This window comes from Macaca thibetana, chromosome 7, assembly GCF_024542745.1.
Source record: "Macaca thibetana thibetana isolate TM-01 chromosome 7, ASM2454274v1, whole genome shotgun sequence".
In the NCBI taxonomy this organism is placed as follows: Eukaryota; Metazoa; Chordata; class Mammalia; order Primates; family Cercopithecidae; genus Macaca; species Macaca thibetana.
This window is the reverse complement of record NC_065584.1, coordinates 142,448,941-142,593,119: the sequence shown is the minus strand read 5'-3', so window position 1 is coordinate 142,593,119 and position 144,179 is coordinate 142,448,941. Positions and strand designations below refer to the sequence as shown.

Below are 144,179 nucleotides of genomic sequence, written 5' to 3'. Positions count from 1 at the left end.
TTTTGATTTTCCATTCCTGAGTTGCTTGACTTAGAATAGTGGCCTCCAATTCCATCCAAGTTGCTGTGAACACCATTTGGAGGTGAAAGACCTCTACAAGGAAAACTACAAAACACTGCTGAAAGAAATCGTAGATAACACAAACAAATGGAAACATATCCCATGCTCATGGATAGGTAGAATCAATATTGTGAAAATAAGCACACTGCCAAAAGCAGTCTACAAATTCAATGCAATTTCCATCAAAATACCACCATCATTCTTCACAGAACTAGAAAAAACAATCCTAAAATTCATATGGAACCAAAAAAGAGCTTACATAGCCAAAGCAAGAGTACAGAAAAAGAACAAATCTGGAGGTATCACATTACCTTACTTCAAACTATACTGCAAGGCTATAGTCACCCAAACAGCATGGTACTGGCATAAAAATAGGCACATAGACCAATGGAACAGGATAGAGAATCCAGAAATAAAGCCAAATACTTATAGCCAACTGATCTGCAGCAAAGCAAACAAAAACATAAGGTGAGGGAAGGGCACGCTATTCAACAAACAGCGCGGAAATCATTGGCAAACCACATGTAGAAAAACAAAACTGGATCCTTGTCTCTCACCTTGGACAAAAATCAGCCCAAAGTGGGTCAGAATCTGTACTTTTAACAGCTCTTCTAAGCCACAATTCTGTATACTACAGTTTGAGAACCTATTTGTTAAACATATGATGCTTCCCAGCTCACACAGTGTTTTAACCTGTGTTGACTGCATTTAAACATCACCATGACTCTGAGAGGCAAACACAGCATTCTCTCTTTCCTTTTATATACAGGAAACTGCTGCTGAAGGGCAAAACACCTTCTCCACAGTCATCAAAGGCTCCCAAACTCCAGCACCCACCATCCCTTTCCATTTTCTCTTCTGTTACTGAATCTTCTTACAGAAAAGAATGCTAATATGCAGCCTGTCACAGAATTCAGCTTGACTTCCTTTCATTTCTTCTTTCTATTTAGTGGGTGAGTTTTCTTTCTTCTGGTTGGCAGATAGCCATCGTCTCTCTTTATAAATGTTTTTATCTGCTGCCGCTTTTATCTTATCAGACCCACAGTACATCTTCGTCTTTCTGCTCCTAAAGATAATTCCTGCTTTGCTATACGTCATCAGTGTCATCTCAGTCAAAGCTCAAAATAACAAATAGATTTGTTTCCAGTGTAGAAAGAATCCGGGTGAGCCCTGCTTAGAGAGAGCAAGGTTTCTGTGCGTTCACCCTTCTGCACCCTGCCATGCCCTTTAAGGAACTTGGTCACACCTTTGAGAGATTCAGAGAACCCATGTCCCTGATATCTTAGAAGGAATGATGTTTGTGCCTCAGTGACCTGCACACGTGAGAGCAAATTGGGAGAAAGTAGGGTACGGCTGTCTGGACAGTTGGGAGTGATCTCTCATGAACACCTATAGTTGACTGGCAAGAAACATGCTGAGTTTAGGGTGAGTTATAGTCACCCTATCTGCAAACCGAACGGTCCCAAAAGAAAGTGAACTGGCTCTTCTGAGAAGAAACATGTACTGTTTGTATTATTTATTTATTTATTTATTTTGAGACGGTGTCTTGCTCTGTCGCCCAGGCTGGAGTTCAGTGGCGCTATCTCAGCTTACTACAACTTCTGCCTCCCCGGTTCAAGCGATTCTCCTGCCTCAGTCTCCTGAGTGGCTGGGACTACAGGCACCCGCCACCACACCCAGATAATTTTTGTATTTTTTAGTAGAGATGGGGTTTTACCATGTTGGCCAGGCTGGTGTTGATTGAACTCCTGACCTCAAATGATCTGCCCGCGTTGGCCTCCCAAAGTGCTAGGATTATAGGTGTGAGCCACTGCACTCAGCCTGTATTTTTTATTTTCTGTATATTATGATGTTTTGACATCTTAAAAAGCCTTTCTAGCTAGGGAGACACGACCCCTCTCAGGGCTAGCCAATTCTTAGAGACTGTGAAGGGACCAGTGCAGACTACACCTTTGATATGCAGAGTCACCAGTCCAGAAGCTCACCAGCCGAGTCTGGCCCAGACACCCAGAGGCAACATTCCTCTGATTTAATCACCCCGGGGCTAGACACTGGGCAACCAGGGACCATTCTTAGAGAGTAGAGCCTGCCGAAATTATTCAAACTAGCCAGTCCAAGGGTTCACCGTCCCCTGCCTTGCCTTTCCCTCAGAAGCCCCAATAAAAGCGTGATTGGCAGACCCTCTCCCCCGCTCTGGTGTCTTTCCCCTGTGGCCCTAGGTGCAATGCCTCCTGTCTCTAGGACCTGTGAGCATAACAATATTGTTTTTCCCTGAGTCTTTCCTGTGTCTCCTCTTGTGGCCACAGCTGGCTGACCATCACATTAAAAGATTACAAAACAAGATGCGTGGTCCCCCACTCGGCCCCCGCCTTGGGGCACTTGGTAGTTTGCAAGAGACGTCAGGTTTGCCTGCTGGAAACCATGTGAGTGGAGCCTTAGTGGCGGGGGCTAAGGATGCAAAGGTACTTCTTAACATGCCCTGTGACATTGCAGAACAATTGCCGTGGGACAGTGAGAGATGGCAGGAGGCATTGCAGCGGGGGTGTCGGGGTGAGAAGCCAAGAGGCTTCTCTACCTATTATTAGCTGATTACACAATGGATTGCTGTTTATCTTTTCTTTTAATAAAACTTGCTATGGTACACAGTGGCCGGCACATACTTGCATGCCGGGGCCTGGTTCCCAGGCCTGGCTGCCCTCCAGGGTGTGAGAACTCCATCGTGTGCTGCTTTGTGGAGAGAGTTAAGTCAGGGCTCCGTATCATAGCAACTCAAATGTAAGTTTTCCCAACGGCAGTGGGCTCCTCTAAGGATTTCATCATAGATGAGGGTTTCTCAACCTTGGCACTATTGACATTTTGGGCTGAGTAGTTCTTTGTTGTAGGGGGTGTCCTGTGTGCTGTAGGATGTTTAGTAGCTTCCCTGGCCTCTGTCCATTGGATGCCAGTAGCACTTGCACCTTCTCCACCCTGACTTTCAGGAGTGGTGACCAAATATCTCCAAATGTTGTCAAAGTTGCCCTGGTTGAGAACCACTGACATAGATGAGCAAGAATAATATGTTAATTTCCAGATGCTCTGGGGCTCAGACTCCTTATGAAAATACACAACCTTGTCTTGAGGGTCCATGGCCAGAGCTACCCCGAGATGCCCAAGTTAGCAGAACCTCTTCCTCATTCGTTGAGGTCTCAGTCCCCCTGGGATGGCCAGACAGGGCTTCACCAGAATTATCCCTGTCACCTACAGCCTGACCTCATTCTGTCCCTCAGGCTGCAACCCCCCCTCTAAGGCCTCCTTCACCAGCTCTTCCTTCTGGAATCATTCCAGGTGCTACCCACTGTGTAGCCTAATGCCCTGCCTCTGCTGGGCTATCTTCTAGAACAGGTCCTTACATGAATTACTCCTGGGGTCTCTCAGCTGCCGTTCCTTCATGGTGCCCTCCTTGGCCTAGAAATCACCCCTTTGAGCTCCTCCAGAGCCCGAAGACCTGCCCAGCCTGCAAGCTTCCTTGTCACACTCCTCCAGGGTGTGTCTCATTGCTGGTGAGCAGCCGGCCCATGTGCGGCACTCTGTGCCCACCACGTGTGGAGCATCCTTGGCCTGATATGTGTGACCACCCTATGGATCCAAACTTACCCTAACAATTAGATCATTGAGCTGCTCATTAGAAATCCAGATTCTGGGTCGTACCCCAGGATGGCATGGGGACTGGGAATCTGCTTTTCCACAAGCATCGCAGGTGACAGGGGACCACTGAGGTCAAAAGAGACCTAGAGGCTGAACATGCTCCCAGTAGCTGGGCCTCCATTTCTTCACCAAGGCCTTCCTTTTTGACTCTGCACTTGTTGATGTAAGTTCTAGTCCTGTGTTTCATTATCCTTGTCCTTACATTTATTTTTGAGTTGACAAATCCTGGAGAAATCTGAAATCAAGTAGTAGACGTCAAAGTAGGTTGGACCATGGGGTCGGGGGTGGCAGGGGAGGGCCCAGGGTTTTAAGTCAGAGCTGCGCCTCTAGTTCTGCTTCCACATCTGGAGATCGCTTCCTGTCTAGCACCTTCCCCCTGTAATTGGTTCAATGGGGTTAGACAGAAAGCAGGCTGCAAGAGCTTTTTAAAGTAATGGAATTCTATCCCCTTCAAATGGAAGCTTATTTGAAACTTGTACATAAAAAGCAGTGAAAGCTCTGCTTAAAGCGGAGAAAGCCCTCAAAATCCTACATCCTTAGCCTTCTCTGTGTCCCCTCCTGAGCCTGAGGCTCCACTAGAGGAACCTGGGGGTCTGCAAATGCAAGGTGAGGCCGGCAGGCCTAGTCTCCCTGCCATGATGTTTGTGACTGGCATGCCCAATGCCTGGCCTCTGCACACGAGCAACCACAGCTTCCTTTCCCACTTTAGAGTCTTTTCAGTGGGAGTGCTCTTCCCACCCCTGGGTACAGAACTCCAGCAGGCCCCCACTTGGCCAGTTCACACTCCGCGTGGTCACTTTATCACAAAACACAGCCTCAGTTCAACGTGTCCATTCTAAGAGATTAACCAAAATCTGGAACTTAACTTTATAGCAAATCTTTGCCACCTTTTTTACTGCCACCTCTCGTTCCAGGGTCAGAGAGGAGGGAGAAAGCTGTGCTCAACAAGATGCTGGCAGTGTCAGGAGTTGGCCTCATGCCCTCTGGGTTAAGAGATATCGAATGCTGTTTTGTCAAGAGCTGCTTTCTTGGGCCCCTCCAAGGTTCTCCTTGTTGGGCTCTCCTGCAGATCCCTTGTCCTGGTAGGTGTACCTCCATCCCAAGTGACTGCTGGTCACTGCTTCCCCCTACTAAGGTCAAAAGAAACCTAGAGGCTGAACATACTTCCAAGCACCTGGGCCTCCGTGTCTTCACCAAGGCCTTCCTTTTTGACCCTGCACTTGCTGATGTAAGTTCTAGTCCTGCGTTTCATTCTTCTTGTCCTTATGTTTATTTTTGAGTTGATGAATCCTGGGGAAATCTGGAATGAGGTAGCAGCAGGCCTGAGCTCACCTCTGGCTTTTTGCTCCTGAGTGGCTCTGTCCCTTTCAGTTGTCCTTGCTGACCTTCCCAGGCAGCCCTTGCTCACCGTCCCCAAACTCTGGGAGTGAGTGGAACGCAGTGCAGCCACCTTGATTTTCTGCTGCTGCTTTCTGAGGCATAAGTTAGATGGCAGCTCCTGATATCTCAGCCGCAGAGAGCACGTAGCAAAGCTCCCTGGGAGATCCCATGGTGGCCCATCATGAGATGGGAAGTAAAGGAGGAGATGGGGGCACATAGCTCAGTGTATCTCCCTCCATGGACATCTCTTGACAAGTCTCTCTTTGTTTCACACTCTGACCTCTTGATCTGGCGAAGCATCAGTCAGGGTCCAGCCAGGAAGTAAGAGCCTCTATGAGCTTCGTAGTAAAAGGAACATATTCTATGAATTAGACTGTCCATGATGGTGGGAGGTGTTGGGAAAATAAGGGTTTAAAAAGAGGAGTTAGAGGGTCATAGAAATGTCATGAACAAGCACTGAAGCAGGAGAAGGAATCTGCGCTTTCAGGGAAGATGGGGAGCCAGGCTCCTCTAGCTAGTGGAGCAGGACTGCAAAGGAGGCAGGCAGGGAAGTCCATGGAAGCCTGCTGGGTCAGAATTCACAGCAAGGCATCAGTGCTGGGCTTGCCATCGCTGCCGGTCAGCAGGCTCAGGATCCGGGAAGGAGAGCTGCATGTGCAGTGGAGAAAAGTGACCAGCTGGAACTCATGGGCATCTCCACGTGGATCTCACCTCTCCAAACCAACAGTAACCACCAACAGTAACAGTAACAGAGGGAAAAGCTTCACTTCCCCTCCCAAATCCTACACAAATTCACATTGGATCAGCTGAAATCCGGAATGCCCTGGGAAATGTAGTGCCCAGTGGAAACAAGTTGGCTCTAGAACAATCCAGCACAAGGAGTTACAGACTGATGCTCCTTTCATTTTTTAAATTTACACTTTTTGTTTCATGTCAGTTATATCTTAGTGACTAGGAGACACCTGGATTCTATGATTCTTCTTTGCCATTTGGCACATTTCAATGCATCCTTTGAAGAAGCCAGGAGCACATGCCGATGATGCACCATTTGCAATTTGTTCTTGAGGGAACCAGCACGGCTGTTCTCTGGCCTTCGGCTACTTTTGAAAATGCAGTCAGTGGCCAGGGAAAGTTGTGTGGGAGAGAAGCAGATTTGTGACAGGCTCAAACTGGTGATTGGATGGACTTTAGTGAAAAGAGAAATCACAGTAATAACTCACATTCACGGTGGTCGTTGTTTGTATTTTCCAAGTTAAAAAATTTAAGACCAAGTTTCCAGTTATTGGAGGGCACCAGAAGCCCCACGTGGAGATGGGCAGCAGCTGTCAGGGATGCTGCAGTCAAATCATTGCTATGTTTTCTCCTAGCTTGGTGGGAAGCTGCAGAGGGGAAAGTGCTGGAAATTGTTTCCTTGGGAGCTGGAAACACCACCACCAAGCCATCCATGTGGCTGTTCATTCTAAGGACCATTCAGGGGACAAACAGATGATCTAACAGCCTTTGACTCAGTGGAAACAAAGCTATGGAAGGTGGGGTGAGAGGCCTCTCTGGAGAGCTGTCAAAAGAGAAGAGACAGGAGGAAGTGGGGAGGAGAACAAGAGGCTGAGCAATCTACAGGGTATAGAATGTGCAACCTGGTGTGGGCAGATGTAGAGAAAACAGCTTATTCCCTGCTTGGTAACAGAGAAGTAGTTCTTCTGGCACTTGATTGTCAAAAATGTTCATACACTCAAATATATTCTCTTTGCTTGTAAAGTCTGTGTCCTCCACATTCCCTTCATTCAGCAAAGGGAGACAATATTGTGTAATAAAAAATAACAATGCTATCAGTAACAATAGCCAACACATACTGAGCACTTGTTATGTTCTGGGGATTATTCTCAATGCATGACATGCATGAGCTCATTAAGCTCTCACGAGAACCCTGTAAGTTGGGTGCATCATTACCATGATGCAGAAATGGAGGCACAGAGAGATCAAATGACACATCCAGGTGACAGTGACAGGTGAGTTGGCTCATGCAAGGATTCAAAGCATTGGCTTTGAATTCAGGCCATGAATTGCTAGATGTTTGACCTGGGGCAAGTCAATTAATGTAAATTATTTTTAGTTTTTCATCCATAAAGGGGAAATAATAGTAGTTTCTATATCTCAAAGTTGTGGTGAGGGTTAAACATTAGCATGACGTTTATATGCCTGGTACTTAATAAGAGCTCAATAAATGGTCTCCTATCATTATCACTTCCTAGGACGTTTTAAATCTTTTCCATCCCAGCAGCCCCCTCAACCCCAACCCTTTCCCTCTCACATAGCCATAGCATTGCCATCTAAAACGTGTGTGTGTGTGTGTGTGTGTGTGTGTGCGCGCGCACTCCTGGTCATCTGGGGAAGAAGGGAGATGGAGAAATGAAAGAGCCGCTTAGAACTCAGTCTAGCCCTGGCGACTGTGCAATTGGTTGCAGCATCCCTGGAGTGGCATCTGCCTGCCACTTTTTGTTTGTTGATTTATTTTGATTTGACACACCAGGACAGATGGCTGGGGGAAGGAGGTTGATAAGAGTCAATATTTGGTGACACGTGAATAATGCACTTGTGGAATTAATCAGCCTTGTCATTTTGGGCTAGTTGCCATGGCTATGGAGAGTCCTGGGTCTTGTGTAAATCAGAGTGAAGGGATCACAGCATGTCACTGCTCCTTGTTTTTCTCAATCCAAGGCTCCTCAAAGAGTCCCTGTCTTCCCCGTCAAGGCCATGGTCTCAGACACATTGGGTATTGCAAATAGTAAGAGTGGCTCATCTATGCCCCTGAATGATGGGATGGCCTTTCTGTCCCTCTCAGGGACCATGTGCATCTACGGCAGTGACTCAAAGACCAGCAAACAGGTTTCAACAGGAATCAACAGAATCACCAATATTTTGTGTTGCCGTATAAGTGCAGTAAAAAGAAAAAAAAAACTTCCATTTTATAAAGGAGCATTTTAATACCAAAAAGAAGGAAGGACATAATTTCAGAATAGAAAAATAGTTATTTAAATAGAAAAAAATTAGTTTAATGAAAAAACTTTCCTATCATCCTTTTTTTTTTTTTTCTTATTTCATTGATGACTAGTGGAAACTTTTAACAGATTGGCCATGTAGGTGTATTTCATAAGTGTGGAGGCAAGAAGACAGAATACTCAAAACAGTGCTTCAGATGGAATTCTAAGGAGTGTGATTGTTGGAGACGTGGGGCAGAACAGTGAGCTCCTCGGTGCCTCAGTGTGCCCTGTCATAAAATGGATATATTATAATAATAATTATAAAATAAAATATGGGTATATCTATTCTCACCTTGTTTACTTCATGGGGTGGTTCTGAGGATTGACTAGACAATCTTGGTGAAAACAAACGGTAACTTCTTACCAAATTTGGGAGCTCCTCAGAGGTGGCAACTATGTCCTGTGGTGTCCCTAGCGTCTGTTATGTAGAAAGTACTCAATTCAAGTGCGCTGAATAAATAAGACAGCAAGTCAAAGGAGTGACTGTAATCGCAGCAAGTCAAACCAGACAGAAGGGGAGGGGAGGGCACTGGAGGACAACGGGCTCAGCTACACCTCCCTCTTCTTTCTAGGTCAGCAGCTACTTAATCAGAAAGATCAACTCAACATTTTCCCTTGACCCAATTAGATTATCGAATCTCCAATAAACTTCATCTGTTATCTCTGGAATCCAGGTAATTTTCTTTTTCTTGGGGAAGACCTTTGCAGCAGTGATTGTTATTAGGACTTGAGACACACTGGTTGGGGGTGTTGGCCTTGGCACTGGACTACCTGGGTTTGGATACTGCCTCCTCCACTTACTAGCTTCATGCTCTTTGGCAAGTTACTGACCCTCTCGGTGCCTCAGTTTCCTCATTTGTAAATGGGGATAATAACAGATCACACTTCCTGGGGTTGTATGGGGATAAAATGAGTTAATATTTGCCAAATACTTAGCATAGTACTTGGCACATTGTGGGCATTTTGACCTTCTGTAGGCAGTGAAAGTTAGTCTGCTACACTGAATACTCAGAGACTGCAATGAGACAGCCTCAAACAATGGGAAGATAAGATCATCTTATGAGAGTCCAACCAGATCCCAGTAGATAGAAGCAAAATCTAAGACAGACAGCTTGGCCCCCAAGCCTCTGGCTGGGATTTTACTAACTCCATTGAATATTTTTATACATTTAATGACAGTTGCTGTCAATCACAGACACACGGTCATCATGAAAACTAGGAAAAGGAGAGACCCTGAGACAAAAATAGGCAATGTCCACCAGAATGTCTACCTGAACTTTGTCTTGGCTGTTGGTGGAGTGGAAGAATGTTAACCACCATCTCTTAAGGGTTCCCAACCTACTACCATCAGGCCCGGCTGTGGAGATGGCTGACACAGCAATCTCTCTTTTTTTTTTTTTTTTTGAGACAGTCTCACTCCGTTATGCAGCCTAGAGTGCCGTGGTGTGATCTCGGCTCACTGTAACCTCCACCTCCTGGGTTCAAATGATTCTCATGCCTTAGCCTCCTGCGTAGCTGCAACTACAGGCACCTGCCATCACGCCTGGCTAATTTTTTGTATTTTTGGTAGAGATGGGGTTTCACCATATTGGTCAGGCTGGTCTCAAACTCTTGACCTCAGGTGTTCTACCTGCCCACCTCATCCTTCCAAAGTGCTGGGATTACCGGCGTGAGCCACCATGCCCGGCCGACCCAGGCAATCTTAATAATTGCCACATTTCACCTACATAATCACTCTCTGTTCTGATCCAGGACCACAAAATAACATTCCACAGCCAGTGGGCTTTCCTCCCAGATCCATCTTCAGGAGGAGAATGACTTTATGCCTCAGTCACCTGACTTTGGTTGGTTGCTCTCTTTGTGTCTACCCTGAGACCAAAGGTCAGACCATGAATCACAGTCAAGTCGTTAAATGAAGAGTAGTCACCCTGGGAAGCCTCTCGGAAGACAGCTGTTGGGCCTTCTCCAACGCTCCCGGGCAAGCCCTTTTCTTTCTTTAAACTTCTGTAGGCAGAAGTCTTTTTCTGACAGATGGCACATAGTCAAAGGCAGCAGCTCCCAAGTCCAGGAAGGCGCTCATGTCCACTGTGCTGTGTGCATGGCGGGGCAACGAGTGCCCTAAGCAGAACTGGAGACTCACCTGGCACTAATGTCCCAGTTGGCTCTTCTTTCTGCCCAGCAATTGGTTCAGCTGCTGAGCCTGGCAGATGTTAGGAGCCTCAGAGTGCTTTGTAAGAGTTGATTTAGGAGGCCAAACAAGCCACATTGAGCCTCCGTTTGTGTTGGAATAACAATAACTAGAACCATGGCTTTGACCCCAGCAGTGTCACCAAACAAAAGGCAAGCTCAGTGACAGGAAAAGGAGCAGGATTACCTTTGAGTAGCTTTTAAAATGCCGTGGATCCTGCAGCCAGAGTCAGGTCTTAGCAGTTGAGAAGGAGCCAGGAAGGAGCCATGGAACTCTCTTCCCTTCCCCAAACATGCCGGGCCTCTCACGTTCCAAGCTGCCACTCGTGCTGCTATTTCCCTGTCTGTGGCAAACACCCATCTTCCAAAACTCAACCAAAACAATAGAGCTGGAAAGAGCTCAGAGGTACCTGGTTTGGTGGTTCTCTACCCTGTCACCATGAAAAACCCTTTCATGAGTGTACTCCATGGTCCCCTTATTTTGCAAGATTTTTGTCTTTCAAATAAGCAGCATTTACCAAGTATATAATGGATTAATTGACCAAAGACTTATACATTGTCCAAACTGAACTTCCAGTCAGCAAATATTCACATTGTGTTAATCTGATTCCAGCCCAAAGCAAAGAAACTTGATTTTTTCACCAGTTTGGGGCAGGCTGATTTCTAATAACTGTGCAACTTTAGTTGGGATTCCTGGCGAAAGATAGCCAGAAAAATCCTACGATTATTTTCTAGGCTCTCTGAGGGTCCTTGATGGGGAACTCAATCTAAACTCTACTATTCAAATGTGTTCATTCATTTGTTATGTTGGGACAAATGGACAGAGAGCTGACATTGACCACATTTCTGCCATGTACAGGACATTGCGCTGGGTCCTCTCACAGATATGATCTCACTGAGAAACCCCGTCACTTATGTAAGATGGGTAGTACCATCATCTCATCCCCATTTTACAGGTGAGGACACTGAGGTAAGAGTCAGTAACTTTCTCAGGGGCATATAACTATCCAGTGACAGAGGTAGGACACTGATTTAGGGTTTAACAGTTTTATTAAGATATATTTCACATATCATATAACTCGCCCATCTAATGTGTATTACTCAGTGGTTTTTAATATATTCAGAGTTGTGCAACCATCATCACAATGAAGTTTAGAAAATTTCCATTAAAGAAATCCCATACCTATTTGCAGTCACTCCCCATTTCCCCCAATCCCTCCCGCTCAGCCCTAGGTAAACACCAATCTACTTTTCATCTCTGTGGATGGACTTGCCTATTCCAGACATTTTATATAAGTTGTCCCAGTTTTTTAGACTCTGAAATCCACATACATACAGGCCCTTGCTCAGGAATCAGGGCAGATTACAAATCCTTCCCATAATGTTATAGGTTGTTTCTTATGTTACTTTGAAAGTACACAAATACATAAATGCTACATGCTTCATGTTTGAAGCACATAAAAATTCAAATATTATGGCACATCCGGGTAAAAACTGGCATGCCATTACGTAGCTGTCACACACTTGAATTTGAATGGGGACACGTTCTCTCCTATCATGTCCCAGGCACACGGAGCACTCTGAGAGGAGAGACCCCTCTTGCCCTCTCTTAAGCCTTCTCATCATTTTGTTTTGAATCAGGTCATCATACAGCCTTCAGGGTACCTGGTGTGTGTCCCTCTCCAGATTGCAAGGGTCCTGGCCCAGGTGGTGTGAGGTCCCCTTCCTACCTGAGAGGCTCCTCTGTGTTTTCTGGCTCTCCTGTTCTATTCTCCTTAACCTTCCCTTGCCTGCAAATTGCTGCTGGCAACATGATTTATTCTCCTGCCACAGACAGTGGGGATGTTTAACACCCATGTCTAATAGTTTTCCAGATAGAATTCCCCTCTTGTCAGTTGCTTTGTCTCCTAAGTTCAGGTTCCTTTTTCCCAAGTGATCAATTATTCCTGCTAGGTTTGTCCTTTTGTATCTTCAGGGCATGTCCTGAAAGTCTGTCCTGAGTGTACGTGTTTGGCTTGTACCATGAGTGTCAGCAAAATGGCTCACCTGCTGCAGGTCAAGTAGGACTCGCAGAAACTGGTATTTCACTAGGAGTCACCAGCTGTTCATTTGTTCATTCATTCATTCATTCATTCATTTTCTCATCTGACATGTGCTGAGCCTCCTTGTCTCCCCAGGTGCCATGAGCACACAGGGCACAGCCTCACTCCTTGCACAGTGCTCTTTCCAGCAGCCCTGCTTCTTGTTTGGGGGACAAGTTGCTGAGACCAGCTCAGTCGAGATCAGCGGTGCTAGAGGAATTGAAGACACACACACAGAAAAATAGCATGTAGAGTGGGAAACAGGGGACCCACAGCCTTCAGAGCTGAGAGCCCCAAACAGAGATTTACCCACATATTTATTGATAGCAAGCCAATGGTAAACATTGTTTCTATAGATTATAGATTAACTAAAAGTATTTCTTACGGGAAACAAAGGGATGGCCTGAAACAAAAGGATGGGTCTGGCTAGTTATCTGCAGCAGGAACACGTGCTTAAGGCACAGATCGCTCATGCTATTGTTTGTGGCTTAGGAACACCTTTAAGCGGTTTTCTGCCCTGGGTGGGCCGGGTGTTCCTTGCCCTCATTTTGGTAAACCCACATCATGGGTCATAGCCCATGGGCGTCACAGTCATCCCGTGGGCATCGTGGCCATCATGAACATGTCACAGTACTGCAGAGATTTTGGTTATGGCCAGTTTTGGGGCCAGTTTATGGCCAGATTTGGGAGCCTATCCCCAGCACAAGTACACTTGGGGTACCAGTTGTGCGTCTGAGTTGGGGTTCCCTAAGCTTTTAGATAGTCATGGAGCCTCACTGTGGAGCATAGATTTACTCAATGTTTTGGGAGGGAACTTTTGTATTAAAATAAGGACTGATCTATTACAGGGAAGAATTGAAAGCCTGAGTTTTAAAGACACAATCTGAGACTTCAAAGATATTTTTGAGCTTGTGGAGAACTTCTTCCACTCCCCCACCCCCTACCCACTTACTCATTCACACACACACACACACACACACACACACACACACACACACCAGAAACATCACATACCAAGACCAGCTTCCGGTAGACATTCACAACCTCTTTGATGGGCACACAGGCCTCTAGGGCCAGGGAGATGAAGGAGCCTCTGAATTCTGCTTACTACTCAACTTGAAAAATCTGTAGGCAAGTTTATAATAGAGGTCTTTTGAACAGGGTGTCTTCCTTGGGTTTCTCTGACAGGCAGCCCACCGGGAGCCCCGGTAGCCCATCAAACTTCTAGACCTCCACTGAAGTTGAAGAGGTTAGTCCTCTTCAGTGGGCCCAGAATATAAAATCTGTTTTGTTCCACAGTGTGGGGCTCTCTTTCCTGGATGGGAGAGGGGCAAAGATGCTAATTCTGGGTTGAACAGATATGCTGGGACATAACTGGCAGGTTCCATCAAGTCTAATCTACTTAGTGACATGACTCTGGGCTCTCATATATCTAATAAGATTTTTCTCCCTAATTCTAGAAGGCATATTAAACCTGCCATTTATAATTTACCTGTTAGTAATTATAAATGCATACCATCATTTCTGTTTTGGTCCTAAGATCCACTTGGCAAGTGGATTAGTTCACACAATTTGGTGTTCTGTACCTTGGAAGAAAGGAAAAATGCTTTTGCCTGTAACAGCACAATATCCTTTTTCCTAATTAGGGATGGCTGGGCATCTTTGGGCTCTTATTTTATTCTTTTGTCATTTGGGCCCTTCGTAATGGAAGCCTCTGCCTTTGTCTATCTCCAGTTACCTTTTATCTCCCCTAAGAGTTTAGGAAATTTAAAACCAAACTCCCATCTTTGTGTTACAAGGTCACTGGAGCCATTATTGTAATCTGGATTTGAATATCCCTCTCTTAAAAAGGTTCATAAAAGAAGCTTGATCAGGACTGACTAATTCAATGACTTTGGAACCCTCTGCTCTCCATTTAGGCTTTCTATTAGCTTGATTCAGCTCTGCACCATTGATTCTTTAAGTTTCAGATGGAGAGTGTCACATTTCTTTTTTATTTATTTATTTATTTTTATGGAGACCAAGTCTCACTCTGTTGCCCAGGCTGGAGTGCAGTGGTGCAATCTTGGCTCACTGCAACCTCCAGCTCCCAGATTCAAGCGATTGTCCTGCTTCAGCCTCCTGAGTAGCTGGGATTACAGGCATGTGCCACCAGGCCCAGTTAATTTTTGTATTTTTGGTAGATATATTTGGGGTTTCACCATGTTTGCCAGGCTTGTCTCGAATTCCTGACCTCAGGTGATCCACCCGCCTTGTCCTCCCAAAGTGCTGGCATTACAAGCATGAGCCGGCATGCCCAGCCTACATTTCTTTTTAAAGTGAACAGAACCCAATATGAATCTTCAGTAAATTATTTTCCTTCATCATAGAATAGATGGCATCACTTCCTTTAGGATTATTCCTATAGATCTTTGCCAACTCAGCCTTAAGATCCAAATATAAATCAAAGAGGTGGAAGATGGAGATGGAAGATTTAGAATCATCGAGATTTAATCTCTTACTTCACAGACAAGGAAACTATGAGAAGCAAAGTGATTTGGCCGAAGTCACAGAGCTAAATTAGTAGTTACAACAGATTATATTTCCTGTAATTGTTTAAAGCCACATTTCTGAGCCATTTGTCTTAGAAGTTGGGGAAAAAGGCAGGGTGGAAGAAAAAGGTTGAGCTATCAAGGTTCAAGACAAAAGGCGAATTGGGACCTTGTATGGAAGGCGGATGTCAGAATGGGAAATGAAAGGATATCAGCTGCTCAAAGCCAAAGACGGAGCACAAACCAAAGACATGAGTGAGTCAAGGGAGGGGAGTTCATGAAGAGTTGGTCCGTGCCAAGAAGGTGAACTGCAAGGGAAACTTGGGGGGTCCATGAGGCCATGCTCTTTATTGCATTAACTTCTCTTGCAGGTTTGTTCTTTTTAAAACAGAGGAGTTTTATGTTTTTAAAAATTGAGGTAATTATTTACATAATTAAGAAATCAAACACTGTTGAAAAGCTTATAATACAAAGCAGTACTTCCCTGAACAAACCCACACCGGCTGCTAGTTCTTGGCTAAGGGACATGCTTTGAATTTTTAGCCTCTTTCTCTGAGTTACCTATGCATTTAAATACATGGGTACATTGCAATATTTAAACTTACAAATGTTATCAGAGATGAAGATTTCATATCTCCACCTCTCTTCATCCTCTCGCCCAAATTTTACCACACTTTAAATTATATCAATAATAGGTCTTTAAACCATTATGGCAGTGTAAGTATTGTTCACTCCAGAACCCAAAAGAACACTGGGATTCCATATTTTTTCTTGAATAGGCCTTTTGTCATTCTTTGAGTAAATAATTGCCTGATTGCATCTTCTTTCCAGAAGCTTCATCATATCACCAATTGCATCACCCTTTCTATTGTGGGTCTACTTTTTCCTGGACACTCCTTCATGAAACATTATCTCTTCCTGCACCAGTGAGGATTAGTGGCTCTCCAGTTCTGCCACACTTGGGATTAACTTGGGATCTTCTCTCAACAGCTTTTCTAGGTTGGATTTAGGTTTCTGGGATGTCATGCTTTCCTTTTCTTGGATTACTTCCTTGTAACCAAGATGCATATCCTCCAGGCACTTTTAACAAAGGAAGGTCAACTATCTGAGTCTAAACATGTCTGCAAATGTCCATTCTGTTTTCATACTTGATTCAATTTGCCTGGTTGTAAAATTCTAGCCTGAAAAATTATCTTCTTTAACATTTGGAAGGCATTGCTTCATTGTTTCCTGGCTTTTACGTTGTTGTTCAGAACACAAACACTATTCTGATTCTAATTCTATTGATTTGTTCCCCTGGAAGCTTTTAGAGTCATCTTTTTATTCCTGATGTTCCAAATTTTTACCTCTTGGGAGGTCTTTTTAAATTTGTTTGTTGATCGTTCAACAATAGGTCAGTGGGCTTTTGATAGTTAAATGTACTGACACCAGAATTGGATGGCCCAGATTCAAAACCTGACTCCACCATATACCAGCTATGGCACTGATTAACTTACTAACCCTCTCTGGGTTAGGTTTTTTGTCTGGAAAATCCCGAGGAACCTCATGACATTGCTATGAGGATTAAAACAAATAATATACATGCAGCATTTAGAATAGTGCCTGGCACATAGTGGCAAATGCTGTATTGAGATAGTCATTGTCAGCACGCAGTTCTGCAGACTCAGCATAGCAGAGTGCCATACCCAATCATGTGTCCCCCTGATTGGACTGGCTGCCATTTACTGATGGCCCCCTAGGAAAACCACTTGGCGCCAACCACACTCTTAAAGGCTGCAGAGGGGACTTTTGACCTTTGTTGAGTTCTGACTCTGTCATCACCAGTGTGGAGCACTGCTTTCTTGGCTGGCCAGGCCCACCATGGCAGCTGCTCCAATCCTTCATGCCACCCACATGAAGGCATGATTCAATAGGACCCTCCTCAAACTTCATGCAACTGTCATTCTCTTTCTTCCCTAGGACTTCCCTGTTCCCACTAAGGCATGAGACTCTGTCGGTGCACTCAGCACCTGCACATGCCTGATGGCTTTTTGAGCCAGGCCTGAGACACAGTAGGCAGTTGTGCAAGCTTGTGGGTGTGCCACTGGCCCATGCACACTTGCTGGCTGCCATTGCTGCTGCTGCTGCTGCTGCTGCTGCTGCTGCTGCTGCTGCAGTGGGATCTGGCTTCCTTGATGGCCTCTGGAAGAGCCGGATGGAACAGCCAAGAACCACAGGGGAGGGAAGATACAATCTCATGGAGCAAGTCTGACCATGGGAAATGGGAACCAGCAGATAATTATTCCTATTTGCTCTGAGTTGGATCGTTAAGAGACTGAAAAGCAAACATCTTTACTCATTACAAATCCATAGCCAGCTTGGAAGCACCCTCTCTTACATTTGTTTCCCCCCTTCCCTGCCTTATTCCCTGTTTTCCATCATTCTCGCTTCATTGCATTCTCCAATGAAGAGTTAGCAAGAAAAATTTACTCTTTGGGTTTGGTTTGTAGGAAATCAAGACTAAGACATAGTGAGTCCCAGAGCTTGAGCTCCTGAGCTGGACTCTGGGTTTGAATCCTGGTTCTGGCCCTGCTGGCTGGAAGGCACTGGACAAGTTACTCAACCTCTCTGTACTTCAGTGTCCTTATCTGTAAATTGCACAAATAGTAGGAGCTACCTCACAGGATTATCAGGAAGATTAAGTTAGTTAATACTTCTAAAACACAGTGAACACTCAATAAATGTTAGCTCTTATTATTCAGTTCTGTTAATTTTTCAATATCGTTTTTTGATAGTTTCATTCCCTCTGTTTTCTCAACTCCATTTTCTGAAATATCTATTATGTGAAAATTGGTCTTCCTGAGTTCTCTGTGTCCTTTATATTTTCTGTTGTATTTTCCATATCTTTGTCTTTTTGTTCTGTTTTACAAGAGATACTATCTTCTTTATATTCTAAGCCTTCTATTGAATTTTTATTTTGGTATCATGCTTCAAGCCGCCAAGATTACTTTGTTCTCCAATTGTTTCATCTTAATCATATTCTGTTCTTTTTTGGGGAGAATGAGTATCTAATATAGTCTCACATATTTGAGGTTATTAAGTAGAAGTTTTAAACTCCACCTTCTGTATCTGACATTTTCATCTATTCATTTACTTTTTTTCTTCTTCTTCTTCTTTTGGTCCTTTGTCTGGGGGGCTTCTGGAGGAGCATGGGAAATTCCCTCCAATGGCTGATGATCCTTGGCTGTGTGTTTATATTTAAGACTGCGGCAGAAATAAACTGATTGGAAGTTCTACAAGTTATTTTTGTGTACTGGGGGTGAGGGCGGTATGTGGGAACCCCTTCTCTGTGGTCATTTTCTCTCTCTGGGGAGAAACCTTCCTCTCCCCTGCCTGGGGCTGAGCTGGAAGCCTTCACTGTGTGTTCAGGGCAGAGGAAGGTACCTGTGTTCGATCCCATCAGTCCTACTGTTTTCAGCCCACCTGACTTGCTTCTGTGCTCTGCTCTACCTGGAGTTCCCAAGACTGAAGCCTCTCTACCTTCCAGTGTCTGCAGAGAACAACTCTCTGGTCTCCTTACCAAGGGACTCCCAGCTGGCCACTGGTGAAAGGTGTGGGGACTGCTGGTCTCTACTCTTCAGCACAAGGACCTCGAGATAAACACCAGTCTCCCTTCATCTGGGTGCCTGGCCCCTCTGAACTCAAGTCCTTGCCAGCTCAGTGGGCTCTCCATGGAGCGTGGTGATCTCCTTTCCACCTATCTGCTCTCCCGCTTCCAGAATTCCATCAGGGGCTGCTTTCTACATCCCCTCCTGTTCTCTTCATCCTTCTGGGTTTATAACTCCACCTCTCTACCCACTCCCAGCCCACCAGCCAACCCGCTTTGACTTCATTTGAGTGGGTTTTTAATCAGAAGAATTTTGCCAAGAACGCCCAGTTAAGTTTGAAGGCCAGCCTTCTACTCTTTAAAAAAGAATGTTATATGCCCCAACAAGGCCAATAAAATAATTTTCAATACCTGACCATTCACTCAAACAGGAACAAGGTGAGCTGAAAAACTTTGAAGCTATTTGGAGGGGGTTCTTGGGAGCTTTTGCTGTTGAGGCCAGCATTTCTTCTCCATGGCCCTATGCCCTCTCACTGTTTGAGCTTGTCCTCTATTCTTGGGTATTTCTGATGTTGCTCCAAGTGCCCGTTCCTTTGCCTTATGGCAATGCTTCCCTTCTCCTCTCATTGCCTGTTCCTTTTTGATCCCAGGTGTAGGGTTACAGATTTGGCAAACAGGATGCCCAGTTAAATTTGAATTTCCGATAAACAACATATAACATGTTTAGTATAAGTAGGTCCTGTGCAATATTTGGGACCCACTTACATTAAAAATATATTTTGTTTGTTGTTTACCTGACATTTAAACTTAACTGGGTGTCCTCTAGCTTATCTGGCAGCTCTATCCAAGTGGGCTTCCTTTTATTCCCTGAAATCAAGATAGGTCTGAGTCAGGAGAGCCAGTCTGTATCACAAAAGGGCCTTGTCCTCACTGGATTTCTGTTCTTAAAGGGACCCACAGCTATTTACATAACACATGGCAGCCTAACACCCATGCCATTGTAAATTACAGTCTGCTTATTCATTGTCGAGTTAGGAACTCCACCATATTTCTCAGCTGTCTTCAGTTCTCCTGCTTCAGATTCAGTAAATAAATGTGTTGTTCTAACAGTGTTTGTGCCATTGTGTCGCCTTGTTCCTTGTCTGTTCCCATTCCAGGCTTCAGCACTCGGAACTCCCGCCTCCCGGCCCCCCCATCCCCTCCCTCCCCCCGCCCTGGTAGGCACCGCGTGAGATCACCCTGCCATCCCAGTGGGACATTGCTCCCATGGTCAGCATCTCTGTTTCATTCTTTGGAGGATTGGAGGTAATTCTAACCAGATCTCTGTTGTGGCTTTCCTCATCAATAGGTGCCGGCAGGTACCAGGTGTACTATACCTGCAGGATTTGTTAGGACTCTGCCTGAGAACTTGAACTTGACAAAGAACTCTTGCCCTGAAGAAAAGCTAAATTATGGTTGTACCGATTACATGAAAGAATACAGGATATGTATCTAATGGATATCAACTGCTCAGGAAAGCAATGCACAAAATAACATTAACATTTTCATCTAGTCCCCGTGGAGTCATTCTTTTTAAGGTCATTCCTTGAAGATAGTTTTCTTTTCAAGTTATAAGCCCGTACATGTTATTTCACTGTGTAGAACTCTGCCTGCTTCATTCCTGAGGCAATCCAAGAGGTCAGCTATTAACGGAGCTGGGCTAAATATATCCCTTCCAGGATCCTCCAGCCTCTGTTCCAGGGTCACATCCTGTGTCAGCTGGAGCGGACTCTCTCCTGCTTCCCTGCCACCAGGCAGCCTTATCAGAGGCCTCAAGGTGTCCAAAGAGGTTGGCATGATAAACTGAGGGACTTCCTCGGGGCCCTGTCTGTTTACCTGAAACAGCTGGTCCACTTGCTCCCCGCTGCTACTTCACCAGCCTCTATCTATACATTTATGTTTCTACTATGCATCATGCCTGCCTCCACGCAAAATACAAAGCACAATCTTAACCTCACAGCAAAGACTCACACTGAAGGAGGGCTTTTATACATGAGATTTGAGGGGTTCATTAGATAGGGGGGCATTTGGCTTTTTTCTCATGGAAAGAGATGAAGGTCTTGGACCAGCAAGCCTGAAATGAAAGCCTATATTTTTCTTTTGGTTTGCTTGGGACTAGGGGTGTCCCTGGGTGTGGGACTTTCAGTGCTAACACTGGGGCAGTGTTGGGGAAACTGGGACAGTCGGTCACCCTCCATAGCCTTCACCACCACTATCCTTCCAATTCCCTTCACCACTATTTCTCATACTGGCTGAGAGAAGGAGAGACTAAGAGGTCAGAACCTGAAATGGAGCTTTGGAAGTTTTCATCAAACCCATTCCAGATATCTCGGGGGTTTCACACTAAAACAACATTAGGAGGGATCAATATTCACCTTATTTGAAGGTGTTTGTGAGAAAAAGAACCTTAAGAGATTGAAGGGAAAGATGTAACTATAGTTTTAATTTGCAAAATCCTTCTAAAGAGCTGTTTTAAATGTTTGTATATCGCTTGCTTGAATTTTATTTTCCAGTAAATGTTTCTAATACATAAAAAATGGAAACATTTCTGATGACAAGTCTGTAGGGTTTGAACCCAGAGCTACAGTCTGTAATTTTAACAAATCCTCCACCTATTGTTTTGGACTTACAGTCCATGGCACTCTGCCTCCACCTGGTGGCAGTGTACCTAAATTAAGTCGTGTTCCTCCCTCCCCTCTCCATATTTTTGTGTATGGTAAGAGCCTCACTTTTGGGAATTGTATCTTACAAGCCAAATTACAAAGATATTAATTTGTCTCATACTATCATCCTTATTTAGAATTCAGCATCAATTTGGAGCAAAAACCATGGCTTTATATTAGCTTTATACTTTATCTTGTGAAGTATTACAAGCCTAATAAAATAATTGAATACTGCAGTCCCTTAGAGAACACACAACTATTGTAAGCAGATACCATGAAGAACATGATTTGTGAAAATATCATGTGTATAGATTTTATTAGGGTATAATAAATAAAACTTGTAAGAAATTTATTAATCAGACACAATTCATCATGTCCATTATCATACCGAGTTCCACAATTTTTAGGCCCAAGGATGAGGAGTTCACATTACGGGATGTAAGTGCAGTTGATTTAACATAGGTAAATCTTTTTTTCTTATATATTGTCTATTTTCTTTTTATTTTGTTAATTCCGCAGCATGAGAATTCTGAAATATTTGCTAAAGTTCATGAGTTATTTTATCATCAACATACTCTGGGATCAGAAGACTCAAAGCCCACTTATTGCTGCTTCTTTGGGGAAAGTCATTTCACTTCCCTAGGGCTAGCTTTCCTGGTCTGTAAAATTGAGATCATAATTATATGTTACCACGTGGGTGTAAGAGTCAAACAAGATGCTGTGTGTACAAGTCCTCTGTTATCCAGATGTTAGTCGCAGGGGCATTGTTATTGTGTGCAAATTGAAGGCAAAGATTCCAGATTGTACTTCCCAGCCCCTGGCTGCATTCCATTCTCCATTTATATCCTAGGCCTGAGTTTTCTTGGAATATATCAAGGAATTCTAATTCCCTCTTAACCCACTGGTCTTCTCACTTGCCAGGACCCCTCCCAAGCCCCCAACCCGCACTCTCCACACGCCCAACTTTTCCCTTCCCCAACAGTGGCTGAAGCAGCCTGCAACAGAGTAGAACAGGCACCAGGCCTAGACTGGGTGTGGGGTTCTGTGGGGTGGGGATGGGATCCAGAGCCTGTCACCCAGGACAGAGGGAACCGGTAGAGTTAAGGGAAATGGGAAAAGCAAGGGCGTGGGGGGAGAAGAAGGGTGGCCCTCCCTTCTTCCCACCCTCCAAGTAGGTCCTCTGATAGAAGCAAAATAATTTTAGCTTCAGGTCTAGACTTAGCAACAATCTGGTTCCGGGGCAAGGAGAATCTTCTCTTCCTTTATCCCTCCCCTCTCCCCCTACCTCTGCCCTATGTTCACACACACACAAAGGCGAGGGGTTGAACATGTACCTTTTTATGAGCTATTCCATCTGCCTTGCTGATGGAGGGACCTTGGGGAGGGGTGGCTGAGTGTGGGGAAGGGGGAGCTGCAGCAGGCAGAGCATCCCCAGGGGTGTCTCAGAGCTGAGTCCTGAGGAAGTACAGTGCTCAGTCAGTGGAGAATGGAGCAGCAAAACGTGGGCCTTTCCAAGAGAGGCCGACACTGTGTGGTCCTCAGGCCGTGGTAATTCCTTCTTCCGCTGGGTCAGGTCCTTCTCCAGTCTTCTGCACAGAGGCAGACAGTTGGCTGCTTTTCTTGCAGAGCTACTCTGGCTCCTCCGGCTCATGTGGCATGCATTTCTGGAGAACCCACTTTGATGCCACCTTTCATCTGACCGACCTAATATTATTTTTGTCTTCATCTTCATTTCTTACTAAAATCGGGGGGAACCTGTCTCCAATCTTCTTTTGAAGTGAAGCGGAGATTTTCAGCCCTTTGGCGGTGTTTTTGTAAGCATTCAGCTTCAGTGCTGTTTTTAGGTTCTGATTGCCTCCCCAACTCTCTTCTGTATAAAAGAACAGCTTAGAATCTACCTCTTTGCTTCTAATGCCATTCTCGCCCTCAGCAATGCAGTTTCTGACAAGGCTCCATGCTGCTGGAAGGCTGCCTCCCAGGTAATGGAAGCTCCACGACTGTACTGGAGTTTGAGCAGCTTCTGAATTTCTTCCAGAAAAAGAAAAATAAATAAATTTAAAAAGCATTTCCATTTGCAGGTTCTCCTCCTGTTGCCAAGGCCCAGGCTACTGTCTGGGCAAGAGCACATGTAGGGTTTGAAACCTTCCAGAACAAAATGCCAGTCTACCTCCTCCTGTCTGGAATCTAAGGCCTAACCCATCACTGCACCTGACGACAAGGACCTGCAGAGATGCAGGGATGTGTTAGATTTGTTCAGACGTTCATGGAGACTTAGCCGGTGCCAAAACTTTGCTTTGACACATCTGATGTTGGAGGGAGAGGCCCATTGGCAGCATCTGCTAGAAGCACATCCAGATTCTTCAGGTCGTATCTGGGGTAGAAACTATAGCACAGGAGCCAAAGCACCTGGGCCCCGTTTCCAGCGTGCCTGACAGAAACATTTCTGAGACACAGTTTGCCTCCAGAAAATATTTCACATGAGGTTCATCCTTTCTGTGTTAGTGAAACCATAACTGGTAGTACTGTGTACTATCTCAGGTAACACCTTTCATATAAAACCAAAATGGAATTTCTTTTTTGAATGAGATTATTGCCAGAAAACGTTTGTCTCTGTAGATAAAATTTTGGTGTGAAACATAAAATTCTAGACTGGGTGCGATGGCTTACGCCTGTAATCCCAGCACTTTGGGAGGCTGAGGCAGGCAGATCACAAGGTCAGGAGTTTGAGACCATCCTGGCCAACATAGTGAAAGCCCATCTCTACTAAAAATACAAAAACTTAGTTGGGTGTGGTGGCGTGCACCTATAATCCCAGCTACTTGGGGGACTGAGGCAGGAGAATCACTTGAACCCGGGAGGCGGAATTTGCAGTGAGCCAAGATAGTGCCACTGCACTACAGCCTGGGTGACAGTGCGAGACTCTGTCTCAAAAAAAAAAAAAAAAAAAAAAAATTGTATAGTACTTCATACTTCTCTCTAAGTCTTGGGTGCCAGATAACTTAAGGTTAAATTCATTGTCCAAATGTGCTCATTTACTCAAGTGCTTGAGATGTATTTCCCTTTAGCTGTTTTTTTGGGGGGTTTTGTTTTTGCTTTTTTTCTATTGTATTATTTATCTACCTGTGTAACTATCCAAGCCTCCATCCATCCATCCATCTAGCATTTTTTTTTTTTTTGGACTGAGTTTTAACCTGTATAAGGGCCCAAGTCCTTGGCAGAAGCAGGCATAAAGTAAACTTGAAATTTTAATTCCTCCAGTTGTGAAAGAAATGGCTATTTCAAAATTGCAGTAATTTCTCCACATTGTTACATTCATACATTTTTTTAAACATTAAGTGGTGAAGCCAGGAGACTCGGGCATACAGAATGAGACCCATTTCTGTTTTCTTTGGCAGGGGAGTTGTACTCGGTGAGTGGACAGCCCAGCAGCAGGGGATGTGTCTGGGGGTGGTCAGGGACAGGCTTCCAACTGGGCAGCATGTGAGCACTGTGGGGTGACAGCTGTGTCCTGACTGGCTGCTCCTGTGTCAAGACCTTGGCTGTGTTTCCTGCTTGGGTTCCACCCCACAATCGTGCACTGGCTTTTCTGCTTCCTGGCCAATTCTGTGAGCCCCCTGGGGCCTTGGCCACAGATGCTCTTTCTGCTTAAGTTAGTTGTATTCAGTTTCCATTGTTTGCAACCAAGAACACTGATGCATTTATTCAGCAAATTAATTAGCTCAGTGATTCACTTACTCAAACAACATTGCCTAAGCAAGACACTGCATGAGGTAGGTCTTATTCTTCATTTTGTGAATGCAGGAGTGGAAGCTTAGAGAATTAGAATTTTGAAAATTAATATTACAATCCAGTGTTCGGTATTACAGTGGTATTTTCTGTTTCTTCATCATTTTCTTGTAGTCAGCAGAGTTAACATTTTATCTCAAACCCTGGAAGATTTCGAAGCCTCTGCACTGGGAAAATGCCCATGTTACAGACCCCAGCAGTTACCTACCCAGGTGGAGTTATTTATGACTTTTGTCCAGGACAAACCTGGGCAGGGTTCCCAAGACCCTTCCTCTGTAAAAACTGCATAGGCAGACCTGAATATGAGGGGGCTTTTGGTGAAGTCTTTTTTGGACAGCACCCCTGTAAGACTAAGTACGTATGTGTATTGGAGGGAGGGGGACAATGTTAGAAGGTTGGCTGTTATAAATTCCATGGATTGCATCCTTTTGAGCATGTGATTCTGCCTAGAACCAGAAAGGAGGAATGGTTTTACACATCAGCTCCACTGAAGCAAACATAGGTTTCCTCTGGTACTTAATACTAGGATAAATCTTTCTCCTCTTTGTAGAAAAAGAAAGAGAAAGGAGGATCAATCTTTTGCAAAAGACAAAACCTCCACTTCCCGAAGTCTTAGGGTAGGCCACTGGAGATTCAGTGATTGTTTGATAATGCTGACTAATGTAGACAGCAAACTTAAGGCCATTCTTCCAGCCCAAATGCCATTGTTCTGTGTGACATGGATACTAAAAACCCTACCAGCTTTTTGAAGCCTTCTTGGTAAGTGTTTAGCAATGAAGTCTCCCTCAAACCCATGTTCCACATTGGACTTACAGGAATTTGTAGGGTGGGAGGTTAGATAAGGGCCACAAGTAAGTTTTCCTCTGGAGGAGAGACATGGCCTTTTTTGGAATCACAGGGGTTGCTGGTGGACAAAGGGCAAGGGTGTTCCAGGGAGAGGCTACGTTTTTTAACAATTCACAAATGAACTGTGCAACATTGTCACTCTCCCTTTGCCTTTTTATCGATACAGCTTTTGACTTGTTTTTGTAATCAGTGTTATTTTCTAATACTATATTCCTTTTCCACTACAATTATTGCCACTTATCATCATCTCCATCTTGTGGGGAGGTAATTTAGCCTGTATCTCTGACAGTGATGTCATTTTTCAGCTCACACTGTGGGAAAGGTGAAGGTGGAACTGGCTCAGAGACTATGCTATGTAGGACTCAAACACCATCAGATTCCTCTCTTGATCATTATGTGTGGGCTTTATTTTTTCCTTGACAGATGAACTTTCTCTACTCAACAGGGATGTGGCCAGCAGCAGCTTCCAGGCTCTTATCCTCAGAGCTTTGCTGCCAGAGAAGAAAAGATCTTTTCCCCTTAGTTCTAATCTTTAGTAACTGGAAGAGACTCTGATAGGCTTGAATGGGGTTTTATGTTCAACCCTGGGCCAATCACTGATGCTAAAATCATCACATGTGAAAAGAGAACTACTCTGTTTTGGAGACCTTGTTTTAGTATTGAGATGCTGGGAAAAGAAATTGTTTCCCAAAAGAAGCCACTATTCTCAGGAGAAAGGAAAAGAGGCACTTGGCTAACAATAAATATTTGTTGAGCACCTGCTCTGTGCCAGAGAGTACATTTGGAAACAGGGGACAGAGCAATAATTGTTTTAAGAATATAAGCTTTTGGGGAAATTTTCAGAAATCTTGCAGAAAGCTTTGAATTTCCACAGTGTGGACTAGGACTTCATACCAATTTTATCCAGACTCAAACGTTGAAGAGATTTTAGTGGATATTCTAGTTTGTTTTATTTAAAACACATGTGTTGTGTTTTAAATAAAACATTTTAAATACAACTAGAATACTATCTTTGATGCCAAGTAACTTTAAAGATAGAGACTTTTTTGCCCCAGAAGGAAATTTGACTAGTGACCTCAGTGTTCTTAACAGTTAAGGAAATTGATAAGGATCTGAAAGGCAATATGATGCAGTACAACTAGTAGATTTATTGTCAGAAGATTTGGTGTCTAGTTTTTATTCTGCTGATAATAAAATGGATGACTCTCAGGGTCTCAGGTTGGGCCCCAGGAGGCAGACCCTGAATTGGAGATCAAGGTTGAGGAGGATTAATAGGATTAATACCTTGAAGGAAGAAAGCAGGACTGGACAGAGGAGAAGTTGGGCTATGATGCTGTCACCACAGGGCTCAGCTAACCCCATAGGGTCACTGTGGAGCTGTGGTGGCCCTGCACAGCTGTCCTGAGTTGAGACAAGGTGCCTGGACTGGACCCACGGTAGCCTGTCTTTTGATGCCAGCTGGGAGGGGTGGGATCTTTGTTGAGGCACTTCTTCCTGACATAGGGCAATACCACAGCAGGAAGTGCCAGCAGCATCTCTAGCAGCTGCGATTAGCCTTTTAGTCCTGAAGCAATCTGGGCAACACAATCCAGCATCCACTGCATGGGCCAAGTCAGTTCCCCCTTCTGAGCCTCCAATTCTACAATTATAAAGTAGAAATATTGGCCCATTTGATTCTTAACTCTATTTCCAACTTTAAAATCTTTTATTATAATGTCAGGCACTTCCTGTCTTCCTGAAGTCTTATTTTGTATTATTTTGTAATAAATATGCATTTAAAAATACCTGGTGAAACATGAAAAAGAATGAGGAAAATCTCTATGAGTGGATTTGGAGTAATTTTTAGGTTATATTGTTAAATAAAAGAAGCAAGGTACAAAAAGTATATAGTAGAATATCCTCTGTCCAAAAAGAAGGAAAAATTGTGAGTGTGTGTGTGAGTGTGTGTGTGTGTGTGTGTGTTTGCAGAAAGAAAGAAATACAAAAAGGATTATAAAACCTATAAGGGGGAGGATTGGAACTGGGTTGGAGGGAACAGCAGTGTCAGTGTGTGAATGTCTTAAATACTTGGAAAATTAAATATTAAAATTAAAAAGGGTAGGAAGAAGCAAAATCTAAAATTGGAATACAGTTTTAAAAAGTGAAACTCTATATTGTTTTGATGAAATGACCACTCAACAAAATAGCAAACTGAATTCAACAGCATATCAAAAAGTTAATTCGGCTGGGCACGGTGGCTCATGCCTGTAATCCCAACACCCTGGGAGGCCAAGGCAGGCAGATTACCTGAGGTCAGGAGTTCGAGACCAACCTGGCCAACATGGTGAAACCCCATCTCTACTAAAATTACACACACACACGCACAAAATTAGTTGGGTGTTGTGGTGAGCACCTGTAATCCCAGCTACTCGGGAGCCTGGGGCAGGAGAATCACTTGAACCAGGGAGGCGGAGGTTGCAGTGAGCCTAGACATTGCACTTCAGCCTGGGCAACAAGAGCAAAACTCCATCTCAAAAAAAAAAAAGTTAATTCACCTTGATCAAATAGGCTTCAATCCTTGGATGCAAGATTGACTCAACATATGCAAATCAATAAATGTAATTTACCACATAAATAGAAATAAAAACAAAAATCTCATGATCATTTCAATAGACACAGAAAAAGCTTTTAATAAAATCCAACATCCCTTCATGATAAAAACCTTCAAGAAACTAGATAATGAAGGAACATACCTCAAAATAATAACAGCCATCTATGAGAAACACACAGCCACATCACACTAAGCCAAAAACTGGAAGCATTCCCTTTAAGAACTGGAACAAGGCCGGGCGCGGTGGCTCAAGCCTGTAATCCCAGCACTTTGGGAGGCCGAGACGGGCGGATCACGAGGTCAGGAGATGGAGACCATCCTGGCTAACACAGTGAAACCCCGTCTCTACTAAAAAATACAAAAAAAACTAGCCGGGCGCGGTGGCGGGCGCCTGTAGTCCCAGCTACTCAGGAGGCTGAGGCAGGAGAATGGCATGAACCCGGGAGGCGGAGCTTGCAGTGAGCTGAGATCCGGCCACTGCACTCCAGCCTGGGCGGCAGAGCGAGACTCCGTCTCAAAAAAAAAAAAAAAAAAAAAAAGAACTGGAACAAGATAAGGATGCCCACTCTTACCACCCTATCCAACATAGTACTGAAAGTGCTAGCCAAAGCAATCAGGCAAGAGAAAGAAAGAAAACACATCCAAATAGGAAAAGAAGTCAAACTATCTCTTTTTGTAGATGACAGGATTCTATACCTAGAAAACCCTAAAGACTCTGCCAAAAGGCTGCTGGAACTGATAAATGGCTTCAGTAAAGTTTCAGGATATGAAATCAATGTACAAAAATTAGTAGCATTTCTATACATCAATAACATGCAAGTTGAGAGCCAAATCAAGAATGCAATCTCATTTCTAATAGCCACAGAAAAATAAAATACCTATGAATACATCTAACCAAGGAGGTGAAAGATCTCTATAAGGAGAACTATAAAACAAACCATAGATGACACAAACACATAGAAGAATGTTCCATGCTCATGTATCAGAAGAATCAATATCATTAAAATGGCCACACTGCTGAAAGCTATCTACAGATTAAATGCTATTCTCAACAAGCTATCAATGTCATTTTTCACAGAATTAGGAAAACTATTCTAAAATTCATACGGAACAAAAAAAGCCTGAATAGACAAAGCAATCCTAAGCAAAAGGAACAGAGCTGGAGGCATCACATTACCCAACTTCAAACTATACTACAGGGCTACAATAACCAAAACAGCATGGTACTGGTACGAAAACAGACAATAGACCAATGGAACCGAATAAAGAACCTAACAATAAAGCTGCACACCTACAGCCCTCTGATCTTCAACCAAGTTGACAAAAATAAGCAGTGGGGAGAGGACTCCCTATTCAATAAATGGTGCTGGGATACCTGGCTAGCCATATGCAGAAGAATGAAACTGGATCTCATTTTTTTTTTTTTTTTACACCATATACAAAAATTAACTGAAGATGGATTAAAGATTTAAAGGTAAGACCTCAAACTATAAGAACCCTAGAAGAAAACCTAGGAAACACCATTCTGGACATGGGCCTTGTGAAATAATTTATGACTAAGTCCTCAAAAGCAATTGAAGCAAAAACAAAAATTGACACGTGGGATACAATCAAAGAAAGAAACGATTGACAGAGTAAACAACCTACAGAATGGGAGAAAAATTTGCAAACTATGCATCTGACAAAAGTCTAATATCTGAAATCTATAAGGAACTTACACAATTAAACAAGAAAAATCACATTAAAAAATAGGCAAAAGACATACAGACACTTCTCAAAAGTAAACATATAAGTGGCCAAGAAACATATGAAAAAATACCCCATATTACAAATCATCAGAGAAATGCAAATCAAAATCACAGTGAGATATTGTCTCATACCATTCACAGTGGCTATTACTAAAAGTCAAAAACAACAAATGTTGGGAAGGCTATGGGGAAAGGGGAACTTATACACTGTTGATGGGAATGTAAATTAATTCAGCCACCATGGAAAGTAGTTTCGAGATTTCTCAAAGAACTTAGAACTATCATTTAACCCAACAATCCCATTACTGATTATATATCCAAAAGAAAACAAATCATTTTACCAAAAAGACATATGTGCTCATGTGGTCCTCATAGCACTATTCACAGTATCCAAGAAATAGAATCAACCTAGGTGCCCAGTGGTGGATTGGAGAAAGAAAATGTGGTACATAGATGCCATGAAATAGTATGCAGCCATAAAAAAGAATGAAATCAAGCCTTTTGCAATATCATGGATGAAGCTGGAGGGCATTATCCTAAGCAAATTAACACAGGAGCAGAAAGCCAGATACTGCATATTTCCCATTTATAAGTGGGAACTAAACACTGGATACTTGTGCACATAAAGATGGCAACAATATAAACTGGGGAATACTAGAGGAGGCAGGGAAGGGGGAAGGGTTGAAAAATGAACTGTTGGATATTATGCTCAGTACTTGGGTGACAGGATCATTCATACCCCAAACCTTAGGATCACACAACATACCCAGGTAACAAACCGGCATGTGTATCCCCTGAATCTAAAATAAAAGCTGAAAATATAATAATAATGATAATAAATAAAAATAAAATAACGACATAGAAAAAATAATTGATTCAAGTAAATTTTGGTATTAGGACTCTGGCTGACTATCCCTCAGTGGGATATATTCTAAGAAGAAGACTTTCAAAGGCAGCTAAAGCTTTATGTGGTATATTTATTGGTTTTTAAGAATAGTAGTATTCTAATTTTCAACTGTTATATGACTATTATTAGGATAAAGCAAATAAGTAGATATAGTAACATTATTGGGAATCAAGACTTTGCTGTAATGGAAAATAAAAGTTGAAAATACAATAAGTTGGCCAGGTGTGATGGCTCACGCTTGTAATCCCAGTACTTTGGGAGGCTGAGGCAGGTGGATCATGTGGTCAGGAGTTTGAGACCAGCCTGGCCAATACGCTGAAAATCCATCTGTACTAAAAAATGCAAAAATTAGCTGGTCGTGGTGGCATGCACCTATAGTCCCAGCTACTTGGGAGGCTGAGGCAGGATAATTGCTGGAACCCAGGCTGAGGAAGCTGCAGTGAGCTGAGATCGTAACACTGCACTCCAGCCTGGGTGACAGAGCGAGACTCTGTCTCAAAAAAAAAGAAAGAAAAAAGAAAAAAAAAATACAATAAGTTTAAAAAACCCTTTTACATTAAATTTGAATATATGAGTCTTGAGCACATATATTTCCTTGCTTTGCCCACTTGAATGGTCTAACAGGTGGTGACACCTAGCTGCAATGAACATGCTTACTGTCTAGTTCTTGTTGTAAATACTGCTCTCCATTACAAAGAAACAGGACTCCTTGGAGAACGGTGATATGGTTTAGATCTGTGTCCCCACCCAAATCTCATGTCAAATTGTAATCGCCTGCATTGGAGGTGGGGCATGGTGAGAGGTGACTGGATCATGGGGGTGGATTTCTCATGAATGTTTTAGCACCATCCCCTTGGTACTGTTCTTGTGATGATGAGTAAATTCTGGTGAGATCTGGTTTTTTGAAAGTGTGTGGCACCTCCTCCCTCTCTCTTGCTCCTGCTTCAGCCGTGTGAAGTGCCTGCTCCCCCTTCTCCTTCTGCCATGATTATAAGTTTCCTGAGGCTGAGCAGATGCCAGTACTATGCTTCCTGTAAAACCTGTGGAACCATGAGCCAGTTAAACCTCTTTTCTTTATAAATTGCCAAGTCTCAGGTAGTTCTTTACAGAAATTCAAGAACAGACTAATACAAATGGCTTAATCCAGATCTGAGAAAAAAATCTAAAATGAATCAGAAACATTTAATGGTGCCGGAAATCAAGGAGAAACTCAAAAACTAGTATGTTCTTATAAAAAGGATACAGGACTCATTTTGAAGGGGCTCCCTTTAAACAAATTTGGGACAGTTCGAACATTAAAAAAATAAAGTAAGCAATTGATTTTAACACATTAAATGAAAAAGAAATGTATGAGACCATGGAAATATGATGTAGAGAGAGAGGAAAGAGAGAGAGACAGATAGACAGAGACAGACAGACACACACACACACACAGAGAGAGACATAGACAGTGAAAATAGGGAAGAAACAGAATAAAAGGAAAGCTCATCTTTACAGAATATTAACTAATAAATAAAGGAAGAAGGATAGGGCCCTAATACAATGATGGACTCAGGTAAGGATCTTTAATGAATACTAAAACAGTTGGGTGACATTTTGGAGAAAAGTCAATTCATACAGTGCCAAAGTACTACCTCACAGATTACTGATGACAAAGGAGGGGAAAATGAAAATGTACCTTTACTCTGTGGAGACCTCTGGCCATCGCCACCTTAACCAAGGGATCAAACTTAGCATCACTTATACCGGGACACTCTTATGACATTAAGTGGTACCCTAGTGTGATTCAACATTAAGTAACAAAATGGACAATGCAGTGTTCTTGCCAGAGATGTTTAACTTGAATCTAATCAACTTGCCAGACCTAATTTTCAGGGCACAGAAAATATAGGGATAGAGGAACAGGTTATACAACAAACACCAAGAGGAAACAATCAGCTTTATCTAGAATGTGTGGAACCTTCTATGAAATAACTGGACTCCTTTAAAAAGTCAACATAAATAAATTATTAAAAAAGAAAAAGTTTCTTTTTTATATTTTAAAACAAAGCTTTAAAAGGCTAAAAACACAATCAAGTGCAAGAATTTGGCATAATTTTAGAAATATAAATACAAACTGAGTATTAGATCATATGGAATTATTGTCATTTTCTTAGATGTGATTATGATATTGTAGTTACATAGAAGAACCTCCTTATTCTTAGGCAATGCATGATGAAGTAGTGACTGAATGCCATGAATGTCTGCAACTTACTCTAAGTAATTTAACAAATAATAATATATATATATATATATATTATTCCTCCTGTATTTCCTCTGTAGGTAGACAGATAGGTAGATCGATAGCTGGATAGATTGATAGACTGATAGATAGCAACAGAGACAGAAGGAGGAAGCAAATAAGGTAAATGTTAACACTTGGTGAATCTAGAAGGGCATATTGTTAGTTCAATCCATTTATCTTTTCTATAGACTTGAAATTTTTCAAAATAAAAAGTTGAGGGAAAATGCCTAACTATATAACATAAGACACGGAAGAGTCCTTGGATTTTTATCTTATAAAGTTTTCATTTTATAAATTGTAAAATTAAAATTCAAAGAGATTATAGAGCTTACTCAAGGCCACAGAGTTAGCACATAACAGAGCTCAGCCTCTGGTGTTATATTCACTACTCTTTGCTCTCGTGAAAATTAACCTCAGTTTTTATTTCCTTCTCATGCCACACTGGCTTTTCCCTATCTGCAGGACTGGGAGAGGCAGGAGCCTGACAGTGATTGATCCCTGATACTCTCCTCAGGATCATGGTTGCTCCTGCTCATTAGGCCGGAGCTTGGGGACTGCAGGAAGCCCTGTGCTCACACTCCTTCTCACTCTGTCTCCCACCTCAACTTCCTGGACTTCACTGTCTCCCCGTTTCTTTAACACAGCACCACCCTCACTGACCTGGCCATGTCACTCCATCAGTCATGTTCCTTAATATTCTTGGGCTGATTGGTTTTAAAGTATTGAAACCAATCATAACAACAGTAACTCAACACAATCATATCTTGGCCATGCTCATTGGAAACCTCAGTTTCAAATGAAAGGTTATACTCCGGGCAGTAACTTCTCCAATCTCCAAAGGGGTAGTGCCTTCCACAAAAGGGTAGCTTTAAACACACCAACCTGTAAATTAAACCACCATGCTGAGTTTGCGCAAGAACATTTTGCAAAGTAGTTTAACAAGGAAAATAAGAGTGTTTCCTATTGGATCCTTTTCCCCTCAAAGAAAGGGAACTAGTGGTGGAAATGCTCAATGGAAATCAAGCATGAATTAAGGGGCTTAAGCCTTTCTAGGTAGAGAAGTAAAAATAACTGAGAAATCTTCAAGGTTGGATTTAACTTTTCTGCTTTTTTTTTTTTTGGCCAAATCCCTCCCTCCCCCACCCCCTTTTTGTGTTTTCATTTAACATTGCATTTTCTTTTTCCTTTTCTGATATACGTATGGTTTATTTTCCTTCTTTGACTGGAACAAAAGGATTTTCATCCTTAATGTGTATTGGAAAGCTTGGTATAGAAAATTCTAGACAGTCAGTCTTGTCCCCATCTAGCTGTTGCTTATAATGGACCTCTTTTCAGTGAGTAAGTAATGAAGGTAGCTGTTAAATAAAAATGAATGTTATATATAAAATTGTAAAATGTTATTTTCTACCTTGTAGAGAAAAAGCATATCAATGTGGAATGTATAATTTACAGTCAAGCTGGAAGACTACAGCAATTTAAATGGTACTAGGCATGGAATGGGCAGGAAATCAAAAGTCATCAAGGAAAGTTGGAGGATATTCCAGAGATTGCAACATAAGCCCCAGAGGTTCAATGTATTTGCTGAGTAAGGGCCTTAGAAAAACAAGTCTGTCGGTTGATATTATTGGCACATTCTTTCCAAATGACAGACATCATCTCTTCTCCTGAATTTATGGGGTGAGTTTCTCTTTTGTAGTATGGTGTGTGTCTCTGCATATGGAACTCTAAAATTAGCTTTTTAAAAGCAGGCAGAACAAGCTGTTGGCCGGGTTTTATTTTATCTGTACAATATTTTTTAAAATAAGAAATTTGCACATAAAATCCCTGATTTCCAACTTATCTGGGAAAATCTGGCAACCCTGGGCTTGAATTTTCTCCTGTTAAAAGTTGCTTATCTCCCATGGCTGTGAGCTCTGCAGTTTACTGCAATCCCTAGAAGTCCCTGTTGTATATCCAGACGGCTTTATTTAAATGGCTAGCTCCCAGCAGCCTCTGAGTTTGAGACCTGTGTCATACGGTTTCAATTCATTTCGATGAAACGATTTCTTTTTTGACAAGGATAGATATTTACATCTGTTACGGCACCTCATGCATTCAGGATGCCTTACAAGGAGTTTTACGTTACATCATTTTATTTATTCCTTCCAACTTTTAAGATAAATAAAATTATTATAATTACTTTAAAAATATGTTCCTGAATCTTGGAGAGGCTATGGAACTTGCCCAAGGCCACGAAGTTAGCAGCAGAGCTGGATTCAAACCCAAAGCCCATGCCATCAGAGAACTGAGGCAAAAGAGAATGGTGAGGTTGTAGTTACCCACGGCTGATTTCCCTGAAAAGAAAGCAACCAACATGATAGTATTAAACGACCAAGACCTGGGCCTGAGAACACGGGCTTGTCTTTCTGAGGGTCTTACCACTTATTGGTTGGTAACCTTGAGAAATCCCCTTTCCTCTCTTAGTCTCAGTTTCACAATGTACAAAATGAGGGGAGAGAGGTGGATGGATAAGGAGACCTCTAGAAGCCCTCAGCCTACTGTCTTCCTTTGTGTTCGGTACATAGCTGGGAAAAGATTTGTTCCTTTTCTTCTGCTCCCTCTGCTGGGCATGGAGCAAGAGGACACATTTTGCTGCCCAAGCTCTTTTGAATTTAAATGAATCATTTATCAATAACTTGCACTATACAAGGTCATGATGATCACCTGGTGAGAAGACCTAGACTAGCAATGATTATGAGTCACTTTCTAATCACTGTGCAGAGCAGAAGTGAAGGTCTAAAGTATCTCAGGATTCTATTGTAAACATAGAAGTCATAGAATCAGAAACGTCATAATAATCAGAGAAACGACGAGAGCTCATATTTATAAAGCACTAACAATAGGCCAGGCATTGTCTTAAGCGTTTTATCTATTTTCATTTCCATTTGACTCTTAAAACTATGAAAGTTGCCATTTATTATCTTCATGTTGCACTGGTGGGGGGAGATTAGAATAGAATCCCCTTCTTTTTCAGATGAAGAAATTGAGGCCCGGGGACACTAAATGACTTACCTGAAGTCAGGCAGCCGCTCACTGCTAGCAGAGCTAAGACTGGAAGCTATTCTAGAAATGTGTTTTATTTCTTCGTTCAGTTTCTCCAATTTAAAACCTGGCTACCAAGATAGGACTATTATACCAAGAAATAATTAACAGAAGGAGGCATATAATTAGAAGCTTAAATTTCAAGAGTGGAAATGGGCCTTAGAGGCTATCTATTATGACTTCCTATACAAACAGAAACATCTCTCCATGCCCCTGACAATTAAGTGCTTAGCATTTGACTTGAAACCCACCTCTAGTCCTAATTTTGTTAGTTGGAGCTATACAGGATATATCTACGTTGTCTTCTGTGCATAGTCCTCCAAGAATTTCAAAATAGCTCTTGTGAACCTATAACACATCATGTCCATGCTAAAAACCCTAAACTTCTTTAAGTCTTTCACATTATGCATGATTTTGAACAGTATTCATTATAAACCCGGTTGTCTCCCTTTGATGGATTACAAAGATGGCTTCCAATGAATGATGCCTCCTGTCCTTGTGTAGTTCCCTCCTATCCTGAATTTTAGCTGTCTTGTCCATGTGTAGTCCCCTCCCATCCTGAATTTTAGTTGTCCTTAGACCTACATAGAATGTGACAAAGGTGACTCTGTGCTAGTTCTGATCTTCAGCCTTAAGAAGGCCTGATAACTTTGATCTTTGTGCCCTTAGAAGGTAGTGCCACATAAGAAGTTCAGCTAGCCTAGGCTGGCCATGGTGGCTCACGCCTGTAATCCCAGCACTTTGGGAGGCCGAGGTGGGCAGATCACGAGGTTAGGAGTTCGAGACCAGCCTGACCAACATGGTGAAACCCCATGTCTACTAAAAATAGAAAAATTAGCCGGGCATGGTGGTGCATGCCTGTAATCCCAGCTACTCAGGAGGCGGAGGCAGGAGAATTGCTTGAACCTGGGAGGCAGAGGTTGCAGTGAGCTGAGATCGTGCCATTGCACTCCAGCCTGGGTGACAGAGTGAGACTCCATCTCAAATATATATATATATATTTGTGTGTGTGTGTGTATATATATATATTATACATATATATGTATAAAAGAAAAGAATTTCAGCTAGCCTGCTGGAGAGATGAGATCCCAGGGCATGCAATACCACGTGGAGAAGCCATGTTGGATGTTCCAGCCTGTGAGTCTCCAGAGTGCTCCAGCACCAGCTGCCAACTGGTGTCAGGGTTCTCTAAAGGGACAGAACTAGTAGTAGACATATATACACACACACACACGTATATGTGTACATACATGTATATATATACATGTATATATGTACATACATGTATATATACCTGTATATATGTACATACATGTACATATGTACATACATGTATGTATGTCTACTAGTTTAATTAGGCTGAGGCAGGAGAATGGCGTGAACCCAGGAGGCAGAGCTAGTGCCACTGCACTCCAGCCTGGGCGACAGAGCGAGACTCTGTCTCAAAAAAAAAAAAAGAAAAAGGCGAGAGGAAATGCCTGGCTATATAACATAAGACATATATACACATACATGTATATATACACATATATATGTATATATGTGTATACATACATATATACCCATATATAGTCAGGGTTACATATACTTATGTCTAATATATATTCATATATATATATATATTCAGGATTCTGTAGAGGGACAGTACTAGTAGGAGACTATGTCTTCAGAGAACCCTAATACAACATTGCTGTATAACAAATCACCCAAATGTAGTTGCTTAAAAAATAATTTACTGCATTATTATCTCTCATGATAGCATGTGTTGACTGGATTCAGCTGGGTGATTCTTCCATTTGTCTCCCTTTGAATCTCGCTTGCATTTGCAGTCATTTGGCAGCTGGTGTCGGAGTACTCTGGTGTAAGTTAATACTTAACAAACTCATATATATATACACACACACATATATATGTTTAAATTCCTTTATCTTTTCTATAGACTTGACATTTTTCACAATAAAAAGTTGAGAGGAGGCCGGGCGCGGTGGCTCACACCTGTAATCCTAGCACTTTGAGAGGCTGAGGCTGGTGGATCACAAGGTCAGGAGATGGAGACTATCCTGGTTAACACGGTGAAACCCCTTCTCTACTAAAAAATACAAAAAATTAGCCGCGTGTGGTGTCAGGCGCCTGTAGTCAGGTGGCTGAGGCAGGAGAACAGCGTGAACCCGGGAGGCGGAGCTTGCTGTGAGCTGAGATCGCGCCACTGCACTCCAGCCTGGGCGACAGAGCGAGACTCTGTCTCAAAAAAAAAAAAAACAAAAAGGTGAGAGGAAATGCCTGGCTATATAACATAAGACATGAAAAAAAAATCCTTGGATTTATTTATATATATATATATATAATTATATATATATATTATATATGTAGAATCATGTATATATTATATATGTAGAATCATATATATATATATGGGTTTATTGTGTGACAGGGTCTCCCAGTAGGCAGTCTGCAAGCTGAGGAGCAACGAGAGCCTGTCCAATTCCCAAAACTGAAGAACTTGGAATCTGATGTTTGAGGGCGGGAAGCATCCAGCACCGGAGAAAGATGTAGGCTGCGAGGCTAGACCAGCCTCTCTTTTCACATTTTTCTTCCTGCTTATATTCTAGCTGTGCTGGCAGATGATTAGATTATGCCCACCCACATTAAGGGTCATCTGCTTTCCCCGGCCCACTGACTCAAATGTTAATCTCCTTTGGCAGCACTCTCATAGACATACCCAGGATCAAGACTTTGCATCCTTCAATCAAGTTGACACTCAGTATTAATTATCACAAGTCTACCTCTTGTCAATTTGAACCCATACACATCTCCTGAGGTCATACATAATCTTCAAATAAAGACAATAATACGGTCATAATTATGCCTAACATAGTACAGCTATTCTTCATACAACCAGAAACACACCAATCCCCAACCCAAATACTATTACATAAAGTTAACAATACTTAAATGCGGATGTGATGTCAATAAATCTTATGTCACATGATAAAGGAGAAAGGAAATAAAATGAAGATATTTTCTTAGTACAAGTGTATACACGCACAAGCATGTTTTCAACAAAAGAAGGAGGAAATACGCATGACAGTTACAGTCCTTGTTGCTGCAGCTGGTCACGTGGTCGTAGCTGGTATTGTGGGCTACCTTCTTCTACTACCCATTCTGTATTCCCCTTGCCTTCAGCAAGCACCTCAGCAGGTCGTGGTTATTTTTCCTGTTGGAGTGACCCAAACCTTCATTCCTGAAGGGTCTGAGTCATTTGTAGTCCTGCCTGGATTGGGCTGTTGTAGTTTCCCATTGACCTTAATCACAGGGCACGGTAATATTAAGAGACGCTGTAATGAATCTCCTGTATTCCATGCATACTTTTCTTTACCTCTGTTGTGTAGTAGTAGACTGATTTCATCTTGATAGTCCAGGTCAATCACCCCAGCCAGCACAGTAACTTCCTTCTTAGCCTGTTGCCTTAAAGGTAGGAGGAGCCCAAAGTGTCCAGATGGCAATCTTAACTTCAGTTTAATGAAATCATTGTTGCGCTTCCTTGTGGCAGGGTTCCTCCCTCTGGAACTAAGACCTCTAGGCCAGCAGAATGTAATGTCCTGGGAACAGGAAGCAAAAATTTTGCTACTTGATCACTAGGGGTGATGGTGAGCGGTGCCACTTCCACTTCTACCCCTTAATTCCTGGACCCGTGAATCCTGGCTATGGGAGAAACAGTACCATATATTGGATGCTGATTCAGAGCATACACAACCTTCTGGAGAACTTTGCCCCAGTCCCTCAAAGTATTGTCACCTAGTTGGCATTTAGTTGTGACTTCAAAAGGACATTCTACTGTTCTATCAATCCAGCTGCTTCAGGATGATGAGGAACATGGTAAGACCAGTGAATTCCATAAGCATGAGCCCACTGCCACACTGCTTTAGCTGTAAAGTGAGTGCCTTGGTCAGAGGCAATGCTATGTGGAATACCACGACGGTGGAATACAGCATTCCATGAATCCACAGATGGTAGTCTTGGCAGAAGCATTGTGTGCAGAATAGGCAAACTCATGTTTGGAGTAAGTGTCTATTCCAGTGAAGACAAACCTCAGCCCTTTCCATGATGGAAGAGGTCTAATAAAATCAACCTGCCACCAGGTAGCTAGTTGATCATCCGAAGAATGGTGCCATATCAAGAGTTCAGTGTTGGTCTCTGCTACTGGGAAATTGGGCACACAGCAGTGGCTGTAGCCAGGTCAGCCTTGGTGAGTGGAATTCCATGTTGCTGAGCCCATGCATGACCTCCATCCCTGTCACCATGGCCACTTTGTTCATGGGCCCATTGGTTGATGACAGGGGTGACTGGGAAAAGAGGCTGAGTGGTGTCCACAGAATGGGTCATCCTATCCACTTGATTATTAAAATCTTCCTCTGCTGAGGTCACACGTTGGTGAGCACTCACATGGGATACAAATTTCTTCACAGTTTTTGACCACTCAGAGAGGTCCATCCTCACACCTGTTCCCCAAATTTCTTTGTCACCAATTTTCCAATCATGCTTCTTCGGAGTCCTTGACCATCCAGTGAAATCATTGGCTACAGCCCATGAATCAGTATATAATCACACATCTGGCCATTTCACTTTCCATGCAAAGTGCACAACCAGGCACACTTCTTGAAGTTCTGCCCACTGGAAAGATTTCCCTTCACCGCCGTCTTTCAGAGATGTCCTAGAAAGGGGCTGTAGTGCTGCAGCTGTCTACTTTCAGGTGGTGCCTGCATATCGTGCAGAACCATCTGTGAACCAAGCCCTAGTCTTCTCTTCCTCTACCAACTGATCATCGGGAACTCCCCACGAGGCCATCGGTGCAGGCTGGGGGAGAGAAGGCAGGGTGACAGGAGTGGCGACCATGGGCATTTAAGTTACTTCCTCACGTAACTTGTTTGTGCCTTCAGGACCTGCTTGAGCCTGATCATGTATATACCACTTCCTTTGATGGTGGAATGCTGCTGCACATGACCCACTTTATGGCAAGATGGGTCAGAAAGCACCCAGTTCATAATAAGCAGTTTAGGTCACATGGTGACTTGATGACCCATAGTCAAATGTTCAGTGTACACCAAAGCCCAATAACAAGCCAAAGTTGTTTCTCAAAAGGAGAGTAGTTATCTGCAGAAGACGGCAGGGCCTTGCTCCAAAATCCTGGAGGCCTCCCCTGTGATTCACCTTTGGAGGCCTGCCCAAGGCTCCCAACAGCGTCCCTATCAGCCACACCTCAAGCATCATTGGATCTGCTGGGTTATATGGCCCACGTGGCAGAGCAGCTTGCACAGCAACCTGAACCTGTTGCAGAGCCTTCTCCTGGACCCCACCGAAAACTGGCAGCCTTTTGGGTCACCCAATATATGGGCCAGAGTAAGACACCCAAATGAGGAATGTGTTGCCTCCAAAATCCAAACAGACCCACTAGGCATTGTGCCTTTCTTGGTTGTAGGAGGGGCCAAATGCAGTAACTTATCCTTCACCTTGGAAAGAATATCTCGACAGGCCCCACACCACCGGACCACTAGAAATTTTACTGAGGTAGAAGTTCCCTGAAATTTAGTTGGGTTTATTTCCCATCCTCTGGCACGCAAATGTCTCACCAGTAAGTCCAGTGTGTTTGTTACTTCTTGCTCACTGGATCCAGTGAGCATCATGTTATCAATGTAATGGACCAGTGTCATATCTTGCGTAAGCGAAAAGTGGTCAAGGTCTCTCTGAATAAGATTATGACACCAAGCTGGAGAGTTGATATACCCATGAGGTAGGACAATAGGTGTATCGCTGGCCTTGCCAGCTGAAGGCGAATTGCTTCTGGTGGGCCTTATGGACAGGAATGGAGAAAAAGGCATTTGCCAAGTCAATGGCTGCATACCAGGTGCCAGGAGATGTGTTAATGTGCTCAAGCAATGCAACCGCATCTGGTACAGCAGCTGCGGCTGGACTTACCACTTGGTTAAGCTTATGATCATCCACTGTCATTCTCCAAGATCCATCTGTCTTCTGCCAGAGCAAATGGGACAGTTGAGTGGGGATGTGGTGGGGATCATTACCCCCGTGTCTTTCAAGTCCTTGATGGTGGCACTAATCTCCATAATCCCTCCAGGGAGGCAATATTGTTTTTGATTTACTTGTTTTTTTAGGTGGAGGCAGCTCTAATGGCGTCCATTTGGCCTTTCCCACCATAATAGCCTCACCCTACCTGTTAGGGAGCCAACGTGGGGCTTCTGCCAGCTGCTAAGTATGTCTATGCCAATTACACATACTGGCACTGGGGAAATGACCACAGGCTGAGTCTGGGGACCCCCTGGACGTACTATAAGTCGGACTTGAGCTAAAACTCCATTAATTATCTGACCTCCTTAAGCCCCTACTTTAACCGGAGGACCACAATGATGTTTTGGGTCCCCTGGAATCAACATCAGCTCAGAGCCAGTGTCCAGTAGTCCCCAAAATGTCTGATCATTTTCCTTTCCCCAGTGCACAATTACCCTGGTAAAAGGCCAGAGGTCTCCTTGGGGGAGGATGGGAAAAAACTTCAGTGCATAAATTGTCAGTAATGTAGTGGGATCCTTTCTCAAGGGGACTCAGCCTCCCTTTCATTCAAGGGTTTCTGGGTCTGAAAACTGGCTCAAGTCTGGAAATTGATTGAGGGGTCTTGATTCTCTTTTTTATAATTCAAATTAATCTTTTGTCCATTTGGTCTAGAAGTTTTCTCTTTATATAAGTTGAGTAGGAATGCAGTAGGCTTCCTATCAATTTCACTTCTAGGAACTCGCTAAACAGTTAATGCCAAGGACTAGCAGTGTTCTCCACACAATTAGAAGTAGAGTCCTTAGTATTTCTGGGTCTAATCATATAAAGCAGCCAACTCCAGAAACCCCAAAACCAGCAAAAGAACTCCATCCTTAATATTCTGTTCCTCTAGAACCACTCCTGGTACCAAAATCTGTATTAGTCTGTTTTCATGCTGCTGATAAAGACATACCGGAGACTGGGAAGAAAAAGAGGTTTAATTAGACTTACAGTTCCACATGACTGGGGAGGCCTCAGAATCATGGTGGGAGACAAAAGGCACATTTTACATGGCAGCGGTAAGAGAAAATGAGGAAGATGCAAAAGTGAAAACCCCTGATAAAACCATCAGTTCTCGCGAGACTTACTCACTACCAGAAGAACAGTATGGGGGAAAGTGCCCCCATGATTCAAATTATCTCTCACTGGATCCCTCCCATAACATGTGGGAATTATGGGAGTACAATTCAAGATGAGATTTGGATGGAGCCAAAACCATATCAAATATATAACAGAAACAACCCTCTAAAAAATATTCCTAGGATCAGAATGAGTCTGTGTAGTGTTGAGGGTGGAAGGAATAGTGCCTCTGTTTATTCTGACGTTGTTAACGCAGTCCTGGATCTTGTTTACATTTAGCAATCATATCATCGGATTGACTGTGTAGCCAACTATAAATCCCCAGTACTTGTCACAGGACTGCTGTTTGGTTCTTTCTTCCCAGTTTTTTTCTAAATGTTGCTACGGACCTAAATAACATATTTTATATTATTTTTCTTGATAATTTTTATCTTGTCTGTTGTGACTCATCATTCCAGCTTGATGAGATTTGAAAAAAAAATTTTAATATATCCTTTAACATGATAATTGTTCCTGCGTTTTCTGCAATTTGACAAATATGCCTACATATTGAGCAGGACCTGGCAAATTCAAAGTCCTTCAGCAGAGCATTGAAGATCTCCTGCTGAGTAGGTTTCTATTCACTGATTACACAACACGTTTAGGAAATGGTCATTCCACCTCAAGTATATCTAATCTGTTGTCCACCAAATTGCTTTTCTTCCTTTGTTATGTGAAGCATTGTGGAGAATTTGCCTTGACTTCAGCATAGAAGTCAGCTCTCTAGCCTTTCCCTGAAATTTCAGAGTAAAATTGTTGAATAAAGTAAATTTAGTGTGACATGACTGGCTGTTAACCCACTCATGTGGGTGCCTAATGCACACCACTTTATTTCCTAAACAATCATGAATAATTTATTTTAGAGTTTGAAGAACGCACGTTTGGAAGTCAAACACACCTGGGTTGAAATCCTGGCTATTTTCATCAGGAGCTAAGGCAAGATACTCAACTTCTCTGAGACTCAGTTTCCTCATCTGTAAAATGAGGAAGTTAATACTTTTTTCTTGAGTTTCATGTGACAGTTACAAAATAAAATGTGAAATGCACTTAGCAGGATGCCCAGCATGTAATAAACACTCAATAACTGTTAAAGCTCATTACTGTTATTGCTATATTATTGTAATAGTAAGTTGTTCCTCAATTTGTAGTCTGTGAAATGGACCTCTTTCTTTTCACTTCTCTGAAAATTTGAAGAGTACGTGCTTATCCCCAATCTTATGGTACTATGTTGAGGAATATAGCAAAAATAAAAATAGTGCTCTTTCTGTCTGCCATCTGTTCACAATAACCACCTGCCCAGAACTGTAGCCTTATCCCTTTTCTTTTGCTCTTCTTTCTCAAAACGTTAATTAAAATGTGTCCCCCAACCCCCATCCATGCCCAACTCACACCCTTTGTGTCCCTCCCATATTTTACACAGCTCAACCCATTTGGAGCTCCAACTGGTGTCAGACAAGCCCACTGTGGCCACTTTTCACATTTCTCCTGGCTTATACGCCCCATGCACCATACTTTTTATAGGTCTGTCATCTCCAGGACTGTGTTGGGCCAAGCCTAGATGTCACTTAGCTCTGCCAGAATAAAGTAGAAAACCAGGCAACCTGAAGAAGTCATGGGATCTAGGTTTAGATAGCAGGACTTGGTCAAGCAGAAGAGCACCTCAGTCATGGGAGAACCTGGGCACCAGGAAGGAAAATGAAATACAATCATACTAGCAAGGACTGGGTACCAAGTCATGGAACCAACTACAAGACAGACACAATGAGAAACCATAAAGTGCTAGACTCAGCATTCCTAATATCCCCCTTCTCAAGTAGGTAATACCAGATCTTGGGTCTAAGTTGAATCTACAAGTAGCATTAGGTGGCCCCAGCAGTGGAGGTTACTGTGTTGCCCCAACAGGGAGCGAAGCAAGGTACTAAGATGTTCTCCAAGAGAATGTCTAAGATTCCTGACACTTGCTCATCCATTCTGTTATTTGGCTAGTCCTGACTTAAATCCTGGAGAACTTTTCTCTTACTGATTTCAAGTCTTTTGAGAGATGGCCTTATTGGTCAGAAACCCATCAGATGCCCTTCTTTCAGCAGGGTAACGATATTCAACCACACAGAGTAGAATCTAGGTCGCTAGTGACTCTCTGAGTATTTAAAATGCCAGTTTAAGGCAAGAACGTATCCGATAAGAATGGAGAGAGAGAGAGTGATAGGTTACACTTCACAGGGCAGTCATTTTTAATCTGCTCTAATGACCTAAGGGAATGGTACTGATTATAATTCTCTGGCTATCCTTAAATGCCACTCAAAAGCTACCTAAAACTTTTGGCATTTCTTAACCATTTAAAACTAAAACATGTTAAAAACTTTTTTTTGTTTTTTTAAGGGCACAGAAACCCCAGTACAATCTCACCTCCTGGAGACCACCTCTGTTAAAAGTTTGGAGGGTATCTGAGGTAGCGTCTTTCTTCCCTCATTCCCTCTTGCCTTTCCTTCTTGTTATCCTTCTTATCTTTCTCCCTTTGGGTTTCAAAGGCCGAGAGTTGGATTATTTATACCCCTCATTCATGGCACATTATCAACATTTGCATGTGCTTGGTTTTATCCTATTTTGCTTTATTATTTTCCCGCTTCATCCTGAGTGTTTGCTCCTTGTCCCCGCCACTGCCCACCATTGGTAGCCATTATGAGGTGCTATGTTCTTACATTTGCATGCATCATTGAAGAATATATTGTATTTATGTATTTCTAATTTACATAAGTTTTACTTGTTATAGGCCTTGTTCAGTCCCTCACTTTCTTTTTTTTTTTTTTAAGCCCATTACTGTTTCTGTGATCTATTTGCAATACAGAACGTCCATCTGGCTCATTGAGGTTAGCTGTTACACGCTGTCGTAGAGTGTGCATTCTCCTCATTTCACATATCTATTCCCCTAGTAATGGACTCTAGGTTGCCTCTAGTATCCCGCTGCCAAAAACGACACAGTAAATATCCCCACACATATGCCCATGTGGATCTGATTATCAGATGTGTATAGGCAGTGAGATTGCTGAGTCACAGGAATACACATATTTAGCAACACTAAGTACTTCCAGATTGTTTCTCAAACGGCTACAACATTCTTTTTTTTTTTTTTTTTAACTGAGAAGGGATTCATATACCATAAAATTTACCTTTTTAAAGTGTACATTTCAGGGGTTTTTGGATTATTCATGAATGTGTGAAATCAGCATCGTGGTCCAACCAGAACATTTTCATCGCTTCAAAATTCTCATTGTGTCCAAGAGGTGTCATTGTAGTGGGCTTTATTTCTCCATCTTTTTTCTTTCTTTCTTTCTTTTTTTTTTTTTTTAATGTTTCTAAGATTTTTTAGTTTAAAAGATGTTAAAAGAAACTATGTAACCAATAGCAGGCACTCCCATTTTCCCTTCTCCCTGACCATTCACAACCACTCATCTATTTTCTGTCTTTGTAGACTTGCCTGTTTTGGACATTTCAGGTAAGTGGAATCACACATACGTGGCCTTTTGTGTCTGACTTTTTTCACTTAGCATAAAGTTTTCAAAGTTTATCATTGTTATAGCATTTATCAGTGCTCCATTCATTTTATGGCTGAATGATATTCCCTTGTATAGAGATATTACATTTTATTTATCTATTCATCAGTTGATGGACATTTGGATGGCTTCCACTTTCTTCACAGTTATGAATAATACTGCTATATTTTCACTATTATGCTATAATGCTGAACATTTATGCATATATTTTTGTGTGGACCCTTGTTTTTAATTCTCTTGGGTATAAAGCTAGGAGTGGAACTCTTAGTTAACATGGGAAGTCTATGCTTAATTACTGAGAAACTGTTTTCTAAAACAGCTGCATTCTACATTTTGAACAGTAATATACAAAGGACCAAGTTTCTCAATGTCCTCACTAACACCTGTTATCGTTCATTTAAAAACATTATAACCATCCAAGTAGGTGTGAAATGGCATCTCATTATGGTTTTGATTTGCATCTCTCTGATTATTACTTTAAGCATCTTTCTAAGTGTTTCTGAGTTCTCAATGTCTGTTTAAATCCTTTGCCCATTTTTAAATTGGATTATTTGTCCTTTTATTGTTGAGTTGTAAGAGTTATTAAATATATTATGAATATGAGTTCCTTATCAGAGATACGATTTGCACATATTATCACCCATTCTATGGGTCGTCTTTTCACTTGTTTTTTTTTTTTTTGAGACAGAGTCTTGCTCTGTCGCCCAGGCTGGAGTGCAGTGGTGCTATCTTGGCACACTGCCTTCACTTCCCAGATTCAAGAAATTCTCATGCCTCAGCCTCCTGAGTAGCTAGAATTATAGGCATGTGCCACCACACCTGGCTGTTTTTTTGTATTTTAGTAGAGACAAGGTTTCTCCATGTTGACCAGGCTAGTCTTGAACTCCTGGCCTTAAGTGATCCACTTGCCTTGGTCTCCCAAAGTGCTGGGATTACAGGCGTGAGCCACTGTGCCTGGCCACCTTTTCACTTTCTTGATGATGTCCTTTGAAGCATAAACGTTTTAATTTTGTTGAAGTCCAACTTACCTATTTTTTTTCTTTTGTTGACGATGCTTTAGTGTCATATCTAAGAAGCCATTACCTAAACTAAGGACAAAAGATTTATGCCTATGTTTCTTCTAAGCATTTTATAGTTTTAACTTTTATATTTATGGTCTTTGATTCTTTTTGAGTTAATTTTCACATATATTGTGAGGTATGGGTCCAAATTCATTCTTTCGCATGTGGAAATCCAGTTTTCCCAGCACCATTTGTTGAAAAGCCCATTCTTTCCCCCACTGAATTGCCTTGGCAACCCTGTTGAAAACCAACTGTTCATAGACCTATGGATTTATTTCTAGACTCTTAATTCTATTTCATTGTTCTAAATGTCTGTATGTATTCACACTGTCTTGATTATTGCAGCTATGTACTAAGTTATAAAATTAGGAGGTCTGAGTCATCTGCCTTTGTCCTTTTTAAAGACAAAGTTCTGGCTATTCTTCATCCTTTGCATTTCCATATGAATGTTATGATCAGCTTGTCAATTTCTTTAAAAATCAAAGCTGGGATTTTTAACAGGGATTGCATTGAATCAGTATATGAATCTGGATGTATTGCCATTTGCATTAGCTTTCTATGACTTTTGTAACAAATTAGTACCAATGAAGTGGCTTAAAACAACAAATTTTATCTTATAATATTGTAGGTCAGAAGTCCCACATGGCTCTTAATAGCATCCTTCCTGGCAACTCGAGAGGCTACCCTCGCTCCTTGGCTTACCAGACCCTTCTCCATCTTCCAAGACAATGGCAAGCCAAGTCCTTCATAGGCTGCTATTTCTCTGGTTCTCACTTCTGAAGTCACACCTCCTTCCCACAGCTGGAAAAGGTTCCCTACTTTTAAGGACCCATGTGATCAGATTGGGCTCATCCAGACAATCCAGTACCAGTCCCCCCATCAAGGTCCTTAATGTAATCACATCTACAAATTCTCTTTTGCCACATAAATTAACGTTTTAACAGGTTCCAGGAGTTCGAATGTGGATATCTTTGATGAGTCATTATTCTGCTTACCATACCATCTTTATTACTGTTCTTCTTTTTTTGATTGGGAAATGGTCATCTGACTATTGCTTTTGGCAGACAGGGGGCTCAGGCACTCTTGTTGGAGTAGGTTTTTGTGTGGACCCTTGTTTTTAATTCTCTTGGGTATAAACCTAGGAGTGGAACTGTTAGTTAACATGGGAAGTCTATGCTTAATTACTGAGAAACTGTTTCTCTTCACCATCACAGGCTCTGGCTGTGCATGATGGCATTGGCCCTGTGGATGGCAGCCATGTGCAGGTCAGGGCAGTCTTTGTTCTTGAGGATCATGTGCATGATGCTGCTGAAAGTGGCCCAGTTGTTTCTGTTGATGGTGGTCTGCACGCATGTAGGAGGTGGCTGGCTTTTGCTGGCCTGATCTCTGTTTCATGACCACTACCACGATGTTGCCATTGGCTGTTGGCTTCACATCCACAGTCTTGTGGTGAGTTGGCCTGGTAGCAGAGGGAGTGTGGGCCTTCAGGTTACTGGATTTGGTGCTGTAGGTCTGCTTATTCCTCTTGATCAGGACACTGGAGCAGTTCTGCACCACCATCCACTGCAGAAGCACAGACATGGTGGCGGTTCCTCTCACAGTGCTGGAGATGGAAATAGCCATACCATCTTAACAGTGTTAAACTTTCTAAACCATGAACATGGAATATATTTTTAATTTTTAAGATATTCTTTAATTGCCTTTAATGATAGTTCACAGTTTTCGGTGTACAAATGTTATACTTCTTACTTTTTTTTGTTAAATTTGTTTGTAAATTTTATTATTTTTAATGCTGTTGTAACTGGGATTATTTTTAAAATTTTATTTTCAGATTGTTGCTAGTGCATGGATATAAAATTGATTTTTGTTTTTTGATTTTATAGCCTCCATCAGCAGAGCTTTGTAATTATTGCTTTATGCAGTTATCTTTACAACCAGTCCATGGGAAAAAAAAGAGTTACAAACAAAAATACATGCATATTGCCTTTTGTTTTTACCTATGTAGTTACTTTTACCAGCCTATTTATTTCTTCTTGTGGATTAGAGTTACTGTGTAGTGTCCTTTAATTTTACCGTGAAGGATTTCCTTTAGAATGTCTTGTAGGGCAGATATAGTTGTAACAACTCTCTCATTTTTTGTTTATCTGGGAATATCTTAATTTCATCTTCATTTTTGAAGGATGTTTTGCTGGTTATAGAATTTTTAGTTGACAGTGTTTTTCTTTTATTACTCTAAATACACTATGCCACTGCCTTCTGGCCTTCATGTTTTCTGATGATAAATCAACTATAAATACTTTTGCATAATTTATACATAGTTAACTGCACATATTTTTAAGTGTAGGGTTTGCTGAGTTTTGACATGTGGGTACATGGATAGCCCAAACATATTATATAAAATTTCCATTTCCTTCAAAAGTTTCCTCAAGCCCCTTTATAAACAGTGCCCTCTTCCATTTCTAAAGCAACCATTGCTCTGGTTTCTATAACTATAGAGTACTTTTTTCTATTTTTGAGCTCTGTAAAAATGAAATTACACATTATGCACTCTTTTAGGTCCGACTTCTTTTTGCTCAGCATGTTTTTAAGATTTATCCATATTATGGCATACATTGATAGCATTTTCTTTTTTATTTTGAGAAATATTTTTATTGTAAGAACATACCACAAATTTTTTATTCATTTTCATGTTGATGGACATTTGCATTCCAAAAATTCCAAATATGGAAATTCCAAAAGCAATTTCCATTTTCCAGATTGGAACTATTATGAATGAAGACACTATAAACATTCTTGCATTACAATTTTTGTTGTTGGTTTTTAAAATTTGGTCTTTTTATGGTTAAGTACTTGGGAGTAGAATTGAAGATCATGGAGTAGGTGTACGTTTACCTTTATAATAAATATTTTTATGAAATAGTTGTACCATTTTACACTTTTACTAGCAATATATGAAGGCTTCAGTTGCCCCACATCCTGCTGTTTGGTGTCTTCAGTCCATTTTAAAGATAACTATTCTAATGCCTGCGACATGTATACCATTGTGATTTTAATTTGAACTTCCTTGATGTGCTTATTGGTCATTCATATATATTCTTTAATGAAGTGCCTGTTTGTTTACATCCATAGTCTATTTTAAAAATTGATTTGTCTTTTTTTATTGAGTTGGGCGAGTTTATATATTTTGAGTACATTTCCTTTGTTAGATACAGCTATTACAAACATTTTTTTCCAGTCTCTGGCTTGCCCATTCATTTTCTTAATGATCTCTTTTAATGGGTAGAAATTTTAAGTTTTATTGACATATAATTGTTCTATTTTTTATAGTTTTGTATTCGTATACAAGAAACCTTTGCCCATCCCAAGGTTGCAAATATTCTCCCATATTTCTCTCAAGAAGCTTTATAGTTTTAACTTTTATTTTTAAGTCTATGATCCACATTCAGTTAATTTTTCTGTTATGTTTTTGTGAAGTAGAAGTCAAGATTTACCTTTTTTTTTGTTGTTCAGTACCATTTGTTGAAAACACTTTCCCTTCTCCATGGGACTGCATTAGCTACTTTTATTGAAAATCAATTTACTGTATAAGCATGGGTCAAATTGTGGATGCTCTATTATGTTTCATTAATCTCTTTATTCCTTCCTATACTAATAGCATGCTGTCCCAATTAGCATGGCTTTATAGAAAGTCTTGAAATTAGATAGCCTATCTTTTCCTATGTTTTCCCTCTTTTCCTAGTTTTTTTTTTCTAGTTACTTTGTATTTCCATATAAATTTTAGAGTCAGCTTGTTAATTTCTCCAAAAAATAGCCTGCTGATTTTTTACTGGGAGTTTCATTAACTCTGTAAATCATTCTTCATTTATTTTTGATAGATTTTTTCAGATTAATTTGGCAGCTCCATTAGGCAACTAAATAATTTGTTTAATTAATTTATCAAAACTAAACTCTGTAATTCATAAACTAAGCACACCCTTATGTAGGTTATTTGCACCTGAGTATACTAAGAAAACTGTCAAAGCTAAGCCAGCCATATGAATTAGATTATATAGGTGTTAGCAAATTCATATTCCTGGAAACTTTTCTTGGGCTTCAAATTCTTACACAAATATACAACTGAATTTGTAAATGTGAAATAATAATAACAGAATTAGCTAAAAAGTATTAAGAGGGAAAGAAATTCAAGGCATCGTGCTACATGTTTTACAGACATTTTCTTAATATTTTCAATAACCTATAGGACACAAGTACTAGTATCATTCCCATTTAATGGATGAGGAAGCTGAGGTTTAGGGTCACACAGTTATTCAGCGGTGCACTGGAATCCAATCTGGCTGTCTCTAGAGCCTGACATTTTGAACACTAGCTACACAGTCTCCAATGTGTTAGCAGTTGAATGCCCCCATGGTCTTATTCCAAAGATAATCACATCAGCAATGAAACATCAATTCTCTGCCGGTTTTTTGTTTGGTCTTTTTATGGTTCTAGGCTGAGAACAGGTTCTGGGATGGGCAATGCATGGTCCTTGCGTCTTCATGATCTACCAGTGATTTTTGGCTATACCTATATCCTCCATTAGATCAGAATCTTATTATCAGAATATCACCACAGATCAGCCAGCCAAGGGACATCAAAATCCTCTCTAGATAAAGATGATTTCCTTCATGTAAAGTTTGGAATGCAGAAGTATTGTGCCACTTCTGTATAAGTTTCTGTTTCCAAAGGTCTGAAGTCTTTGAGTAAGAATAAATACATAAATATCAAATAAGTACTACCACCATAGATTATAGTAGGATTTTCTAGGCGTTCGTTTGCCTTAATCACGCACAATGTCACTCAGAGGACTGCACAGATGTTAAATATTTGGAGTTCTTTTCACAGTATATTTTACCATTTAAAGTATAAGCATTTTGTATAGTGTGGATTTCTTAGTGTAACAACAATTGTTAATTATATTTTCCATAATTTCAAATAAATTCAGGACATCCCCCTTGCTTAAACATAACTACTGCTGATAGATGGCTACTTTTTAGTAGTAGCAGACAAATGCATTTTCCTTTTTGCATCAAAATGAAAATGTTTTGCAAAAATCTTATAGAATTGGACAGGAAGGTACAAATCTGAGGATGCAAGACAATGAGCCCAAAGGAGAGCATCTGTCTGCAAGGAAGGTTGGTGGTGGGAAGTGCAGGAGTCTTGGCTCAGGATGGAGGGTGACCAACTGGTCCTGGTATTGGCATTGAATCCTGCACCCCAGGAAACCCTTGAGTCCCAAACTGTTGCTGCAAAACCCTGATATTTGCCTGAGCCATTAGACATCAGAGTGACTCACTGGTTTTCAAGCTTTACAGAATCTACATTGCTACGTCCAGAGTTAAAAGGCAGTCTCAGCTAGGTGTGGTGGTGTGTACCTTAGTACCAGCTGCTCAGGACACTCCTTGAACCCAGGATTTCAACTCCAGACTGGGCAACATAGTGAGACACTCTCCTCCAAACAACAGAAACAACAAAGGGCAGTCTCACTGGAAATGTCCACAACGACTATGTATTTGATGATATTAAGAAATTGAGAAATGATTGATGCTTAGTTTATGTGTGATAATGGTATTGCAGTTATGTTTTTAAAAAGAATCCCTATCTTTTAGAGATACATCTTAAATATTCATGGGTAAAATGATATCATGTCTAGGATTTGCTTCAAAAAAATCCCAGAGGGAGAACTGAGAAGCAGAGAGGGTGAATAAATAAAACATTATTGGCTATATTTTGGTAACCGTTGAAGCTGAGTGAAGAGTACATGGGGTATCATTCTACCAATTTCTCACTATTGTGTATTTTTAAAATCTTCCATAATAAGATAATCCTACTGACTTCTTTTAAAGATTGAAAAATAAAACTGAAAACTTAGGTATTTGAAAGATAGTTCCTGAAAGACATGTGCAACTGAGAAGGATTGAATTATAAAAAGCAAGGGAAGAGCTTGTAACCAAATTTTAATGACGTGATTCCATGTTTTCAAACTCCCACATATTATAATGACATCAGAAATAATAACAACAGCAGATGCTGTGGCAGCAACAGTTCATATTTATATAATATACACCATAAGGTCGGGACTTTTCTAAGAATTTTGTATTAATTATCTCACTGTTATTATTTCTACTTAATCCGTGAGAAAACTGAGGCTAACTCACTTGGCTGCTGTACTAGCAAGTAGAGGAACTAGGATTTGAACCCAGAGAGGATGACTCTGTACTGCATTAATTCAACAAATTTTCATAGAGCAATTACCATGTTCTAGGCCCTGGGGCAGAGGTGGAGAATTAAAGAGCAAAACGTCTTGCCAGCATGGACCCTTCTATTCCAATGGGAGGAAACAGACAAAATCCAACAAGTTTAATACAAAATGTATGTATTTTAGGGAGGGTGGTAAGTGATGGGGAGAAAAATAAATTAGGAAAGAGTAGAGAGTGACGAGTGATCAGAAAGGCCTTACTAACAGTGACACTGAACAGGCACCTGAAGGAGGTAGGGTAGGGAATTTCAAGCAAGAGAGACCTCAGCTTCAAAGGCCCTGTAGCAGGGGCTTGCTTGGTGGGTTCAAGGATCAGGATGGAAGCCTGTATGGCTGGAGCCGAGGCGACAGACAAAGGGGAGAGCAGTAAAGTCCAGGCCAGGAAGGTCAGAGCGTGTGACGCTTCTAAGTACAGTTGGGCTTTTATCTAAAGATCACACAGGCTGCTGTGTTGATTACAGGCAGCAGGAGTTTAAGCAGAAAGGTAAGGAGACCTATTAGGAGGCTTTTCTAAGACCTAAGAGATGGAGGCCATGGCTTAGACTAGGGCTATGTGTGAGAAGAAGTCAGATTTGGAATATATCTGGAGAGTAGAGCTGACAGAATTTTCATTAATAGCCTATGCTCTAAACCACTGTGCCACTCTTAAAATATTTATTCACATTTATAATTGAAATTAAAAATGAAGACATTCTCTCTTTCTGTTAAATTAATCAAAGAACGTTTTATCTGCTGCAAGACAATGAGCCCAAAGGAGACCATCTGTCTGCAAGGAGGCTGGGTGGTGGGAAGGGCAGGAGTCTTGGCTCAGGACGGAGAGTGACTGACTGGTTCTGGTTTTGGCACTGAATCCTGCATCCCAGGAAACCCCTGAGTCCCAAGCAATCTGGGACGGTTAGTCACCCCGCTCAGACACGGGGTTCACATCCCACCTCTTTCACTCTTCACTGTGGAACTTGATACAAATTGTTTAAGGCCTCAATCCTCAGTTTCCCCATCTCTAAGTGGAGATAATAATCTACTTGCTGAGCTGTTCTGAGAGTCTTAGAGGTCCTAGATATGAACGTGCTTTGTGAACTGTGAGACACCAAGAATTAAAGCACAAGAATTGTGCTTTAATAACACGTTACATAGGACCTCTGGATCAGAGGTACTCAGGACCCTGGACCGCCTTGCTTCCTCTGCAGGATGGAAGTCAGGAAGCCTCTTTCCTGCTGGGAGCCTGAGGAAGAGGACGGAGGGCAAAACGGGGAGGGCCACAATGCGGCCAATCCTGGAGAACAGTGGTCTGGCCTCTGGAGCATCCCTCACAACCTCCAGGACTCCCAAGGCTCCCACAGAGTTTCCTGAGGCCCCACAGTCAGGGAGTTGAGGGCTCCCCATGGAGGAAGGGGCTGCTGTGTGCAGGGCTTTGGGACACAGAGGGGCACACTAGACTAGGGAGTCAGCGGCAGGCAGTAGGACTTCCTCACTGGACCCTACGCCTGGAATCCATGCTACTTCTAGGAGACCACGGAAAGGCTTAAATCTCTTCTGAAAATCACATCCAGAAAAAAAGAATATAATCGAGCTTGTCATTAGTACAACTACAAAACAATTTATTTTAATCGATACTTTCAGGGGTGGGGAGAGGTCCACGAAGGCAAAAGTGTCGAAAGCTACTAGAAACATAAGGTAGCCCTGGAGGGAGACAGAGTCCAACTGGCTTGGGCAGCATCTTCATCCACACAGAGTTCTATGGATTCATGTTCAGTTTGCCTGGGGCCCTCTTTTCACTAATCCAGAGACAGCATCTCTTGAATAAGAGGTACTCCATTTCCAGCAACAAGAAAGAGATTGGAGCATGGTTGGTTGCTTACCTATCTGTCTGTCTGTCTAACATCTATCTATTTATTTTTATACAGACTTAGACAGTCAACACAGTTTAAGTGTGACCAGGACTACCATTGCTTCTCTGTATGAGCTGTGATTAGTAAACATGTTGTCACAGAGAACTTAAATTCTGAGTTTGAGAACTGATGTACCACATCTCTTTCTGAGTGATGTTTGCTGGGTTGAGTAATTCTGTTCACCCCAATGCATTCATTTATTAAGAAGTCTTTGGAAAATGACCTAAGATTAAACTAATATGGTCTTTTGTAGGTTATATCCTTGAAACTTTCATAAAAGTGTGCACCAACAACTTATCCCAAGTCTTTATCAATGATTTTCAAACTGTGACACTGTGTTCTGAAAACCCCCTCCCAGCCCTGACACACACACACACACACACATATACACAAACACAATTTCTCTTCAGAGACCCCTTAGGGACTGCTTTGGGGGTGTGTTTTTAAGGTGATATTACAAGCAGAATGAAGCTCCTGATCTCCCTCCCTTTCTTTATTTATAGCAATTCCAGTTCACTTGTGGCTATCACATAAGGTCTCATTTGAACGATAGGTTCTGTGGCTCAATAAACCATTCTCTCTAACTGGAAGTTGTATTTTTTTCCCATGACGATATTATTGAACATCAACATACCTTAAAGTAAGACGTGCGTGTGTGTGTGTCTGTGTGTGTAAGCAATTTAAAGGAAATAATAATTTATATCATAAGGATAAAATTTTACATAAGACATTTTTATGTGGAGTATCCTGTTTAACAGCTGAATATTGACTGGTTGTTACTGGTTAGAAAAGCCCTGCAACCTTTGACATGCTCTGAGATCTCAACTGGTTAAAGAATCAGAGAAACTATATTTTTGGCATTAAGATAAATGCTCCTATCAAGTTTTTCAACTGATGAGGGGGAGGGAAGGAGGAATGTTACAATTGTAGCTCTTAAAGCAACTACTTAAAAAAGGGATGAGTTGGCTCTATCTAGTTGACTTCAGATACGGATAATTCAACCATATAAACATTCTCTTGGAAAATAACTCCACAAAGGTAAATCCACTTACTTGTAAACGGGGGTGGGTTGGGGAGAGAATTTGAGTGTGAACACCTGGAACAAAAGCACTTTTTTCCATTGAAAAATATCTTCCTGGGGTTGATTTCTATAATGGTACATTTCCTCTTTATAAATCCTAGTCATCAGTCATCAAGTTGTGTTTAATGAGCACCTGTGTAGATCATAGATTCCACAGTTCATCCTCAAAACTCAAATTTTGAGTTGCCCCTTGCTCTAGGAATTATAGTCCACCCCCAAGGCTTATTCCTGGTTTGTTTGGCACCTTTTTTCCTGGCTGAACTTGAATCAAGTTGCAAGATTTCAGTGTCTTCTCTTATTCTCCTCCCCACCTTTCCTCGACTCCAAGGTCTCCCAACCTCAGCATTATTGACATTTGGGGCCAAATAATTATTTGTTCTGAGGGTTGCCTTTGCATTGTAGGATGTTTGGTAGCATCCCTGGCCTCTAGCCGTTAGAGGCCATTAGCATCCCCTTCCCAGTTGTGATAACCAAAAAGTCTCCAAATGTTGCCACATTTCCCTTTAGAAGTAGGGAGGGAGGAAAACCATTGCTGTAATCCATGAGGATCCCAAGACTCTGGAATCCTGCCAGGAATTACCTTGCCACTACTGGACATGGTCAAAGAAACTTTAGACCTGTGTGATTTACCCAAGTCAATGTTCTCAACCCTTGCTGCATTTTAGAATCACCTGAGATGTTTACAAAGGACCAACTGGGCACTAGTATTTTTTCAAAAGTTCCCCCAGGAAATTCAAATTTGTAGACACAATAGACAACCTCTGAACTAAACGTACTTAATAATCTTAATACTTATAAAAACCAGCCAACTAACCAACCAACAATGACCCAACAATTTTATTTCAAATAGGAAATATCCAGGTAGCTTCAAAGCAGGAAAAAAGTCCCATATGTCCATAGACTGTAGAAAATAAGTCATCAGAAACATTTCACATTTGCTTTCTGTTGTTCTGTATCAGCACAAAGCAATTGGGAAACCAAATGCCCTTGGGAATGCTGGGCTTTTTGACAGTTTGAATGAAGGGGCATCCCTTGATATAGAGCATCCCCTGGTACTTGTAACTCATAGGCAGTGTTTTGTCAAAAGTAACATCTATTAGAGAACTTCAAGGGGAAAAGACTGAGCCAGAGGAAATCCCCTGAATGTAATGTTTGGTGCTGGCAGGAAGGAAGATCAAGACTTAGCAAGACCAGAGGTAGCTTAGGAAGGGAGGACTTCTGATAATGTTTTTCAAGCAAATGAAAGTTATGATTACATTGCTACCACTTTCCTTCATCTGTACTCAGTAAGTGTGGGAATAGACCCAGGCAATGAGGGTCTTTGTATCTTAAGATTGAGGAACATTATATCTAGAGGTGTATATATTCTAGAAGCTGCCAATTCCACTTTGGCCAGCCAGGAAGATTTGACAAAGATTCTCAGCCAGCTCCTGATCTTCTGAAAGGTAGAGGAATGCATTAGATAATGTTGAAGCTTCCATGTGCTCTTGGACAACTCAGCTTATCTTCCCTAAGATTTTGTTTCTTTATCTGAAAAATGGGCAATGTGGCATTTGCCTCAGATAGTCATTATGAGGATTAAATTAGAAAATGTGTGTGAAAGTGCCTTGTGAATTGTTAAGCCCAATAAGGTAATATTATCTTTTTGGAGACCTCCTACTCTGAAGATTCAGCTAGACCAGGATCCAGTGGCTTTCAGTTTTGGCTTCTAGGGCATGTGTAAAATAACGGACAAGCACAGTTGTTGATATAACTTGTCAAATGTCTGTTCTCAAGTGGGCAATTAGGAAAATACATTTGAGCTAAAAAGACAGAGTGATGTATTTTTCATGACTGAGGTTACAATTGTATTTTAGGTTATTATATACTAAAGACCAGGAAATTAATTGGTGTCCTCTAAAATGCAGGAGAGCAAAAGATTAATCTGATAAATGGTTTCCATTAAAAATTCCATTTGGCTTCTCAAATTCATCTTGTCTCTTGCAGTTTCTGAATGCCACAATGTCCTCCCCTTGTGCCTTCCAGCTGCATTCTCTTGCTCCCTACATCACTAGGTTTGGAGAATATGAGTTTTTATACAAATCCAGTAGCACAGCGTAACTAGAAGCTTAAGCCATTAGCTCCCTAATTCATGAATATGTTGACTGAAACCATAGTTTTGTCTTTCAATTTAGGGTTTGGTTGATACTCAGAATGTAATCTTTGTCGATATTGAAGAAAAGGGTTTTAGTGACAGCATTTCATACAGATAGTGCAGCTGAGACCACCCAAATGAGACTATCATCAAGATGTGAAGTTATTAGTGCTTACCTAGGAAGAATTCCCATCAAGGATGAAATAAACAGGGCAGGAGAGAAGGCTGTTTCAGGGGACGGTCAGTGTTATCCTGGGGGGGTGCGGGTGGGGGACACTGGTAGAGAAGTGGTCAGTGTTTCCAAACTTTTACTCAGATGCTTTTCCAATTAGGTGTCCCATATGGCTAGCAGACAAAACTGGGTGGATTCCACTTCAGGCTTACAAAAACACAGACACTTAGATGCCATCTTTCTGAAGAGAATCCCAAACTGATTGCAAATCCAGAACTGAGTATGCCACTACATGATGACACTGAGTTCATATTTCTCTGGTTTGTCCTCAGATTGTTCAGCCTTAAAGACTGAGTCAGGCTCTGGATGGTGGATTTCAATGACAAGAACATAGATGAGGCCTCCAATGACAGCACCAACCAAAGGGCCCACTACAGGAATCCACCAGAAGTTGTTTCCAGCTCTGAAATCAAACAAGAAATTAGTGATACATTTCTTGGCCTTCCTCCTGGTATTACTGTCTAGTTTTTCACTCACTTGTTAGTCTTTCTCATGCTCATGGTTCCCTCTTAACTCAGCAAGATCTAAGTATAAGGAGGGGTCACTGCAGCATGGCAACTGTCATCCTCGACTTTCCACTACACCTGATTTCAGATGATCTATTTCCTTGTCCTACTAATATTTGTGAGATATTACGTCTTATTTATTTTCCTTTTAGAAAACATAGTGCCTGAGCCCATGGTTAGGATTGAGGGCCCCTAAGAAAGTTCAGGTCAATTACTCAGGAAGTGCCTTTCCCTCATCCTGAAATAATGATGCCTGTGGATTACGAGTAGAATGTGGAGAGACTCCTGGGCATCACTCGTATATGAGGACAATCAAACTAATCAATCAGGAAATGTTTTTCAATTAATGAATGAATTTTTTTAAAAATCTAAGGTGGACGTGTGAATTGCCTACTAAATATAATTTAAATCCGTGCTTAGTTTTTAAGGTCATAGCTTGAAGCTACCCTCTGATAAGGTTGTCATGCCATGATGCTCTTTCTTCCAGAAATCCTCAATGTCAGTACATTACAGAAAGCTATAGTTCTGGGGAAAAGCAGGTATCTTTGTGAGTTGTCACCATCTTCTTTGGAGAGAGAAAATTCATGTAAATAATTTCTTAGAAAGGATCAGGAAAGCAAACAAAAATATACAGTATGTTGTTTAAGGATATGTACATTTAAGGTAAAAGTATTTTTAAAAAGCAGGAGAATGGCAAACACAAAAGTTCAGGATAAATGCAGAGGGGGTGGAAGACAAGAGGAATACCCAGAGGCATTTGAGAATTTCAGTGTTCTAGTTGGATTCTAGAAGGACCCAGAGCTGTTCTTTTCATCATTATGCTTAATAACTACACATATGTTCCATGTGGCCTTTTGTGTATCTCAAACTTTGATTAGAAAGAACGATAAAGGAAATAAGCAGGAAACAAGAACCCTGTCCTAGAATCCAGGAGACTAGGTCTAATCTCAAGATTATCTAGAAGGTCTTTGAGCAAATCAAACTCCCGTTCTCCACCATGAGCTCCACTTCCTCCATCTGCATGGTCCTTTCCACCTGGAGCACCTAAGTTGTCTAAAGTCCTCCATTGCCCATGCAGGGTTGATGGAAGAGCACTGAGCCTGAGCACAGCAGCCACCAGATGTCACTCTTACTACACGGCAGTGAGGATGCTGCACTGCTGCTCTCACAGTGCCCTTCCCCAGGCCCCAAATCCGGAAGGAGGCACATGGAGGGTGGCTGCTTCTCCCATTTGGCTGTAAAGACTTGAAGTCTTCTTTAGACCTCAAAACATGAAGCGAGTATAAGCTACCTGTTGGGTCCATCATTTCCTTTTGTGGCAAATCGCTTCCTGTCATTCAGCAGATGAAGGTCTAAGATATCAGCCAGGGTACATGTCCTCCTTTCACTGGCTGGACACTTTTTCTTTTATCAGACTGGACACGTTGTGTCAGGTTCACAAGTCACAAATGGAGGTGCTCAAATGTGGTTACCTGCCTAGCCTAGTCCCATATGCACACAAATAGTGATCATTTGCACACTATGATTCGGGGGATGCTAAGAACATGTCTATGTTAACTGTCTAAAGGATCATCTTTAGAGATTCATTACTTTGGGTCAACTATTTGAAAAATTTAATAATACTCCTGAGAGCTTTCCCTGATTAAGTCATTAACATCTTAATGTGAATAAGTGGAGAGAACTTTGATGGGAAACATCTTAACATTTAAAGGAAAAACCAAGAGTCGGCCAGGGTCTGTTGACTCTTGCCCTCATCAGACCCTCTGGCACCTCCCTGTCCCTGCCATCATTCCACTGATTGCCATTCAGGGGTACATGGGGTCCTGGGAACAAGGTAGCCTTGTTCTTTCTCTAAGACCTTAGGTGTAGGTCCAAGCTAGGATATCTACTGAGGGATTTCCCTTGGATATAGAACTCTGAGGAAATGAGACACTCTAAGAACACTTTGGAAGCCTGTTGTCCCTCAAAGGTTTTGGGGAGAACTTTTTGGTTGAGGAGTACCAGCCAACCCTGGTTTTTCCTAATGAGTTTCTGCTTCCTCACTCTCTCCTTTTTCAGTCTTATAGGATGATGTCAGATTAATTTTGCTAAATTGACATTCTAAACCTGCCAAACTTGTACCCCAAATACTTTGCTACTCCCTATAACCTACAGAATAGGGAGCAGAAAAAAAAAAAACAAAATTCTCATTCCGGGAGTCCAGGTCCTCTATGATCTGACAACTGCCCTTTCCAACTTTCTTTCTGCACCCTTCCAGTTAAACTAGATCACTTGTGATTTTAACATTGTGTCTTTGGAAAAGGGTTCTCTCTGCCTGAGATATCCCCTCTGTTGCCTGTTTAAACGTATCCAAATACTATAAATGCTCCCACTTCCACTCCCATAATTCTTAAATTTGGAGCTGTAGACCTCTAAACTCCTGGAGTTAATTAGTCAAATCTCTTTAATGGCACTTGACCACTTTAACCTTGTGTAAGAGCTTCTGCAATAACCTCTTAAATAGAGTATAAATAAAACCGTGAAGGACAGAAACTAGGTCTTATCATTCTTTAGCAGAGAGCCTTGAGTAAGAGATCAAGCAGCTGCGTGAATGAATCAATGAGTGCATAGAAGGGAAAAGATCCTGATGCTAGCTAGGGACATGGGACATTAGGTGATTCTAGCATTTTCCTCCGCGTGGGTTCTCCTAACATATACCTAACACAGCAAAGAGACATTGGGCAAGATCTCCAACTGTTTCAGAACAACCACGTCTCTTGAACTTTTGAATGAATCACCAAGGAGGGCTCAAAGAGGGTGGGAGAAGAGCATGGTCTCCAAGACTGAGACTCTGGAAGGTGGAATTAAGGGAAACTCATGGGCTAATTCGGGGCTCTGGGAATAAGGAGATCCTTAGGACATATGTTTTTGATGCTCCATTGGAAGGATACAAGAGATCCACCCTCGTTGGGGACGTTTTCATGTTCTAGTTGTGATCATTCTAGGACAGAATGTCTCAACCACAGCCCTATTAACATTTTGGACTGAATAATTCTTTGTTGTGGGAGGTGTGCTCTGTGCATTGCAGGATGCTTAGCAGCATTCCTGGCCTCTACCCATTAGATGCCCATAGCATCCCCTTCCCCCAGCTCCAGCTGTGACAACCAAAAATGCCCGGGGGAACAGTTGCCCACCTCTGGTTGAGAACTGCTGTTCTAGGAAATTTATTGCATTGTCAATTTCTTGAGGACAGAGAATGTCAACTGAGTTGCTTTGCATCCTTCTACTCCTAGGAAGTGTCGGCACATAGAAGTTATTCTTTCTTTTATTCAATACCTTGTTATTGAGCCTTTCTATGAGCTACACCCTGTTCTAGGCACTGGGGATATACCAGGGGAAAGGCTGTCAAGGCTCTCGTGGCACTTACACTCTAGACGCTCTGAGTGCTATCTGTGGTGGTGATCTCAATGGCACCAGTTATTTTAACTTCTTTTTCACCCTGGTGAAAGGCAGGCCAAACTCCGATGACTCTATGTCTAGGTCATCATTTGGGAACACTCACGTCCTTTGTTCTCACAGGAAACATTAAACTAGAATTTGCTCACACATGTTTTTCCTACTTTTCTCCATGGTAGAGCCCTGTTTCCTGATGAACCAAAGTGAGCTCCTTCCCTGCAGGGAGCTGCCATGGGTGGATGAGGATGCGCCTCTGTGATTGCATGCAGAGAAAGCAGGAAGGAGTGAAGGGGCAAAGTTTGTCCTAGGAGGTAGGTACCAACAGTTGGCATATTTCCTCAGCACATTCTGAAGTAGAAAGCATGGAGTCTTGCCATTTCTGGGGCAGAGGCTTGATCTTATGTCTGTCCTGTCAGGAAGTTCTTACTCATATCTCCAGAACCAAGTCAGCTCTCACATTTGCAGTCATGTCTTTCCCAGCTTCCCTGGCAGTTACTCACTCGTTATCTGTGTTCCTGCAGCACTTTCAGGGGCTGCCAGAGCACTTATTTTATTGCTCAAGGCGAGTGCTTTTGCTGATTTGAAATTTCCTTGCTTAGCACAGTGACTAAAGCATAGATAATGCCCAAGAAATATCTGTGGAATAAATGCAGCATAGGTTGCGTGGTTCACGAGGAAGAGCCCCGTAGTGGCATCAGAGGATGCAAATTCTAGTCCAACTTTGTCACAAAGTGAATCTGCAGACAAGTTATACAGCTAAAATGTTCACATAAAATCATATAGCAATTGAGGGATTATTATTATGTGGGACAGGTTTATCTCTATTGAATTTACCTACAGCCGCCTCTCTTTCTCTCTTTCTCGCGCGTGCGCGCGCACACACACACGCGCGCGCACACACACAATCATGCCACAAAATACCAGTGCAGTGTCCCATGCTTATGACCAGAGTGTGCAGTTAACCTTGGCGCTGTCGTCTGAACTCCCCTGGATCCCCATGTCGAAGCCCCGCCCGGCTGGTAAGGTGCAGCATGACTGTCTCTCTCCTCCCCACCACTGTTACTTACCTGAAGACTTCAAACCCCCAGCCTGCCAAGGCAGTGAAAAGTCTGGGACTCAGGTCTCTAGCTGGGTTCATGGCACAGCCACTGTTCAGTCCCAAGGAGGAAGAAATGACAATAATCAGGAGGCCGATGACAATGGGCTCTAGGCCTCTGGGGGCTCCCAAGTTTCTGGAGTCAAAAATGGCAAAGACGATCATGAGGAGTATTGTGGTAGCCACCACCTGGAGAGGGAGAAGTTGAGCCAGGGCTTTAGCCTGCATTCTGCTCACCTGCATGCCTCACAACCGTCCCTTCTTACTATTCTACCATATTACAATATTACTGTTTTACTTATATTACAATATGCCTCCTAATAACTGGCATGTACTGGGTAATTGTGCCAGTCTCTCTTCTTTCCACAGCAATTCTAGAGGAGAAGCTAATATAATTCTCATTTACAGATTGGTTATCCTACACACTTAGTAGGTGGCAGTCAGGTTTGGATCCAGAGAGTTTGGCTCCAGAGACTGTTATCTTTTTTTTTTTTTTTTTTAAGACGGAGTCTCGCTCTGTTGCCCAGGCTGGAGTGCAGTGGCCGGATCTCAGCTCACTGCAAGCTCCGCCTCCCGGGTTTACGCCATTCTCCTGCCTCAGCCTCCTGAGTAGCTGGGATTACAGACACCCGCCACCTCGCCTGGCTAGCTTTTGTATTTTTTAGTAGAGACGGGGTTTCACCATGTTAGCCAGGATGGTCTCGATCTCCTGACCTCGTGATCCGCCCGTCTCGGCCTCCCAAAGTGCTGGGAGAGACTGTTATCTTAATACCACACTCTCCTGCTAAGCTACTACTCAGCTAAGTAGAATGGCAAGCTGCAGGCTGGAAAAATGAATGAAAGTCTTGTTCAAATTGGTGAGAAAAGCAATGTGAGATATCAATAGATGAGTGTGCAAAGGAAATGAACAGAAAATTCCAAAAAGGAAAACAGAATTAGGAAACCAGTGGTAAAAACTCATTTGTAATAAAATAAATCCAAACAACATCAAATGTTAGGAAAAGGATATCATTATTTCAGGCTTTTCTAATAGACAAGTACTATGCTTTCAAAAGGAAATTGAGCAATAATTTAGCAATATGCATTCAAAAACATAAATTTATGTATATAATTTGATGCTGCTGGATATTTGAGAATTACACCGTGGAAATGATCTAAAACGTGGAAAAATCATTTTAAAATGTCCACTTTAGCAAAATTTATAGTACTGAAAAACTGGAAGCTTTTACTCTTTTTTTAGTCTACTATACAGCCATTAAAAACTATAAACATAAAAGCTATGTAGTAATATTTAAAAATACTTATGACATTAAGTGAAAAAAAATTTGTATGTGCTTTGTGTTTTCCACAGCTGTCCCTCAGTATCTGTGAGGGATTGCTTCCAGGACTTCCTGCAAATACCAAAAATCCATGGATGTTCAAGTCCCCGATATAAAATTGTGTATTATTTGTATATAACCTATGAACATCCTACTGTATATTTTAAATCATCTCTAGATTATTATAATACCTAATGTAATGTAAATACGGTATTGTTTAGGGAATAATGACAAGAAAAAAGTCTGTACATGTCCAATACACATGCAATTTTAAAAATATTTGTGACCCACGGTTGGTTGAATCCATGGATGCAGAATACACGGATATGTAGGGTTGACTCTACTTAAAAACACACATAAAAGAAAAATTTTAAGACAATAAACAAAAATGGTAATAGGTATTCTGAATTGGCCAATTATAGCTGGTTTCTATGTTATTTATTTCCCAAACTACTGTTTAACAGTTAAATGATAGCCATTATTTATTGAATATTTATTACATGCTAGGTACTTTATATGCTTTATCTCATTAAAACTTCATAGTAGGGGCCAGGTGCGGTGGCTCACGCCTGTAATCCCAGCATTTTGGGAGGCCGAGGCAGGCGGATCACGAGGTCAAGAGATCGACACCATCCTGGCTAACGTGGTGAAACCCCGTCTCTACTAAAAATACAAAAAATTAGCCAGGCATGGTGACGGGAGCCTGTAGTCCCAGCTACTTGGGAGGCTGAGGCAGGAGAATGGCATGAACCTGGGAGGCAGAGTTTGCAGTGAGCCGAGATTGCGCCACTGCACTCCAGCCTGGGCGACAGAGTGAGATTCCATCTCAAATAAATAAATACATAAATACATAAATAAAATAAAATAAAATAAAAACTTCATAGTAATGCTGTGAGGTAAATCCTGTTATTATTCTCAGTTTATAGGTAAGAAAACTGCAGTAGAACAAGGTTAAGACACTTGTCCAATGTCAAACTTATAAGAGGAAGAATCAGGATGGGAACCAGGCAACTGATTTTAAAGTTTAAGTTCATTATCATTTCATCTGCTTTCCAAAATAATAATGTTAAACTAATTTTTAATATTAAAAGACACATGTTCCCCCAAGAGCACTCTTCTGTGGAAAGCCTTCTCCAACTCTTTCTTGCAGAGTAAAACCTCCCGCCTGTGGGCTTCCATGACATTCTAACTTTACTTCTATCACTGTCCTTGTCACTCTGCAAAAGAATATCTGTTTACTTCTTAGACTGAGCATCAGGCTCTGAACTCATTGAAGAAGAAAGAGCATAGAGCTGTATATGGCTAAGTAGGTGCCCAGTAAATAGTTATTGGGTGAATAAGTGATTGATTACTAACTAAACCAAGGAACATGTTTGGACAATATTTAGAGCTAAGCAATTTAGTAATCTTGAGATAAGGTGACCCCAAAATATGGTCATGATGACCAAGAACTCTGTTGGGTGTTGACTGACTGATAACTGGTAATTTTTGGAACTCTCTCCAAAGCCTAAGGAATACAGAGAGCCTTCAGAGTTTGCTGATGGTTACAGCATCAGGGTTTTCTAATATTTGCTTTTTCTACTTGACTATGTACACAATAATGGACTTAGAAATCACAGACCTTAGAGAAATTGCAAACTCACTCTGAGACAAGGACACAATGAAGAAAGCTCAGGATGTGGTATGCAGGTCAACATTGATCAAGATACAGCTTTGGGAGACTGAGGCAGGCAGATTATGAGGTCGGGAGTTCGAGACCAGTCTGGCCAACATGGTGAAACCCTGTGTCTACTAAAAATACAAAAATTAGCCAGGAGTGGTGGCTCACACTGGTAATCCCAGCTACTTAGAAGGCTGAGGCAGAAGAATTGCTTGAACCTGGGAGGCAGGGGTTGCAGTGAGCTGAGATCATGCCATTGCACTCCAGCCTGGGGCAACAGGCTCAGTCTCAAAACAAACAAACAAACAAAATTTAGAGAACACCACCAAAATAACTAAAATTGTTGTAGCTCTTCTATACTCTCTGCTTCAAATTTCTATTATAATATGGCCCTTATACTCCAGTTTCTTATCTAATTATATATTTTTTCTTTTATTTTCTTCTTTTTTTTGCCCAGGCTGAAGTGTAGTGGTGCGAACATAGCTCACTGTAGCCTCCAGCTCCTGGGTGCAAGCTATCCTCCCACCTCAGCCTCCCAAGTAGCTGGGACTACAGGTAAGCACCACCACACCTGGCTAATTTTTGTATTTTTGGTAGAGACAGGGTTTTACCATGTTGCCCGGGCTGGTAGTGAACTCCTGGGCTCAAGTGACTTGTCCAGCTTGGCCTCCCAAAATGCAGGGATTAAGATGTGAACCACCATGCCCAGCCCTATCTAATTATATCTTATTTTGCATTGTTTCCTTGTTCAATGCTCTTCAACTAGATTCTAAATTTCTGGGCAGATACTGTTTATAATGCATTTTTCTCATATTTTTCTTTTTATCCTCATAAGTAACTTCATGAAGGCTCATATTATCCCCATTTTACAAGTGAAAAACTTGTGACCCAAAAAGTTCAGTACTTTTCTGAAGCCATGCAGGAAGTTGGAGGCAGAACAGCTATTTTAATTCAAGCATTCAGACTCTGCATCTTGGATCTTTACAACTCACATTTACTTGTCAGTCTTTCAAGCTCCAGACACAGGGTCAAGCACATAGTGAGTTTTCAATAAACGCTTGTTGCCTGTTTGATTGATTGATGAAAGTGGAAAGTAAAAAAGCTAAGGACATGAGGGCATAGTTTTTCATCCATACATTGAATGGAGATGGGCATAGATGATGAACTGGAAGATCCATTTTATACACATGCCCATTCTGATCTGCTCCACTGTATAAATCCTGATCATAGAAGCAGAACTTAGAGATACTGAAAAACATAGCCTTCCTTTCAGTGTGCTGACCAAGATGACCAGCAGCCTTCTTGGGACACAGTAAGAGAAGAAAAGTCTTTTGAGTTGACAATGTTAGTCCTGCCACAAGCTGACCAAATAGGTGTGCTATTGGTTGCACCACAGTATGCTTGGGTGCCAGAAGCTTGTTTAAATGTCAATAAGGCAGAGATACTTCTAGCCACCTTGAGAGTTTAAATAAATAAACCTATGTACACGGTGAGACGGAGAGGACTGGTGATACCTTAGGCTCAGCTACCACCCTTCACAGTCTTTGATTTGAAATAGAAATGTCTTCTCTTGTGGCCTCCACACTTAGACCACATGTTCAAAAGAGACAATAGTGAAGTGAACTCCATTCGTGCCTACAGGGGTTGAAACATTTAGTCATTCATTCTTTTCTGGATCTCAACTAATGGGAACAAGTGTATGTATTAAAGAGGAAGGAGAAAACTTTTCTGGTGGTATCAGCTTCCTGCAAAGGTAAAACGATTATCAAGAAAGCTTGGGTTATGCCCAGCAACCTCTGCCGTTGGAAATACAATCTTTCCTTTCTGAGTGGTCTCTAATTCTCCAGTGCATTTCCCTTATAAGATCATATCTTTTCACCAAAGTTAAGTCTTTGTTGAATCTACACTTACTTGATCTGCAAATGCATTCGCCAGAGATAGATACGGAGCTGGGTATGTTGCAAAAATGTGTGCTGTTGCATTTTCTCCCACGATCAGCAGTTTTCCACCAGCAAAGGACATAAGTCCATCTGTGAAAGACAAAGCTCCAGCACATTAGTGTTCTCTGGGAAGAGCTGAAGGAGGCCTATGACAAGCCTTCTGCTAAACAACCAGTCACTCAGGTTGAGCTTGGTATGGCCGTGTCATTTGTCTCTCTCTACTTCCAAGGAATGATAGTTTTAGAGATGACCAGGTGAATCCCAGGATGGAGGGTCAAAGGAAGAAGGCCCTTGGCCTCTCTGAATGGCCCACTCCAAACTTGGACAAATTCTTCTTCAGTAGGGTCCTGGGAATGAATTCTCTTTTGGGGGAATTCTGGGACTTTTCAAAGTCAACTGAAAGCCAAAGCAGGGCTTGGTCTTGCTCTAGGAAGAATTTGTAATTCCCAGAGAGCTCTCAGTAACCCCTAATACCACTCCAGAATTTAAGGGTGTTGCAGTAGACTGAAGATGCCCTTAGAGCTAGGGGTATGGCAGCCACTGCCACAGCCAGCACTGACCCCAGGCCATTCTTGCCACAGCAATGGGCTCTGAATTTCCCGTGTGGCCTTGAATTCCCTTTTAGCCCTTTTAGACTCTAATTCTCAGAGAGACACTCTATGGGGAAAAGTCCCTTTCTATAACCTATTTCTCTTTTTCTTTTTTTTTTTCCTTTTTTCTTTTTTTTTTTGGAGACAGGGTTTCTCTCTGCTGCCCAGGCTGGAGTGCAATGGCGTGATCCTGGCTCACTGCAGCCTTGATCTGGGCTCAAGCAATCTTCTCACCTCAGCCTCCTGAGTAGCTGGGACTACAGATGTGAGTTACCACACCTGGCTTATTTTTAATTTTTTTTTTTTTTTTTTTGAAGAGACAAGCTATCCCTATGTTGCCCAGGCTGGTCTTGAACTCCTGGGCTCAAATGATCCTCCCGCTTCTGCCTCCCAAAGTGTTGGGATTACAGGCATGAGCCACCACACACCCAGTCCTCCATGACTTCCTAAGGCCTTCAGTTTGGGAGTCATAATGTATTAAGTCTTACCTTGGGTTAGAAGGAAGGAGCTGCTTTAACAGTTGATTTCATGGGAACACCAAGGTGTTTTAGTTTGAAAGGCCTCGAGAGTCATGTAATTCAATTTTCTCATTTTCCAGAGGAGGAAACTGAGGCTAGTCAGATCAGATGACTTATTTAAGTCACACAGGTATTTACTGAACAGCTAGAACTAAAGTCTGGTCTTCTATCACCAGTACTGTGTTTTTCCCAAGGACTGTTGCAGAGTGGAAGCCCTGGCTGTTTGATAGAAGGACAATGAGGCTCCCACCCAGCCCACATCTCTGCTGTGTCTCTTCCTTCAAAGACATCATCCCGGAGTCCTTCTCTCAATACTTACTGGTCACACCTTTGCCACCAGAAAACACCTCCTTTCCCAGCCAAATCAGAGACAGCAGTGGGGAAGCCACTGGCCTATTGCTTGTTGTATGGATGTTCATGTTGTAGTGCTGGCTTGGCACAAAGACAGGCTTCCTTTAAGTTCTGCTCCCCATTTAAGATATGACCATTTTCATCAAGAGGATTCATGAATTTGCTGGAACGGTAATGTGGCCTCATTTTCTCAAATTTAGAACTTCCAGTCACTTGTAGAATGCTTCCTGTCCTTGCTTTTTCTCACCTGTGCCTACCAACGAATTCTGACTTTCAAATTATGCCCAGCTCTTCCTAATCATAAGACTCAGGGACTTTACTCACCATAGTAAATGCCAAAGAGGGTTGCGGCCCCCACAAAGGCTCCCAAGAACTGGGCTCCCACATAAAATGGCAATTTGAACCATTTCATCCGTCCAAAGAGACACATTGCAAAAGACACAGCTGGATTGATGTGGCCACCTGCAAAGAAGGGAAGATTGGAGAAGTGAGAAGGCAGGTCAAGATGAAGAATATACAGAAAACCATCTAGAGATCTCAGGTGGAATTCAGTCTTCTAGGTAGAGAACTACTGCCTGGGAGGAGAAACAGGGGTGTGTATGCACATGAAACAGAGAGAGTGTGTGTATCTGAGCAGGGAGAGAGGGAAGACTGATCATTTTCATGGCATCCTTGGATAACTGTTCAGAATGTTTATCTTAATGAAAAGAGAGTCAGGTATAAAAAGAAACTTGATGTGCTCAAGTGGCTCTTTATTAATAGGGTTGTATCCCTCTGTTTATAAAGCAATCACCCCAAACAGATTGATGTAGCTATTAACTTCAATATCTTTCAAAAGTCAGTATGCTTATCCAATATATGTATAGGATTTAAATCTATATCTAGCAATTTCTCAGGCCATGACCAGAGGACATAAAAACAAGCTCAAAAGAGATCTATCTTTAAGGGAAAATGACCGCGGGTTGCTGAGGGTGGGGGCATAGTTGATTTTGAGGTAGTCACAGAGTTTGAGTGGCTAGTTCTCAGTTCCTCTGCATAAACAATGCATTTCTGTCCTACACAGAAATGTAGCAACCCTTTCCTGAGCCCAAGCCAAGCTCCAGCTAGAGAAATCAGCTTCCTTGACTTGCATCCAGCCATAAAATCAAATGGAGAGTTTGCTCTGTGGTTGGTCTCTAACATCTCCAGCTGGGTTTGCTAGTAACAACAAGAGCAGCATTTATCAAATACTTGCCGGATACTATTGTAGGGATAGTAGGTGCATTTGATCCTCTTAAGAACCCAATGAGATGGGTACTACTCCAGTTAATAGATGAGAAAACTGAGGCATGGATGGAAAGGAAGTTTCTTAAGGCTACATGGTCAGTAAGTGGAAGAACCAGGATTCAAATTCAGGTTTATCTGAATTCTAGAGCCTATGTTCTCTGCTATACCACTTCCAGACCATCGTCACCGTGTTTATAAAGGCTTCTCTGCTTTTGTGGGCAGAAAAATAAATAAAGATTTTTAAAAATTGTCTGAGCATATAGGCTCACTTCCTAGTGAAAACAGATGTTCATTTGAGGAAGACAGATGACATTTTGTGTGGAGGGGGAATCAGAGACACCACATTGAGATGTGGACTTTCAGGCTGTGGACTTAGTTGTAAACAAAGGAGAGACTATGGTGGTGACGATGATGCTGCTGATCCTACACAGAACCAAAAGGTGCACTTGTTTCTAGAAGCCTCTACCACTCCCTGTGGAGAAAGCTATGCTTTTTCCAAGTCTACAGGGCAAAGTGGACTTGCAGTGGGTGGGGGGATTCTGGCTGCTGGCTAAGCCACAAGGGTCCTTTCTTCACCTGCCCCTGCCACTCAGTGGCTACTGTGAGTGACAAAATGCCAGTGTATTGAAGCACAGATGATTTCCTAAAGCATTATAAACACTTCAACTGTTGAGTTTTCCTTTTCAACCCAGGAGAGCCACAATTCTGGAGACTAGCAGTACACCTTACCAGGGAAGGCTAGAAACAGGGGTTAGGAGGGAGGAGGGGACACACAGGGCAGTGGGAAGTTCCTCTTCTCCCAGAAGCTTGCTGCGGAGTAGCTGCCTCCAGCTGCCTGGCAGTAGCCATTGTGAAAGGAAAAGGGGCGGGGGCTAGGCGCAGTGGCTCATGCCTGTAATACCAGCACTTTGGGAGGCCGAAGTGGTTGTATCACGAGGTCAGGAGTTTGAGACCAGCCTGCCCAACGTGGTGAAACCCCGTCTCTACTAAAAATAGAAAAAATTAAGTGGGTGTGGTGGCAGGTGCCTGTATTCTCAACTACTCAGGAGGATGAGATGGGAGAATTGCTTGAACCCAGAGGTGAAGGTTGCAGTGAGCCAAGATGGTGACACTGCACTCCAGCCTGGGCAACAAGAGCGAAATTCTGTCTCAAAAAAAAAAAAAAAAAAATTAGCTGGGCATGGTGGCTCGCACCTGTAATCCCAGCTACTCAGGAGACAGAGGCAGGAGAATTGCTTGAACCCAGGAGATGGAAGTTGCAGTGAGCAGAGATTGTGCCACCGCACTCCAACCTGCGTGACCAAAAAAAAAAAAAAAAAAAAAAAAAAAAAAAAAAATAGAACAAGGGCGCCGTAAGGGATCACCTCCAATCCAACTCCCTTGAGTTTCGTCTATTTCTTTGTTTAACAATTTCCTCTTCCAAAATAAAATTTCCCATAAGTATGTTTCTGTTTGTTAGCTCCTTCTAAGCATCCTGAGCCTGGAACTATTATTTACCTTGGACCTCACATGATGCAAGGCATTTAGTAGGTGTTCAATATAAAAGCTGAAGAAATAGGCTGGGCGTGGTGGCTCACGCTTGTAATCTCAGCACTTTGGGAGGCCAAGGAGAGCGGATTACGAGGTCAAGAAATCAAGATCATCCTGGCCAGCATAGTGAAACCTTGTCTCTAATGAAAATACAAAAATTAACTGGGCGTGGTGGCACACACCTGTAGTCCCAGCTACTTGGAAGGCTGAGGCAGAAGAATAGCTTGAACCTGGGAGGCAGAGGTTGCAATGCTCTGAGATTGTGCCACTGCACTCCAGCCTGGTGACAGAGTGAGACTCCATTAAAAAAAAAAAAAAAAGGTTGAAGAAATAATCAGAGGCCTTATTTAGATAGCTCAGACTACAGAGATCTACAGAGGAAAAAAAGTTGCTTGGGGATCAAAAAGGGTATGTCTGGAAGGGTGCTTTGCAAAGCAATGAGGAAAAGGGCTGGAAAGGAGGCAGAAAGGTTCAGAAAGAGAGGTGGACAAGTGGCACCCTGATGCCTCTGGTTAGAGGCCAAGTGGCTGCTAGAAACTTCTCCCTGTAGAGATGAGTGGTCACCCCAGCTTATCACAAGGACAAGGCAGAGCAGTGTATTGGAAAGAACATGAGAACTAGAGTCAGTGCACTCAACTCTTGGCTTTGCCAAGCTTGCCGGGACAATCAAATTATTCACATAAAGGGCCTGCGGGCACAGCTGGAGCCCACAGGGCACAAGGTGAAAGTCTTAGGTGAGCAGAGGGAACCCCTTCAATGTTCTATTCTATGCAAATCCTCTCCTTCTCACCACCCATACACAATCCTGTGATCAAGATAACCCTATATTTTATTTGTTGTGAAAACAAGGCTATTTGCTTTTTCAATGAGTTTATTTTAGTCATAAAATGCTACATCAAGAGCAATTACCACTAGCCTAAATGCTTTGTGCAGGATGCTACATAATTAGGGTATTATGACCTCTGATTGACTGGATTTGACTGGAACATTCCCAGGGGAGCAGGATGCTGTAACTTCTTTACAATAAGGTGATGTTTTATATTTAAAAGGCAAATATCTGCTGACCTCACTAGTCGGCGACCACAAAATGGGATCCCATTTATATTTATGCCCAGTATAAATTGGTTACTTTTGGAATTTTCAAGCAGATCTTACAAACCAGTATGTGCCCACAAACCAGTATGTTAGCTGCAGCGACAATGAGAAAGTCACCTCACACACACAATCCTCTCCTATTCCTGCATCTGCTGAAGCTGATACTGATGCTGTTGTCCACACAGACGTCATGATGGGCCAGTGTGTTGTGCTGCATGTTCCCAAAATGTTCCCAAAGCCACCAGTTCTCAAGGAGCCTGAACTGTGCTAGATTCCAGAGATAGAATGGTAAGGACTGCCTTTCCAAGCCAATGTTACCATTTTCCAGCCAGTCTCAGACACCACTCTATTTGTATTTTAGGGTCTCATAGTTGCTCATAAACATTTTGGTCAGGTCCTGACTCTCACCCAGAAGCACAGCTTCTGCTGAAAGAAGTCCCATCAGTTTTGGCCCTTACTCTTCTAACTATAGGGACTCAACCCCAGTTTAGGGGCTACAGAAGACTTCACACCATTTCTTCACTCCTTCTTCCTGCTGGTTCTTTCCCTTTTTCCCTCCTACAGTGACTGCAGAAATCCCCAGGTATATCAATGGACACAAACAGATATGGATTGCAGTGGTGACAGGTGTTAACAACAGTGGTAGGGTCTGGGGCCAACTAATTCTAAGTATCTACTTGATGTTCAGTTCAGGGTGTTAACGCAGGCCAAATACTCCAAAACCATGTCTCTACCTAAAAAATGGCTGAAAATATGGCTACATCTACATTTCCTGGTGAACGCAGTGGGAGCTTATAGGGGAAGCAGTTAAGCCTTGGCATATTTAGGGCAGTCCCCTGGTTTTTCTTGTGCCCTTCTTGGAGTTTGCCTTGAGGTAAGCAGTACAGTGCTGGGATCACAGCAAAAGCTGGACAAGAGTTTGAATGAAGACACTGTGCATGCTAGCAAATCCCATATATAGGAGTCTGGGAGGTCAAGGCTACAGTGAGCTGTAATCCCACCACCACAGTTCAGTCTGGGCAACAGAGTGGGACTCTGTCATAACCTGGACCGCCTTTGGATCTGAGTCTGGCTGTGATATGGAAAGGGTGCTAGCCCATCAATGGCCATTCCAGGTGCACAGCCCAAGGAGCTCCCAGGGAGTCTAAGCAATTGTTCTTCAGTGCTACAAAGGTAGTGTTTGGTACCAGGCCAGTCAGCTTAACTGCAGGATCCTCTGCCCAACTAACCTGCTTGTAATGCCCGTCTCATAATAGAGCATTGGAAATGCTGTGTAAGAATGGGAATGTGTTGGCTGGGTGTGGTGGCTCATCCCTGTAATCCTAGCACTTTGGGAGGCTGAGGCAAGTGGATCACTTGAGTCCAGGAGTTCAAGACCAGCCTGGGCAACATGGCAAGACTTGGTCTTTACAAAAAATACAAAAATTAGCTGGCTGTAGTGGCTCGTGCCTGTAGTCCTAGCTACTCGGAAGACTGAGGTGGCCGAAGGTAGAATTGCTTGAGCCTGGGAGGTCAAGGCTGCAGTGAGCTGTAATCCCACCACCACACTCCAGCCTGGGCAACAGAATGAGACTCTGTCTTAAAAAACAAAAAATAGGCAGAGTGCAGTGGCTTACACTTGTAATCCCAGCGCTCTGGGAGGCTGAGGCAGGTGGATCACCTGAGGTCAGGAGTTCGAGACCAGCATGGCCAACATGGTGAAACCCTGTCTCTACTAAAAATACAAAATAATTAGCCAGGTGTGGTGGTGCATGCCTGTAATCCCAGCTACTCGGGAGGCTGAGGCAGGAGAATCGCTTGAATCCGGGAGGTGTAGGTTGCAGTGAGCCAAGATTGAGCCATTGTGTTCCAGCCTGAGGGAAAAAAGCGAGACTCTTTCTAAAACAAAACAAAACAAAACAAACAAACAAACAAACAAAAAATGAGTATGTGTGCTTCACTGTCACACAGATCATGTGAACCTGGGACAAATCTTCGCTCTGCCTCTTTACCAGCCGCAGGGCTTCCAGTTATTTACTGACTCCCTCTCAGTAGGGATTTCTCTGTAGAATGGAGATAGTAATACCCGCCTCAGAGTGCTGTTGTAAAGGAGAGGGAGATAAAGGCAGTCTGGCATTTAGCAGAGTGCTCAGCATGCATAGTTTCTCAGTTCACTTTCTTCTCTTATCACCAAGTCTTGACTCAATGCTCTTAGGACCCACACCAGGCTGCTGAAAGATTCTGAGTGTCTTTGGTAACCAGATCATTTCCACAGTCACTTCTAAGTCCCTAGACTGCATTAAATTATCATCATTTCATTTTGTTTCTGAGAACCATGTGAATGGCTTCTAATCAGTTTACTCCTCAGGGCAGGATTAGACTAAGACCTTATAGATCAGATCTGCATGTCCATGAAAGCACCATCCATTTTGCAAGAGACCCAGACTCTTCCTGTTTGCTATAGATAAAGGTCCAGGACTTGCCTCTGTTGGAGTGACCTTCACTGAGCTATTCACAGGGTATCTGGGAGTTGGATTCCAAATGTGGGCTAGAGCAAGTAAAAAATCCTGTTGACTGGTGGAGAATAAGATGCAGCAGCCAGACTTAGGAATGAATCCTTTATGAGCTCTAACCCCCATTTCTGTCTCTTGTTAAATGTTGCCTTTGCATAAGTTACTTACCAGTGGTTGGTGATTTTAATTTTATCTATAAAAATTTAATTTTATCTATAAAAATAGGATCCGATACACACTTTTGCAGGATTTTTAAGATATAAATAAATTAAGGTATGTGAAGCACCCAGCACTGTGCTGGCACATTGGAGTGGTTGAATTAATAGCGGCATTCATTATTTCTACTGCTTACCAGAGACACCGCCAGTCACATAAATGGCCATTGCAACTGCCATTGAAAATCCGACATTGATCGTGATGATCCCTCCAAAACTTCCCCGACTGAGAATAGCTTGGGCAACAGACCCGCATCCAAGGACCTGGAATGAGAGAGAAACTCAACAAGTAAGTGAGGATGGCTAGTGTCAGAAGTAACGGAAACTCGCAGTAGCAAGTATTTTTAAAACAAACTCGTGCATTGGGTTGCCTTGGGTTTTATACAAATCAAATTATAATGATTCAGCTATACGCAGAGAACAAAATGGTGGACCCAAGGCTGCATTTGGCTTACAGATAGATGAGTTTTGCTGTGCCTGCACAATGCTCAGATTTTGCCTACATTTATAAATCAGGAAATTTCACACAATGATCTAATTATCTGATTTTCTTTAAAATTAAATTTTTTATTTTGAGACAATTATAGACCCACATGCGTTGTAAGAAATAATGCAGGAAAGTCCCATGTACCTGTTACCTGCTGGTTCCTTTTAATCAACCAGAAGATCTGGTTATTCACAGAGAAATAATTGAGCACAGTAGCAGCTGGGGGATCCCTTTAAACAGAGCTTATGCCTTCCCAACTGGCTCATTTCACTGCCCTTCACTCATTTAGGTCACCTTCCTGGCCTCTGTAGGTATTTGAGTTTGACAGTCCTGTTCTTGTGGCTCCCAGTATAAAAGCAGGACCAGGCACACAAACCACCATACACATATCCAATAAAGGGGAAAGGCCACTTGTACTATGTATTAGGAAAAATGTCTGATATGCAAGAAAACAAAGGAAAATCTTAGGGGGATAGATTTGGCAATCAGGACCCCCTTATTCTCATGTATTTTCTCCCTGATGGGGCTATAGTTTCCTAGGGAGCAGAGGCTGCCAAACTCACTGCTTCTTATATTCCCTGTCGCACCAAGCCCAGTGCTGTGCTGATAGTAAGCATTCTGCAAACAGTTGCACAGTGAAGTGTGATAGTGAGTCTTCCACAGTCTTCAGCTGGTAGAGATATTTTGGAGAATGAAATCCATATTCAGAAAGGTTTGCAATAAATATATGATGGTACATCCAGTCAGTAGACTGCCAGGCTACTGAAAAAAATATAAGTAAAAGAAAATAGAATAAAGGAGATTCGTGTGTACCAAGGGGAAAGATCCCCAAGGTATATTATTAAAATTTTAAAAAGATACAGAGCAGTGCTAAAACATGCTGCCAATTGTATTAAATACATTACATGCATTTATTTTTATATACATGATCTCTCTCCATGAATACATAGGCAGCAGAAGTGGGGTTAGACCCGAAAGGGTTGTGGGGAGCGCATGACTGGCACAGAGGCTGGAAGAGAACTTTTCATTGTATATCCTCTCTTTTTTTAAATCCATGTGTTTTCTACTTTTTTTTTTTTTAATGGGCCCCACATATTCATTGAACAATCAGTTAAAACTATTTAATCACAGTCCATTAAAGAAATACTTGGCAAGGGACGGTTCTTGGGAAAGACAGAACAGTTGCATACAATTTTGGTAGGAAAATGAGACAGCAAATGGCCACCAGCTTTCACTGTGCTGTGGTTTAAAAAGCTAGTGTGGTCCTGGAGGCATAAGTGTAGGAATTATTAGATGATTAGATGGAATCCAGTTGGGATTTTATAACTAAAGAAGAGCAATTAACTTGAGGGACGTATTATTTAGGTGCAGGAAAATAGAGCATATGAGGAAATATTTCAGAAACAAACATATTTTAGGAAAAAGAGATTAACAATGTGAAGGCTTTTTATCAGGAAGATAATAACCTACTATTGTGTCTTTTCATAAAGGATTGAAAATGGAAGAGTCTAAAACTAAAATATGAAAACTTGCACAAAGACAATTTTTTTATTGTGATGAATTAATTCTAAATAGCTCCCTCAGGAGCTATTTAGAGGAGTATAAGTTACAAACAAGAGATATTTAATACATATAGAATGATTTCTCTGACAGCAGGGAAATTACGTAGATGATGTTTTCATGTCCCTTCCAGTCCCCAGTTCTAAGATACATCCGCTTGTCTTAGCAAGCAGAGAAAAGGTGGAGAGCTTTGCACCCTACACTGAATGTTAAATACAGTTACAGCAAGAACATGTCCCCTTTCTCTTTTCAAAAAAAAAAAAAAAAAATCCCCTGGGTCCATTTTGGAGCCAAACAATTTCACCTAGACTTGACATTATTTTTTCCTAGAATCCTTATCTATTATAATAACTGCCGGAATTAAAACCACATTGGTGTCTCTCTTTCATTTTAATTTAAATCCAATTAAATGCTCTGGGCACAACTTCCAGGCGAACTGACATTTTTGTAGTATCTCCTAAAATGAGGAATAAAACAATACTGACAGCTGAGATGACTTGATTTAGACAGCCGGGGCTAAGAAGAGACACAAAAGAGAGAGGCCAGTCCTGAGCTATTATTGCTTTCTAAATAAGCGTCTCCCCTCTTTTATGATCCTGATGTACATGCACTTGTGCGAGTCTAGAGGGGACATAAAAGCTTTAAATGGTTCAAGTGGGCCCGTGGAGGCTTCTGCCTTGTCAAATTTCACTATGATTAATCCTCTCCTCTTCCACTCTAGATGCTGAAATGGCTTTTCTTAGGAGGATAATCAATGCTGTGTGCTGCAGGAAATAGGAGGAGAGATGGAGCAATGTGGGGACTTCAGTTACCCTCATCAGAAACGCTGCTCAGAGGATTGGAGCCCAGATTTCCAGCACTGCATCTTAATTTAGAAATGTATTTGCTGTAGCCTGAAAAGCAACAAGGAAGCCAGGTAACTGCCTCCTGGTTTCTTCCTTTGCCTGCCTCCTCTTGCCTATATTCATAGCACCAGGACAGCAGATCATGGACATTCTAATGTATCATGAGCTGCTTGCTGGAAATATTGTCACCCACTCTGATTCTCTATGTGTTCAGTGTATTTTTTTCCTCCAAAAATGAGACAACTGTTTTTTATGGTATTGACGATAAAAGTTCCATCCTGATTCCCTGCTCTCACCTTCAAGAACTGCCATACCTTTCCCTTCTTAGACTCAAAAAGAGCACATTATCGTATCCACTCTGTCTTGATTTTCCTGGTCTCCCCATCTAGAAAGCATTTCTTTTTCTTTTTTTTCTTTTTTTTTAATTTTCGTGCCGGGGTCTGTCTCTGTCGCCCAGGCTGGAGTGCAGTGACACGATCTCGGCTCACTGCAAGCTCTGCCTCCCGGGTTCATGCCGTTCTCCTGCCTCAGTCTTCTGAGTAGCTGGGACTACAGGCGCCCGCCACCATGCCCGGATAATTTTTTATATTTTTAGTAGAGACGGGGTTTCACTGTGTTAGCCAGGATGGTCTCGATCTCCTGACTTCGTGATCCACTCGCCTCGGCCTCCCAAAGTGCTGGTATTACAGGTGTGAGCCACCACACCAGGACTAGAGAGCACTTTTAGGTCCATCGCCCATTCAGATTTTTCTGAACAAACCTAGTGTCTCTCCTCTGACGTTCAATTGTACTGTTTATACTCTACAGTAAGTACTTAGTTACCTTCCAAGTGCCTAATCTTGATTTCCTTATCTAGAAAACAGTCTCTTGGGTTCCTTTCCATATTAACATTGTGGATATTCTAATGTATCGTGGTCTGTAATATGAGAGTCTCTTTGATTTTATTCTGTCCTCTTGCTTCCTAAGTCCACCACCCACTCCTCCTCAGCAGGTCTACAGACCTTTAAGATTTCTTCTACCTTCTTGACAGGACCTAGCACTTGCTCAATCTAGCTGCCTCTTCAAGAAGAATTAGAAAAGTCACAAAACTATAGAGGAGATGGAGGGCATGACAAATGCATGGACATAGTGAAGATCTAGTGTCCAATGACTCCTTCACTGTGTCTTCAAAGTTCCTCATTAATCTTTCATTCATGTTCTCTCAATAGCTTCACCAAGCCTTCTCTTCTCTCATCAGCACAACCCACCCAACTGCCTTTCTGCAGGTAACACCACCTTCTGGTTGACTCAGCACCTATTAATGGATGTGAAGACCAATGGTAACTCAGAATATCACACAAACTTTGTATTTCAGTTATCCAGCACTGAAGAATTCACCACCCCCAAACTTAGTGGCTTAAAATGATAACATTTATTTTGCTTATGAATCTGCAATTTGGGAGCGGTTTGGCAGGGCATCTCATCCCTGCTCTACTTGGTATCAAATGGAGTGGCTCAAAAAATGAAACATTGGAATTATTTGAAAGCTTGCTTGTTCATGCATCTCAAGGTTGATGTTGACTGTCTGCTGGTACCTTAGCTGGGGCTTACACATGGTTTCTCCGTGGGGCCTGGCCTCTTTACAATATGGTGGTTGAGTTCCAAGACTGAGCATCATATAGGCTCCAGAGACTGTGCTCTTAAATCCTGTACCATGCCATCTCTCAGTTATACCATTTTGCTGGTTCTGAACTCGATAGCACACAGAAGGCATGTGATACAGGTATTATCCCTAAAACATCCTAAATCGGTGTTCACCTAACCCATACTGGATCACCTTTAGGGATAGGGAGCTCATTACCACATTAGGCAGCTTGTTCTGTATACTTTTTATTGTTCCTGTGGTTGGAGCATCCTTCCTTACACGAAGTTGGATGCTTCTTTCCTGTAACTTCTGTCCATTAGCCCCCAGCATACTGTTGGGACCAAGGAGAATAAGCTTTTCACATACCAGGCATTGCAGTAAGTGGAGGGGTATAATGCCCTCCCTGGATTCTCTCTTCGTTTGGATACTTGTCCCTTCATCTTTGATCTCTGTGTCTCCTTGCACTCCCAGTGAGTCTCACCTGGGTAAGCTCTATGTTGTCAGTGTCCCTCTTAAAACACAGAGCCCAGAAATGGACACAGTCCTCCCATATTTGTATATCACATTATGACATGGTAATTAACCTTCTGACTCATGGCTTCTATTGCCATCTGGTGCGACTCTTAGCCATGGAATATTATTTAACTGTTTACATATTTATGCCTGATTTTCTCAATTTTATAAGAAGATTTTCAAGATAATATGCTGAACTCTTTTTGTCTCTGTAACAGCTTCTATTATATTGGATGTAATTGAGTAACAGATCCTGGACATTATTTCCAGGGATGACACTTGTTGGCAATGTAAATGAACATGTTATTTCTCATTCTCAGCTTGCTCATATATTAAAGGGGAATAATGATATGTGCCAGGTTTGAATCATACGGTTTTTTCATAAAGAATCAAATGAGATAACATGAATAAAGGTAATATTTAAACAACAATGGGCAACAATAAGGGTAGGATATTATTGTTTTTAGTATAAACTCAAAAATTCCAGTTTAGGGTGAATAGGTTAAGAAAATAGACCCATGAACTTAACTGCTAACTCGCTGCCTGGCAATAAAAACAGGGGAGAGAAGACATCTATAAGAGAATACATCTAGTTGAAATATTTGCTGTTTCATTCCTAGTCATGGGATTTAATTTTGGTGAGAGAGGGAAAGGAGGAAGCTGATAAGATCTTCAAGTTGTTTTGACTATTTGTGATTACTCTCCAAAGAGAGGCCATTTCATAATTGGCAGGATTTTAGTGCTTTTTGTAGGAAAGCAATGCTAGAAAATAGAAAGATAAATGCTTTTTTTTTTTTTTTTTTTTTTTTTTTTTTACTATCAGTTTCCATACATGGAAGAAGGAAAAGACTTCCATTGGAAAAGGAAGAAAGACACTTGAAAGGCAGAATTCCTACAAAACATTGATTGGTGGGAATTCCTCCAGTCATTCCCGATTACCCAGAGCAAAAATTCTGGAATTATTAATACCTGTTATTCCTTCCTTTTCTCTCCCTTGGCCACCCATAGTCCATCATTCCCATATCTTGTCATGTGCAGCTTCCAATCAGTGTCCCCACCTCCGATCTCTCCCCATCCAGAGACCATGCCAGGTGAAGCACCACACACCACCTCCCCACTGCTCAGGAAATGTCAGCCCAGAGTCCTCAGGCTGGTCCTCAGGGCTCTCCATTGCCTTACCTGATGATTCCCAGCCACCTTCCTTTCCAGTATTCTTTAGCACAGATCTGCATCAGCCAGGCTGACATCCTAGTCACTTGGAGCCCTTTGAGCTGATGACACTTGTTTTCATCTCTGCACATCTGCTATGCTGTGCCTTTCAGAAGAAACACCCTTTCCTTGCACCTTCTCCAGCTAAACCCAATCTATTCTTAATGATGAGCTGAAATTTTGCCTTCTCTATATGACTTTCTCTGACAACAGAAGCCCTCATTGACTTCCTGTGCCTACTCTACCACGTCTGCACTTTGCCATTTTATTATATACCTGCCACCTTGTCTTGTGGTACCAATTCCCCCAAAACTATAATGTCCACCAGGGAAGTACACTTTTTTTTTCAGGTTAATTGGAGAAAGCATACAAATTTATTTAACATGTATACATGGGAAGAACCACAGAGTGATTACCCTAATTCTTTATATTCCGTGCTGAAATAATAATATTTGATGAAATATATTAAAATATCTAAACTTAAGCAAGGGCAAAACAAAAACAAAAACAAAAAAAAAACAAAACAATTTCCCTGCTTTCAAGTAAAAGCAGGAAAAGATAAAAAATTTAGTTTGGCCTATCCATCTGATAAGGGATTAATAACCAGAATATATAAGGAGCTGAAACAACTCAATAGCAAACAAACAAACAAACAAACAAAATCCAAATAATCTGATTTTAAAAATGGGCAAGAGATCTGAGTAGTCATTTCTCAGAAGACATACAGTGACCAACAGGTATAAGAAAAAAATGCTCAGACATCATTAATCATCAGAGAAATGTGAATCAAAACCACAATGAGATAACAACTCACCCCAGTTACAACAGCTTTTATCAAAAAGACAGGGAATAATGGATATAGAGAAAGAGGAACCTTTATACACTGTTGGTGGGAATGTAAACTAGCATAGCCACTATGGAAAATAGTGAGGAGGTTCCTCAGAAAACTAAAAATAGGACCGCCATATGATTCAGCAGTTTCACTACTGGGCATGTGTCCAAAAGAAATAAAATCAGTATGTTGAAGAGCTATCTGCACTCTCATGTTTACTGTAGCACTATTCACAATAGCCAAAATTTGGAATCAACCTAAGTGCCCACCAACCAGATGAATGGATAAAGAAAATGTGGCATATATATGCAACAAAACATTATTCAACCATAAAGAAGAAGGAAATCCTGTCATTTGTAGCAATGTGAATGGAACTGGAGTCATTATGTTAAGTGAAATAAGCCAGGCATAGAAAGACAGACATCACATGTTCTCACTTTTATGTGAGAGCTAGAAAAGTGGGTCTCATGAAGACAGAGAGTAGATGGGATGGTTACTAGAGGTCAAGAAACGGCAGAGGAATGAAGAAAGGTTGATTAATAGGTAAAAATATACAGTTTGATAGAAGAAATAAGACCTAGTGCTTGACAGATCAGTAACATGACTGTAGTTAACAATAATCTATTGTATATTTCAAAGTTGCCAGAAGAAAATAATTTGAATATTTCTAGCAGAATGAAAAGACAAATATTTAAGGCAACGGATCACCCAATCACACTGATTTGATTTTTATACATTATATGAATTAAAATGTCCCATGTACCCCCAAAATATGCACATGTTATGTATGAATAAAAAAAGAAAAGCAGGATACAAAACTACGCTGAATAATCCTCCTTTAAACAATGTGGAAATGATAAATAAACAGGAATCTTAAAAAACCCAACTTAATTTGGGGGTATGATATGAAATGTGAAAAGTAGGAGGTGTAATTTCTAAGAAATATCAAGTGGGACTGCTGGGCAGTTCCCAACTGAGCCATGACCCCATGACAAGCTGTTTATTGGACACAATGTAAAAGCTGACGTGGTGAAGTGGTTATCACAAGCTGAAACGCTGGGAACAGAGAGGGAGTAATCAACCCACAGGTTTTATTGCACGTAACCCTTCTCAAATCTCTTGTATATTTATTACATCCTTTAAAGTGTAAAACAAGATCGTCCTAGCAGAATACATGGTGCATAACAGACACTCAATAAATATTTGTTCGGTGAGTATGTAAGAACTGAGTCCTTTCAGAAAAGCAGTAGTTAATGAAGTTTAGGAACTCCTTAGTGAAGTGTTTGTGAATGCATGCAACCTGGGGCCAGGGACCACCATGGAACCCTAGAATTACCGCAAGAGATCTTTGATTACTTGTGTGCATCAAACATCGTCCAAAAATTGAAAAAATAACATGTCTTCTATCTACCTTTTGTGATCTTGTATTTTCAGAATTAATGAATACCAAAAGAATGTTGTAGTGTACAGAGTTCTTGAAAATTTGTGAAGTTAAAAAGATCTCCTTGGGAAAGATTGTCATGGGCTTTGAAATAAATAGTGTATAAAAAGTTTACCATCTTGACTCATCTGTTTAGGGTAGTGTGCATAAAGGAATACTAGCTACCCTCTATTTAGTTCATTCTTTGTGCCAGGTTGCATGCTAAGTGCTTTACTTGTATTCCTTTATCACTATCCCATTATTAACTTAACAGTTATAACATTCTGGGAGGTAAGGAGTATTATCTCCATCTCATGGACGAGCAAATTGAGGCTGAGAAAGATCAAAGCCACTTGCCTAATTTTACATCATTGTAAGGAGACAGAACCAGGATTTGATCACAGGTCTGTCTTAGTCAGAGGCCTGAACTTTTAGCCATCACACACTGGATGGAACAAGTGGTCATCAGATGCAACTGATGTCCCCAAGAATCCATGGATATCTTCAGGGAGGATACTGGGTTTTCCACAGGATGTGGAATAGGGGCATCAGTTTTTCTGTCTCCATGTTGAAAGCAAAGGGCTGTCTGGGAAGGTGAGGACTTGAAGACCCCAGGTAGCAGCCATCTGTTCCCAATCTATCTAGTATAAATGGCCTCACTGTAAACCAGATGTGTCAGTCCAAAGAGAAAGGACTGAGGCCGAAGTTATTTGTCTCCTTATAGTTCCTGGTCTTTGCCAGGACAAGTGCTTTTCTGGTAACAATAAGTATGGTCACCCTAGTTCAGAAAATATACAACACTCGCGCTTTGTCATCAAAGCATCTCAGGGACCTAGAAAAGAAAATCTTTCAGCTCCAATTTCCCTTCTTTCTCAGAGATGACTGAGATATTTTGGTGATTACCTCCAGCTTTTTCAATTTATGCAAAATCGATTTTCTTGATTTCTGTTCACTTGATTTCTAGCTCCGCTTGCACAGACAACTTCCGTTAGATGATCAAGCGCCCACCAGTAGAAAACTAGAGTGAAAGGTACAGTTAAACCCTTTGCTCTCTTGTTCTCTCTCACACTCTCCTCTCCTCATAGTGTCTTCCAACTTTGTGGTTATCAAGACACACTCCCCCCTAATGCTGAGCAAATATGCCTAATACTGAAAGTGAGTATGGACCTAGAAGGGGCCTTTTCCACACGGATGAGCCACGCCCAACAGCCACATGGATTTCTGTGGCACTGGTCAGCATTTGGGGCACTTACAAGGGAGTTGAACAATTCCCCCTACTCCCACCTGCCCCCTTTATTACATTTTATTTAGCTAAAGTCAAACAAGTAACCCAGGTGGACATTCTAAAATGCCCCAATACCTCCAAGTCTCACCCAGCTGGAATGTGTTCATTATTGTTCTTTCAAAGACTTTTCTGGGAAGCAGATCCAGTGGTGCCAGTTCAGGGCACATTTGCTCCGTGCTATGTGGACAGCAGCAACGTGACCCAGGAACATGAGTTCTGTGTGACTGCTTTACCTTGTACCCTGCTGCAGGTCTTCTTGGATATAGGAAAGGAACACATTTAAATTATTAAACAAAAATACTCTCCAGTAATTTGTCATTACATGATGCAAATATTTATAAAAACAGAAGCATTAAAAGAGCTTATTTGTGGCAACACGTATTTTAAATCAACTGATTTGTATGTATATATGCACACGTGTGTGTGTTTGTACGCATGTATATATGTGATATGTATATTCTCATGTAGTCCCCTTTAGGCGGAGGAAAGCGCTCCTTTTTCCATCTAAAGAAACCTTTGGACAAAGAAATTAAGGAATTTTCCTGAGGACAGATGCAGGGTAAGCGCACCTGATAGCAATAACGTAAGCCTACCCTTAGACTGACCCTGTATGGCAGATGCACCTGAATGTTCTGAGCTAGGGAATCTGGAAGTGGCCAACCCAGAGATGCATTCCCTATCTATGATAAACATCTGAACCCTGGCCAGTTCTGTGCAACATGGGCCATACAAGGGATTGAGGCCCTGAGTTTTGAGTTAAATGAAGCCTGACAGGTGAAAGTCATTAAGAGGAGGGTATTAAGGGGAAATACTATATAAACTGCATGCTGTTTACAGGGGATTGCAGTTTTCCTGCCCAGTCTGCGGTCCCTGGGCCGTGAGGTTACGTCCATGTTGATGAGGAGTTTCTTGGCTGAAATGCGCTATGTTCGATGAACGATTTAATGTACTATGTAATATTAAGGATTTTTAGTATGGGTTGATATTCGTGTTGACTAGTTTGAGTTATACGGTTGATATGGTGAATGTGTTATAGTTGATTCGGGGATTGTTAATACGTGGTTATATATTCCTGATGTACTTTGATGTGTTAATGTACTATATATGGTTAAACAATTATAGTACAATATATTATTCATGGGATTAACAGTAACGCACAAAGTACATAAAAGCACTTACGTATTAGTTCGTTAATACTGACATAGTGGTTAAAGTGTGTGCCGAAAAAAGTACAGGGAATAGTTTAATTAGAATTTCAGCTTGGGTGTTGACGGTGAAGCAGAAATGCTTCTTCCCTGAGTTGTCCAGAGGAGGGAATTCTCCATTTCTGGTTTACAAGACCAGAGTATTGAGTTATACTACAAGGGCAGTTTCATTTGAGTAATTTGTTTTCAATTAGGGCCGTAATTGGTATAAGGTAAGGATAGTCGAGATGTGCATAATGGATGCTGTTTGTCTGATGACAATAAAAGGGTAGTTGGCTGGCTGCCCTCTGATTCATGTGAGTGTGAGACTAGTGGACAGAATACTATGCTTTGCTGTTTAGACATGTGAGGTATAGGAATAACTGCTAGAATAAGAATGGAAAATATAAGGGCCAGTACACCTCCTAGTTTATTAGGGATGGATCATAAGATTGCATATGCAAATAAAAAGTATCACTCTGGTTTAATGTGGGGTGAGGTATTGCGGGAGTTGGCTAAAGTGTAATTATCTGGGTCGCTTAGGAGATCAGGTGAAAATAGCACTAGAATTATTAGGAAGAGGAGGAGGAGAATTAGGCCTAGAATATCTTTGATTGTGTAGTAAGGGTGGAAAGTGATTTTGTCAGGGTCTGATGAGATCCCTGAAGGGTTATTAGTTCCTGTTTCATGTAAGAACAAAAGGTGAACAGCCGCTAAAGTTGCAATGATGAAAGGTACGATAAAATGGAAGGCAAAAAATTGTGTAAGGGTGGCTTTGTCTACGGAAAATCCACCTCAGATTCATTGTATAAGGTCAGTTCCAATATATGGAATGGCTGATAGTAGGTTTGTAATTACTCAGAATAGGTTTGTAAGAACTCAGAATATTTGGCCTCATGGGAGTATGTAACCTATAAATGCTATTGCTATTGTCGTGAATAGCAGGATAATACCAATATTTCAGGTTTCTAGAAATATAAATAACGCATAGTATAAGCCTTGGCCAACATGTAGGAAGAGGCAGATGAAAAATATTGAAGCGCCGTTAGCATGAAGATAGCGAATTATTCAGCCTTAGTTTACATCTTGGCTGATATTGGAGATTGAAGAGAAGGCAGTTAAGGGATCTGATGTGCAGTGTATGGCCAGAAATAATCCTGTGGCGATTTGCAGAATTAAGCAGGCACCAATAAGTGAGCCAAAGTTTCCTCATGTAGAAATGTTGGATGGTGTGGGAAGATCAATGAATGAATGATTAATAATTTTTATTAGCAGGTGTGTTTTGCGTATTTTGGTCATTAGTGTTCTTACAGTTGAAATACAATGATGGTTTTTCATACCATTAGTCATGGTTGTAGTCCATGTAGGAATAATGGCTTATGCTTTATTTTTATTAAGTATTCTTTTGGTTATAGGGTTTGCAGGTTTTTCTTTGAAACTGTCTCCTGTTTATGGGGATCTATGGTTAATTATTAGTGGTGCTGTGGGTTGTGGTATTGTGTTGAATTTTGGTGAGACTTTCGTGGGGTTAATCGTCTTCTTAATTTATTTGGGTGATATAATGGTTGTTTTTGGTTATGCTGTGGCAGTGGTTGTTGAGGAATATCCTGAAATATGAAGGTCAGGTATTGACATTTGAGGGGCTTTATTATTAGGATTATTAATAGAGTTGGTGTTGATTTGGTGAATGGCTGAGTATGATGGGATGGTCATTACAATTAATTTAATAGCGTAGGGAGTTGCATAACTTTTGAGGATGAGGGTGGTTTGTGTGAGGATTCTGTGGGTGCGGCTGCTTTATAAAGTTATGGGTATTGGTGGTAGTTGCTGGTTGAACATTATTTGTTAGTATTTATGTTGCACTTGAAGTTACTCGGGGTGATGATTAGATAATTAAGATTAGAGTTAGAAGAGGTAAAATAAAAAAAGGAGAGGAAATAGAGTTTCATTAGGCCTTTTGGGGCAGATACAGTAATGGAGGCTGATATCTGAGGTTGTGAAATGGTTTTTGGTATGGACTTTCCTAATCAAATATTTTGGCTTGTAAATAGGCTTGAGTGAGTGGGGGGGCTGTACGGTGGATTGTGGCTGAGTAAAAACCTAGTATATTGGAGAAGTTAAATGTCTGTAATGGATATTTTAGCTTAAGGTTATTCATTATAAAATTTAGTTCTATTGCTCATAGGAGGCCTAAGGTAGTCACACCTAGGGCTGTGAGATTTAGGTGAAGTGGCATAGTTGTTTAGGGGGATGAAGTGGGAACAATATTATCGGTAATGAGGAATCCAGCGAAGACACTGCCAATTATTAGGCGCTTAATTGGGTTAATTAGGAAAGGGTTACTTTTATTAATAATAATCAGAGTTGTGAAGCTAGGTTGTCCTATCAGAGGGAAGAAAATAATTTGAGTACTATAGACCGCTGTTAGGGAGGTTGCACTAACAGTAATAGAAAGGGCTCAGGCATTGGTGTATGACGTGTTTGCCGTTTCAATAACGAGGTCTTCAGAATAAAAACCCGTGAGGAAAGGCATACCTGTATGTGCAAGGCTGCCAATGATAAGGGAGGAGGAAGTGAGGAGTAGAGTTTTGAATAGTCCTCCTATTTTTCAGATGTCTTGTTCATCACTGAGATTATGGATGATGGATCCTGAACATATGTAGCTTTTAAAAAGACGTGGGTGCGGATATAAAGAAATGCTAGGTGTGATTGATTAATACCAATTGTGACTATTATAAGGCTTAGTTGGCTTGAGGTGGAGAATGCTATAATTTTTTTTTTTTGTGGATGTCATTTTGTGTTAGAGCACAGATTGCTGTAAATAAGATGGTCATGTCTCTACACATAATGTAAAGGTTTTGATTCATAGATTATTTTCTATTAAAGGGTAGAAGCAGATAAGTAGAAAAACTGCTACAACTGTAGGGCTAGAGTGAAATAGGGCTAAAACTGGGGTTGGGCCTTCTATAGCAGAAGGAAGTCAGGGATGAAGGCCAAATTGAGCTGTCTTGCCTGCTGCTGCTAGGAGAACACTAATTAGTGGAAAGGAATTGGGGGTAAGATTTAGAAGAAATATTTGATGAAGCTCTCATGTGTTGGAAAATAAGAGGAATCATGCTATAGCTAAAATGAAGCCAATATCGTCAATCGTTTATACAGGACTGTTTGGAGGGCTGCTGTACTGGCATCTGCTCGGCCGTATCATCAGCCAATTAGTGAAAAAGACATAATTCCCACACCTTCTCATCCGATAAAAAGTTGGAAGAGGTTCTTGGCGGTAACTAGAATTAATATTGTGGTGAGGAAAATGAGTAAATATTTGAGAAATTGATTAATATTAGGGTCTGAGTTTATATATTATATTGAGAACTCTATGATAGATCAGGTAACAAATAGTGCTACTGGGATAAATATTGTGGAAAAGTAGTTTGAAGCTTAGTGAGAGTTGAAGAGTTTGAATTGTTATTCAATGTCAGTTTGAGATAATTATTTCTTGATCTATGAATATGTATATTGTTGCGGGGATGAGGCTGCTAATAAAGACACATGCGATAGATATTTTTACATACTATAGATATCAATCTTTCTTGCAGGGGTTGGCTAAGGTAGTAATAACTGGTAAGATTAAGGGAATTAGTGTTTTTATAATAGGGTATAATACATGTTTATTACTTTTACTTGGAGTTGCACCAATATTTTTCGTTCCTAAGACCAATGAATAGCTCTTATCCTTTAAAAGTTGAGAAAGCCATGTTATTAGGGATGGGAGCATGAGTTAGCAGTTCTTGCATACTTTCTCGGTAGATAAGAAGTTGCAGGCTTCTATTATTAGATCCACAATCTAATGTTTTGGTTAAACTGTACTTACAGTATGCAAACCCCATAATCATCTTAGGGTTTAAGGATAATAGAAAGATAGTTGCAAGGTATACAAGTGTTAATGTATTTTCTTGTGTGAATAAGGGTTTAATACTGTTAATGTAATATACAAGTGTCCCTCGTTGTGTTGTGATTAGTATGTGTAGGGAGTAAAGATCTGTAATTAGTATATTAAGTCCTATAAGCATAATGGTGATGTTTGATCAATAGAATAAAGCCATAGTGATGAAGAGTTCTCCTATTAAATTGATAGTAGGGGGAAAGGCAAGGTTAGTAAGACTTGCTAAAAGTCATCAAGAGGCTATTAGTGGAAGCAGTGTTTGAAGGCCTCAGATACGTAATATAATTCAGCTATGGACTCGCTCGTAGATCAAATTTGCTAGGCAGAATAGTAAAGATGAAGTGACTCCATGGGCAATTATAAGGATGACTACACCTGTAAAGCTTCAAGGAGTTCGAATGAGAATAGCCATAACAACAAGTGCGATATAGCTTACGGAGGAATATGCGATAAGTGATTTTAAGTCTGTTTGTCGTAGGCAATTAGAGCTTGTCATAACTATTTCCCATAAGGATAGTATGAGGAAGGGGTAGGCTATATATTCTGTTATGGGGTTGAGGATAAGGGTAAGCCATATAATACCATAGCCACCTAGCTTTAGGAGTACCTCTGCAAGTACTATTGAGCTAGCAATAGGGGCTTCCACATGGGCTTTGAGGAGTTAGAGGTAAAGTCCATATAGAGGTATTTTTACTATAAAAGTCATAATACATGCTAGTCCTATAAGATTATTAGATCAGGAAGTTAATAGTTCTTGGGTGGTAAATATTATTATTATTATTATGTTTAGTGAACCCAAGGTATTTTGAGTATGGGCAAGTGTGATAAGTAGGGGAAGAGAACTATTATAGAGTTTTTTCCAGTGGGGGGTCACTCATTGGAAAGGTGATGTTGACTTGCTAGAATTATAAGAGGTAGTAGTCAGGTTGTTAAGATTAGAAGGGGCAATGTTAGTGGGTCAGAGGAGAAAGTTAGTGAGAAGTTAGATGAATTATCATTTAATTGGGTAAGATATAGCAGAGTAATGAGGCTGCTGAATAGGCTGTGGATAGTTATGTTTATTTAGATTATAGAGTTATTACAGAGTCATGTTATTGGTAACAGTATAATTGTTGGAATAGTAACTTTTGGCATTGAAGTAAATTTAGATTTTGTACGTAATCTAGGCTGTATGTGTTGGAGATTGAAACTAGTAAGGCAAGGCACACTGCGGCTTCGCAGGCAGCAAATACTAGGAGGATAATGGGTATTACGGAAGCTAGAGTGAAATGTATGTTTAAAGTTAGAGTAATTATAATGAATATCGATAATACTATACCTTCTAGGAATAATAGGGATGATGTTAAGTGGAATCGATAAACTAATATTCCCAGCAGTGCTATGGTGTATGCTAATATAATATTGATATAAATAAAGGGCATTTGGTAAATATGGTCTATCATAATCTAATGTGTCGAAATCATTTATTTTAACTTAAACTATCTACCAATTCAATTCAGTCAAATCCTTTTTGGGTTCATTCATAAGTCAAGCCTAGGATGAAAATGCTAATTAGTATAAGGGCTGTGCTGATTATTAGTGTCAGGTTGTTTGTTTGAAGGGCTCATGGCAGGGGCAGTAGTAGAGCAATTTCTAAGCTGAGCAGGAGAAATGTGGTGACCACTAGGAAGAATTTTATGGAGAAGGGGAGGTGGCCAGAGGTTAATGAGTCAAATCCGAATTCATAAGGACTGGATTTTTCTATATAAATATTAAGTTGTAGGAGTCAAAATGTAATTGCTATTAGTAATAGGGCCAGTAAGGTGTCGGTTACTAGGGCTAGGGTCAGGCTAATTACTCTTTTTCGAATATTATTGAAGCTTATTGATTGGAAGTCAATGGTAATGCTTATACTGAAAGAGTAGGATCCTCCTCAGTAGATAGAGACATATAAGAATAGCCATACCACATCTATGAAGTGTCAATATCAGGCAGCGCCTTCAAAGCCAAAGTGGTGGTTAGATGTAAAGTGAAATTTTAATTGGCAAAGGAGGCAGATAGTGAGAATGTTGACCCAATACTGACGTGAAGTCCATGAAAGCCTGTGGCTATAAAGAATGTTGAGCCATAAATTCCATCGGAGACAGTAAAAGGGGTCTTGAAATATTCTGAAACTTGTAGGAGGGTGAAGTATATGCCCAAGGTAATTGCGATGGCAACTACTTTCCATCAGGCTGTGGTAAGCTCAAGTAATTGAAACTCCTGATGCAAGAATGGGGTAAGGCCACAGTGGAGAGGGTCTGAATGGCAAATGCCCCTCTGAGACAGCATACGCTATCCATTTCCCCGCAACCCCACTATGCCCACATCACTCATATGTGTTGCCTGTTCCATCTCACTTAGCTTTGGAGCTGTTGACTCCTGTCTTAAGGTCTGGGAAGATGAAACCATTAAGCTTTTGGTGTCAGCGATTTCCTGGCCTTGCAGATACCATGGTGATAACACGCCTGGGTTGGGATGCAGTCCTAGCTCCTGAAGAAAGAATCTGTGGCTACCATCAAAGGAAGGGCTGCCTATAGGCAAAACTTTGTCTAAGGTGGTGGCCATACTGTTTCCAAAAAACGCAATCCCCATTCTTGAGAAGGGAGTCACTTTAGGGCTTACCAGAGGCTTCCCTGCTCCTATAAGTTTGTAACTGGAGAGGAAGGAGAATCCATGGCAATCTGTCAGCACAGCATTCTCTGCAAACCTTGGCCCTCCAGCCTGTGCTGTAGGTGTGTGTTAGAGAAGTACCCCATCCGTCCTACTCCACCTGTTTATTCCCACCTATTCAGCTTATGTGACTATAGCCTTTTGAACATATGAAGATAATAATAATACCAATAACAACTAATCTATATTGAATGATTTTTGTGAGTTAAGCACTTTCCATGCATTAGCCCATCAGTCCTCACAATGACCTATGAGTCAGGCCCTCTTCCTGTCTCCATTTTACAAACTAGGAAACCAAAGCTTAGAGAGGTTAAAACAATTGCTCTCACATTCTCGTAAGTGGTAAGTGCTCGGGCCAAGGTTTGACTGATTTTGACCAGCAATGGGTGAAAGAGGAAACATTCACATGGCATTTGAGCCATGGTGAGGCGCTCTCACGCACTTTACTTCTGTGAGTCCTCCCAATACTTCATCCCCAGTTAAAAACTGAAAGTTTGAGTGACTTGATACAAGACGTATTGCGAATAGGTGACAATTTCCGAATCTGGAGCCAGATTCTTTCATTCCCATCCCAGTGTTCCTCCTGTGACAACTGCTGCTGCCTCTGTGGGTCAGCCTGTTTCCTTTATTAGCACAGAGTACAGATTTATGCACAGCTTTCCCGTCAGTTAGTTTTCCAATTGCAAAATAAAACTTTCTCAGTCATAACAAAAATAGTCACAAAGAACCAAGACTGAAACCTGGATCTTCTGGCCAAAAATAAAGTATGTGGTGGCATGCAGCCTGAGAGAATATCAGGATAAGATCAATCACCCAAGAACCAGCTGTACTTGAAAAGAGGCGATATTAGGGCAGGCTCATAAAAACAGAGGAATCTGCAATTTGAGAGCCAGGTGAATGGGAACATGGCCAGCCTCAGTGCTCTCCAAGCAGAAAAAAGTACCAAGAACCAACTCAAAGCTCAGAAAGGAGAGGTGATTGAACTCCACTATCTCTACTGGGCTGAAAAGAACAATGCTCTCCTTTTCTGACCCCGCCAGGCATTCACATCGCTCAACTCATCCCAAATGCTGACCTGGATGGGAACTTGATCACCATCCCAAGGGCCAGAATAAGAAACGAATGAAGCATTTATTAATTAAGTTGTGTGTGTTTGCATTAGGATGACTGTGACTCTGAGTGGGCTGTGTGTGAGTGGGGGTTGCTGAGGACAGTTCTCCCTGTACCCACAGGGCCCAACAGTGCCAAGGCCGCCTCCTATCACTCTCAACCTTGGAGATCTCTGCAGACGGAGGAGTTCTGAGGACTGATATGTTTCCAGGGTCTGCAAATCTCAAAGTATGTTTCACAGATCATTAGTCCCATGAGATGCTCCTCAAAAAAGGGGTTTGTGGTTAAGTAGAGAAGACAACTTTACATTCTGTTCCCCTCTTAGAGATTTATAGAGAACATTAAAGGCTCTGATAATTCCTGCAGTTCAGAAAACTGCTTATTTTTGTTTAACCCAGTGTTTCCCAAGCATATTTGGGAAGGACCACATATTTTCTTTCACTTAATTCTTATTTGCATCTTTTGGAACTAGTGTTTTTCAGAACAGATTTTGAGCAACTCCCTAAAAAAATGCTTTGAAAAGGCATACTCTACTGGGTGAACTCTCTCATGGGGAGGAAGAGGGTGAAGAAAATACACATGAATATGTACAATTTTTAAAATTTCAAAAGTGTATACAATAGAATATAAGAAATGTGTTTCCTTCCCACCCCAGATTTTAAATATTATTCTCCGCAGGTAACTAATATCAATACTTTCTGGTATGTTGTCAAAAAGATGTGCATGTGCCTGTGTGTGTGTGTGTGTGTGTGTGTATGTATGTGTGTGTGTGTTTATACAGGTGAGGGTATTTAACACATACCATTTCTGCCTGCTTTTTCTACTTGAATAGCTTAGAGTATTTTCATATTAGCATGTAAACCTTCTATTTAATGGCAAAATAGGAGTCTTGCATAGATGCACCCCCATTTCTTTAACCAATCACCTGTTGATAGAAGCATAAGGTTTTTGGGAGGTATTCTCATAAGAAAGCTTGAGTTTCCAGACAGACTCTAAGGCATATGTGTTGAGAAGGGACTAAGCCCTCAAGTCCTTTATGGTCTTGACTGACTGTTCCAGGTTTATATCTTAGCATAATCAGCCAAGCTACCAAGATGGAGAAAAGGGCAGGGGGCAGGGCAGGCACACTTTGCTGGCATAGTTTCTCTTAAATCATTTGCTTTGCTTAGAAGTTTCAGTGAACTCAGCAATCCTTCCCCAGACATGAAATTAGGTGCCTGCTGGAGGTATAGTGGGCACCTAATTTCTTCACGGCTGAACTGCCTCAGCCATTTGAACCATCTGTGGGTTGTTAGGTCACTTTCAGAGGGCTGATGAGTAAAGAAGGGCCAACTTCTGCTCTCATTACCATGTTTTCCTTTCTTGTCAAGTAATGAGAACATGTTGCAATGGGCTTTGTCACTAAAGAAAAACTAACCAAACCCACTTCTGGAAAGTAGAAAAAAAAAATACTTCCCCTTTGAAAGTCAATGAAAACAGTGAGTTTTCTGGGTAAAATTAAAAATCACAATCAGAAGCAGAATCCTGTTTGGCACAATCAAGTTTGGCTCCGGGAGTCTGCAACCCTTAGATCAATGATTCGGAACGGACTTTTCTACTAAGCGCCTTAAACTGTGAGATTTCCCAGGCCAGCCTGGTCCTCTGCATTCATTGCTGACAGGAGGAAGTCTGTAGGAAAATTCTCCCTCAGCTGCTACTGACTCAAAGTCTAAGGATGTCAGAAGAGCCGGCCTCGTTTGTAGGAAGCACGAGGTCTCTCAGTCATTCATGGTCACATGTCCCAGTTTGGGAGAAAGGGTACAGAGCGCTGTTCTTTTGGGAGAGTGCTTTTCAACAGGCACCTGCATCCCCCAGGCTTCTCTTTTCAGTTTGCCACTTCACAGTAATCATTTCTGGCTGGCGATATACCTGGGGAACGCAGCAGAAACAAATGCAAACCTGCTCTGGAAGAACAAATCCACTGCTCAGGCCACGTGGAATTCCCACAGGGAAAAATAAATCTCCCTGAAGAATTTATAATACAGATGTAGAAAACACTAAAGGAAAAGATCCTTTATGAATAAGAGTCAGTAGATAAAATAGGCAGAATGATTCACTCCCCCAAAACTCGAGATGACAGAACAGGTTTAAAATATTATAAATATATTAGGCTTTGGTAAGTTAAGGAAATGAAAGAAATAAGCACACAAGAAAAGAGACTAAAAAAAGAAAAAAAACAAATAAAACATATAGAAATGAAAAAATAATGAAACTAAAGACTCAATGAATGTGTTAAACAGAAGATTAGAGAGAACCGAATAGGGAATTGGTGAACTGAAAGATAGATTTGAAACAACTGTACAAAATTCAGCATGGATTAAGAGAATAAGAGAAGAAATATGAAAAAAATGGTTGAGACATAAAAAAATGACAGGGTCAAACATGCATACCAATAGGAGTTCTAAAAGGAGAAAACAGACTGAGGGAAAGACAAGGTAATAAAGATGAAAATTTTCCAGAATTGGTAAAAATCGTAACTCTTTAAATTGAAGATGAAAAATGAGTTAAGCACTAGAAATAAGTTCACCTCGAGTCACATTATGGTGAAATTTCAAAATAAAAAACAAAGTGAAACTCTTATTAGTTACCAGATAAATTCAGATTATTAAGGAACAAAATGAGACTAACAGGCTTGTCAGCAGCAATAACAGAGACATTGGAATGACACCTGAAAAATGCCAAGCAAAAATAGTTATCAACCTAAAATGTATCAGCTAATTTATCATTCAACCTTGAGCATGAAATAGACACATTCGGACAAAGACTGAGAAAGTTCATCTGTCGCACACCCTTCCTGAAAAATTTTCTAAAGGAAGAACTGCAAGAAGAAGGAGACAGAACCCAAGAGAAAGTAGTGGGTGTATGCAGTAATGATTAACAAATAAACCTGTAAATGATAGGAATGCATTTTTATATAAGCAAATAAAAATAAGTATTTATTTTAAAACACCAGTAATAACAGTAATAATGAGGGAAAAATTTATTAGATAACAATGACATGTAAGATGGAGTGGTTGATTGGAATTAGGATTTTTTAAAGTTTTTATGTTGTTCAGAAGAAAAATTGATTTACTTTAAATATATATATATGTAATTTTTTTTTTTTTTTTTTTGACACAAAGTCTCGCTTTGTTGCCCAGGCTGGAGTGCTTTGGCACAATCTCCACCTCCCGGGTTCAAGCAATTCTCCTGCCTCAGCCTCCTGAGTAGCTGGGATTACAAGTGTGTACCACCATGTCTGGCCAATTTGTGTGTTTTTGGTAGAGACCAGGTTTCACCATGTTGGCCAGGCTGGTCTTGAACTCCTGACCTCAGGTGATCCACCCGCCTCAGCCTCCCAAAGTGCTGGGATTACAGGCATGAGCCATTGCACACAGCCTAAGGGTAAATACTTTAATAGAAAGGGCACACAGAGGAGAAAAGGCAAGAATAAAGAAAGCTGATCAACTCAATAGGAGGACATAAGGAAGATCAAAGCAGAAATTACTGAAGTGGAAAACAAAGAAACTTCTAACTTCTTTTTAAAAATTGAAAAGAGGATGTCACCTCAGATATAGTAGAGATTTTTTTTTTTGTTTTTTTTTTGAGTTGGAGTCTCGCTCCATCGCCCAGGCCAGAGTGCAGTGGCGCAATCTCAGCTCACTACAACCTCCGCCTCCCGGGTTCAAGCAATTCTCCTGCCTCAGCCTCCTGAGTAGCTAGGACTACTGGTATATGCCATCATGCCCAGCTAATTTTTGTATTTTTAGTAAAGATGGAGTTTCACCATATTCACCAAGCTGGTCTCGAACTCCTGACCTCCTGATCTGCCCGCCTTGGCTTCCCAAAGTGCTGGGATTACAGGCATGAGCCACTGCGCCTGGCCAGACCTGTAACTTTTAAAGAAATTTTTTCTTGTCATCTGTCCATCCCTCTCTTTTTTCATGCACGTGCTGAGTAATCTTCAAGAAATAGATAACCCCCATTTTACACAAAGTGCTCCAGAAAATAGAAAAAAAAGGGAAAATTTTGATTCATTTCATGAGTCTAATATAACCTTGGTAATAAAAGCAAAAAGAGAACAACAACAACAAACAATGTTCTCAACAACAAAAAAATGGTATATGAGGTAGTGCAAATTTGGACAAACAGATCAATGACTCTGAATAGTCTAGATATAGAACCACATATGCGTGTGAACAAGTGTATGATAGGAATGTCATCACAATCAGTGGAGAAAAGATAGACAGTCAAAATTGGTCCTGGGACAATTGTCTATCCTTCCAGACATAGATAATAGACCCCAATCCCACATCATACACCAAATGCATTCTAATTATTTAAAGACACAAATATGAAAAGCAAAATATTAAAAGTCAATAAGAAAACACAAAATGCTTTAATGTATGGATTTAAAATAAATGCAAATATCCTATAACAATTAAGAAAATGTAAAGTATCCCAAAGAGAAATGTGCAGAGGCTTTAATCAGGCAATTTACAAAAGAGGCACCTAAACGTTTAGTAAATATATGAAAAATAATCACTGCACTGGAATTTTGTACAATTACTAGTGAAATTCCATTTTTCTATCTGCCAAATTAGCAAAATATAAAAGTTGGATGATATCAAGGGAGGTTGAGTATGTGCTAAATGGGAACTCACGTCGCTACTGGAAGTACAACTTTGAAATCGCTCTGGAGAGCAATTTTATAATACACATAAAGTTGAGGATGCACATACCCTAGGACCACCAGGTCCTCTTCTAGGTATATACTCCAGAGAAACTCTTGAACATGTGTACGGGGAGACACGTACCCAGATGTTCAATGTGGCAGTCTTGGTAATTGTAATCAACAGCAAGAGGGCGATGGATACATAAGCCAGCCATACATGTTCCCAGATTAATAAATTTCAGAAAGTGTCTCTGGAGAAAAGTCTCAGACTGGAGGAGGTGTACAAGCTATGAAGCTATATAGGTAAATTTTTAAACATATAAAACTATAATATATATTCTTATAGACAACTGGAGTAAAACTTCAAAAGCATGTATTAGAATGTTAACTGCAGCGTGGTTAAGAGAAACTGGAGAGATTTCATTCTAATCCCAGCTCCACCACACACTTGCTTGTGGTCAAGTCACTTAACCATATACTAAGTCCTAATTTCCTCATCTATAAAATGAGAGCAGTATCTTTACCTCATTAGATTTTGTTTAGATTTAGTTTAAGGATCAAAGTGTCTGGGGTATAGAGTATGCTCCATGTTAACCTTCTTTGCCCTCTCTTTTCCTCGTCATCATACTTGACAGGAGAGAGTCTCGGGTCTTTAAACTCTTGCTTCAAGGTAAGGATCTGAGGAGAATCCTCAGTGTTGAGCACTTCTGCACATTCAGATTTAGAACCTCAGACATTCTTAAAGGGACAGAACTCCCAAGTACAGAAGTACCAATCCTTGAAGGATTGAGCATTGAACATAAATCATAATAACAAGAGGCAGGTGAAACTGACTGTAGACATCCTCTGATGTTCTGGTGTGGTGGAAAGAGTTTTGACAAAATTCTGTAAGACTGTGGGTGTCTGCTCTCTCATCTGAAAGATGCAAGGGTCAGGCAACAGAGGCCATCTTATTCCAAAGCTTCTGAGTGAGGGCCCGAGGATGGTGGATACCTGCACGACTTGGACAGACAAACCACCCACAGACAGAATCATCCACGGTACTGCTGACAGCAGGGGCTTCTGATCTATCATCTATTGGCCAACTGACAGCTCTAGTTCTGTGTGACCCTCAGTCCTGGGCACCCCTAGACTTGGAGAGATGGACGGTTTTGTAAAATAACAAGCTAGAAGAACCAAGCATGGAGGAAACAGAGAAAGAACAGGTGGCTGTTGAGCCAGAAAGCAAGAGAGAGAAGTTATGGGATCTCTTGAGGCCCACTTTCCTCTAGGTCCTTTGCTCTGAACAAAAAGAGTGGTCTTGAGGAGAAGCTAGAAAACAGAAATACTAGAGGAAAAACACAGTGCAATGCATGGTCAGTGTGTTTATCAGAGCTGTGAAGACGTCGCTGAGCCACCTCGGAACCCTGGTGTTACCTGAGGTTTGAATGTGTTTGTAGGTGGTGAAGAGATCCCAAGACTCTGCTAGCAGATCTTCTATAAAATGTCCCCAACACGATCACGTCTGTTGTGTAAAATCATCTTTTGACACTGCTATTGCATTTTAGGCTGTAAAATTTGTCAAATTCTCTTGGGCTTTCACATGAAAGGAGTTAATTCTCATCAAATGATGGCATTAGGGAATGACTGGAGTCAAGATAACAAGCCCAGCTCTTTCATTCAAGGGCTGATAAGTCTCTTAATTATGTTACACTTGTCTCTCCATCTGGCAAAATGCAGTTGATCACTCTCCTTTCTCTCTCTTCAGGAAACATATAAACAGAAACAAGAATTTGGATGAGCGAATACTCTGTGCTGCTCGAGGGAAGAGCACAGTGGAAGTCCAAGGGTGAGTGTGTGCCCAGGGCAGGTGAACTGGGCTCTGAGCTGATTCCTGGGATGCATGATTACATCAGCCTGTGCTCAGCTTCTCCACCAATAAAAAGGGCCAGTGATATCTGCCCACCCTTATCTCAGAGCTCTCCTGCCAGTACCTGGACATTCCAAATAATGTATTAGACCAAAATTGTCCTGGATTCTGCCCTGCAAAGTGGATGTCTCCTTTAATTTGGCTTATGAACTTTCTGATTTCACTCTAAATCCTGACCATAGATTCTTTTGTCTCAAACGCTCCCTAAGATAGAATAGACCTACTTCAAGACCTGAACAAACTTTGTTTGTAATAATAATTTTAGCCCTAGAGTACCTATAACCAGCATATGTGATTGAGAATCCTCTCAAAATGGAGTGACAAACTCTGTGACCCCAGCAAGGAGGGACACTTTCTCACCCAGTCCTGGCAGAAGGTAGGAGCAGGAAGAAGGGAACACTGCAGTGTCTGAAATTTCTCACATACAATTGACCATCCCCGTCCTTCCTTCCTCCTTCCTGTACTGCCCACTCCCCTATTTCCTCCATAGTCTGTGTTCCAGGATAGTTTCTTTCTATTTCCTTCAGGGCACTCAAGGTAAAGATCAAGGGTACTACTTTTAGCAGAAGTACTTGCATTTTTTTTTCCATTCTAAGAGATGCCCAAAGTTAGACCTCAAATGTGGAAGCTTGACAGGATGAGAAAAGAATTTAGGATCTGTCCGACTGCATAGTATGTTATCTACTCAAAAGTCCAGCCCTGGAAGGCTGTCCTTCCACCTCAGGAGGAAATACGGCTGCTTGCTGCATTGTTCCTTCAGCAATAAGATGAGCTTTGTATCAAAGAATCCTGAAAAGTTTGAAGATAGAGGAGAATATACAGTGTAGTAGGAGTGAGCATAGTTCCTGTGAGAAATGACTAGACATGATTAGAGATTCTGTGAAGTTCAGCCTAAGGAAGAGATCAGCCTTTTGCATTGCAAACTTTCCCCCCACACTAGTAAAGGTGAAAGGCCTACCTATCCCGATGACTAAAAGGCCACATTAGAGCTAGCTTTTTGGCTTATGACTTAATTGGTGTTGGTTTTAATTGTAGTTTATAAAGAATTTTTCATGGACCTTCTTTTCTCTTAATGCTACCAGTAGGCCTTATCAGTCTTTTACACCAACTGTTCCCAATCTTTTGGCACCAGGGACCACCTGTACCAGTCTGTGGCCTATAGGTTGGGGACCCCTAATTTATATCATGGTGTGGATTAGTTTGAGATGCTCCCCATAAGAGCAGTTTTTGAAAGAAGGGAAAAAAATAGCACCAGACTCCCCAGGTCGAGGGAAAAAACCGATCTCACATGTTTAAAGGACTGAGTCCTTCATGTCCTCTGCCATCTTTTTAATGTTTCCCTTCCCTTTGCCTTATCAATATACAAAGCTTTTTACTAGCAAATACAAGGCAAAATGCACATTCTCTAATAAAGCAGAAACAATTACTTTGGATAAACTGAGCAAAACCATGTTTTCTTGGTTTATAAAAAATTGTGTTTGTGCAGGAACTTTTTGTTTATACATCCCCCCTAGCTCCAACAAAACTGAAGATGATAATCAAGTTTGCAGATTTTATTAGGGTTCACTTTAGAAAATAAACGTATGGTATAAATGGAAATTAAATATTTTGGGAAATGACTGGCTTTATCCAGAAGATATAAGGTTTAATTTTTCAACAGACAATATCAAGATGTTCTTTATTAAACCCCTACCTTGCGTAGTGGGGAAGACACAAGACTAGCTGAGCAGTGAACGGCTGAAAGCAACTTTCACTTACAGTGCAGAAAGCGTGAGATTATGAAACAGGTTCTTCTTAAGAAATACAGAAGGTTTTAAACTTTTTGGTTGCAAAAAAAAAAAAAAAAAAAAAAAAAAAAAGGATGTGTAGTTCACTTCCTCCTCTGTTTTCTGCAGAGCACTAAGAATTGTAACTGAATTAGCTTCACTTTTCTGACCCACTCGTCACTGTGAGGCTGTAACCAGTCTGTACTGACAACTGCTTTCCTCTTTGGGGCCAGATTGTCGGGTAACATGACAGAGGGGTCTCAGTCTTCCTAAGAAAGATTTTCCAGTAAGCAGTGACTGGGAATCATAAGAATCACTGACTTTTATCTTCTCTCTTTTCCTTCTAACTCCTCTTACTACATTATGACAGTGAGTGTGGTCAGAGCAGCCAACAATGAATGCCAAGGGAAGACGAGGAGTGCAAGAAATTGTCCATAGCTCCCTGAAAATACTTTAACGAATCTGGTCTAATGTGTCTCTCAGAGACCAGAAAACTTACGACTGTCTCTTCATGTTACACTAGTTCAATTTTTTGAGTTCACATTTGTTTCTCAATCTTGGCTTAGCTGATGCATTCCGAGCTTATTCTGCTAAATTATTATGTATTTGCCCAAAGCAAAGAACTTTTAATGCACAGAGTTTATGGGCTATTCTCTATAACTTTAAGGAAAATGAAATTATTTATACCTGGAGTAGGAAATCCTTAAGTAGGATAAAAAAAAAAAAAACAATTGAAATCAATAGTTGCTACATGATAATACATTTCTATTCACAAATGGTCTGGCTCCAGGTAAAACTTCAGGATACAGAGAATGCTAGAACGTGCAGCAAAATGAAAGCCCAGATCACTTAAGTAAACTTTCCAGTCTCTTGTTAATAGCTGAGTAAATCTCTGGGCAATCCTCAAGAGGTTCTTAGAAGTCATCCCTCGTTTATATCTAGAAGGTTCTTGTAATTGTCTTGTAAATCTCCAAAGATCTTTAGAGATTACTTTGCTTTAAATAGAGACAAAAAATGATACAAAAGTAAGCTGGACTATCGCCTGGCACACTATTTCTACCTAGTGCAATTTTTAATTTCTTAAAAATCAAGTGATCTGACAGCACAATACTTGTCAAGCACTTGTCATACTGGGATGTTTCTTGCCATCCATATACGTATTTTTGCCAACCATATTTATTGACTATTGATGCTTATTCCAGGTGACCGAGTCACCCCAATGCTTAGAGGAAGCAAGCAGGGTACAAATCAATTAATCAATGAAAACATTGTCTAATGACTGACTTTTAAATCACAAAGCCATTTTAGATATAAGTAAATACCTGAAATAAAGAAGGCACTTCACACACTCCCTCTCTTCCATTTCCATCAACTTTTGTGGACAAATGCAATGGGTAATTGAAAACTTAATATCACAACCACTAAATAGTCAAACAGCCTTTAGTAACTTGTTGCTTCCTGGAAAAGATGAATCTGATAATTAACTTAAAGAAAACAAACCAAACAAAACTCTCCACTACCAGCCTGGCAGCTAGGGAGGCATTATTGGGTCTGAATCGAGGAAATCAGGAAATACTTACAATCATGATGAACGTGCCCAAGAACTCAGAGAGGGTTTCTTTCGCTAAGCTGCTCTTCAAGACCAGTCTCTGCTTGAAGCTTTTCCCCTTTTCTGCTTTCTCTGGCTGCATCTTGGGGCTTCTCTGAGGACTCCTGTTTCCACCAATGCCTACCTGTTGTGGTCCTCACTTTCACAGCCACATGAAAATGGACGTTTTGACAGTGGCTCACAGATTCCTGGAGACGTCTGGTGAGAGTCTCTGACTGTACAAATGCCGTTCCAATTAGAGCCTGTGGCTTAATCGTCTTCTGGTGGAACTGTCATTCCCTGTTCACTGCTATCTGTTTGAATTTGCGACTTAGAACCTGAAATCCCCCAAATGATCCTTTTTGTGCCTGATAGATTAATCATTACCTTTATTCTCAAGGTACTTTTTTCTCTGTTGGTTTTTTTCAAGAGATGAGAAAAGAGATGTGCTGGTTGTGTTGCCAAACCACAGTGATGGGCCCTGGTCCAGAAAAGATTTGCATGTTACACAATTGCAGGCTTCTGATTTTTTTTTTTTTCTCATTCAGAAGTGGGTGGTTGGAGTGTAGTTTGGAATTGTCAAACCAGGTGTAGATATATCCAATGTAAACATTCTTTTCTGAAAAAGGTTTTTATGCAAAATGAAGAATTTGAAGAAAATACAGATTTATCACCCTAGAAGATTAATCACTCTTGTTTTCTTCCAGTATCATTTCAGTGACTTCATGATACCACTCTGAGGTTAGTAAGAACCACAGAGGCCATCCTAGAGATAGAGAAAAAACATACAGGGAGACCATTGCAAGCTTCACACTGCAAGTCACCTCTTCGGTTATGAAACTGGGCTTCATTTGCTGAAGATACTTTAGGATCCAAGAATCAGAAAGATGGAGGAGTCACCTTTTTGGGCTTCTTCTGAAGAAGTATTCCAGTTTGAAAACAGTCACTCTTCTTCATTTACCATGAAATATTTAGACATAATACATAGGAAATAAACAATAGCAGCTTGAAATTCTTTACTGCATGGAGATGACTGAGCTGGAAAGAGATCAATCAGCATGTATGCCATCCTAATCAAACAAGAAAGTACACCTAACCAAGGCTCCTAGGTTATACCCTTTAAATTTGATAAATTGACATCCTTGCTGGCAACAAACTGTGTTTGGTACTAGCTTCTTGTCCTGTCAAATATTCAAGCCTCGTTTTTCAAAACTGACTTGTCTGAAGAAATAGAATACAGCATTAGTTTCTAAACAACAAGGCGGGCCTAGTTTCTGATTACCATTGTGGACTCATGGAATTAGTACCCACGCTGTGTGGTTCCTTCCAGTCCTCCCACAGGGAAGCCAGCTCTGCATCAGGCCCTCGCCTAGCTTTGCAAAAAGGGAGGGAGTAGAGGACATGGAGAAAGCAGCTGATGAGAGGCCAAAGGCAGAAGGAGACTTCTGATCTGTAGGTGACATTTAGAATTTAGACTTAAAAAAGTTATCGCTTGCCTGAGGCCACACTACTGCAGAACCAGGACAAAACCTCAGCATTTTGGCTTTAATTCCTGGTGAAGTTATCAGAACTACCATTGTCTGGAAGGGTTACCTATGACCATACCATTACCAAGTCCCAGTGGATGGACCAGAGAAACAGGACTTTCTTACTGTGACTACAGCTAATAACATGCAAGAGTGTTCTTTAGTCTTCCCATTCACTCATCTAACAACTATTTATTGCACACTCAGTACCTGCCAAGCACTGCACTTAGCAAGAGCACGTAGGGTTCTTGCCCTTCACAGAGCCTAGAGTCTAGTGAAGCAGACAGATGTAAGTGAAATAATCCCACACACATAAATACAAAATCACAACTGAGATGTATGCTGCAAAGATGGGGGCCATATTTCTATAAGCAAATATAACAAAAGGATTTGACTTTGTCAGAGAGATCTCTGATGGCTTCTCCAAGGAAATCATGTATAGACTGAGATCAGAAAGAAGCATGGGTTTAAGTATATGAAGTGGGGAAGAAAATGCATGTACAAAGGCCTTGGTGGGTTTGGGGGTAGGGGGTAGGGGACAGCATGATATCTCTCAAAGAATAAGAGAAATTTACTGTGGTTGGCCCCAGAGAGAGTGAAGGAGTACAGCATGCAAAATGAGCCCCGAGGTGTGGGCAAGGGTCAGACCTTACTAGCCTTGTAAGTGGTAGTTAGGGCTAGAAGCGTAAGTCATTGAGGTGGTTTAAGCAGAAATATGACACGATCAGATTAGAGTTGTGAAAAGATCCTCCGAGCTGTGAGGTAGAGAGGGGACTGGAGGGGACTTGGAATGGTCATAGGTAGATCCATTTGGGGGTATTACTGAATTCCAGAACCAGGTGGTAGCTTTGATAATGGAGAAATGGAAAGATCCAAGAGTTCTTTATATCTTCAAATTGGAAGAATTTGGCAGGTTAGATGTGGGAGATGAGGAAAAGAGACTGAGAAAGGTTGGTTCCTGGTTCCTAACTTGCTGGGGAAGGTGCTGCTGAGTCCTGTGAGAGGAAATCCTGGAAGAGGACCAGAAGTGCAGTGGAAGATCGTTAATTCTGCTTGTGCAAAGTTGAGCCTCAGGGGCTTCTGAGTGACGTAAATTAGGAAGTGATATGGGTCCAGATGAAGAAGGAATGTCTGCGTGCTCAGGGTGGTGATAACTGGAGCCTGGAGTAAAGAGGCTCCCTAGGGAGAGAGTTTGAAGAGAGCTAAGAGTTTGATATGGAACATTTCATGCTTAGATAGAGGAGGATGGAATCTGCATTATTTCTGTTTTTCTACCTTCAATTGACAGTCACACGTCTCACCTCCATCATCACAAACAGCTCATCATCAAACATAGCTTACTCGTATAAAATATTCACTGAACAAAATGTTCCAGCCACCTAACAAAATGTTCAAAAGCGTTCTAAGAGGGTAAACAATGAATAGTATTCCTTCTTCCACCTAGGAGGGGGCCTTTGTCAAAATACCCTGACTCCAAAGTGCTAACTGGAAGCCTAAGGGAGCTTTTAAATTTCATTCACTCAGAAAATGTTTTCATTGAATATGTACCATGTGTCAGGCATAGCATTAAGCAGTGGGAATTTAAAAATGAAAATAAAAATCTCTATTATTAAGGAATTAATAGTCTAAGTGACAAAGACATCTGAATGAATACACCATAGAGTAGAATAGAGTTGTAAGCAAGATACTGAACCAAAATTTCTGTCACCATAGGGACATCTGAGAGCTAACTCTGCATTTGCCAATATACAGAGGAAAGAATGAGTACGGCAACTGCCATCAACAGTTCTAAAGCTGATGAGCTTTCCTGGATGCACTGCTATACTGATTTTCCAGGGCTGGCGTATGCTGTTCTTTTATTAATAGTTCCCTTGGCTCTGCCCCTTCTTACCTTGTCTTCTCCCCAACATTCTATTCTGTGTTTATCTACTTTTGCCTTGCGTAACCATCTTTGCCTACACTCATGCAATCCCAAGATAGAAGCCTGGTGTTTATAAGCATAACCACCTCACACCCTGACCTCACTTCCCCTACACCTCCTTATTCTAAATTCCAGTCCCTCAAAGCCTTCCTCTCCACCTAGTTATTACCTCATGATTACCCAGGTTAATGATGCACTTCCCAGCATCTCAGGTTCCATTGACCCAGTGACTTTCTTCTACACCCATGTTGCCAAAGCCCAACTCTGGGTATGCCCAACCATCTTTTTTTTTTTTTTTTTTTTCTTTTCCCCCTCAGAATTTCTCTTCCCAGGCTGCTAAATGTTGCTGAAGAAAATCACAAATGTATTGATTGACACTATTGCAGATAATTGTGATGTAGGATCAGCAGTGGCCCCATGTTCTTAGTTAACCTTTTATTTCCAAGTTTCCAGATTTTAGCATGCATTAAAATCAGCTTCCCTCAGAGAATGATTCTGTAGATCTGAGATGGAGCCCAGGAATCTCACAAGCATACTTGATAATTCAGAGCCCATTCTTTGCCCAGCAGCAACCATATACCTCTTCTATGCCCTCCAGCTCACAGTCCCAACCTTCCCACTCAGATGATTACTTTTTTCTCCAAATCCACTGGGAAAGCATAAGTTTCATTGACTGTAAGTCCTTTTATGCTCTTACTCCTAAAAAATTTGCCTTAGTTTTATTTATGTTATCCTCCTTTCCTTTCCTTATTCCTACCGTTTGCCCTATGTTGGTGTTCTGTTCCAGCCCCTCTGGAACCTTGGCCAGTCAACGTTCCATTCACTCTCAGTCTCTTTCCAGCATTGGCTTTCTCCCACCACCCCAGGACCAAAACAAACACAGGTCTCTCTAATACTGAAAAACATTCCTCAAAGTTGTTTCACTCCAAATTACCACTTTATCTATTAATATCTCCTCCACTTTCCTTCTTTTCCACTTACAGAAGAAATAACCTTTTTCCTGTGAGTGTAAAATCATATTACACTGTGAAAAAAATTAGAAGTATTTAAATTAAAATGTTAAAATTTCTTATAATCCCTGTCATCAGAGATAACCATTGTTAACAGGTTGGAATATCTGCAGAATTTGTTTCAATAGGCTGGGCATGTTAACTCACGCCTGTAATCCCAGCACTTCGGGAGGCCAAGGCGGGTGGATCACCCAAGGTCAGGCATTCGAGACCAGCCTGGCCAACATGGTGAAACCCCGTCTCTGTTGAAAATACAAACATTAGCTGGGCATGATGGTGCATGCCTGTAATCCCAGCTACTCGGGAGGCTGACACTAGAGAATCGCTTGAACCCAGGAGGTGGAGGTTGTAGTGAGCCAAGATCACGATTGCGCCATTGCACTCCAGTCTGGGTGTCACAGCCAGACTGTCTCAAAAAAAAAAAAAAAAAAAAAAAAAAAAAAAGTAAAGAAGAAGAGTTTGTTTCAGTAGATCTAATAATATATAAGTATCTATTCTTTTCTTCACCCTAAAAGTAGGGTTATACTACATTTACTATATCAAAAATTTTTTTCCCACTTAAACGTTCATGCTTAGCCTTCTATGCCAATGTAAAATTAATCTTTCTAATGACTGTGTAATATTCCCTTGTACAAATGTGCCATAAATTAAACAAACTTCTCTTAATAGGCAATTGGTTGTTTCCAATTACTGTTCATTAAAACAACTCTGCAATGAACATCCTTGAGTATCTCTATCTCTTAGCATAACTTCCTAGAAGTTGAATAATTAGTCAGAGTATGCACATTTAAAGTGTGTTAAAGTATCTGTTTTCTCATTTTCTTTAATATCGGGTAATCGAAATCTACTAAATGTTTTTCCCAATCTAACAGTTAAAAAATATTGTTTTAGTATGTATTCCTTTGTCTAACAGTGAAGTTGAGCATCTTTAATGCATTAGCTATTTTTTATATTTTATTTTTATGTCCTCTGCCTACTTTTCATCTGTAATTCTTACTTTTTATTACTTTGTTTCAACTCTTTATAAGATATGAATATAAATCTTTTATTTGTTAGATGTGGCATGTCATTTTCCAGTTAGTTATTTATCCTTTAACTTATGATGATTCTATTTGATTGCAATATAGAGGTTTAGAAAATTTTATGTACTCAATTCTGAAACCTTTTTCTGTATAGTTTCTAACTTTGTTATTTGTGCTAAGAAAGACCAGCACTATCCCAAAATGACAAGAATATTAAAATGTGTCCTATATTTTATTCTGGTATTTTTACAGTTTCATTTTTATATTTAAGTCATTAATTTTTCTAGAATATATTTTGATGTATAAAGTAGGGCTCTAATATTTTCTCAATATTTTGATCTCTTATATATAAAAACTTCCCAGAAGTAAAGTTGCTGTTTTAATACCTCTAGTCTTGCTATATATTTTAATGACTTTCTGGTAGATCTCCCCTCATTATTTTCCAACATATGTTGGCTAGATGAACTTTAGAATCATTTTTTTAAGTTCCATCTCATCCCAACTATAATTCATAAAAAGGCATTCACTTTATGGATAAAGTTATAATATAACTTTCATAACCAAAATATAGTCCATCTGTCCATTTAGTCAAATCTTCTTTATGTCCTTTAAGTTAAGATACATTATTTTCTCTGTTGTGTCTTCTGAATTCTTGTTAAGCTTATTTCTGGGCATTTGGTATATATTTGTATTTATTTTTGACATTAGGTTGAGATCTCTTTTTTTATTCTGTTTTCTAACTGATCATCACAAGCAAAACTCTATTTCTGTGTCTATCTTCTATCTGCCCACTCTAATGAACTTTCTTTATAGTTTAAAATGGGTTTCTAGTTGATATTGTAGTGAACATTGTTAGTTTTCTACTTGGCATCTATTAAAACTTCTTTCTAATAGACCAAGTTTTCATTTAAAATATCTGCCTTTCTTTCTATGCAACTGGGCTTTTGGTGGAAGACTGACTATTCTCATATCTAAGGGTAAACACTGATTAGTCTAAGCCTACAATAATAATTTTCCTCCCCTTGAAACCATGACAGGTTCAGGAAAAATGTGATTTAATTTGGGCCAATGAAATTTGAGAAGATATTAGCTGGGGTTTTGGAAAGAAGGTCCTCATTTCTGTGAAAGCTACAAGAACCCAGTTCTCTGTCATCTACTGGATATGAGCAAGGAAGCTTGTGCCTATTAAAGACAGCCATCCTGAAACCATGGATAGGCAGAGGGCATGAAGAGGAGGGAGGATGACTTGATACAGAATCTAGCAGGGCATGAAAACAGGACATTCTTGCATCACTGATGATATTACTTCTGGATCTACCAAACTTGAGGCCTACTCTACCCCGGGACTTGCAATTATTATATGAGCCAATAATAGTTAATATTTTCAAAGCCAATTTGAATGTGATCTCTGTTAATTTCAACATTAAAAGCCCTAACTGGTTATTAGCTTAGATTTTTGAAGGTAGAATATAATATGAACTATAACAACTCATTTTACCTCTTCTCTTTTAATACTTCTATTTATTTCTTTTTCTTGTTTTATTACATTGGCTGAAGCCATTACAAAAATATTTAATCATAATAATGAAAATTAGCATTTTTCTATTGTTCCTAAATTTAAAGACAATGCCTCTCTGTGTCATTCAGTAAGTTTCATATTTCCTATTATCATGCTTAGTTTTTTTGTTAATTACTGAGATTTTTTAAAACAGTAATGAATATTGAATTTTTATCAAATGTCTTGAATATTTAATGAGAAGTTTTCATTTTAAAAACTTCCATTTTTCTTTATGTCATTAGTTAGTTACATTTTAAATGATCTACTGTTGAAACAGGCTTGCATTCCTGAAAAGTCTCCTGCTTGGTTGTGAAATACATACACTGCTAGATTTAGTTTTCTAATACTTATTTTTGATTTTTTTTGCTTGGATATTCATAAGCAAAACTATAAAAGGGTATTTTGTGTTTTACTTATCAGACTTTGATATCAGACACACTAGCCATGAACAAATGAACTGCATATATTTCCATATTTCTCTACCCTATGGAACAGTTTAAATAACCCAATAATTATCTGTTCCTTAAAAGTTAATGGGTTCTATGTACATGCAAATATGAGCCAACATCCTCTTTGGCAAGTAGATCTTTGAGAATATTTTAATATCTACTATCATTACTGTCATCTATAGGTCTTAGGTACATTTTAGTCATTTGTGGTTTTCTAGAATTTGTTCTACTCAATCTAGAATCTCAGAATTAATAAAATAGATGTAGTGGATAATGTAAAGCATCCTTTTTCATTTCAAATGTAATCTATTTGTGCTTTTCTCTTTTTTCTCCTTGGTCTCAATTGCCAGAAGTGTATCATTTTTATTGTTATTTTTGAAGAACCATGTCTTGATTTTATTTGTCAAAAATAGTTTTGTTTTATTTAAAATTAATTAATATATGATATTCCCTGAATTCCCTTTTCTGTATATTTCTGGTTAGGGTGGACCACAAGAGAGATTCTTTTGCAAGACATGAAGGACAGGTTTGAACAGTAGCCCTGTTGTAGCTCACACATGCCATCACCTATCTGCTTGCTCACCTTTGTGGTGTAAGGCAGCAGGCACACAGCGGGCACACCCAGGCCTTCTCCACCTTCCCCTGGGTCCTCCTTCAGTTTCTCTGGCTTCTACACTAGATGTGTACATGTTCAACATCAACATGAAGTGTTCCAGTTTCTGTAGGACATGCATACCATCAAAGTCAGAGGCAACAGGAACTGACACAGGTTTTGACAGGTGTCAATCTGAGACAGCCAAGTATAAAGAGGTCCCTGGAGAACCTCTGACTGGCCTGTACACTGGGAGGAGTTTACACTGAGGTGGAACCTCGGGAAGTTTGTACCGTTTGCAGGGAGGAGGATCCTGGCCTCTGCCGTTCCAGGGTGGTAACCTGAGGATTCAATCTGTGATATGGAGGCTTGTTAACAGGAACCTCTTTCCCTTTGCTGAGTTTTTTCCCTTTTGCGCAGTAAATTCCATTTTTTTTCCCTCACCCTTCAAAGTGTCTGTGAGCCTAATCTCTCCTGGCCATGTGACAAGGACCCCGTTTTTAGCTGAGCTAAGGAGAAAGTCCTACAACAAGTGTGTCCTCATGGACTCCAGACTGTGTTGGTAGGTTCCGGATTCTTCTTGTTCCCCTTCAAATTACATCCATCTTCTCTTGACTGCCCGCCCTGTAGACATCAAGCATCAGCATCAGACATAAAAACAATAGCCTTGTAAGAGACTGCTAAACCATCTCTCACAATTGTGTAAGGTCAATCACTGTAACAGACTCCTTTATACATATACACACACATATATATGTATTTGTATACATATATATATAAGACATATATGTGAGATTCTGCTTCTGTAATTGAACCCTAAGTTATTTATGTAGGCATTTTCACAGGTATGCAGGCATTTTCACGACAACTTCCTTATGAGCTACATCTTTTATCAAAGTAAATTGTTATTTTTGAGTTACTAAATGCTTTTTTGTTGTATACTATACTTTGTGTGCTGTTAATATTGTCACTCCTACTTTTGTGTTTGTTTGCTGTATCTTTGTCCATCCCTCAATTTTAAATCTGTGGAATAAAAATTAGATCTACATTATATTTTATAGTCAATCTTTTAGAATCACCTATTTAGTTTACTAGCAAAATATCATTTTACAAGAGGCTGATATGTATTTAGCTATGTTCCTGACTTTGAGTGAATCTCTACATAATCTATTTCATTTATTTTTATTTATTTATTTATTTTTGAGATAGAGTCTCACTGTGTCTCCCAGGCTGGAATGCAATGGCACGATCTCTGCTCACTGCAACCTCACCTCCCAGATTCAAGAGATTCTCCTGTCTCAGTCTCCCAAGTAGCTGGGATTACAGGCGCCTGCCACCATGCTCAGCTAATTTTTGCTTTGTTTAAATGGAACTAGATGAGTGAAGAAATGATAAGCAGGTTAATCAGCATATGTTAATAAATATTAACTTTGTATTGCCATTATAATTTACAGAGTTAGTACATAAATAAAATTTTCAACAAAAATTTTAATACATGCTTTTTATTTAACAACCATTCATATTCTAAATGTTACAAATCAACATCCTTGAAACTTAAAAGAAACCTCTCAATATTGTAGGAAAGTTTTTGTCCTTTTTAGTAAACAAAGAAAGCCAACCTTCTGATGCCAAGATTTAGAATAAGAATAGATATAATTTAAATTTTTGTAGCTATCGGTAGTCTTCCCCATTAGCTAGATGAACAAAGGTGACCTGCTACTCCAGCATTTGATATTCTCAAAATTACTTATGGCAAATTTCTGCTAGTGAAGTTTGGGAAATTTGGTCTCAATTTTAATCAAAGCTAAATTACATATATTTAGAAATTTTAATAATTTATTTCTAGAAACATTTTTAGTGTTTTCTGTTTGAATGGTTAAAATCAATAGTGACTGGGCTCCCTATTGTCAGACTCTCCTTCTCTTAGACTGTTTTCAACCATCATCCTAATACACATATCATTACTCATTTCTCCTTCCTTCATAAACTGTAGAAAAAAGTCAAAATACTGTAGGCCTGCCATCTGTTGTTAGCATAAGATAGATTTCTGAAATAAGACACAAAATGCATAAACCATAGAAGAAAATGTTATATTTGACTGTATTAAAATGAAACAATGCCTTTTTATCAAAAGACAACAAAAAGGAAAAAAAGAGGATATTTGCATCATATATAGCAGACAAAGGCCAATATCTAATATACACATAAAGGAAAAGTAGGCAACCCAATGGGAAGACGGGCAAAAAACCTGAAGAGGCGCTTCACAAAGAGGAACCTCAAATAGCCAATAAACGTGAAAAATATTCTCTGCTTCACTAGTAATTAAACAAATGCAAATTAAATCCCCAATGAGATTACATTTTATACCAACTGGATTGGCAAAAGCCAAAAAAAAAAAAAAAGAAATTGCAGGATCAATGATCAGCAAAGATGTAGAACTACTACAACACCAACAGATTTCTGGTGACAGTGTAAATTGGTAAAATATCTTTTGAATGAAACTAAACCCAATTTGCCAATTTGGTATTACCTAATAAATTTTCTGGTGTGTGTATATAATGATCCAGCAATTTCACACTTAGGAATCCACCCTAGAAAAATTATTGCATACATATACCTAAAGAAATATATAAAATGATTCATGACAACACTAGTTCTAGTAACAAAATAACTAGAAAAAAATATGTGAATCAATGGTTAAATGGATAAACAGTACATTTTTATAATGAAATGCCATAAAGCAGTTAATCGCTTACAATTACACATGACAGCATAAGTGAATCCCAGAAATATAGCATTGAACAAAAAACATGTTGCAGAAGAACTGTTGGTTGCCATAAACTGAAAGGTGGGTTCACAGGTGTTAATTGTACGATAAATTATTATGTCTTATATTTATTTTATTAATAAAGAGAAAAAAATAAAACAACATTGAAAACATAGCAGAATAAATAAACTTCCTGCTCATGATTCACATTGTGTCACCTTGTTTGGGAGAGAAATCTTTTAAAAACATAATTTAGTTAGAATATTTCCATTTATTTATTTATTTATTTACAGGTGGAGTTTTGCTCTTGTTGCCCAGGCTGGAGTGCAATGGTGCAATCTTGGCTCAGCAACCTCTGTCTCCTGGACTCAAGCGATTCTCCTGCCTCAGCCTCCCAAGTAGTTGGGATTACAGGTGTGTACCACCACTCCTGGCTAATTTTTGTATTTTTAGTGGGGAAGAGGTTTCACCATGTTGGTCAGGCTGGTCCTGAACTCCTGACCTCAGGTGATCTGCATGTCTCGGCCTCCCAAACTGCTGGGATTACAGGTGTGAGCCACTGCACCCGGTCAATGTTCCCTTTTTTAAAACTCAGTGATTCCCCTCTACGTTATAGGTAATGTCCAAACTTTCTACACTGATATTTAAGTTCTATCATAAATCTGACTCCTCCACAGTTGCGCAAATATGTATCTCAATATTCCTAGCATGAAATACTTCATTTTATCTGAAGGGTGCATATAGATTCTTCCACAGCACTCCTTATTTATTTCTGCCTACAAGTCTTTGCTTGTGCTGTGTCCTCTTATCTGGAAGGCTCTTATTCTGCCTCGCTTCCATCCAAATTGTACTCACCTCACCTTTTGAAGAATTAGACTTACTAATTCATTTATGAGTCCTTCCCTCACAATTCCATTGAACAGGGAAATCTCCCACAATCAAATACGTATACCACTCACTGTATGAATTACTCACATAGCCCTTAATCACATCAGTTTCTTCTCTCTTCTTGTATATTTGTACATATGTATGTATGCATATGTTTTCTGTCTCCAAATAGATTATAAACTCTTCAGAAATACAAACTATGTTTTATACTTTTTTGGTATGGTCAAAAGGGCTTAGTACAGGTAACGTGTAATACAAAGAAACAAAATTTACCAGTAGCTTGCATAGCAGACATAGTCTTTTCCTTCCTTCTGTGTCCTGAGACCCACGGATCTATGATCCTCTGGTCAGGGGTTGCAGGAGCAAGGAAAGGAAGTGTGTGTCTTAGAGGCTGATGAGACATGGATAAGGCTTTGGAAAAGGGTAAGAGAATACAGAGCCACATCTAGGTGGTCATGTCAAATCTTCTGCTTTAGAAAGATCACCTCATTTCAGTGTATTCTATTTTCATGAACTAAGAAAACCTAGAAGGTTGTTTTTACCAAACACACAAAATATTTTCACAAAAAAATGATAATCACAGAAGTACAATTTAATAAATATGGAGAACCAAGTATGGACAGAATGCTGGGCCTTTCATTAAAATAAATAGCTCTTCACGGTTTATCAAACATTTGCACCAACTATTTTATTTGTATCTCAAAACAATCCTATAAAGTAAAAAGAATAGATATATTGCATATTATATGTATACATGTATATGAATTTCTTGTTTCTTGCCTGTCTCTCCTACTACAGTGTGAGTGCCTAAAAACAATGTTGACTGTTAGACTATTAGATACCCAGTGCCTAATCTTTTTTTTTTTTTTTTTTTGGCAGAATCTCACTCTGTTACCCAGGCTGGAGTGCAGTGGCATGATCTAGGCTCACTGCAACCTCCGTCTCCCAGGTTCAAAATATTCTCGTGCTTCAGCCTCCTGAGTAGCTGGGATTACAGGTGTGTGCCATCACACCCAGCTAATTTTTGTATTTTTAGTACAAATGGGGTTTCCCCATGTTGGCTAGGCTGGTCTCAAACTGACCTCAAGTGACCCCCCTGCCTCAGCCTCCCAGAGTGCTGGGATTACAGGCATGAGCCCCCACACCTGGCCTGGTGTGTAATCTTTAATAAACACATGAGAAATAGTGAAGCAAACCCTCGCTATACAGTTGAGGAAACTGAAGCTCAAGAAAGAGGACTGACCTGTCGAAAATCATGCAGTTAGTGGAGAGCGAGGATTCAAATCTACACCTCTGGAATCCCGTTCCATCGCACCTTCTGCCATTGCTCAACACAATGGGGAAATCCCATTGCCAAAACTGAAAGGACATTTTGATCATAACTTTTTGTTTGTTATGATTTTTAAAAAAATGTTGTTCAACTTTTTCTAATTTCTTTATGATTGTGCTATTTACATAGAATGAATACACTAAAACTGGGGAAAGGTACCTTAGGTAGAATTGCAGCTCTCTGTGAGGGTAAAGCTGAGGCCAAGAGCTTGGTCTTTGTCACTTGGCCTAAATGGACTCCACAGGCCCAGCCATGTGCGTCTCCCAGTCACACAGCTGATCACACAGGCTGGGAGTGATCCAGTCAAAACTCATCTTCAGAAATGCAAAAACACAAAAGCCTGTGCCTTGATGACAGGGCATTAGCAACAACTGTGCATAAGGTGCCTAGTATTACAATTGCAATGTTAGTATTTCAGGAGCCTAAATTATTTACCAGGTTACCTGGGAGTTGGGTTGAGGAATCACATTTCCCACACATTAACAATGGACTAAAACATCTAGGACTTCCATTCTCTGTAAGTCACTGCATTTTTCCACTTCCATTCCCTAACTAGCAGAGGTGCTGAACACAATATCCTGAGAAAGGCATTGAAGTTCCCCTAAATTTCTGAGCAATCAGGATAGGAGTACATTGCTCGCTTTTCGAGCTTTGGTAGTGGAAAGCCTCAATGCCTACTGCATGCCAAATATTAGTCCCGTGTACTCTCTGTATAGTTCTGAGAATCTGGGAATTCCTTCTGGTCCTAGCAACTATCACTCTTTCAGTTGGTTATATTGCCATTCATGTCTATGAAGGTGCTAGATCATAAATCTATCCTTCCAGAAGCAACTCAACAAATTTCCATTCCAACTGTTCCATTGAGCAAAGAGGACACAAAAATCAATTGTTATGGCTCTTTTCAATAAAACCCTCTTCTCCTGCTGTTGTATTTGTAACACAATGGAGAGAAACAGCAATGGCCACTGATCTCAGGTGACGTTTACTTCATCCTCAGGAAAGATGCCATGTCTTTCCTGGTGCCAATATCCTGTGGCTCTCCATAGACTTCCACGAGACACTGAAGCACATGGGCAAGGAAAGCTTCCCTCGTCTCCCAAAACCAGCAAGGCTTATATTATTAATATTATTATTACAATTTAAAAATTAATTGGGAAGCTGTTGAAAATATACTACAATGACCTGTAGAAAATGAAAAACAAAATTATGTCATTTCAAATAGACCATTATCTAAGAAGTCACTGCAGAATATGCCATTGGTACCAAAACCTTTGTTCTTGGTAGTGAATGAAAGGTGTGTTTTTAAATGCCATATTTCTTGATGGAAATACACTCTCAAAAACACCTTGAAATACCTCTGGCTTAATGCAAAGACTTTGGAGATTTTGACCATTTTTACTCAGGTAGATCTTTTGTAGATGAATCTCAGAATAATTGATCAAATTCGCACAAACCTGAGTGGTTTCAACAGTTAAAATGATAAAAGTAGCTAATCAATAATTGTATAAGCAGTAGGAAAAAAATTTAAGTCAGCTCCATTTTGACTGAGTGATCTGAATTGAACATAGTCATGACTGATGTGTGCTTGCCAAGGGGCTCCTTGACTCTGTGACTTTTATGTCCTCTATGATCTGAGTTCATTGATCTTTTGGGTACAAAGATGAAGACCATTTGTTTACCCAAACATTTGTTCAGAGAGAATTCATTTAAGGGAAAGTGAGTTGACTAAATGAAGCAAGGTCACTTTTGGTTTTGTTTGTTTTTGTTTGATCCATGATATCAAAGAGACTGTTGAAATTTGGTATGCTACTAAAGGACATGAAGAAAAACATTGCAATCTATTTGAAACTAAATGGAAGTCAATAATACCTTTCAAATGAGCATTTTATCTATAATATAAAAATATTTATTATGTTTGGTAAATGAAAGAGGTAAAGTGACATCTTGAAAGTGATTTAATCCACTATCTTAAAACAAATTGACAGAATGGATTTCCTATATTGTCTATATTATGATATTTTTAAAAATTCATATTGACTCAGTTCAGTTCAGCAAACATTTTTTGGATGTATGGATGCTTAGCACTGTGCTAGCCCTGAATACAGGAAGATAAATGAAAAGCAGCCCTGGCTCTCAAGATGATTTCAGTCCAATTAAGAAAACACTTATAGTGTTGGTAAATTTGGTAAATGTATAGAACTTCTATTTTATCAAATACCCCAGGGTGAAATTAGAACAGAGATGAGGACTCGCTGGTTAATAAGTACTCATCCCTTTGTTTAGCAAATGCATTTGCAAAGAAGTTAATGTAACATTATCTACTTTCTTGCACAGAGATTCACAAGATCAGAATTTTAGAATTGGAAAAAGTGGTAACGTACACACAACCTAACTCCTTTATCATCAATAAGGCAAGAGAGGCTCAGTGACTTCCCTGGAGTCAGCTCACAGGGGACCAAGACTAGAATGCTAGAATCAAGGATTCTAATTGCTTTTATTCTTTTGTTTTTGTTTTTGAGACAGAATCTTGCTCTGTCGCCCAGGCTGGAGTGCAGTGGCACAATCTCAGCTCACTGCAACCTCCACCTCCCAAGTTCAAGCAATTCTCCTGCCTCAGCCTCCTGAGTAGCTAGGATTACAAGCGTATGCCACCACTGCCCAGCTAATTTTTGTATTTTTAGTAGAGACAGGATTTCATCTTGTTGGCCAGGCTGGTTGTGAATTCCTGACTTTGTGATCCACCCGCCTTGGCCTCCCAAAGTGCTGGGATTACAGACCTGAGCCACCGCACCCGGCCCCTAATTTCTAGTCCTCTCTTCTTTCCTCTAGAATGTGCTGTCCCTCCTTGTTCTGCTATTGATTTTACTCATGAACAGTGGGGCCTCAGGGTCAAAAGTCTGGTTGGAAGAAGAGCTGGGGGACTTGCCTTGGAGTTGTGTTGAGTGCTTGATATGGACCCATAGAACTGTTTTGTAAAGATACTTTACATAAGATTTGAAAAATATCAGTTACACTCCTCCGAGATTCCTAAAGTCCTACAAGCCACCTCTTGGTGCCACTACTGCTTGTAAAATATAATATTGTCATTTAATTTGCATGCAGTTGAATTAAATGAGCTCTTAGTACATAGAATTTACGGAACTTCTTGCCTCTAAAAAGATGTTAAGGTAAGACTGATTAACTCTCTTACAAAAGGGGATAGGATTGTCCTTTGAGTGGAACCAACTGAGACCCAGGATTTCTTCAGCTTCCCAGATCTGGAAGCTCTATTTTATTGTATTGCCCAAATGTGACTGAGCCCTGGAGAACTGAGTCGTGATACAATATTCACCAGATACTGACTAACAAACAAGATGACCTTTTATTAACTCACATTGTGCAGAACAACCATGATTACCCTGTTGGCTGATCAGCACATGCTTCCTTAGTAGTAAAGTCTATCGGAGGAGCCAAATTACTCTTGGAATCTTGGAAAACATGGATTAGAATGGAGGGAATGGCTGCCTTAACAACTCACTGTTATTACTGAACTGCTCCTGCTACCCACAGACAGGTTCCCTTCAAGAAAGAACTTGCTTCCCATTCCACTCTCAGGGATTCTCTCTCCAGGTTCCAGATCCTCCTGAACTTGATGATTCCGTTTGGTGGCTCTATTTCATACTCCCTTTTCCTCAGCCAGGTTTTCACCTTTCAGTCCATCTGCTTTGGGATTGATATTTCTTTAGATGGTTCCTGGCTCTCAACCCAACTTTTACTCCTGGCTACTGTCCTTCAGATAACTCTTGGAACTTGTCCCTATCCATTCTGACATCTAGCCCAGCAACCAGAATCTTTCTGTGTCAGAAACCCTAGCATCCTCACTCCTATCACTCTGTTCCAGAAAAGATTCAGACAGTAACCTGATTGATGTACCTATTTCTACTGTGGGGATCTATCTATGGAAGGAACCAGAACGTTGTGTTTGTTGGTCATGACTCCATCACCTGAGTGGTGCTGGAGACCATTTCTTTACTCATGAGAGAGAGAAGAGTATAGGGTTGAGTTAGAAAACCCCCAAGTTAGAGGGCTTGGGTTTCTATTAATATTTCTCTTTCACTACTTAATAGCTATGAACCTTAAGCAAGCTATTAACTGCTTTGCACCCAGTTTCCTTATAGAATATATGAAGATAATAATAGTTCATACCTCATGGGACTCCTCTGAGGAGTAAATGAATTATTTCATGTAACACAGTCCGTATGACAAACAGGAAGGACACAATACTTGTTACTCTTCTTTTTCTATACTTTTTCTAGATTCCAAGCAGCCCCTTTTCTTTATGACAGCACCATGACCTCAGACATTTCACAATCCTATGGAGTGGGTTATAGTTTCAGAGTAACACCCCCTTGATCTGATGTGGAAATAGATTAAATAAGATTAGACTAGAAGAGATTAGATAGAATGTGATTGTGGAGGAGCACAATCGTATTGTGTAACATCTCCAGGACATACCGCCTAGCAGCTGTCTTATCAAATGACAACAGCCACCCCTTACTGAGCATTTTTTTATGTGTCAAGTACCATGCAAATTGCTTTATGAAAATTGTTTTGTAATCTTTTATGTGATGGTCAATCAGGTGTAGTCACAAAAGGAGATACAGCAGAGGCTCAGGGAAAAAAAACAAAGTTTATTATACTCACAGATCCTAGAGACAAGAGGCATGGCAGGCCATGCTACCCCACAAAGTGCTACATACAAGGGAAGGACACTAGGGTGGTTGGGAGGCAGATGTCAGTAGCAAGGAGAGGGTTTAGGTCTTTTTTTTTTTTTTTGAGATGAGGTCCTGCTCTGTCACCCAGGCTGGAGTGCAGTGGCGTGATTAAAGCTCACTGCAGTGTCCAACTCCTGGGCTCAAGCAATCCTATCACCTCAGCCTCCCTCATAGCTGGGATTATAGTCATGTGCCACCACACCCTGCCAATTTTTAATTGTTTGTAGAGACCTTATGGAGGCAAGGTCTCACCACATTGTCCAGGCTGCTCTTGAACTCCTCAGCTCAAGTGATCCTCCCACCTTGGCCTCCCAGTGTTGGGATTACAGGGGTGAGCCACTACAGCCCTAAATGAAGATTTCCAAAGAAAGGGAAAGGCAGGACAGGGGGTACAGTTCAGCATTGGTTATTTTGATAATTTCAGTGGGCTTCAGGATATACAGGGGGTCGTGAGTTGCCTGGCACCTGGTCCTGGGATGATTAAGGCAGAGAAATCTTGCCTCTTGGAGTGTGTGGACCAGATAGAGAAGGTATGGCTCTGGATTGGTTAGTATATCAAAGACGTGCTCCTATGTGAGCCATTTGTTAATCTTTAAGAATTGGCTAGCCCTGGGGGAGCAGTCTCTGCTCAGCTAGCAAGATTTTCTTAAGATATCAAAAAATCATAAATATGGAAAACTAAAAATAATTTACAATACAAATATTACCACACATAATCGTAGCAATTATCTTTGTAAGGAAAGATATTGTTATTGCAGTTATAAAGATAAGAAAACTAGACTTCCAGGCATTAGGACATTTGCCTGGGTGGGCAGTAATTGGAGGAGTCCTGATTTGAATTGAGGTATTCCTGGTTCTATGTTGGGAAAAGCTGAGTGTTGGGGCAAGCTTGCGTGTCTGACAAAGTAAAAGAGTCTTAGAACATGTCCAGGGTCCAGGGTCTAAAATCCTTTGTGGCCTTTGGAACACCGAGCTCTGTGCTAAGGAGTGATGTACTATAATCTAAGCCTGGAGCATAAAACCCCTTGTGCCTTGGATAGAATCCAGGGCTTGTGGCTCTGGAATGTGTCTAGACTTTCTGGCTCCTTGCTCCTTGCTCTCCAAGGATTGATTGTGTCTTGAGTTAAAAGAACCTACTCTCCATTATCTCAAGTGGCAGAGCATATGCTAAACCATCACAGCTGTAAATCATGTGCTTAATGCAACACTCCCTTTCAATCCCACATTCTCACCATCTGTTTCTTTGTTTGATTACCAATAAATAGTCTGGGCTTCTAGTGCTCAGGGCCTTCACAGCCTCCACACTCGCGATGGCCCCCTGGTCCCACTTTCTCTCTCAAACTGTCTTGTCTCATTCCTTTAACTCCACTAGACTTCATCACCCTCACGACCTGGTGTTGGGTCCAATCACCCCAACAGTTCCAGGGCTCATACTTTTCTCCAGAATGTTCTGTTTTTTTCTGCATACAATTTAGAGTGACCCTTTCCTTAAACTATCTACCTATTGTAGGGGTACCTTTGTATAGACTCCTAAAATAATGACATAGACCTCATTGTCCATTATCAAGTTAGACCAGGTATCTGGAATTTCCTGGGACAGTGGGACAGCCCCCCTGGTTGTGTCTTATCACATTATGCTGTCCTGCACTTTGTTTATTTATTTTGCTTCTGTTGTTTATTGTTATTTTGGCCCCAGTTCTGAGCCAATGAAGTTTTTCCATCTTAACATCCCTCTGGCTGAAGACCAACTTACCAGTCTTCCTAGGAACTGAACTGATCCTGGGGTTGAACCTCAGGTAGCAGTCAATTATGATATTGATTAGAAGAACTAGTGGGTACAGATTGGGGGCACCATCCTCACACCCACTTCTGTGGCATCCATGATGATCCATTTCCAGTCCCTTCCTTGGCTCTACTCAATTCCTTGCTGGGGTAGCCATACCCCAAGTTCTGTTCTTGGCCTCTCTCTTGCTCATTCTCTCACATTTCTCTTCAAGGCTGAGCTCTAGCCTCTGGTTTGCCTCACATGAGTGTTCTGCTTGGGCGTTCTAGGTCCTGAGATGAACTGAAGACCTTGAATGGTAGCCTCTGTATCACAGGCTGTACCCCACATTTTTCCCTGCAAACTTTCCTGTCTTCTCACCTTCTCCATATCTTGTTGACATATCCTACTCTCTTGGTCTCCCAGGTTTGAAATCTTGGAGTCACCTTTAATGTAGCCCTGTCCTTAGACTGCAAGTTTAGCCATCTACCATAATACCTCTTAGATTTACATTATCTTTTCCTGTCTTACTGACACAGCCCTAAACCTTTTCATTACATGTGTTAAGTATTAAAATAACCTGTCAACTCCAGGGAACTAAACACCCTCTATAAGGTCCACAGATGAGTTTTGGTGTGACTATAAAACCCCTGAAATTATTTTTTAAATTCTTGTGTGTTTGTGTGCATACATTTATTTCCTGTATAAAATAATACTTTTCATCAGCCTCTTAAAGGGGCTTGCATCTGTTTCCTAGTACCACTGTAACAATCACTAAAAATTTAATGGCTTAAAACAACGTAAGTTTATTCTCCTACAGTTCTGGAGGACGGAAGTTTAAAATCAAAGCTTTGGGAAGGCTTTACTCCTTCTGGAGGCTTCCACTTCTTTGACCTTCCCAGCTTCTGGATACCACCAGCATTTGTCGGTCTGTGGTTCTCTCCTTGCAATAGTGCAGCCCTTGCTGATATCGTTACATTGCCTACTCGCTCTGACCTCCTGCCTCTCTCTGATAAGGACCTTTGTGATTACATTGGCCCCGCTCAGGTAATCCAGGATAGTCTCCCCATCTCGAGATCCCTAACATTTGCAAAGTCCCCTTTGCCACATACAGTAACATTAATGGGTTCCAGGAATTAGAATGTGAATATCTTTGGGAGGCCATTATTCAATCTATGTCAGCAGTCAGTGCCCCAAATACGTTGCAAGCCACTGGCTTAACTGATTTTTTTTAACAATCCAGAAAATTATTTCTCTAATGTCACTCTTATCTTGCCATTCTCCTGCTACATTTACAGTGTCTTCTCTTACCTATCAGATCAATCCACTCTTTGCACCAAGTATTAAAGTCTGTCAGCCAACGAGACCCACTTTATCTCTCCAATCTCATCGCCAACCTTCCCCAGCTGGGACATTCTAAGTCATTCCCATGAGAATGCATTGTCACTCTTAACTCTGCGCCTGTTCATGCTGTTGCCCTGCCAAGAATGCTCTGTTATCTTACTTCTCTCCACCAGTGTAATTTCCTCCCTTTTATCAAAGACTTTCTTCCGTGTAATTTATCCTTCGTAATGTTTTCCTTTATGAAGTCTTAGAGTTATTACTGACCGATACTATAATCATTTATTATTTTGAATCATCCTCTTGCTGGGGGTGAGTCAATATTCTGAGGGAAAAAGCTTCTTATACATTTCTTGGAGCACCTAAAGGAGCTTATGAATGAATAATTCCTTTTTATCTGTTTCATCTTTTCTCAGAAAACAATTATCTACCTGAAAACACATTGTGTCCTTCATTCTGGCCCTTTGTCCACCATCTGATGATAGCCATTCTGAAATATGGTCCACCATGTGACCTACACAAAGAAAAAAAAATGTTCAATGGACAAAATTTTTAAAAGTATTTAACTAAAAATATTAACTTTATTTCAGCTCTTGATATTTAAAAGCCTGAAAAATATTTTGCAGGTATTTTCCCTCATAAAAGACTGAAAATGGCATAACTTAGAGGGCTTTAGAAAGTGAGATTAGGACTGGGTGTGGTGGCTCACGCGTGTAATCCCAGCACTTTGGGAGGCCAAGGCAGGTGGATTGCTTGAGCTCAGGAGTTACAGACCAACCTGTGCAACATGGTGAGACCCCATTCTCTGCCAAAAATTAAAAAATTAGCCAGGCATGGTGGTATGCACCTATGGTCCCAGCTACTTGGGAGGCTGAGGTGGGAGGATCGCTGGAGCCTGGGAAGTTGATGCTGAAGTGAGTGTGATTGTGCCACTGTACTCCAGCCTTAGCAATAAAGCGAGATCATGTCTCAATACATAAATAAATAAGGTGAGATTACTTAGCCTATGGTACAGATGGAAAGTGTTGTTTATTTATAGTGAGCTGGAAATACTCCAGCTGTCTTTTCCTCTTCCCATCAATTGGGGATGGGCTTGGCAAACATGCCTCGGCAACTTCTCATCAGTTTCCCTTTAGAATCCTGGGGTAAGTCTGTGATTAATAATAGGATCCTTCTACTCTCACCTTCTCCATTTGCTTCTCCTTTTGGCCCCAACTGTAAATTGTCTTATTGTCTCTCTTCTGGTAACCAAATTTCTTTTGTGACTCTATTTTCAATGGTTCATCCTTTTATATCTCCTCTCCTACCTACATCTCTGGGACAAGAGAAAGAGACCAACCTTTCTGAGTCCTCACTATTTCCTCAACCCTCATTCCTTTGAATTCCAAACTCTTTGGCCACATTGTCCTTCACCTTTTCCAACTTCTGTCATGCTGTGGTCACGAACCTTATATGAATGTCCCAAGAACACCTCAACTCATTCATATAGGAGTTCGCCCTCTTTCCTGTAAAGCCTTTTCTTCCTCCTGTATCCCCGTCTCCCTAAATGGCATCACCATGACCCAGTCATTTCATCCAGAAACATCTGTAAACTCTTCTCTCTCCTGCAGTCCTCATATGCAATCCATTAACATGTTCTCTCAATCCTCCGTTATTCTTCTAGAATGTTTTCTCTTCTCTTCAGCCCCACTGCCACAGATATAATCCAGGCTCTCAGACTGTCTTGCATGGCTTAGTACCAAGGTGCCTAATGAATCCTCTGGTCTTGTTCTGCTCCAGCCTGTCCTGCACACTGTTGGAAGACTGACTCGCCAAAGTGCAGACTGGATCATAGAGGTCTTCTGTTGTCATCCTCCCTGCCCACTCCCCTCAACTGGTCGAATCAGTTTGTGTCTCAGTTGAGAGATTAGGTCAAGTGGGACAGAGTGAAGTCTCTGGGTGACTTTTCTTGGGAACCTTTCTCAATCCTTTCCAGGTAGAATATGCCACTTCCTCCATTGTACCTCCTCCCACACATACACAGTATATTCTCCTACCATAGCACTCACAATACCACAACACTCTATTTGTTCACATGCCTGTCTCTGCCTACTAGAATAAAACCTCTTGAAAGCAAGGACTACACAGAAAACAGTGTCTATGCCCTGTCCTACATCCCCATGCTGACTTCAGAGCTTTTCTGCAACTGCAGATCATAGTTATAGAGCATGCTGGCACCTTCCTAGCTCAAGTATTGGTCCACCTGCTTTACTGGCTGAGGGCTTTCTCCAATGCCAGGGGAACTTGCTCTGCACAGCTGCAGAGCAACTCAGAAGTGCCAAGAATGTATTGCTTCCAGGACAAATATCAACCAACGAGAGATAGAAATCTGTGGGAAAATACTGCAGCTTCATGGCCCTTGTTAAGACCATTTTGAGGCATGATTTCGTAGAGGATAACCAGAGGATAACCATTGTGGGCCCCAGTTGTCCACAATGACACACTCGTTAATGCATCCCTTGCTAGCTTTTAATTCCTTCCCTCTCATGATTTCCCCACTCCTCCTCCTGTGCTTCCTGGGAGCACCTCCTGAATAAACTAACTATAGCCTAACACTTGTCTCAATATCTAAGTTAGCGGAGATTCCAAACTAAGATAGACAATTTCTTATTCATCTTTTTGGTACATTTTAAATGCTTAATAATAGTTGATATATAAGCAAAGGAATACATTAATGAGGGGTGTAATGATTCCAGAAGCCAGATGGGAAGTTGTCTTAGAGTCAGGGCTGATGAGATGGGATGGAACAGTGGGAAGTCAACAGAACTGCCCAAAGTATAATAAGTAGTCAGAAAGAGGCTAGGAACAGAGATTGTACAGAAAAGAGTTGGGGCAGAAATCTAAAAAATGAACCAATAGACAAATTAGTTGGATAGTTGAAGATTAGTATGAACCACAGGGGTCTATTTAGACTGGAAGGGGTGGGGATCACAGTTGGAATGATTTCTTTGAGCAACAAGGCAGAGCAAGGCACACTATGAAACAAGGTCTCTTGTTTATAACTGATGCTACATGCATTTCACAGCTTACAACCTCAACCTTCATGAATTGCCCCACTCATCTTTCTAGGCTCATATCTCATCATTTCTCCTAAGAACCCTGCTCTCAGTCCCTGTACATCTATAGTGCAACATACGGTATCCAACTATGTTCTACTATCTCAAGCTTCCACCCCTTTGCCCATGTGATTTCCTTGGCTTAGAAGAGACTTCCCCAACTCAATCATTCTAGCTAACTTACAATTGTCCTTCAAATATTATCTAATATTATCTCTTCCAGAAAGGTTTTCCTGTTCTCTTCCCCACTATCTCACAAAACTAGGCAACACTCTTCTTGCACACATAGTACCTGTGCATGGAGCCGAGTGCACCCTCATAAAGCAGACAGACTGCTTCTCTGTCTCCTTTACTAAACTGTTCTCTGTCTTGGGAACTTTGCACAAAATCTAACACGTTTGGAATGTTTAACACAGAGGATTCTGGATAAATGGCATTAGCATGGCAGGATAGCTTTTGTCTTCCTAAATCACCACATAAAAACAGAGAGTGGGCCAGGCATGGTGGTTCACGCCTGTAATTCCAGCACTTTGGGAGGCCTCACCTGAGGTCAGGAGTTCAAGACCAGCCTGGCCAACATGGTGAAACCTTGTCTCTACTAAAAATACAAAAATTAGCTGGGCGGGATGGTACATGCCTATAATCCCAGATACTCGGGAGGCTGAGGCAGGAGAATCACTTGAACCTGGGAGGCAGAGGTTGCAGTGAGCTGAGATTGCACCACTGCACTCCAGCTTGGGTGGCAGAGCAAGACTGTCTCAAACAAACAAACAAACACACACAGAGTGCTTAGCTAGCAAAACCAAAAATTCATGATCAACAGTTATAACAAAACTGAGTGACAAGATTTCCCTGACCCCCAAAATATAAACAGGTGGAACAAGCCACTAACCGCTACAATGCTTGAGTCTTATGTGCTTCTGTCAGGGAGGAAGTGAAGCAGAAAGAAGCAAGAAGGCATCAAAACTTGAAAAGAGAAAAACCCTGAATCAGCCAACAGATATCCAACAGAAAACATGGGAGAAGAGGGATATGAAGTCAGCAGCTGTCACTGGGAAATTTCAGATCATCTCTAATAATAGGTGAGTGCAAGGGGCCCATGGTGAGGGGCCTAGGGGATGGGAAAAGTCCAGCCCCTCATAAACTCTCTAAACCGACCCATCAGGGCTCCCTTCCCGTTTAAGATCTGACTCCGGGAGAAAGTGCTAGGAGTGGAATCAAAATAGAGATGAAGGCTTGGATAAAAGTGAGTGGGCAGAACAGAACCAGAATATCCCAGAAGGTAAGCCTTTATATATTTTTAACCCTACCTGAAAACGACAAGAAGGAGCTTTGTGAAGTTTAAAGAGCTAGCTGAACTTCTTTCTTTTAGATGTTCATGAAAACAAATTTGATCAATCAAATTCACACAGAAATTAATAACAGAAAACTACTGAGGTCAAATTCTATACAAAATTAGTAAGAGAAAATGAGATACCCATTTATTAGAAAGGGGGAGATAGCAACTTGACAATGGAGGAAACTAATGTAATTGTGGAGATGAGGAGTAATTCATACCTGAGCCAGTGATATAGGGTCAGAATTGAAAAACTGGAAAGGTAAGAGGCATTGGAGAAATATAATTTCTAGGATCTAAGAGAAGGACTGTATTTGGAAGACTAAGTGAATTTTAAATCTCTCTCAGGTAGGTAATGTGTGATAGGAAGTGTTGTTGTGTTGTTGTTTAGAGAATTTTCCTTTTCTCTTTGAGATGAGGCCTTGCTTTGTCATCCATGCAATCTCAGCCTCCCAAGCAGCTGGAAATATACGGGCGGGTCACCATGCCCAGCTAATTTTAAAAAAAATGTTTGTAGAGATGGGGTCTCCGTATGTTGCTCAGGCTGGTCTTGAACTCCTGGGCTCATGTGATCCTACTGTCTTGACTTCCCAAAGGGCTGAGATTACAGGCATGAACCATTGTGCCTGACCTAGAGAACTTTCTATGTGCCAGGTACTTGCCTTATACATTTAACTAATATTTTGAAATTCAAATGAAATAAAAATGGTATAGTATATGTAAATAATAATATATGTATTTATTGATATATGTGAATTTTCTATTACAATAAAATTTTAAATTATTGTAAGATTATTGTAAAAGCAATATATAAACATATTAAAGTACTTAATTCATTAATTCAGTTAATTCACAACAGCCTTAGGAAGTAGATACTACTATTATCTCTACTTTATGGATTATAAATCTAAGGATAAGGAGGTTAATTCATCTGCCCATAGTCACCCAGAAAACAAGTTGAAGAGCTGGATTTGAACACAGGTAGTTTTGCTACAGAGTCCAAATAATGACATCTGGAACCATTACTTAATAGTTCTGTGATCTCTGGCAATTGTAGCTCTAAGTCTCACTTTTCTCATCATTTTTATAAAGTGGGAATAAGAATCCATACATTTTGTGGAGACAATGAAATGAGAAATTGTAGGAAGAGCAGTGCTCACAGTCTGTTTCTTTAGGTCTCCCTGCCAGACTCAGAAAAAATGTTCTGCAGACCCATGGTGTTCCTTTGCCTGATATCTCTTCCCCTCTCTTTTTCATCTAAAGTCTACCTGCCCTTCCACTTATTTTCTTCAAGCTTCCTTGACTTCACAAGCACTAAATTATCTATGTCTCAGAAAATGCAGATCTTAGAGTTTTTGAAGAAGCTGGAACCAAATACTTTGATACTTCTCTATATTAATTCCATTTCATCTGCGTGATTCAAACTTATCAGAGCAGTGCCATACATTGAGCACAACATGATAAATAGAGCCAGGCTTCACACGTGCTCTGTAAATGAATGCACAGTCCCACTGCTAATCAGCTATCTGATTGTGATCATGTACCAAGTAAGTTTCAGTTTCTTCATCTATAAAGCTAGAATAAAAACTAATGCCTTGATGGAAATAAGTTTCATAAAGTATAAATTGATATGCAAATGTAAGGTCATGATTACATGCTGATAACTTACCAAAAATGTTAAAACTGAGGCTGGGAGAGGTGGCTCATGCCTGTGATTGTAATCCCAGCACTTTGGGAGGCTAAGGTGAGCGGATGGCTCGAGCCTAGCATTTTGAGACCAACCTGGGCATGGTGAAACCGCATCTCTCCAAAAAAAAAAAAATTAGCCAGGCATAATGGCACACGACTACAGTCTCAGGTACTCAGGAAGCTGTAGTGAGAGGGTCACTTGGGCCCAGGAGGTTGGGGCTGCAGTGAGCCAAATCATTAATGAACTTCCATTCACAATTGCTTCAAAGAGAATAAAATACCTAGGAATCCAACTTACAAGGGATGTAAAGGACCTCTTCAAGGAGAACTACAAACCACTGCTCAGTGAAATAAAAGAGGACACAAACAAATGGAAGAACATACCATGCTCATGGATAGGAAGAATCAATATAATGAAAATGGCCATACTGCCCAAGGTTATTTATAGATTCAATGCCATCCCCATCAAGCTACCAACGAGTTTCTTCACAGAATTGAAAAAAAACTGCTTTAAAGTTCATGTGGAACCAAAAAAGAGCCCGCATCTCCAAGACAATCCTAAGTCAAAAGAACAAAGCTGGAGGCATCACGCTACCTGACTTCAAACTATACTACAAGGCTACAGTAACCAAAACAACATGGTACTGGTACCAAAACAGAGATATAGACCAATGGAACAGAACAGAATCCTCAGAAATAATACCACACATCTACAGCCAGCTGATCTTTGACAAACCTGAGAGAAACAAGAAATGGGGAAAGGACTCCCTATTTAATAAATGGTGCTGGGAAAATTGGCTAGCCATAAGTAGAAAGCTGAAACTGGATCCTTTCCTTACTCCTTATACGAAAATTAATTCAAGATGGATTGAAGACTTAAATGTTAGACCTAATACCATAAAAACCCTAGAGGAAAACCTAGGTAGTACCATTCAGGACATAGGCATGGGCAAAGACTTCATGTCTAAAACACCAAAAGCAACGGCAGCAAAAGCCAAAATTGACAAATGGGATCTCATTAAACTAAAGAGCTTCTGCACAGCAAAAGAAACTACCATCAGAGTGAACAGGCAACCTACAGAATGGGAGAAAATTTTTGCAATCCACTCATCTGACAAAGGGCTAATATCCAGAACCTACAAAGAACTCAAACAAATTTACAAGAAAAAAACAAACAGCCCCATCAAAAAGTGGGCAAAGGATATGAACAGACATTTCTCAAAAGAAGACATTCATACAGCCAACAGACACATGAAAAAATGCTCATCATCACTGGCCATCAGAGAAATGCAAATCAAAACCACAATGAGATACCATCTCACACCAGTTAGAATGGCGATCATTAAAAAGTCAGGAAACAACAGGTGCTGGAGAGGATGTGGAGAAATAGGAACACTTTTACACTGTTGGTGGGATTGTAAACTAGTTCAACCATTATGGAAAACAGTATGGTGATTCTTCAAGGATCTAGAACTAGATGTACCATATGACCCAGCCATCCCATTACTGGGTATATACCCAAAGGATTATAAATCATGCTGCTATAAAGACACATGCACACGTATGTTTATTGCGGCACCATTCACAATAGCAAAGACTTGGAATCAACCCAAATGTCCATCAGTGACAGACTGGATTAAGAAAATGTGGCACATATACACCATGGAATACTATGCAGCCATAAAAAAGGATGAGTTTGTGTCCTTTGTAGGGACATGGATGCAGCTGGAAACCATCATTCTTAGCAAACTATCGCAAGAACAGAAAACCAAACACCGCATGTTCTCACTCATAGGTGGGAACTGAACAATGAGATCACTTGGACTTGGGAAGGGGAACATCACACACCAGGGCCTATCATGGGGAGGCAGGAGGGGGGAGGGGGGAGGGATTGCATTGGGAGTTATACCTGATGTAAATGACGAGTTGATGGGTGCTGATGAGTTGATGGGTGCAGCACAGCAACATGGCACAAGTATACATATGTAACAAACCTGCACGTTATGCACATGTACCCTAGAACTGAAAGTATAATAATAATAAAAAATAAAAAAATATAAAAAAAAGATACACTAAAGGGACTCTTGCATACTAAAATGGACAGATACTAGATAGTAATATCAATCTACATGAAGAAACAAAAAACCTTTCTAAAGTCAACTAAATAGGAAAATATAAGAGGCGGGATAGATATATTTTTTGTTTGTAACTCATTTTTTTTCCTATCTGGTTTTAAGGCAGCTGCATAAATCCATAATTAAAAATCCATGTTAATGGGCATATAACATATGCATATATAATTGCCGTTACCATAACAGCACAAAAAAGAGAGAAGAAGATAAAGCTATACATGAACAAAGTTTTTTGTTTGCTAATAAAATTATATTGGTATTAATCTGAACATTATTGTTATAAATTATGTTAATTATAATCCCTAAGACAATCACTAAAAATAAATTTTAAAATATAGTATGAGGGAATTAAAATGGTACAATGAAAAATATCTACTTAACACAAAAGTAGGAAGTAATGGAAGGATAAAGAAAGAAAAGAAGGCATAAGACATATAGAAAACAAACAGCAAAATGGCAGACATGAATCCTATCTTATCAGTAATTACATTAAAAGTAAATAGATTAAGCACTCCAATCAGAAGGCAGAGATTGGCAGAATAAATTAAAATAAAACATGAACCAACTGTGTGCTGTCTACAAGAGATATACTTTAGATTCAAAGTCACAGATAGGTTGAAAGTAAAAGAATGAAAAAAGATAAACCATGCAAATAGTAATAAAAACAGAGCTGAAGCAACTATACTAATATCAGATGCAATGGACTGAATGTTTGTGTTCCCTCCAAGTTCATATGTTGAAATCCTAACCCCCAAGGTGATGGTATCAAGAGGTGGGACTTCTGAGAGTTATTAGAGCATGAGGGTAGCATCTTCATGAATAGAATCAATGCCCTTATAAAAGAGACCACAGAGAGAACCCCCTCATCTTTTCCACTGTGTGAAGACACAACAAGAAGACAGTTTTCCATTTTCAAACTAAGAAGTAGACTCTTGGCAGACACTGAATCTGCTGGTGCCTTGATCTTGGACTTCCCAGCCTCTAGAACTGTGAGAAATAAATTTCTATTGTTTATATGCTATCTAGTTTTGAAAGTTTTAGATACTAGGATGAAATCACTTTTTGTTAGACGCCCCCCCCCCAAAAAAAAAATTAATAAATAAAGCCAGGAGAGCATGAAGGGGGAGAATTAATGCTTGCATGTCTATAGTAAAGTCTGTTTAAACAACTTTATGCAATGACCCCACAAGAAATTCTTTCTTTAGGGCTGCGGAAATTTAGATAAAATGCTCTCAAAAGAACACGTGGCCGGTAACAGCATCTCCACCAATGAACTGACACCAACTCTGCATTTGAGTATTCACAACCAATAAACTGTGTTTCCAAGCAGTTTATGTGAACTTCCCTTTTTGCTAATCAAAGTTTTTCTTTACTCTCCCCTCTTCAGACATATACGTGGCTTGGCATAGCTGTGCATCTTATAATCCTCATTCTAATTCTCAAGTAAATTCAACATATTTGGAGACATTTTTGTCTGCTGTTTCATGTTTGTTTGTTTGGTGTTTTTTTTTTTTTTTTTGGTTCACATAGTCTAGGACAATATATTATAGAGGTCTAAAAGGACTAAAACATTAGAGAAATTAGACTTTAAGGAAAAATTGTTGCTGGAGACAAAGAAGGATATTTTACAATGATGAAATTATCAATCCATCAATACGACATAACAAGTATAAGCACATATGTATTTAGTAATAGAGTCCCAAAACACATTAAGAAAAACTGACAGAATTCAAGAGAGAGATACACATTTCAACAATAATATTTAAGGATATCAGTAACTCACCTTCAATAATGGATATAACAAGTAGACAGAAATCGCCAAGTAAATAAAAGACTTAAACAACACTATGAACCAACTAGAACTAACAAACATCTGTAGAACACTCAACCCAGCAACAGATTACACATCTTCTCAACTGGGCATGGAACATCATACAGGATAGACACTAGGTCAGGTCACAAAACAAGTCAGAAAAAGTTTAAAATGACTGAAAGCATACAACAAAATATGCTCCTCAAACACATTCATATGAAATTAGAAATCAGTAATATAAAAGAATTTGGGGAATTCACAAAAATTGTGGATCAAACATACTTCTTTTTAAAATTTTCAACTTTTATTTTAGGTTCAGGGGGAATAAGCACAGGCTTGTTACAGGGGCATATTGCATGTTGCTGAGGTTTGGGGCATGGATGATCCTGCACTCAGGTAGTGAGCATGGCACCTGATACGTAGTTTTAGCCAATTTCCCCCTTTCTCCCTTCCCCCAGTAGTCTCCAGTGTCTATTTCTTCCATCTTTATGTCCATGTGTACTCAATGTTTAGCTCCATTTATAAGTGAGGACATGCAATAGGTGGATTTTCAACAAAGTTGACAAAAAATGAATGATGGGAAAGGACTCCATATTCAATAAATGGTGCTGGGATAACTGGCTAGCTATATGAAGAAGAATGAAATAGGACCCCTACCTTTCACCATATTCAAAAAATAAGTCAAAATGAATTAAAAATGTAAATGTAAGACCTCAAATTATAAAAATCCTACAAGAAAACCTAGGAAATTACCCTTCTCAATATCAGCCATGGCAAATAATTTATGCCTAAGTCCCCAAAAGCAGTTACAACAACAAAAAAAATTGACAAATGAGACCTAATTAAACTAAAGAGCTCTGCACAGCAAAAGAAACTATAGGCAAGGTAAACAGACAACCTACAGAATGAGAGAGAATATTCACAAACTGTGCATCCAACAAAGGCCTAATATCCAGAATCTATAAGCAACTTAAATAAATCAACAAGAAAAAAAAAAAAAACTAAATAATCCTATTTTTAAAAATGGGCAAAGGACATAGACAGACAATTTTGAAAAGAAGACAAGTGGCCAACAAAACACATTTAAAAAATGGACATCAATACTAGTCATCAGAGAAATGAAAATCAAAACCACAATGAGATACCATCTCTCATACTGGTCAGAATGACTATTATTAAAAAGTCAAAAAATAACAGATGCTGGAGAGGCTGTGGAGAAAAGGGGATGCTTATATACTGTTGGTGGTAATATAAATTAATTCAGTCACTGTGGAAACCAGTTTGGAGATATCTCAAAGAACTAAAAACAGAACTACCATTGGACCCAGGAATCCCACTGCTGGATATATATCCAAAGGAAAATAAATCGTCTACCAAAAAGACATGCACATGTATGTTCATCACAGAGCTATTCACAATAAATAGCAAAGACATGAAATAAACCTAGGTGGATAAAGAAAATGCGATATATATGTGTGTGTGTGTATATATATATAGATATTATATACACCCACACACCATGTATATGTGTATTTATATATACACACACACATACTATTGATACCATGGAATACAACACAACCATAAAAAAGACCAAAATCATGTCCATTGCAGTAACATATATGCAGCTGGCAGCTATTGTCCTAAACAATACACTCCTCAATAATCAATGGGTCAAAGAAGAAATCATAGGGATGTTGGAAAATACTTTGAGATGAAGGAAAACCAAAACACAACATTAAACTTATGGAATACAGTGAAAAGAGAGGAATTTATAACTATGAATATCAACATTTAAAAAAGAGAAAGACCTCAAATTAATAATTTAACTTTCCATCTTAAGAAATTAGAAAAAGAATATCAAACTAAACATGAAACAAATGCAAGGAAGGAAATAATAAAGATTACAGCAAAATTAATGAAATAGAGAATAGCAAAACTAGAGAAAATCTATGAAACCCAAAGTTGGTTCTTTGAAAATAATCAATAAAATTGACAAACCATTAGAAAGAATGACCAAGAATCAAATTACTAAAATCGGGATGAAAATAAAACATTATTACTGATCTCACAGAAGTAAAAGTATTTTAATATTATGATCAATCGTATGCCAATTAATTAGGTAACCTAAAAAAAATGAACAAATTCCTGGAAAGACACAAACTACCAAAACGTATTCATAAAGAAATAGTAAATATGAATAGATCTATAACAAGTAGAGATTGAGTTAGGAAAACAAACAAACAAAAAAACAAACAAAACCTCCCACTAAGAACCACATAGCTTCATTAGTGAATTCTACAAAGCATTTAAGGAAGATTAACACCAATTTTTCACCAACTCTTCTAAAAAATAAAAGAGGAGGGAAGATTTCTCAAGTCATTTTATGATACCATTATTATCCTGATACCAAAACCACACAAAGACATCAAGAAAAAAAAAAAAAAACTATAGACAAATATCCCTTAGGAATATAGACACAAAACTCGTCAACAAGTACTAGCATGTTAAGTCCAGAAACATATGAGAAGGATTTATCTCAGGAATACAAGGTATTTTAACATATTAAAATCAAGGTATTTTAAAATATTAACATCAATCAATGTAATGAGCCATGTTAATAGAATAAAAGATCCAAAAAGCTCAATATTATCTCAATAGAGGCAGAAAAAGCATTTGAAAAAATCTAACATAATACAAATCTTTGATATTTTGCAATAAAAGTACTCAACAAACAAGGAACAGAAGGGACATTTATCAATTTGATAAAGGACATCCCTGAAAAACCCACAGCTAACATACTGAATGGTGAAAGACAACTTAGTTTTTCCTTCTAAGTTCAAGAATAAGACAAACTCTCTACTCTTGCCACTTCTATTCAACAGTTTACTGGAGAGTCTAGACAGAATAACCAGGCAAGAAAAAGAAATAAAAGGCATCCAGATTGTAAAAGAAGAAGCGAAACTCTCTCTATTCACAGATAATAGGATCCTGTACATGGAAAAGTTAATGAATTATGCACTGAAAAAAATCTATTAAAACAAATAAATTCAGCAAGTTTGAAGAATATAAGATCAACATTAAAAATCAGTTGTATTTCTATATATAACCTATGAACAATTTGACGATGAAAAAGAATTCAATTTATAATAACATGAAAAATAATTAAATGCTTGGGAATAAATTTAACAAGCAAGTGCAAGACTTCTGTACTGAAAACAACAAAACACCATTAAAACAAACTAAAGACCCAAATAAATAGGAAAGACATTCTATATTCATAAATTATAAGATACAACATTAAGATGAAAATACTCCCTTAATTGATCTATAGATTCAACATAATCCCTATAAATAGCCAGGTTTTTTTGAGCAAAATTTACAAGCCAATTCCAAAATTCACATGATGCAAGTGATCCAGAATAGGCAAAACCATTTTGAAAAAGAAGAACAAAGGTAGAGGACTCGCATTTCTAAACTTCAAAACTTACTTCAAAGCTACAGTAATCAAGATAGCGTGGGATAAAGACAGATAAATGGGGGCTAAAGATAAGATACATAAATCAGTGGAAAAGAATTGAGATTCTAGAAATAAACCCATATATCATGGCCAGTTGATTTTTGACAAGGATGTAAAGACAATTAAATGGAGGAAAGAATAGGCTTTTCAACAAATGGTGCTGAGACAATTGGATATCCACATGCAAAAAAATAAAGTTAGATTTCTACCTCACTTTGCATACAAAATGAGTGATAGACCTAAATGCAAGACCTAAAACTATAATAATCTTGGAAGAGAACATAGGTGTAAATCTTCCTGACCTTGGATTTTGGACAATGATTTCTGAGATATAATAGCAAAAGCACGATAGACAAAAGAAAAATAGATAAATGTCAGCAAAATTAAAAGCTTTTTGCATCAAAGAACACAATCAAGAAAGTGAAAAGACAACTCACAGAATGAGGGAAAATACTTGAAAATCTTATATCTAATAAGGATTTAATATCCAGAATATATAAATAACTCCTACAAATCATCATTAAAAAGGTACCCCAATTTCAGAGTGTGCAAAGGGTTTGAATAGATCTTTCTCTAAAGAAAATATGCAAATGGCTAATCAATGAAAAGATGCTCAACATCATTAATTGTTAGAGAAATGCAAATCAAGACCCCAATGAGATGGCATTTTAATAGCACTAGGATGATGATATAGTTTGGCTCTGTCCCTACCCAAATCTCATCTTAAATTGTAGTTCCCATAATCCCCACGTGTTGTGGGAGGGACTCAGTGGGAGGTAATTGAATCATGGGAGACAGTTACCCCCGTGCTGCTGTTCTTGTGATAATGAGGGAGTTTTCACGAGATCTGATGGTTTTATAAGGGGCTTTTCCTCCTTTTGTTTGCCACTTCTCCTTGCTGCTGCCATGTGAAGAATGATGCATTTGCATTGTAATTATAGGTTTCCTGAGGCCTCTCCAGCCCTGTAGTACTGTGGGTCAGTTGAATCTCTTTCCTTTCTAAATCACCCAGTCTCAGGTATGTCTTTATTAGCAACGTGATAATGAACTAATACAGATGGCTATAATCACAAAAATGGATAATAATAAGTGTTAACAAAGATATGGGGAAATTGGAGCCTTGAGACATTGCTGGTGGAAGTCAAATGGTGCAGCTGTCTTGGAAAACAGTCTGGAAGTTCCTCAACAGCTTAAACATAGAGTTACTATATGACCTGACCTTTCCACATCTAGGTCTGTATCCAAAATAATTGAAAGTATACGTCCACACAGAAATTTGTACACAAGTGTTTAAAGGAACATTATTCGTAATAGCTGAAAAGTGGAAACAGCCCAAATGCCCATCAATTGATAATGGATAAACAAAATGTGGTATAGTCATACAAAGAAATATTATTCAGCAATAAAGTATGGATGAACCTCAGAAACATTATGTGAACTGAAAAAAACCAGTCACAAAAAGCCACATGCTGTATGATTCCATTGATTTGAAATATCTAGAATAGTTAAATCCATAGAGACAAGAAGCAGATCAGGGGATGGGGAAGGGGAAATGTGAGTTGATTCTAATGTGTACACATTTCTTTCAAGAGTGATGAAAATGTTTGGGAATTAAGGAGTGGTGACAGTTACACAATTTTTGGGAATATACTAAAATTAACTAAATTCTGTACTTTAAAAGAGTGAACTTTATCGTATGTGAATTATCTCTCAGTTTTTAAAAAATACTTGTTGGATGGCTTAGACCACCTATTACTAATTAATCCACTTCCAAATATGTGTCCCTGAATGTCCAAAGGCACCTTGAATGTCTCTGTTCCAGTGGAAAAAGTGACTGGTGTATAGCCTGCCTTTAGAATATCTCTGAGATCCGAACCTCCCTCCAGCTCTCTGTGAGTTTCAAGTCAGTGTCTGCTCAGATGTGCAACGAAGGTAAGCCCAAATTGAATACAGAGTAATTGGACTGGCTGCTATGAGAACACTGCCCAGGGTCAGATAAAGGTGGGCAGAAACACATTAAGCACTTGGTTTGGGAGTGTGTTGCAAATCCAATACACACCTGTGACTCCAGCAGTCAGGAAACCTTGTCCCAGAGGCACCTTCCTGTCAGAGCAGGGCAGGAGCCAACAAGCCAAAACAAAGTCCAAAACATCGCTTTACTAAGGAAGACTAGCAGCCAGAACAAAATCAGAGAAAAAACACACTTAGGTAAATATAGAGCGTGGGGGAAGGACCTGAAATGAGGGATGTGGACAGATGTACTAAAAACCAAATGTTATTTACCACGGGAAAAGTACAAAGAACACTAAGTTTGGAGTGGAGAACCTCTTTTACTATTAACTTTGAGTAGTCCTAGGCAGTCCACACTGAGCCTCAGTTTTTTCATTCTGAATTGGAGAGGCTGGACTAAATGATCCCTGAGAATTCTTTTGGCCTTTGGTTACTAAATTACAGGGCATAGACTTGAGAGCCAGACAGCTTGGGTTCAGGTTGTGACTCTTCCACTTACTTACATGTGTGACCTTGGGAAAGTCACTTAACTTCTCTGTGCCTCAGTTTCTTATCTATAAAATGGTAATGGTTATAACACCTGTGATTGTTGCAAAGAATAATTAAATATATCTAGGTAAAGCACTAAAAATAATGCCTGGCACACAGTACGTCCTGGGCACACATTAGGTATTGTTAATTACCTTCTGCAGTTCCACACGATTCCCCAGCCAGAATTAAAGTAGCACTGAGGACAACTCGCCTTCTACTGTGTTTCTTTCTGAGATGTACTGCAAAGAAGATATATGAAAGATAAAGGGGAAATCTCTGTTCCCAAAAGCACCACGCTGAGAGAGTACCCTACATCCTTGCATGGAGGCAGTGAAGTCAGGGATTCATTAGTATTGACTTGGAGAAATATCTTAAATCGGTATAATTTATTTTTATTTTTATTTTTAAGAAGGGGTCTTGCTCTGTCGTCCAGGCGATCTCAGCTCACTGCAAGCTCCGCCTCCCGGATTCACGCCAACGCCATTCTCCTGCCTCAGCCTGCTGAGTAGCTG

General features: G+C 40.5%; 1 protein-coding gene and 1 long non-coding RNA gene across 3 annotated transcripts in view; one reads left to right on the top strand and one right to left on the bottom strand.

Annotated features, from left to right (window-relative positions):
• The window catches only part of LOC126958489 (uncharacterized), a 225,598-nt gene extending 216,361 nt beyond the window's left edge, over positions 1 to 9,237 (top strand). Inside the window, exon 3 of the long non-coding RNA XR_007727201.1 lies at positions 8,735 to 9,237. This is a non-coding gene — a long non-coding RNA (uncharacterized LOC126958489). The remainder of the gene's footprint in view (positions 1 to 8,734) is intronic.
• Positions 9,238 to 58,405: 49,168 nt separating this feature from the next.
• AQP9 (aquaporin 9) lies at positions 58,406 to 107,089 on the bottom strand. 2 transcript variants are annotated; one of them, XM_050796838.1, is made up of 6 exons: positions 106,614 to 107,089; positions 78,103 to 78,229; positions 71,692 to 71,829; positions 69,880 to 69,998; positions 64,961 to 65,178; positions 58,406 to 60,355 (listed from the first exon to the last, which is right to left on the bottom strand). In XM_050796838.1, the coding sequence occupies exons 1-6, from the start codon at positions 106,722 to 106,724 to the stop codon at positions 60,181 to 60,183; spliced, it is 888 nt and encodes a 295-aa protein (XP_050652795.1). In that variant the 5' UTR covers positions 106,725 to 107,089; the 3' UTR covers positions 58,406 to 60,180. The 2 variants fall into 2 exon arrangements, with proteins under 2 accessions (XP_050652795.1, XP_050652796.1); XM_050796839.1 differs by lacking the exon at positions 64,961 to 65,178 and having other exon boundaries at positions 60,269 to 60,355.
• Positions 107,090 to 144,179: the final 37,090 nt, after the last annotated feature.

Excerpts from the sequence above, each read along its gene's own strand:
- AQP9 (XM_050796838.1), bottom strand. The coding sequence starts at position 106,724 with ATGCAGCCAGAGAAAGCAGAAAAGGGGAAAAGCTTCAAGCAGAGACTG. Across the intron at positions 78,230-106,613 it reads TGGGCACGTTCATCATGATT|GTCCTTGGATGCGGGTCTGT; the intron begins GTAAGTATTTCC and ends CTCTCATTCCAG. Across the intron at positions 69,999-71,691 it reads CCTCTTTGGCATTTACTATG|ATGGACTTATGTCCTTTGCT; the intron begins GTGAGTAAAGTC and ends TGTCTTTCACAG.